Source organism: Mangifera indica, unplaced genomic scaffold, assembly GCF_011075055.1.
Source record: "Mangifera indica cultivar Alphonso unplaced genomic scaffold, CATAS_Mindica_2.1 Un_0014, whole genome shotgun sequence".
NCBI lineage: Eukaryota > Viridiplantae > Streptophyta > Magnoliopsida > Sapindales > Anacardiaceae > Mangifera > Mangifera indica.
In genome coordinates, this window is record NW_025401106.1 from 276859 (window position 1) to 421037 (window position 144179).

Consider the following 144179-nt stretch of genomic DNA (forward strand, 5'->3'; position numbering starts at 1 on the left):
TCAATATGTGTGGATGAAGGAAGCATTGGACAGATTAGTTGAGGAACTAACGTCGCAACGACAACCCTGAACTGGTACATCATTCTTTGTAGCTGATGAAGAAAATCTGACTTGTAAATAGGATGTTGTTGAAGACAGAGCTTGCAGTTAGGGCGGATAAACTTTAGATCGTTCCGAATTGCAGGACAAAGCAGAGATGTTTGCAATTGTTTGTTTCTTGTTTCACTCACCTGGAAGTTTCAACATTTTGTGTTAGTGGGTGAGTCGGAATTGTAATGTCGACAATCTTTGTTAATAAAAAATAAAGTGTAGTTTGATTTGAGAAACTCAGCTCTTATTGGTAGCTTATTTGGTCTTAGAGAAAGTGAATCTTGGTATTATCAAGAAGGAATATCAGAGTGTTGATTCAGAAATTGGGGATTATTGGGTACCCTGAGAAATAAATTCTAATAATATTATATTTACTCTTTTTTTTAAGAATATAATTTAATATTAATTAAAATTATTTAATTTTTTTGATAATATATATTTATTTATATATTCAAAATGAATAAGTTTAGATTATTGATTAATTTTTTATCTTTTCATTTTAGGAGATGATTGATTTGAAAAATATTTTATTATCAAAATTGAAAGATTATTTGATAAGTTTAAATATTATTATTTGATAAAAATTAATAGATATAAATAATTATTGTATTTGATTAAAAGTAATAAAATAATATTAATATTTTATTATATTTAAATTTTTTTAATTTTAATTATTTTAAAATATTTTTTTATATTATTTAATATGTTAATTAAAAATAAAATTATTTTTACTCTAAAATATTAATAAATAAAAATATAATTATAATAAAATTAAAATTATTTTAATAATTTATTAATATCTAAAATAATGATAATAATCAAATTATTTTTATATTATTTATTACATTATTATTATTAATAATAATAATTTAAAATATTTTATTATTTATTAATAAAATAAAATAATATAAATTATATTATCAGAATAACCTATTTGGAAATAATTTTTCCACTCTTGGGACCAAACGCCCACCAAATCTTTTGTCTGTTTCTCATTTCCTTTGTCTATTTCTCCTTTCCATTGTCTATTTCTTCCTCCCCTGTCCCCACATGGCCAAGGATACGATTACTCCCCTGTCCCCACTTAGCCGAGAATATGATTAAGGATATTCTTGATGCTGCATCATTAGCCTTTTATTTTTTTTGGGGAAATTAAAAAATGACCAAGTACGATTAGATGGTTTTATACCATTGGATCATATGATGTACTAAATGGTCCACATTCAGCCACTGTTTAATACAAAATAGGCCCTACATTTACAGAAAGAGATAGATGGCAATGCCAGAGGAACTACTATGATAAGCACAAAAACTGAATTTTCCTCTACTCAATCCATAGATGTTCCTTTTTAGAAAACTAACTGATTGTACTGCAGTTATTCGGTAAATTGGTCTGAATCTTCGTCAGAGGTTACCTCTGACTCTGAGCTTTCCTCTTCATCATCTTCTTCTATCCTGATGCGATCCATTTTAGCAGTCATCTTGGACAGTGCGACAGTCTTGCTTGCCCTCTGTGAGCGGGCGCTTGTAGTTGCGGGAATGTTCGGAACCAGAGATTGAATTGAAGTATGAGAATCTTCTTCATCCGAGGAAGTTTCTTCACGCTTTACGCGTCTTCTTGAACGGGTTGGTCTGGTTGAGCAAGGGGCTGGTGTTTGTGGCACTGCAGCAGGAACACTGGTATCCAGATTGAAGTCTAAGTCTAAACTCCCTACCAATCCAACAGTCACACCCAAGTTACTCTCAAAAGCATTAATTTATGCATGTTATCAGAAACTATGCATATGACTGTACGATACAATCAAGCATACACAATTTCAACTCAACCTCCTCTATCTATTTTTTTCATCATCGTTATACTATTGTAAGTGACGCATGTTCTATTAGACCATTGCGATATGTATCCAATGTCAATTATAGAAATATTGATTCTGAAAGGAAATATATATACCTATAATAGTATTAGCTTCATCTTGTGAAAGTTCCTCATCGGGATGTTTCTCTAGTCCCTTAAGACGTTCAGCCATTGGCTTCAACTCCTTCACAAGATCCTTTTCAGCTGAGACAGATTCAAACACACGACTCAAAAGCTTCCTCATTAACTTTATTGCCCCTTGCTCTGATAACCGGAAATGGAGTAAGACAAGTATTCTACACAGGGCTGAAACATATGACCGCTCAGCAGGTGTCTTTTTCATATGGAAGCTCAGCACCTCAAAATTCATAAGAATAACAATTAGTAAGTTGAAGACCGGTAACATCAGAACATAAGTATATATTAAAGTTCTTAGAATATAAATTGTAATAACTAACGCTATCATGATCAATATATGCTTATCCTATACAAAACATGGGACCTTGGTTCAACAAAGCAGGATATGCCACACTAGTGATCCAAGCTCCTTTCCCTTTGAGAAACTAGGAAAAGATTTTGATAATTTCGGTAAGATTTCTAAGAGATTCTTTACCCTCAATTGAAACTGTACTGAATGAATTGGTATATGTTAATATATACGCATGCACATAGATATCTCATTTGTACATATCAGTATTATTTACGGACAAACATGTATATGACACATGCATGTGTATACATTGCAAGATGTAATAAACAATCAGAGAATGTAATACTTCTTTCTAGCTCAGCTATATGGAAATTAAACAATATTATTCAAATAAGCATTTAACCGGAGAGAAAAAGGTTGCATATCATTGTGAAATCTCAGGTTTCATGGTTTAAGAGATTTTAACAGACTCAACTTTGATATGGACAAAAATTAAGCTATGCTTGTGATAATGCAAATAATTTATCGTGTAAAACCATGCATATGGAGAAGTTAAGGCAAACACGGAAGGTAGGGGGGACTCAGCTTGCTGCTTCTTAACCTATGAGTGAGCTGAAAGAGATTAACTTTCAATTTATTCACCCCGAAAATTAGCACTTCATTACAGAAAGTTTAGCACTTACTCTAAGATCACTTGCAACAGAACAAGAAGTATAAGGATCAATTCCTTATACTGTAAGATCACAGTAACAAACATTAACCAGGATAACAAGCGCTATGGCTTTCTAATCTAAAAAACTGTACAAGAATTTGTCTTGCAATTTGAAAGAACATTTTTGTTCACAAACAGCAAAATATTGGCAACTAAAGTAATCCAGAATTTAGAAGAAACATTTATAGTTGAAGCATGTGATAATGGCATAATCAGGAAAGTCAGAATTGACATATTTTACTTTTCACTATCCTTCATAGTCCAACATAAACCTTATATAAGCTCAGCCTATCAATTAAAAACAATTACCTCAATTGCTATGCGTATTGCAAGCCCCTCCTCCCCATACTGCAGTGAATAGTCCTTGCTATCTAAGGTCTCTGGCAGTTCTCTACTACCATTTCCCCCCTCCACTTCCTTTTCTTTCCCATATAAGGGAGCCTGCATCATCTGCAGCATGAATTTTGATGCTAGGACTGCTCGCTTACGCTTATTCGACACCACCATTGAAGAACCTCCGGCATTTCCATAGATGCCCGGCCACATAGAACGCATGACTGGCACAAAAGCCTTGGACAAACATTTCTGCACTTCCAAATTAAAGAAAATTTATACTGTAAACATACAAAGATATCAGAGCATCTTTGCTCAGCTGAAAAAACAAAAAGGAAAAAGGACAGTTGATTTTCCCTGGGCACATATATCTACTTACCTTGTGATTTGCTGAGAGGGAAGCATAATGCTCGAAGAAAATAGATAGGCACTGTTTCAACCTGGTCAAATTCATAAGAGAATTAAGCTAAAAGATTATTCTTATAAAGATGATGAGAAGGAATGCAAAAAAAAGGCACAGATATCCACCTCTGCAGATCTTTTGATTCATTACTGAAATACAGGTTGATGAGCTTGACTAAGATCAAAGGGTGTAAAGCAGCTGGTATACTTGGATACTTTTCGCTAAGAAGAAGAATTTTTGCAAACCCCTCTCCAAGAACAGCTTGAATTGACTCATTTTCATCACCTTCTAAAGATTTTCCCCAATCACTCGTCTCAAGTCCAGAGTATAAAAGATCAAGTAATCCAATATTCAAATCCTCATCTATTTCTGAAAGGTTTATTGGACTAAAAGTCATCTTATCAGATTGAGGTTGGAAGGAAAGATCCTGCCCCATGGCCTTGTCAACTTCTAGTGGACCATGCCACATCCCAAGATCAATTAATGCCTTACAAGCCATCATGCTAACTGTATGGGGGCCTTTTGTAAAAGAGAGCCTCAACTGCTTTACCAGTTCCTCACTTGGCTTATCCTGTAATAATCCAAAGAGGCCAAGGCATCTGACCACAACCCTCTGCACATCCAAGTGAACATGTTTTGCCTGCATCCACAGTTAATAAATTCATACCTTTGAAGAATTTTTGAACAATAGCATACTCAGCTCAAGCCGTGAGCAAGTACAGATATTTTAGACACAAGGGTATGGGTCGGGGAATATATTTTTTATGCAATCGAAATGTTGCACAAAGGAGGACATGTATTTAATCTACAATATGTTTGATTATTTTCTTTCTCAATTTTACAAGATTACATAAATATTTCAGCTTTAGTATCAGTACACACATTGTTTATTATCTTAATATATTTCTCATATGATTACAATCAAATTATTCAGTTTTATGTAAGTGCCTATGATTCAGAGACAAGTTGGACACCTAAGCCCACAACAAAATTTAAACACTTTATGCCAAAGAACACCTGATATAGCCCTAAACAATTTCAGTGTGAATATTTAGATGAAAACTTGACATAACAGCAACAGATAAAATTTCATACCCCAGGAAGCAATAAAGATTGCAGAAGTTCGGCAAATTCTGTAGCCTTTTCTTGGACCAAATGAAATGATTTTGCCTTTTCCAATAGAAGACCAGTCACAGCAAGACAATGCATCCACTGCATAAAGTCAGCGGTTCTCTCCCTGCAGGGCTGAGCAAGCTTTTTCACAACCTCAAGAATAACTTCTTCAAATTCACCGGCGGCAGCATGGACTTTTGTTGCCAATCTGGATACTGCATCAGCCCAGTCTTTGTCACCACCAAGATTTATGCCATCTCCTATGACAACCTTGTTCCCCTCATCAACCATTTCATATTCCAGTGGCCTGTGCAATAAGTCTTGCACAAATGCACCAGCAACTTTCCTGATTGTAACATCAGAAAAATCAAGCATCTCACCAAGCAACAGTAACTGCCTAGATGCAAAGCGAAAATTTGGTCCTGAAATATCAGGTCTAATTAGAAACATATTGTGATACAGTATGTGCTTTCATCAATCAGAGGAACATAACCCACCAGCATCTATATGAGTTTTAACCAAATTTACATAATCAGAAACTGTTGCAGGAAGAATTCTTTCAAGAAGGTCATGTTTGTCTGAAGCTTCAGCAGCATATACTGCTGCTTCAGTGCCCAATGTAGCAGCAGCATCAGAACCTTTTGCCTGTTGAATCACACTTTTTTCTCATATAAGTATGAATTTTTCAAGCATGACAATCTGATAACAGAGCATAAGCATGAGAAGTCCAACAAACATTTCATATATTTCAAACAAGGCTAGTCTGTTCTATCCTCTCTCACACTATATCTTCCCACTCCCATCTACTAACATTTTGAACAAAATAAGTATAGAAGTGCAGCAAATCCACATAGTCTAGACACAGCATACAGGTTTTCAAATCCTTTGAGGTTTATAATAGAGAAGCAAATGAGATGGTCTCACTAAAAACTGAGCTGAATTCTCTGAAATCAAATAAATTTGCACTTAGCAGACAGCCATTCCAGCAAGACAAGGAGAAAGTAAAATGGAGAAAACATAAACAGACAAAAAGGAAAATAAAATCAAAAATGGAGTTGTTGAGAAAAGTTACCTGTGCTTCCATCTGTAGGTGCCTGCATAGACTCCTCCAATAAAGAGCAACCTCTGGTTCCATTAATTGGATGCTTTGGTTGTCATGTGATGATGAGTTACCTAACATCAGCAAATGAAAACATTTAGCTACCATATAGATTCTTGAATCTGAGCCTCTGACACGGCAACAGCAATTGGCATAAAATTTTTTTTCTTAGTCGACTCATTAACAAAAAATTGCAAATTAAGTATAATAAATCTGGAAACTACAGAAGGAATTAGAGAAGAATAAAACACAATGATAATAGAAAATTAAGAATGCCTGTGATTTATCCAAAAGTTTCACAACCTTCAATTTCATCACCAGCTGATGATATGTACTCCCTGATACTTTCACCATCACTCACTTTCACTAAACCATCTCTTAAAAGAGCCTGCATTACAGACTCCCCCACTGACTCATATGTTTCAACATCAAGATACTTGAGAAGTTCTACAGAGTTTCCATTGCAGAACTTGGCTAGCCAGTGGTCTTTCAATAATTTCAGACACTCCTCTGAAACAGCTTCAGAACGATCAGCAAGTCCTCTCTGAAGAATTATTGTTCTAAGCTTGATGCTACCAGATGAAGAGGAAAAATAAAAAATGTAAACTACATAAAATAACAGTCAAACAACACACAATAATTGTCATTACAAATAAGACTATTTCTTAGTTCGCTTACTACCCTGATATTTGGTTGTGTAATATGTGAGACACTAATCTGTATGAAATGCATGTAAATGAAACTTACCTGAGGCTTTGAAGAGGAAATTTATTAGCCAGTACAAGATATGCAGATTTGCGCACTGACTCACAAACATCTAGGGTGCAATTGACAATTGCTTGTGAAGTTGCATTTGAAGGAGGCAATGATAACACAATTGTCTTTCTCACCTCCTGAAATCACAAGAATTTTAGCTACTGAAGCAATAGGTTCACACAACAATTAACTTTCAAAAGTAAGATTAAATTTATCCATCTCTATGGCACAAAAACTCTTCAGTCTTTTGTGAATAAATATTTAAACCTCCTTGAAATCCATTGGAAAAATGAGAAATTCAGATACATTTAAGAACAAATTGAGCTTATGATCAGAAGTTAGTTGCTCTTTTCTACTTCATGAGATTTTACCTGAAAATAGACATCAAGAATTTAAAAAAAAAAAAAATTATGAAATGGTAACCACTACCACAAAATTGAAATCCTAGTACTCAAGAAATTATTGAATCAGTAATATTATCCTGATTTCTTTAATTCCTCCATTTGAATACTAAATTAATACCTAAAAATCCTAAGAATGAATTTAATGGATCTGAATAAAAATGATTTTAAAAAGGCCTTCACAAAGGTCATCCAAATATTCAATACTCAAAACACCCATCATAAATTTCATTTGAAATAATCATTGTATGATCCCACGACACAAACAATGACTAATTTGTGAAAATAAGAACCCAACATCCATGAACATTTTTAGAATAACAAGCATTTTGCTGACCGTCTAAGTTTTTATGTTGTGAAAAAAGACAAGTTTTGGTATAATTTCCTAAACTGACAAAGTTGCTGGATACGTAATCATGTGCTATACTCAGGTAGGCAAAGGGGTTAGTTGAAACCGGTCAACAAGAGTTACAAGACAAACATCAATACAGTAACATAACTTGCATATAACAGGCACTTGTCTAAATTCTTAGAATCAAAACACTTCCATTCGGGAGCAAGAAATATTTAAAGAGTGTCACTCACCACATTCTGCTCAAGGGGAAGCACCTCAAGGAATAAATAAAGAATGTCACTGTTGTCCGAATCATTTACAAACCGTGAAAGAGACCTGATTGCAAATGTACGAATTACAGGAACCTTGTCCCCTACCCTTACTTTCATGCATTCTATCACCTCCTCCAATATCTCGTCACTGACTTCAATGTCATCAGGCAACCGCATTATGATCTACAATGAGAAATGGAACTGGATTAACTAATAACACGAATAATAGTCTAGTTAATAGATTTATTATTTAAATAAAATGATACCCAAAATAGAATCCAACAGAAAGCCGTTTACCTAAGAATTTTTTCTTCGATAGCTTTACTATTTCAAATACAAATAACAGGCATTATCTTTATTTCTTTCGTTCTTAATAACCCCAAAGTCTAACCCTGCTCAATTCAAATTACAAAACCAACCAACCAACCAGCCCAGTAATTTAATATTGCCCAAAAAGAAAAAAAAAAACAAGTATAATTGAAAATATATACCTCAGAAATTATCTGACAAGCTCGAAATCTAGCGGTTTTGTTGGCAGCTGCAGCACCAATCAAAAGAAACTTAAAAAAGTCCTCCACAAATCCGTCATTATTGTTTACCGCGAAGGCCGAAACAAATTTAACCACGCGCTCAGCGGAGGCGGTGCGCCGCTGGGCGCCGAAAAGAGGAATTAGGATTTTGGAGAAGGCGGAGAAGAACTGGGCCGGAGATTGATATTTTGATTGAACGGCTCGGAGTTGTTTGAGCTTACGGTTGTGTGTGGCATATGATGTTCGAATTTCGTCCAGGATTTTAGCCATTACCGTCATCAATTGCCTCTGTTCTGATTCAGTTTCCGCCATTCTCTCTCTAGAGCTCTCTTTCACTCTCTGTGTTTTTACAGAAAATAGGTCTGATTTGAATTGAGTTGCCTCTTGATTTTTGAAATGGAGCGGGAGATGAAAATTCTCTTTTAGGCTGGGCCGACATGTAAAGCTTCATTCTAGCCCAAACTTGGCCCAGTTGTCAAAGACAGCAACATCACAAAATGGTTTCTAAAACACTGAATGCTTTCACAATTCTAAACCGGTTAACTCAACCGGTTTAGCAATATTTCGGATTGAACTATTTTTTTTCTCCTTAACCAAACCGGTTCAAAAATTAAATAATTTTGAACTAAATCAGAAATACTAATTAATAGATCTGAATTTTTAGTTAATCAACACTGAACCGAATTCAATTCTTTATAAATTTCTTGTTCAATTTTTCAAAAACTAATTTGGTTAACCAATTTTAAAAAATAGGTAAATCAGATGGGAAATCTAGTTTTTCATATTATTAAATTAATTTTTCAAATAATTTATTTTTTCATTTGAAAAACAGTCAATTCAGTTACTGGGAAATCTGAACACCCCTACTATCAATCAAATCAATATAAATTTATTGTTAATATTTTATTTTAGAACTTTTGGCTTGGATTGAAACTGTGAAAGCCACAAGGTTCCCATGACTCAATTAAAGTCTTTGTGATGTTAATTTTTTGAAAATTAGGTAAGATAATTATGAGTATTAATTAATAATAATTAAAGAGTTTTGAACTAGAAAAAATCAAAATCAACAAAAACGTTGGTTGAACCGCAGCCACACAACACATATTAGACATTTGACAAAGAAATATCAACCCTCTAATTGTAACATGCAATGTTGAATGTGCTTAATAAAATACACTTTTACAAAGATTTGCACTTTCCACGAAGTCATCTTAATACCACGTTTTAAAAGTTAGATTAGGCAGATCAATCTAATTAGTTAAACAGATAATTATTAATTAAATCAATTAAATTATATATAAAAATAAGTTTAATTTGGTCAATATAAAAATTTAATTTTTTTTCAAAATTCATTATAAAAACTAGAAATAAAACTTTATTTATCATATTTGAATATATATACTACTAAATTATTCTTATTTTAATATTAAATAAATTAAATTTTATATTTAATTATAAATTATATAAAAAAATTTAATATTATTTTTAAACAATTAATCAGTTTAACCATTAATCAACCGATCTAACTATCAGTTAGACTAAATCACCATTTTCACCAGATCAATATTTAATTTGGTTCTAAAAACATTGTTTAATACGTCAACTTATTTACAAGCAACTTTACCTTTGAGACAATTGTAATGGCATCTTATAATTTGGGGCTTAAATCTTTAGAAATTGATATTGATTTTATATATTTATTTCACATTTTATTTTGATAAATAAGAGTATTTATAATCTGATATGATGCAGTTTAAGAATTTTTGCAAACTAAACTGAAACAATTAGTTTGGAAAATTTTCAAAAACTAAATCAAATCATTTTATGTTTCAAAACAAATCAAACCAAATTGAAAAAATATGATTTGGGTTGATTTGGATTATAGTTTATACTTTTTTCTGGGTGCCCTTTTAATTTGGTTTGGAATTATCTAAATCATATCCTAAATCGTAAACTAAATCTTATTAACTTAGATTGAATCGTTTTATAAACTAGATTAAATCAAACGATAAATTTTTGAATGGTTTAATCAAATTTTGCAATTATAACGAAATAATGTATACCCTATCTATAAATAATAAACTTCCATAACTGTATGGGGATTTCAATGATCTTTTCCGAATGCTGCCATGACGAATTATTGGTTCTTAAAAAAATGTAAATCCCTTCTAGGGAAGGATTAAAGCATCATGATTCCTTTATTCCAAATAAAATAATATCTATAAATATTCAAAAAGTTAAAAATAAATATTACATTTAACTGATTAAATGACCCAACAAAAGAAAGAAGACATGGGCTGGTATGGACAAAGATACCTGAGCTATATTTATATGATCATTATTGTGGCCGCCTAATGACACTTCTTGTAAGCATCAGAGATGCCATGCCATTGCCAATGCCCAAGCCAAAACCCAACTAGGATGCTGCTGCTGATGCACCACTCGCTGTCAATTCTTGCTGTCAAAATTCTCCCTAACAGCAATGCTGTCGCCTTCATTTGTCAGCTTCACCAACGCAAATATGCTTTCTTGTTCACACTAATGTTTCCACTCTCGGAAAAATGGAAATTGGAAATTGTGGTCATTTTGGCTGCTACATTTTTTTTTTATATTTATAATTGAGGTAGACTTCCTATTTATCAAGTCTTCGCTTCTCCTTTCCTTGCCATCGCTTTCTCACCAAATCATTTATTATTTTTTGGAAAGTATCGAAATCATACGTCATCTTATTATTATTATTTATGAATATTATAACACGACTCAAACCAAGGTAACAAGTCGGTCGAGACCAAATATATGTAATTAATGTGCTTTGAACATAATATAGGCAAGATACAGTTTCAGTTATATAAAATTTGACAATATTGGTCAGATACAATGGTAGTCATGTAAAATGCAATGATATCCGTCAGATACAAGTATAGTTTTGATTGCACTAGAGTGTTTCGCAGAGGTACAGGAAAATTGCTCTAATCCCCTATGTTTAATTATTTATAATGGGTGTTTAATTTAATTAATATTTTATTATTAAATATAAAAATTATTATAAATATAAATTATTTTAAAAATTATTAAAATAAATTATTATTATATTTAATAAAAATTAATAAATATAAATAATTATTGTATTTAGTTAGAGATAATAAAAAATACTAAAATATTATTTTTATTTAAATATTTTTAAGTATAATTATTTTAAAATATATTTCATATTACTTGTTATATTAATTTAAAATTGAATCCTACAAAATTAATAAGTAAAGATAAAATTATAACAAAATCAATATTACTTTACTAATTTTTTAATACTAAATTTGGATACATTACATGTCACGTCATTATTAATGATAGAAAATATATTTTATTATTAATAAATCAAGTAAAGTAACATAAATAATAAAAAATAAATTACTAAAATAATATTCCTTTACTATAAATCACACGCTCGTATATTACTTTGTTTGATGGGTAAATAATAAAAGATTCTGATACTCAACATAAATACACATAGACTTATTGGTTATATTTATTTATAAATAATAGTCATTGCAATGGATTTAGTGGATAACAGAGCATGATACATTACACACAAATAAAAACATTAAATGAGACCCCCAAAGAAAGCTTCATCGGTAAAAGAAAAGACTTTATCAAATTTAAGTAAAAAAAAATATAAGCTCAAGTATCCTCTAATTGTATATCCCAAGGCTTTATCTGTCCGATATGAGTAATTCAATCTTAAACAAATAATGATTTTGCTCAAGTGGGCTTCCTCATTATCCAAAAAAAAAAAAAAAATTCAATGTGGATTTACCCATGTTTATAATTAATTAGTTTTTAATTATTTTTTGAGATTGCTATGCCAAGATTAGACATTGCTAATTTGACTTCAAATTAATTTTATTAGAAGAAGTTGAGGTTCTGATATGTTCTGATAATCAAGTTATAATTAATGTACAACCATAGCCATCCATGGCCTTCTACAAGCAAATTAGTCAAGTTTAGAGTTGGCCTTTCAAGATAATGAAATTAAGCACCTTTTGTGGCCTTGGAAAAATTATCACTTGAGAGTAAAGAGAGGCCAAATTTTAATAATTAATTAGATGTTAGAGAATCTCCTAATTTTTGTTTAAGCCTCTAATAATTCAACTAATATAATTCAGTGAATAATGCTAATAGATTTCAAATTTTTTTGTCTCTCACTTATTGTATTTGATAACACAATCCCTAAAAGAGACATACACCTTGCGATATAACAAGAAATCCTTTAGATTTTTACATGTTGAGTTTCTTTTGCATCTTGTCTAAGTATACATTTTTACTTAACATTTAGTAATTAATACAATATACAACAATATATCATATTAGGTAGGTATAATCTGTCTTTTTTAGTTTTTTTAATGAAGAAACACTTAAATAAATAAGTTTTTTATCGTATGAAAGTATAGTGTGTTATTTTTTATGGACAATATCGGAAATACTATCGCACTTCCATTGATTGTTTGTGCACACAAGAGTCATATTTGTTTTGATAAAATCAAAAGCTTATAAGATTTTATCTAAATGAACATTCAAACTTCTCAATGTTTCTTTGAGTTGATAAAGCCCTTGGATGCATTATAATCACATCAATAACGGGACTTTAATCCATAAAGTTGGTCCTTAACAATTAATTGTAAAATTTTGAATATATGGTATGTAGCAAACACAAACATATTTGGTCTCACCTTATCATCAAAGTTAGGTCGTAGGTTTTATCATCATAGATGACCATTATGTTATTATCAAGAGTCATGAGAAGTATAGTCTCTATGCACTCACGACATACCCCACCGTACCTATGTATTTCTTGTGTATTAAGATGGTTAATTTCACTTCATTTATGATCATAGTAACCCTCTGTCGGTGATTAACCATCTAATATCGCACATCCTACGTTTAATATCCATTAAGTCTTGTAATTTGTTGATTATATTTTTTAATCGCCCCACTCCAAATCAATAATACACATGAATCATTTAGTTACAATTTCTATTATATACTTATTACTTATAATTAATTTTAAAATTTTAAGTTTTTTTTTTAAACATTTTTGACAGTTAAAATTTTGAATTGAAGTATTCATGGCTATAAGAAATTCAATAAAATTATGTGCATAAATAATATATATAACTTTATATACAAACAATGATATATCATTATGTGATTGAGTATTATTTTATCGTTAATTTAAAATTATTCAATCACATGATGATATATTATTATTTATATATATAATACTACTCTAAGAAAATTAAAGTGCAAGAATTATAATAAATTTTATAATTTAAATTATTTCCATCACAATTATATTTTTGTTTGCCATAACAGAGTCGTTTAACCATAATTTATTTGTTTTCATTTCCTAAGATAACGGAGCTTTCAAAATTTTTATTTATTTTGCTAGCAAAGTCTATAACGACTCTTTATTGTAAATGAAATTTGAAAAATAATAAAATTAAAGTTACAATACAAGTGTAACGTGGATCCGAATAGACTTAAGAGAAAAAAACGTATTGGATGCCTTACCAAATATATATATATATATATATATATATTGTGTGTGTGATTTCGCTTTAAGTACATGGATAGGTTTTGTCCCCTCCATAAATGTTCGTTTCTCATCTTTTGAGATAAAAATAAGTAAAAATAGATTCTATACAAATTGATTTAAATTGAGTCACCATTTGATTGAATTAGATGATTTGAAATAATATTTTCTCTATCTAGTAATATTATTTATACTTGACCCTAAGAGTTAACAAAATCAATAGAGTATTAAAATTTTTAAAGAGAAAGACTTGAGTTTAAATATTTATAATACTTATAAAATTTTAATTTATTTGATATAATAATTGTAATTTGATCACTATATCTTAGGATTACTTATCTAACTAATACAAAAAGGTCTCTAATTATTAAAAATTAAAAAAAATATTGTTCATACGGTTGCTTGTTCTAGTTTAATGATAAATGAAGAGCCTCTGGTTAGACTCAATCTGCAAAGACCAAGCTAATAAAATAAGTACTCCTTTTGAATGGTGGGTACATAACCAAATCCCCCCATTCATAATCATCAACGAAATCTGCGGGTCAATTCCAATATAACACAAAAACTAATTTTTAATTTCCCAACAAAAAAATTTATAAAATTAAACCCATTAAATATTATATCAGCATGACAAAAGGGGCAAAAACCCACTTGCATAAGATGACGTGAAGAAGCTGGAACAAGTCTGAAAATTGACAATTTCAGATTCAAGAGTGGAATCTGAATACGAGGCTCACATTCGTGTTAGTGGGTGACGAGGAGATAAATTAAAATTTGCGGTATTTAATTTTTGTTTAAAAGTCAAAATTGAATTAAATAAATTAAAGGATTGGTTGAATTTGTGCAGGGTGGATAAAGTAGATAGGGTTGGTGGTATCTTCCATCGCATGTGATCAGCTAAAACTTTCTCCTACTACTGTTACGTTCAATACAAGACAACACTTAGACGTGCAATGCCCGCTACATATTGTTGGAATTCCACATTTTTATTTTGTTTATAATTCTGATATCCTTTTCACATTATGGTACAACAAATAAATAAAACATTGCAAGTCGGTGGTTGATGTGAGACGTGATGTTGTCTGATATGAGTATATTTCACCCTAGTTTTACTCAATTTTAAAAACATATATGTGACTATTTACAAATTTAAATATTTATTTATAAATTAATTTTTATTAAATTTTTTATTTAAAATAAAAGTAAAATTGTCATTTTATTACTAAACTTTAAAATCGTAAAAATCTATATCATTTTTTTCTCTTAGTTTAAAAAATTAATAATTTATTTTTAAAATTAAGTTTTAAAAAGTTATCATTTTCTTCTTAGGGTTTGAAAATTATTTTTGGTCAACTAATTTAGTGAGTAACAAAATCATTATTTTATCACTAAACCTTAAAATCGTAAAAATCTATATCATTTTCTTCTCTTAGTTTGAAAAATTAATAATTTGTTCTTAAGATTAAGTTTTAAAAAGTTATCATTTTCCTCTTAGAGTTTGAAAATTATTTATAGTCAACTAATCCAATGAATAGACGGTGGCCAGATAATGAAAGAACGGTGTCTAGAAGACGAAGGATGGCAATACTTGATGAAGCATTATCGATCTAGATGATTTTTCTCGACAACGAAGCTTCTTCTCCAAATCGATGACACTTTTTCTCCACTTGAGCTGCCAGATCGACGATGCTTCTTCTCTGGATTGATGACGATGAAGCAATGAGAGAAAATGAAGACGAATGGGTGAGAATCAATTCGTCGAATGAGTATGGCTACTCTTTAACCAGAGAAGGAACTTCATTGCCAAAGAAGATGGGTGGAAAGAGAAAGTCGGCCAAAAAGAAACTTTGTCATCGGAGAAAAAAAAAAACCCTAAGGAGGAAATATAGTTTTTTAAAGTTTAATAATGAGAAAAAATTATTAGTTTTCTAAATTTAGAGAGAAAATAATATAAATTTTTTAGATTTTATAGTTTAATGATAAAATAATGATTTTATTCTTACTTATAATAAAATTTGTTAATATAAATTAGCCAATAAATAAATATTTGAGTTTTTAAACTGAGGTGAATATATTTTTAAAATTAAGTTAAAATTTCAATAAAAATAGTCCTTTATATATATATATATATATATATATATATATATATATATATTATAAAGTTCTCATTGGGCAAGCATTTATAAGAGTCATATCTCTCCTATGCTTGAAGATAAAGTTGAATTCAAATTGAATTTATTTGAATTTAAATTTGAGCTTAATTTGAACAAGTTTAAAATAAGATAGCCTTAAACAAGCTTGAGCGAGCTTGAGTTTGAGCAAACATTTTTGAGCTCGAGCTTAAGCTCGCTTGTCAAGCTTATGAATTTAAAATATTGATATAAAATAATATCGTTTTGACTAATATGTATTAAAATGATGTTATTTTAATAATGAGTTAATGAAAAACTTGAGTTTGAAATACATCAAATCGAATTTAAACATAATTTGAGTTTAGCTACAATGAATTTAAACTCAAATTTTATTATATATAAATCAAATTGAATTTAAATTTGATTCAATTTAAATTTAACCCCTCTTGAAGATAGCATACACAAAAAGCAACAACACGGGAAAGCCGAATTTTACTTTGACAATGGTGAAAATTTCATTTCCTCTCAGAATTTATGGGAAGAAAAAGTTATTCTTACCTACCCATGACTGAAACTTTTTTCTAAAGTTTGGGAGGGAGCTTTTGATTTTTATTGGTAGACATAAATCTGCCGTGATTCATGATAGCTTTTGATTTAGAGTAATGAATAAAATTATACTTATAAAAGAAATTATCATTACAAATAAATTATCATAACAGTTTAAAAATTGATAATATGGTTATTTATTTTAAAATTAATTAATTAATTATTATTATTTCAGTTTGTATATATATAATTTATTTATAAATATAATATTATTCTGAATTAATTGAAATCTTGTGAGATCAATTCAATTATTTGTTCTATAAAATCATAAGGAAATATTTTATTAAATTCAATTTATTTTCATATTAATATTTTCTTCTTTTGGCACATTAGCCTTTGTTACTGTAAAACAGTTGACTGTCTATACAGGAATTGAGTGGCTTACCTGGACATACACCAACCTTACTTATGTTAGGTGAGTGATCCAACTCCACATTCATGCCAAGCGCGTGCTATTTAAATTGTAGCACAGTAAGCTTTATGAAAAGAGTAAATATATGTGTATAAATACTGTACATAAATAATGATATATTTATGTGATTAAAAATTAATTTATTTTTTTTATATAAAATTAATTTATTATATGATAATATATTATTATTTATATATAAAATTATATTTATTATTTATATATATAATTTTATTATTATAAAAAATCTTAATGCAAGAGACATTATCCAATACCTCTCTATTATTAGTTGTAGAAGGTACTCCATATGTTCTAAGTTAGTTGATGGATATGATGAAACATTATCTTGTTAGGGTAGGTGTTTTAGAGTCAATCGCATTTGACATTTGTGAATGTAATTTTATATTAATAATTAATTTTAAAAATTATTATTATTCTATTAATATATGTTTAATTATATGATAGTACGAATAATATCTCATCAAAATGGTAAAACTGTAATGAGGGAATTAAACAACTAATCGTGAAAATTTTATGTGTATGTTAATTGGTCATTCTAGAAAAGTTCGTAATCCTGACATTACAATGAATAAGTACATATGTAATGATGATGAGATTATCATAGTATTGAATGATCCTATCAAAAGTGGCGACCGTTTTCACGTGTCAAAACTATTGTAGATTGTTTGGTGCAGCACATAGGTACATGCTATAGACATGTTCATTAGACTGACCCAATCAGAAGATATTCAGATAGATGGCTACTTTAGTGTCTATAGAATAAATCCTCTAAACATCACGGGTGCATGTAATCCTTTGACTTGAGGTTATTAGATTGTCTTGTATAAGAATCAGTATGATTTGACACTATCTAACATGTCATCGTAATTGGGTTATCTATGAAAGTAGTAATTGCCTATATCATGAGATACATAGAGAGTATAATTGATTAACAAATGATTCGTTACTCTTAAGCACAAAAGAATATATCTCACATAATAATACTAAATGATATTCATGACTGTTTGAATTAGTGGCTATAGTGGGATAAAGTTATAGCATAATCTGTGTTGGTCATTGATGTGTATCAGTTCATATCGAGGAACCATTAAGATAAACATGTTAGAGTATGCCTTAAAAACTAATCGCTTTGTCAATTTCAGGGCTATATATTTTGCATATACATTTATTAATAAAGGAAAAGTTTTGTCATACTTTGCATGTTTACTGCGTCACTTTTATGCATATGTTTTAGTTATATATTCAACCATATTAGTTATATACATATGACATGTGAGAGGTCCTGATAAATTTTAATAAACGTCATCAAATTATTCCTAACATAGGTAATCTGTTTGGGCAATAGTATTACATAGCAGACATGTGCTATATCACCATAATATATTGTTGGATGATATTGACATGGTGGATGTACACAAGGGTAAACAATAGAACCATTTGATAGTTGGAGAATTGATCAAAGGTTATTATATTATATTGTTTATCGAATGTGACTACTAAACAATGATCACACGGACATTAATATGCAGTCAATGATACATCATAAATCATACTAGTGTATAGATTCTTTGACTTGAGATATCATGGTTGTACTTTGTTTCGAGATGTGTGGTTCATATGGTGTATACCACGGGGCTAATCATGTCTCGTTCAGAAGTCGATATGAAAAGAGCACATGTGATGATCATACATGGATCATCAAGATTGTCTTTCAAACGTAGTTGGTTAGGTCTATCAAGGTTTAAACATGTACCTTATTTATTGATATTGTCTTGATATGAGTTATGTTGAACACTTAGGGGTTATTACCTCACACATGTGTGACATGCTCTACATGTCAATAGTCATTATTTAAAGTAGGTGTCCTAGAGCCAACCATCTTTATTGTTTGTATCATGTATCATGTATATTCAATCAATAAAATGGCATTGTTTAACGGTTTATCTGTTTGCACATGTCTTTTTATATAAGTTAAGATAAATGTCTTTAAAATAGTTGAACTATGACAAAATGATCAAACGTTCTGAGAACCCTATGAACATATATATCCCTAATGTCGTTATGATTAAGGGTACATATAATATGGTAATACTATCATAGTGTTGAACAAACTTAATAAAAGGTAATAACATATCTCACATCTTAGAGTTGTTTTTGATAGCTTGGTGTGACACATAGGTGCTTGTTGACTAAAGTTCATCCAAAATGAACATTTGTTCCATTGATTGGAACAACTGCCCTTTGGTGTTATTTAAACAAACAAAATTTTCCATAGCCATATGACTTGAGATACACCGTATATTTCAAGATGTGTAAACCTTTTATTTTCAAAATATCCTTTATTCAAGATGCGCTAGTAGATGTTCGAAGTTTCTTCTAGGTTTTCCTCTTCTCAGAAAAATTATTTGTTGCTCTTGTGTGGATGAGTAGGTGTCTAATACCCTTGAATGGACAAACACAAACTCAAGTAAGATTTAGATAAATAAAAAGACCTGCTTATATTGGTTTGTGTTTTCCAAAGGCTTATATTTGTTTTAAATGCGTATTATGTCTTATAATCTAATCTTGGTTATTATTTCAAAATATTATTGTTTTCTGTTGTATTCTTATAATATTTTGATCCCTAAATACCTACATTATCCTTATCATGATATGAGTTAGAAATTGCATGCACTAGGTCAACAACATCTTCACGTGAGTTCATATGTGCACATGGAATGTGAAAACACCTTAATGACTAATATATTCCTAGAGGGGGTGAATATGATTATTTAAGAACTTTAAAACATATTACAAACTTTACACACAAATATGATTAATCAAAATTAAACCACACAACAATAAACTTAAAGTAAAGAGAAAGGAAAAGAAATACTCAATATTTATAGTAATTTGGAGCTCTTTGATTTAAGCCTACTACGTCCACTTCTTCAAATTACCTGCTTGAAGTTTTACTTGTAAAGATTCTTCTCTTTGCAAGAGTTCTCAAGGATTTGACCCAATTATAAAGTGAATACAAAGCATTTAAAATGAAAAAAGGCTTTTACAAAGGCATATACAAATATTAAGATAAGTGCCAATTGGGAAAAGATGGTTGTTGTAGAAATAAGTGTATTATCATGGGAATGTAGAAAAGCTTTTTGGATTACCTTATTTTCAACGTCATATTATTAGTGATAAGATTAGCACTAATGCAAAATACATTAAACTATTATAGAATTTAGTACAATAAGATAAAGTGAGACAAGAAGATAAAAAGATACAAAAAGATAAAGAGACATTGAGATTTTTATATAGTATGGTTGCAAAACCAAGAGCCTACGTCCATGATTTTGATATTATCTATAATGCCTTGGGATTAAAGAAAATAGTATCATAATGCTATAATACTGGTAAAATGTTGAAAATGTCTTTATTTTAGCTTTTCCACTGTCTTGAATTTATAATAGTAGATGTTAAGGTTACATGTGTAATTGTTTAAGCAAAATATGAAATTATATGACTTGATAAGCGTAATTTGTAACACCCCCACTAAAAGTACTCCCATTAGGAGGAAACACTACTATACTTGACTATAAAAAAACATGTTATACTCAAAACTTGATTGACACAAATATTAGAATTATGCAAAATTATAAGTGTACCTTTAAATCACATTCATCAACATTGGAAGTGAACAAAAGATGTCTAATACAAAAATAAACATAACATAGTTTGTTAAAAATTCATTCCATAAAAGAAGTCTATAAATACAACTCATATAGACACCATTCTAAAATTGACCAAATTGACCTCATGCTAACTCCAAAGTAATCGACCTTGCACCATAATTGCCATTCTCACTTGTTACCTGCAAAACATTAAAGAAAAAAAGATGAGTGACAAGTCATTCAATAAGTAGAAGAACTTAGTCTTACACTTTTATAACTTAACCCTTTAATCACTCAAACTTTATTTCACCTTGACTTAGTCATCAAGAGTATACATTTGGATTCCAAACCTTGATGACATAGAACTCTTGTCTTAGCTCAGTCATCTCATGAAAGCCTATGGTTTCATAACTTTGATGACATATTACGATCATCTAGAATACTCTTTTAGATCCTATATTTAGATGACTCTTTATATGCAATGCATGTAAAAATTATTGGTGAAACATTTTTTTTAACATTTTTCTAAAAAAACATTTTCTCTGTGCTAATCGATTTATGTTGAGATAAGGATTTGGTGTTTTAGCCAAGTGAACTACATATGACGCAGTCCTTTTTCTTTACACACAATATTGGATTGTTGTGCCATAACTATTTCATATTGCAGGTGTTTGTAGAAAAAATCTCACAAACACCACATCATAACAACTATCATAAAAATATATCTAAAAATTGTCATGAGAGATCATACTTTCATAGGTGTTATAAAAATTGATATATAAAATTTGTACCACAAAAATCTACAGATATACTAGGTCCTTATGTGTCTTATAAGATCGAGTTTTACATATGTATTACAGATTGCTAGTTATCCATGTGTATTATGAGAACAATTTTAAAACATGGTTACACCTTAAGTTGAGAAAACATGTATAAATTTGTCTCATGTAAAACTATATTATTATAAGTTGTCATAAAAACTATGTGCATGCATTTGAACCATAAACATAACTCAAACTTGTATCACAATTTCACACTTAATTTATTTAACTCTCATGCTTTAATTTGTGTGTATGCTCATCTGACATGTTTTGATACTATTACATACCCTATTTTTTTATATAAATTGTCGAGACGTTATTGCAAATGAATGAACATTTGATATGTCCAACTTTTATTCTGATGCATGATTGTACATCTTAGGTAAACAGGTGTGCATCTTTTTCCCTTCATGCACAACATATGCGTCCTTTATATGGTCATTTATGCCTTTGTCAAACACAACTTAACCTTTCATGATTATCCTTGTCTGTTATATCATGCATGACTGTATATGTCTTTTGTACAATTGTTCATGCTTTTAAAATGAATGACTTCATGTTCATGTTCACATCCATACAATGACCTAAGGGTATACCCTTTTTTTTTTTTTTTACCTATATAAATGACCATATTCTCTTTTGCACGATCTTTCATCGTGACTAAGTATATGTGTCATATACGGTCTTATGTGTCTTATAAATGATCATTCACCAATTCTCGATGTCTTTACCCTAGTTGATGAATGGTCATGCATATTATTTTGCACGGTTGTCCATGACATATAAAAACTAAACATTTGTCAAGGTCATACCTGTCCTTGGGACAATCGTGTATTCGTGTATAGAACACTATTTTTAGGTTGTATTTGTGTAATTCCCATACTAAAACATTACCAATCACAATCTTATTATTTATAATATGTTTCCAATGCTGAATATGTTCAAAATATAATCCACAATCAATAGATTAGACCATTAGTTTACCAATTACCCTTTTAAAACATATTTATGTGTGATAAACAACAAACATGAAGACTAACCTAACTGTCATGAAATCATATTCATTCCTAACATCTCCAATCACATAATGATAATCTTAACTTACAAATCACATGTTCATAGAAACTTTTTTTTTTTTCCCCTTTTATGATTGTGCTTATAGTGAACTTAGTCATGCATTCCATACTTATCTCAACATATTATTTTATGAAATTAGTCAATATCATAATATAACTTTGCATATGGTTATAATCAAATTACATAACTATTCACACATCATATCAAGCCAAAACTTAATGCGGGTACATTTTTCTACTTACTGTGATTCCAAGTAAGAAGATTTGATGCCAAAAATAAATCTTGATGTCGTCAAAAGGCTCTATTATAGGTTGGAATCACACCGGTTCCATTGGATAATGATGAGTATAAAACTAGATAAGAATAATTTGAGAATGTTTTAAGAATAATGGCTATACTATTGTGTATAACATTTCTTAAATAATTTTTTCAAACTACAATAGCATGCATGAGTGTGCACTCAAAACGCATGGTTGTGCATTTCTTCAAAATTTCATATGTTGCACACTATTTACTTATCCTACATGGCATCACATGAACGAGCATGCACATTTTATGCACAATTATTTATTAGCTTAAAATTTTACTTTTAATACTTAGCCACATTTACATTTTACACTTTTCCCATTATATCAAAATAACTCGATCAATAATGAAAATACAAAATTACCCTTAAGACATACATATGACAATTACACTAGTATGATCTCATTCTGATAGTTGAGTGATTGTACTTTTATTACGATTATGGGAGACATGACATAATGACGTTTGTTTTTTTATCAACCAAATGACTAATTCCTACTCAAAGTATAGTGAAAACCCAAAGTGACCCATGCTAACTTTCAAAACCCAAATATCCATCTATCTATTAGTTTTAGCTATTACAATCAAGGGTAAAATCGTTAGTTAAAGATTTTTATTTGAACAAAGAAAAGCTATTTCTTTTTTCCCCCTTAGTTTTAAGAACTAATCATTTCCCCCTAACTCAAACTTTGAAATATTGTATTTACACCTTAAAAATTCATTCCATCTTTCTGATGGTCGTTCTTCTTGACATTTCTCTCTAGTAGCATTTTCCCTCCCTCTATGATGGTTTCTCGGTACTAAAACCACTAAAAATTTGATTGAAATGATTGAACTTTCTTACACATATTTGTACAAAAATAATTTATACAAATAATTTTACAATAAGATGAATCTCGTCTTCATTGTTTGGGAAGATGATTCATCTTCTTATATGACATCACATGACATCGGAGGGGTTAAAGTCTCATTGAGGCAAACTGTCTGAGGAAGAGAAATCGTTGAGAGGGAGAAACGGTCAGTGATGGGGTCAAAAAGAGTAACCAGATATTGAAACTAAACCATAGGGGGAGAAAATGTGATTTTTTCAAACTTGGTTTAGGAGAAAAAAATGTTAGTTTTTTAAATTTAAGGGGGGAATAGATAAAATTTTAGTTTATTTTTAATATTATATATAAAATGATGAATTTTCCTTTAAAATTAATAGACTTAATAGTCTATGAGTAAGTAAATGAGATTTTCAAAGTTAAAGAGTAGAAACTTGGGAATGCTACATACTTTGGGTAAGAATAAGTCCTTTGGGCATCGATAAATATCGTAAATGAAATATATACATAACAAATAAAATTATAAATAAATATATACATAACCAATATACAAAATTGTGCCCACATGTAGAATATGCGATTTACTTGATAGGGAATGCCATTTCACCATTTGCCTTATCCTTTTTCTTTTTTGTACTGGTCTCTGTAAGATAAAATTTGCAATAACATCATTTACATAATAAAAACAAGGGCAATTTTCAAGATAAATGCATTATTCAAAACAAAAAAACCTCAAATTTCAAATCTACACGTCCAAAAACTCTAAAATGAAAAAAAATTGACCTAAAAATAGAAAATATCACTCTATCCCCAATCTTCACCATACAAAATCGTGTGGTGGGAAACTTTTAAAAATGATGGTTTACCAAACCACCACACCACACCCCACCCCCCCCCCCCCCCCCCCCCCCCCCCCCCACACACACACACACACACACACACACACACACACTTTATGAATTTGCATGGTGGGAAAACTTTGAAAATTTTTTAACATGTCCTTGTCTCCACAATGTCACCATGTGAATTGGCAAGGTGAATAGCAATTTCGCATGGTAACGCTTGTCTATTACACAAGATGAGATTTTACCACCTAAACTTTGTTTTTCGAATCCTATTTCATCATAAATTAACTCTACATTTATTCTAACACAAAAACTTTAAGAAAATTGATCAAAAACACCAATGAATCAAGTTGTTTTATCAAATCTTTCAATTTAAAATCCTAACCCAAAAACACTTAAAAATTACACCCAATTGCCTAAATCTTCACACTAAACTGTATAAAACATGATAAAAATTGATTTACTAACCTTTTGAACCATTTTAGTGGCCAGAAAATGAGTGGAATCTACTAGAAATTTTTGCGATTGGGTTTGCGTTACTCTATGTGTGTAACTTTTGTGGGTTGCATTTTCGTGTGGCTAGATTTGTGTGAATTTGGTTAAATTTCCAACTTTTACTTCATTTTTACTAAAGGGGTAGTTTGGCCTTTTCACATTTTGTTTAATGTTGATAAAATTGGGCATTTTTGTTTGCATATTTATATTTTGAGCATTTAATTTAATTTTTTTCAAATATAATTTATTTTATCAGTGGATATTTTTATTTTAAATCGATTTGAATCTGCTTTAATTTGTATTTTGATTTGATGATGCATATGACCACTTAAGTGAAAAATCAAATGAGATTATCATTGATATTTTTTTGGAAAAATGAAATTGCAAACCTTTATAACTATTATAAGTAGTTTTAAATGGTATAATAAGATAAAATGGCTTGCAGTAGAATATATTTATAGTTTAAAAATATTTAAATAATATAAATGAATATATAAATAATATTTTTATGTGATTGGATAATTTAAATTAAATATAAATCAAAACTTAATTATATTATAATATATTATTTATATATCTAATTATATATTAAAAAACTCTTTAAAATATATAGATAAAAATATTTTTAATTTTTTTTGATAAATACTAAAAATATTTATGAAAGCAATTTATATGCAGATTTTATAAATTCCTAACTTATCGAGAAATCTTGATGTCATTTTTTAAGTATTATTCCTCTGTTATACAAAAAAAATTAACTAATATATAATTATATTATTAATTTAAATTTTTTATATCACTAAATCATCAAAGTAATAATTAAAATTTAATATCTTCTCAGCGGGTAAATTAAAAAGAAATATCCTCTCGGCGAGAGAGGCATAAATATATAAGAAAAGCTCGGTGTATGCTGCTGCACGAGCAAAAGTGGCGCGTGACCCTGGTCCTATTATTATTTATTTTTGGAGGTAAGGAAGAAACAAATTAATGGGTTTGATTTAGGAATTAAAAATATAATTTTTAAAGGGTTTTTCTCAGAACACAATGATCTGATTGGTAGTACCAAGGTGAGGGTATATGGGCCACCACAACGGAAGACTCCGATCCGCGGTGATCATGGACTTTTCAATCTCGACAACACCTGGCGGTAATCTCAATGCCCTCACTCACATTACACTGGCCCACGTCTTCACCGTACAACAGTAAGTATGCCGGTTTCTGAAAAGGGTAAAATGGTATTTATATACCTATTTCTTTTTTATTATTCAATTTTAAAAAATATTGACATTATATTGATGTCATTAATTTACTAAATATCTCATGTCATTTATATTAAAATATGAAATATTATTTTAGTATTAATAAAAATTTCAGATTATTATTAATCCAATCACATGAGTTGTCAATTGAAAGGCTTCTTCCATATATAGACAAAAACCTAAACTGGTTAAGCCTAACTAAATTCACAAACTGTCTAAAAAATTTTGTTTTACTATTTAATAATTCATAAATTAAATGACAAAATAAACGACTGGCGAGGCCGGTATCCAGTTAATCCGAAATCATTAATAAAAAAATCTGCAACAATATGGACTATCTGATAAGATTCCAGTATTAATTTCGCCAACAGCCACGAAAAATAAAATAATCCCTAATTATTTATCAGAAATAAAAATAATCAAAATTGTACAAAGTAGACTTCTTTTATACGGTCAACACTGCAGCAATCCGGCACTATAAAGAGGCAGGCAAAATGCTCTTCCTTGCACGTCTCTACAAAGCGAATCATTAATCCAGGGCGAGAGCAAAGGGAGTTTGACTGTATTTTTTTTCGCAGTTTTGATTTTGGTTGTGAAAGATGTCGCTTCTTACAGATCTCATCAACCTTAACCTCTCAGAAACCACGAAGAAGATCATCGCCGAGTACATATGGTTCGTCTCATTAACTCTCCTTGTTACCATTTTTGTCACTCTGTTTTGTGGTGTAATACTGGACATCATACTTTTCTTTGCTGTGATCTGGACTGTGGTGGTGTTAACATCGTTTTTTCGTGTTGGTTTTGTTGTGTCTTAAAGTTTTTAAGAACATTTCATGTTGTTACACGCCAGTGGTTTGAGAAAATAGAAAAATCGGTGTTTTTATATTTTTATGTTTCAAAATATTGATCCAGGGATGAAAGTTGTAAATTGTTTTGCTGTGACTTTTTGTGATCTGTGGTTTTATGAGCTTATTTGTTGATTTATTTTTGTTTTTTTAATTGTTGAATAGGATCGGCGGATCTGGTATGGATTTGAGGAGCAAAGCAAGAGTAATCACTGATCAACCTTCTATTTTTTTCATTAGAAAGAAGAAAGTTTTGTTGTATTTGTCAGTATTGTTTCAGTTTCTAATTCTACTTTTGGTTTTGGTTTTTACAGACTATTGATGGACCTGTTAGTGATCCTTGTAAGCTACCGAAGTGGAACTATGACGGTTCGAGCACTGGTCAAGCTCCTGGTCAAGATAGTGAAGTGATCCTCTAGTAAGTGTTTATTTATTTTTTATATTTTTTATATTTAAGTTCCTAGCTTCTTACCGATGTATTTGGTTATGTAACAGCCCTCAAGCAATTTTCAAGGATCCATTCAGAAGAGGCAACAATATTCTTGTGAGTTTTATTTTGTATTTTATGTTTTGTTTCATTTGTGTTGACTAAATCCTGATGGGTTTGATTTTGTTTTAGGTTATGTGTGATACTTATACTCCTGCTGGAGAGCCAATTCCTACCAACAAGAGACATGCAGCAGCCAAGATCTTCAGTCATCCTGATGTAGTTGCAGAAGAGCCTTGGTATATTATTTAACCTTTTGGTTTTTTTTTCCCACAGGTTTTGCAACTTTTTTTCTTGGACTATGTGATTGACTTTCAATTTCATTAGGTATGGTATTGAACAAGAATACACCCTGCTCCAGAAAGATGTTAAATGGCCCCTTGGCTGGCCTGTCGGTGGTTTCCCTGGACCTCAGGTTTTCTTTCTCTCCCTTATTCCTTGGTTTTGATATTTCTTTGCAAGCATCTGGAATGATAATAACTAGATGTTTTTCCTCAACAACATTATGTAGAGAACATTATTCTTTCCTGCTTCAATTGTTTTGTATATACTGTCTTTTTGTGTTTGCCAGCTCCTAAATCTGAAGACTTCATGATCTAATATAATAACATACCAATATAGCTTTCTTACCTTTTGTTTGATATATTGTGTGTACATTTCCTTTCAGAGTTGTTTGATTAGAAATTGTTCTCATAATAATAGGGACCGTACTACTGCGGTGTTGGTGCCGACAAAGCTTGGGGAAGGCAAATTGTCGATGCCCATTACAAGGCTTGTTTATATGCAGGAATCAACATTAGTGGTATCAATGGAGAAGTCATGCCTGGCCAAGTAAATTATCTAAATTTCATACTAGGGTATTAACAATAGTGATATCACAATTAATCTAAAGTATTCTTCATATATCATATAGTGGGAATTTCAAGTAGGCCCTGCTGTTGGTATCTCTGCTGGTGATCAATTGTGGGTTTCTCGCTATATTTTGGAGGTAATTGATGGTAATCTATTGTGAAGAAGATATTTCTGTGACTAGCACTCTTATCAATTCAAAGTTGGAACCTTAAATTTCCTTGTTTGTGTTTAACAGAGGATTACAGAAATTGCTGGAGTTGTCCTTTCCTTCGATCCCAAGCCAATTGAGGTATATTTTCCTTAATGCTTATAATTTGTTAATCTTGATTAAATTTCACATTTTCATTGTTGAATTGCAAATTTAGTGGTGACAGAGTTATACCATGTTTAATATGTCATTTTGCACACTGACTAAGTCTATCATTTTATTTTTTTCCACAAGGGGGACTGGAATGGTGCTGGGGCCCATACAAATTACAGGTAACTTTATATTTTGTTTGTGCTGCTTGTATCATTCATTTAAATTAACAGAATTGTATATCACATTTTGTTAATGTTTCAGCACCAAGTCGATGAGGAAGGAAGGAGGATACGAGGTTATCAAAAAGGCAATTGAAAAGCTTGGGCATAGGCACAAAGAGCACATTGCTGCATATGGTGAAGGAAATGAGCGCCGACTTACTGGTCGACATGAAACCGCTAACATCAATACATTCAAATGGGTATAATAAAATGACCTTTTAATTATTTTTTGTAAGAGTTTGATAGTCAAGACTTTCTTCTTGGGGCTTGAATTGCATGTTTGAGTCCATCTTTTCTCTGTTTTTCCTGTGGACTGCATCAGTTTGTTTAATTTTCGTTTTATTTTGTTCCTAATCAGGGCGTGGCAGACCGTGGTGCATCCGTTCGTGTTGGGCGAGACACAGAGAAAGAAGGAAAAGGTTACTTTGAGGACAGGAGGCCTGCTTCTAACATGGACCCATATGTGGTCACTTCTATGATTGCTGAAACCACCATTCTGTTGAAGTAAATGATTGCTTAACCAAGGCTGAGATACTGGTTTGCTGTCTGCATTGGGGTTCATGAGTGATGAGTCAAAAGAATTATTGTTTACTAGGATCCATTCTATCTGTTTCATTAGTAGTATAGGTAGTTGTGTTTCAGTGTCTGCCCTTGTATTTGGGTTTGGCAAGGTGGGTTCATTGCTTTCATCTCTCCTTGGTTTCAGAATAATGTAACTTTCATATTTGATAACTATTTGAAAGGGCTGATTTCTATTGTTCTAAAGCTGAACTATGTCTTGCAAGTGATATGCATCGATGGAAGTTTGATTTAGGGTGCTTTCTGTTTGCATTATTTTCTTTCGACAAACAAAGGTTAAAATAGTCTTGTATGATGATCTGGATGTTTGGTTTGATAATGTGAATTTGCAAACTCAGATACTCAGCACTCTAATTCCAGTTTCATACATTGTGCATAAGTTCAGTGGTTCTTGAATTGTGGCCACAATTTGAGATAATGTTATTCTTGATTCAATTGTTGGTATTTGAAAGGTTGATGTGGGGCAGCTTGTCCTCGAGATTCCCATTAACATCTCAATATTTGAGCTTTAACTTATAAACCTCACTTGTTTTTTGTTTCATTTATTGATTTTGTCGTTTTATTTAAGCGTGAAAGGGTCTATACGAGTTTAGAGAACCCATCACGGGTAATGTGATTGTAATCAAACATCTTAAATATTGCCCTATAGAGTGAGAAACCAATTTTCCTTTGTGGATATATGTGTTGTTCATACCTCGTGAGATTGGGTAAGTCTCTGTATTCTTTACTTTAGGTAGGTATAGTTCAGGGCGATCGTGTTTAATCTTCTTAATCATCTCATCTTGATCCTGTAAAATTCACATTTCATTATCTTATAAAAACTTGTCTTGCAGGTAAAATAAACCTATTTACTTACAGTGGTTGACTTGCGAGTGGTTAGTGTTACATGAGGGACTTAACTTACTACACACATTTACTTTCACTTAGACATCGTTTGAATTTTAAAATCATGTTATGATATAACATCCCTATCTAGAGGTCTAACATTTTGAAGAAAGATGCTACTACTATTGAGTATTTATGTATGATTAGAACATAAATATAATACTTAAGTAGAAATAAAAAAACCATTTATATAACCTCATAATAGTAAGAACTCCAAATAATGGAAGTGTACAAAAGATGTCATAAATTAAAAAAAAAAAACTCATTGCATGTAGTACAAAAACATAAAATCGTAAATGTATATAAATAAACATATGGTAAATTAAAACATAATGACATAAACTCATATCATGCCCCCCGCGCCCCCCCCTCATTCTCGCCTTCATCTGACCCACCGTTACAGAACCCACCATCATCACCTGTTTTCTGCAAAAACATAAAATCGTAAATGTATATAAAAGCATAAATTAAAAAAAAACTCATAAATTTAAAAAAAAAACTCATTGCATGTAATACAAAAACATAAAATCGTAAATGCATATAAGTAAACATATCGTAAACTATAACATCATGACATAGACTCATATCATGCGCCCCCTCATGCTCGCCTTCCTTTGACCCACCATTGCATAACCACCATCATCACCTGTGGTTTGCAAAAACATAAAGAGAAATGATTGAGTGATAATCACTCATTATGTAGGAGTCTTTAGGTTCTACACATTACACTTTTTTTGCTCTTAACTCGTTTTCACATCTAATACTTGCATTCTTAAACTTTAAGGTGCATTTATGAACCTAAACTCAAATGACATGAAATGTAATGCATGTAAAATGTCATTCAAAATCTTTTGGTGAAAACATTTCTTTCTTGAAAACATTCTTTTATTAAAATATTACATCATTGTGTCAATTGAACTAGGTTGAAGTAGAGATTTGATTTTTTGACCATATTTATCATGCATTAGTACAAGGTACAATAAATGCTTATATTACAGTGGAATTGGATTTTCCAGAATATGAACCATATATTTTGGATCTTCTTGTAGATACAAGAGTAACTAAATGTATAGCAAGAAAGTTTTGTTTTTCACAAGAAATTTGGAAACAACTTGATAAGCCTATCATGAATATAGTTGCCGATGAAGGACAAAGTATGGTTACAAAATATGTCCAAGATGTAACCATATCGTTAAACAAGAAAAGGTTTACTCTAAGAGAAGTCATGTTATTAGACTATTTAGAGGTTAACTTTATTCTTGGAAACTCATTTTTGCGAGGACAAACATAAATGAGGCTTTTTATCTAATATAATGATTATATTATGCTTGGAGGACACAAAATCCCTATTCTAGCAAAGTTGGAAACTACTGAAGTCAGAAATGACTTTAGGCCAAAGAAAATACAACAAGAAACTAAACACATCATTTTTTCTTTGAAAGCTAAAGAAAAATGGTGGTTAAAAGATTTTGAGCTGGAAGAAAAGGATGAGATGACTTGTTATGTGGTTTTTCAAAAGTTTAGTCCTAGTCATCATGAAACCCGAATTGCATGAGGTAGATCATAAGAGGAGGAACCCTCTAGTGTTTGCTTTGAGAGCACGGATAAGATAACACATAAGGATAAAACTTTATTATATGAGAGTAATGAAAACACTTTAATTATTGAGACGATCAAGAAATTTAAAGTGGAATTTTCTCTATATTTTGATGAATTACCATTGAAATTATGGTAAAGAAACAATATTTTTGTTGAAATAAAAATGAGAAACTTTGATGATAAGATAAAAGTAGATTCTCATAGGTACTCTGCAAACATTTAAGGGAAATTTAAAAAACAAATATCGGAGTTATTATTGAAGAGATTAATACGAAAAAGTAATAGCCTACACTATTCTCTAGCTTTTATGGTTATGAGTAGAGCTGAATAGATGAGAGGAAAAGCTCGGTTAATCATTGACTATAGACAGCTTAGCAGTAAAATTATAGACGATGCCTATAAAATCCCTAACAAGTCTACTTTGTTGAATAAAACCAGATTGGGAAAAATCTTTTCACTCTTTGATCTCAAGTTAGGATTTTGGTAGATCAAAATGGCTGAAGACAGTATACTTTTAACAACATTTACTTGCCCTAAAGGATTATATAAATGGTTGGTATTGTCTTTTAGGCTGAAACAAACACTATCCATATTTCAAAAGAAAATGGACAAGGTTTTCTTTAACTTGTCTGACTTTTGAGTTGTTTATATAGACGATGTACTAGTTTTTAGTAAAATTAGGATAAAACACGAAGATCATCTTAAATAGGTAATCAAAAGATTCCTTAATCACGAATGGTCTTATCTTAAAGAAAAATAGACTGGCTCCAGATTAAAATAAAATTCTTAGGAGTAAAATTTGGAAAAGGTCCAAGACCATATTTTAAAGAAATTATTGGAATTCCCAAATATGCTTGAAACAAAGCATATGTTACAACAATTCCTTGGACTTGCTAACCAAATGAGGGAATATTTTCCTAATTTGACCAAGGTAATTAATGGATTAACAAAGAAAGTTAGTTTGAAAGTTTCATGGGATTGGACTGACGAGGCTACTAATTGTGTTATCCAACCAAAAAACTTGACTAAGAACTTAAAATCTTTATCACTTCTTAAAAATTATAATTCTTTAATTATAGAGAGTGATGCATCTAATCTATATTGGGAAGGAGTTCTTAAAGCCAAGGGAATTGATAGTATTGAACAGATAGTTCGATATGCATTAGGAAAATTCTCTTCATTGGAAACAATATATCCTACTGATGAGAAGGAAGTCTTAGCGGCGAAGGAATATATTGACAAATTTTGATTATTCGTAATTAGTTAGGAATTTTCTTTAAGGATAGATATTAAATATTTAGTATCTTTTATAAAATTGTCTTTAAAGGATGATAAAACTAGATTGATTAGATGACAAATCTGGTTTGCAGAGTATCCCATGAAAATTGAATATATATCTAGAAAATCTAATTTTATCGTTTATGTTTTGTCTAGAAAATATAAGAAGATGGACACGAAGAAAATTAGAAAACATTTCTCATGTTCAAAGTGTAGATCACAAAGACATTTGAGAAAAGATTGCCCTTCCAAGAAAACTGTACAATAGGATTCTTCATATCAAACAAAGAAAATTTCTAAGATAGAAGATATAAATACTGCAATCAAACAGGTAATAACTATATTACAAAATAATACTATTGTAAAATAGGATATTGTTGAAAAATATGATACTACAAAATCTAAGCAGGATTTAACTATGAAAATGTAAGGTTTAATACATTCCAGGTCATAACAATCATTGGATACGAATACTGTTGATAGACAGAATCCAAAATATCAAAAGGCAAGCATAGCTCGCATGATGACACAAAAGCTAGTTTACATTGATAATCAATGGATCAACTCTGATACAGGAAAATCTATTTAGAGGAACTCTGAAGTTGTGAAACCAATAGAAGGAACTCTAAGGAAATTAGAGGAAAATAGGTAGTTACTAGTATAACTGCTAGAAGGCAAGAAACTAAAAAGAAAAAACTATAGGAAATTTCGAATGTTGTAGAAAACTTTAAAATTCCAAGACATTTGAAGCTAACAGAAGCTAGTAAAGCATTACGGGAAGATCTTGATTCTTATTGTCGAATTGCAGTGGTGAATGACAAGGCAAAGTAAAGCTTGATCAATTAATGTAAAAACTTGCATGGCTTGAAGCTAATAGGGTATATTATGAAAAAGAAAAATTTTTTAGACGTTCTATTCTTCAGACTCAAACACTCCAAAAACTAAATTTAATGGATGATTTATCCATGTTTGAGATACAATATCTCAAATTAGTAACTTTGGAGGACTTAATAGCACATTTGGATAAAGAAGATATGAGAGATTTACTCTTAGGGGGCATTTGGTTCAAGTTATCAAAGATTATCTTGGTAATCTATTTTTTATTCTCTTGTTTGATTTGTCAGTAATAAAATATTACAATAATCTTCTATTATCAATGCTGAAGTGGCAGGTAATAGAGGTGGTAATCTGATTACCATATCCACCTTAGGTATTTAAAGATTATCAAGGTAATCTTGATTTTATTATAATTATATTATTATTTATTAATTTTTTGAGATAAAAATAAATTTATTTTTAATTATATGATAAATAATATAAAAAATATTTAAAAATAATTATATTTAAGGGCATTTAAGTAAAATAATTTACTAGTAATCTTTTATTACCTTTAATCAAATACAATAATTATTTATATCTACCAAATTTTATCAAACATAGTAATCATTTATACCGAGTAATCTTTTAAGTAATTCATCTTCAAGGTAATCTTTTTATTTTAGTAATAAAACATTACCCAAATCAAACGCCCTCTTAGGATTATCTGTTTACTCAAATGGAGCTATGGAATTATATGTTCTATGAAAACTCTTAAAAAAAGGATATTGTAAAGATCTTTTATGAAGAGGATGAATCGATGCAATGAAAATTGAAGTACAAAAAGCAATGGTGGACTCGAATATACTAGATGTTGTAAAACAAACATTTTGTGTATTAGATAGATGAATTCATACATTCACTTGCATGATTACTTTCTTATTGCAAGAAATTGACGAAGTTTAACCTGTACAAATATAGGAATTCATTGTAGGAGAACTATGACATAATACAATAGTTCAACATGATGTCTCCATGGGATCATTCAAACTATATGAAATTCGAAAAGACTTGACAAAGAGGAATGGTATTGGACCAAGATGTATATTGTTAAAATAATGCAAGCTTGTGCCAAATTGAATGACCTTCTAAAGAAGAATGTTGCTATCCATATAGACAAGGGAGTTATTGTTGTATTATCAGATAAGTATGCAAATATTTAGGAAACTCTCTTCAAGGAAAATAAGGCTAGATTGCAAAATGTAACAGATGGATTAATCTTGCTAATATCTCAAAATAAGCCTTGATGGAATGAACAAAAGACATTCTTAGAGTTATTCTAACTAATGAAGCAAAAGCCCAAATTGAGGACAAAGAAGCCCAAGAAGAATCTTTTAGAAACTTCATGGACTTGATAAACAAATCCGATTCTGTTTAAGCTTAAGAATGAAGGCGATTTGATCAATCCAAAATGATCAACACGTGAACACAGAGTGTGTATCAAAGATGGGGATGACAAGTGAAGAATCAAGATGTTGTTGACACCTCAGAATCAATGATCGAGATGTTACCAATACTCTTTTTCACTTGGTTAAAATAATTAAATATCTTTTAGACTTTTAAAACAACTGAGAGACAAATAGAACCCAATATAGTTTGTCATTTGCATTGGCTAACAAAAGCCATTTAGATAATTATTTCTTTTCATTGTTGTTTTGTGTTTTGGGGATTCAAAATCATTTGAAATTTGAACCCTTACTTTCTTTTACATAAATGGAGAGGATGTAAAATATTTGAAACAATAGTACAAAACTTAAAGTTTCTTTTACTCACTAGATTTGAAAATAGGTTACTCTTTTGTCAAATCAATAAAGTACTTAAGTCTCTTTCCAGTTATATTATATTTATGTATTTAATAATATAATTTGATAATTTTTCATGATATATATTCGTAATATAAATGAATGAAAAATTGATTAATGTGAGATTTGAGAGACTTCTAGCTCACACTTTGTTAAAAAATATATTATTATTTATGCATAAAATTCTCCACTTCATACTACATTTATCTTTATGCAATAAAGTATCACTTTATAACTAAATAGCCACATTCTCATTCTGAGGACGGAATAGGATAAGAAAATCCGAGGATGATCTCATGTAATGACGGTTTAAGTGGGTAATATAGGCATCGCCAAACAACCCCTTTCTCCAGAGCTAAGCATTTTAAAGGGTTTTACCGTTGAAGGAGAACATTTAAACCTCACAAAACCTTCCTGCTTTGTAGACTGAAGCCCAGACAAACATGTATCTTCGACAAGCCGCTTCTAATTTCGTAAGAAGAATCCCTAAATTACCTTCCCGAATCTTCTGTTCTTCGGGTGACACAACCATAAACGCATCGCCATTGCCGCTTTTCTGTATGAGTTTGTCTCGAACTGCATCTACATCTGTCTGTGTTTGTGTTTTCTAGTGAAATTAAGAGTAGATCATATTTAGTTAAGAACATGTTTTGTTAAATTAATAAATTCTTATTATCGTTTGAGGGTTAGCAGTTTTTGGGCTTCGATTTTTTTTTTTCTGTTTTATTGGGTTAATTTAATTTTTTGTTTTTTAAAGTTTAAGAGTGAAGACTGGCATCTATATATTTAAACTTAATCAAGATTGAGTATGTCATCTTTAATCTTGAAATTGTGTTGTTATTATTTGCTTTAAGTTTTTCTTCTATCTACTTGGTTAATTTCTGTTTTAGAGTAAGAATGGGGTACCATCTTTAATATTGAAACTCTGGAGTTACAATCTTGCTTTATTAGATGCTTTTTTCTGTTCCCGGCCTATATAATATTTTGTTTTCTACATGTTTTCTTGGGCCTATTTTCCTTTTAAAGCCTGAAAATGATTTACACTCATGAGCTGTATGTTCTACCATAAATAAACCAAATTAATCAATATTGAGTATTTTGCTTTTAATCTTGAATTTGTGTTGGTCACTCATGAAATTTATGAAAAAATTGCATTTCTTTGCTAATTTCTACATCAGATTATTTTAAAATGAAATTTGGAGCTATTATATTTGCTAATTTTATAGAAATATCTTCCAAGAAACCAAAATTGATTTTGAAGGCTCGTTAATACTGTTATTGAAGCACTTCAAATCATTGTACACTTTATTGCTGTATATGTGCTATAATATGTTGTTTCCTGTTGGTGATACTTGTTTCAAGCTAATGCATTGGTAGTACTATTTTGATTTGATTAATAAATCACCATTGTCCTGTTGATTATTATTTGTCAATAACTGGTTTGATTTGTTTGAATCACTTATCCTTTCTAATCATCATTTCAGGCAAAATTAAATTCTCCAATCAATATGGCTTTGGAAGTTATATGCGGAGAAAAAATCAAGAAGATTCATTTCTATGGATTCTTTTGTTTGGTCAAGCTGGTATACTTCTTTCTCGGTTCCTTGGGTGACAATTTTGGTAATATTATTATTCTTCTAGTAATTGTTAATTGATATTTTTACAATTTCTTCTGAAGGAGTTAAGTAATAATGTGTATTTAGAACAGGTTTCTTGTGCATAATGTATGAGCAAGACCAAGAAAATAAGCTAAAGAACAAAACACCTAATAATGGTGCGGTATTGTGATTTTCATTTGTAGCTTTGTCATGCTGTTGGTTAGTAGTGTTAGTATACAAAGATTTGGGAAAGGGATAATGTATTGGCATGAGGCTATTGTCAATACAATATATAATGCTTTTCGTATTTTGTGTACATCACTGTGGTATTTTCTTTGACAACTGATTTCTCTGTTTATGAAAAATTCTGGTTTAGTTTTGAGGATTGTTTTGTGACAGAAATAAAATTTCAAATAATTTCTCAGTGCAAATCTGATTTGATTTGCAGCCACATTGTTAGGGATAAATTCCACAATTGTCTTAACAGAAGATGTTTCAATTCAATCAAGCTCTCAAAGTGACCTTGAAGGGTCCAATGCAGTTGGATTAACCAAAATTGAGGATGGTTCTGTGATATCTAATATTCACACCTCAAAATGGCGAGTTTTTACTGATAATGGGAGGGATTTTTTCATGCAGGCAAGCTTATTTCGCCTACATACCATTGCTATGTATATATAAATTGGCTGTGTTATTCAGAATACTATTTTTAATAGGGAAAAATGGAGGAAGCTGAAAAGTTTTTCCTTTCTGCTTTGCAAGAAGCTAAAGAAGGATTTGGAGAGAGGGATCCACATGTTGCTTCTGCATGCAACAATCTGGTTGGTCTGCTATTTAGATGCTTCAAGTATCATATTGTATTTTGTGGCTATTACCCAATTTATCTTGATTTAAAATGTAATTTTGAGAATTGCAGAATATATAAGGAAATGAATTGGAGAAATATAATTTTAAAATGCATTAATAATGTCACATTGCTGTTAAGCTTGAATGTATGTTATCTAGATAATACAAATCATCAAAATGTTAATTTATCAATTACATTTGAACGCAAGAATTCTGGCTTCCTCTGGTAATTGTTGGGATTTTCAGAATGATTACGCTGTTTAAATTTCTGTGTTGTGTTTGATTGCAGTTCATTTTTCTTTTCCACAGCATTGTTTAACACTTGTGAAGGTAGTAACATAGACCCTTTCTCTTTAAAATGTTACAACTTAAACTTCTGAATAGAAGATTAATTAATGCAACCTCTACTCTTGAGATAATGAAATATTGATCGTGCAATGGCTTTTAATAGGCAAGATGCTAGTTCTGATGGCTTTAAACTCAAATTTTTGAACAAGAAGTTGATAACAATCTTGTTGAGAATTTAAATATATATATATATTTTTTGAGAAATTCAAGTTATGAGCAGTTGTCCAATAATTGAAGCTGATGTTATCCATGTGAGATAATAAGACATAGAGATGATACAAAAGGGAAGAGTGACTTTAATTAAGTGGTAGGGTCAAGAAGGAATGTTAGAGAAATATTATTTAGGTAGTAGTAACAAGATCTAGTTTTTAAACAACTGATCTAAATATGGTTGAGAATGCAGAATGCATTGGAAATATTATGTAACCATTCACAAATTATTTGAGATGATTACTCTTAGTCAAGATGAGTTGATTATTGAAGCCAGTATTTTGTATGTACGCTTTGTGGTAACTGATTACAATGCAGTGGAATTGTTAGCAAGTCTTGAGGTGGTGGTAAGATTGGAGGTTTATGATATGATCTGAGATGATAATTATTGTATGTGCTTGAGGTAGCATTGAATTTAGAATCTGTTCTCAAGTTGTGTCCCTCTTTCCGATCCCCCCAAAAAACTTGGCAAAATATGCCAAAAAGAGAGGTATCTATTTGCTCACAGACCAACACATATGCAAGCAATCTCTTTTGAGATGCTATGTTGGTTTCACTTTTTGTTAGGCATGACCAGTAGTCAGTTTGGGCTAAAAGCAGTATATGTTAGGAGAAGCAATTATAGTATCTGCATTGTTTGAAAGTTTCCTTCATGGATTGCCTTTCGCAAGGATAGACATATCACTGTCAAGCCTAGGGTGTATTTTTGAAATTCTGCTTCCTGTAAACAATTATCTAAAAAACAATTGACAGTCACATTGAGCATAGGTGGTGTATTATATGTGTTAGTGTATCTGATGCATTTTTCTGCAACCATTGAAGGTAGTTATAGAAAAGTTTGAAGTTGATAAATTTGTTATTTTTTAACAGAGGTTTTTGTTTCTTATCACTGCACCTTTCTTTATTAAGAAGTCATTGCTCTTTTGGTTATCCTTTTAGGCAGAGCTGTATAGAGTTACGAAGGCATATGATAAAGCTGAACCTTTATATTTGGAGGCCATTAACATACTGGAGTCCTCATTTGGTCCTGAAGATATACGGTATGTCATAAGTATATTTGATAGTTAGAAGGGAAAATTCTACTCATGCATGAATATGCATGTATTTATGGTACCCATTTTTATTAACCTGCTAAATCGGTAAAATATCAATCTACATTTCAAGTGTATAGGTGCCTCTTTGAATTGTGTGTCAACAAGAATTCTTAATTGCAATGCAAATTTACATAGGTTTTCTCAAAGAAAGTTTTGATCATGATTTTTTTCTTCATACGCTACATAAAAAAGTCTCTTTTTAATAAAAGTTGATTATGTAGTGGAAGTATGTTTGTTAGGACTTTTTAGAGTAGATAGAGAATATTAGCTATAATTGCAAAATCTATTAACAAGAAATTCCCTACCTTGACTAATTGTTTCTTAAGCCAACATTAGTGGCACTAGTACGCTATTGACCATGTTACACTTTCATGAAATTCCTGTAACTACATTATATCTTTCTTGATAATCTCCCAATAATTTTGAAAAAAATTGATAGAAAATCCATTCAGCTTAGGCACCTTTTTTGGAGAGCATTGAAAGATGACTTCTCAACCACCTCAAAATTTTTGTCCAACTGGCAAACTTGTTTCTAATGAGACCTATGCTACTACTGGGTCTTCATCCATTGAAATATAATACATGAAGTACCTAAATGAAAACAATTTGTTTAACATGTCACTGCCACCATCCAAGCAATGCTCAATAAGTTAGGATTAAGAATTATACAACATTATATGGTCTTGTGTTATTCAGATAAATTCAATCTAAACTCGAGGAATTAATGTAGTAGAGTATGCCAAGCGCATCAGTGTATGCATGTATTAAATCTCAACTTCAAATTTTCTTAAGATTTTTCAAATATTTGGTGTTGGCTTTTGGCTACGTAATTAGATATCTGTTCAACTAGATAGTACAAGTTTGCATCATTGCTGTTCATCTAAGCACTTTACATATTGTCCTACAGTGTTGGAGTTGCTTACCACAATCTCGGACAATTTTATCTTGTCCAACGAAAACTAGAAGATGCTTGTAGGTGCTATGAGGTAACTTGTATTTGTTGATATTTATTATATAGTGAGTTTTGCCATTATGTTATGGTGTTCCTTAGCTTAGCTTTTTTGGTTTTTGTAACTCACTAATATTTTTGTGCTGAGCTGTTGGAACTAAATGTCTCTTCCATTGTTGGATGTACTTCTTTATGGATTGAGGCAAGAACTTGCAACATATAGTTTTGTTGTTAATTATCAAACACCTAAATAGTTGTTTGTACGAGTCCAAAAGTGGCTTTTCTGGGAGAACCTTTTCTTTCCATTTTTCAATTTGAATGTCATAATCAAACACACTAGAAAATTTATATTACGCTATATCAGAGGTATGTAAGGTGTAGAAACTTAGGTAGCAAGGGGTATGCTATATAATTGAGCTACAATGCAACTTTGGCACTCATTAAGGACAAAATGACACAAAGTTGATGTTGATGCTTTTGTTATCTTAAAAGGCATATGTATTGCTTGATATCCTATATGTTGAAGGCATTATGATGACTCGATTATGAGGAAAATTTGCTTCAAGTGGAATAAGAAGACATGATGTTGATTTTTCGTTTTGTGATTCATGTTCTTATCTATGATTGCAAATATTAATCTACTAATATTAACAGTTTATGCTAATGTTGTTATTTATTTTTTTGCTTTATGTTTGGTGATTTCTTCAACAGCATGCTTTGAAGGTATGAACCAAAATCAATGTTTGTGGTTGTCTTATTAGGCATAATTGTGCAATAATAATCTCAAAGTTACCTTATAATCATCTAGATAAAGGGACGTGTTTTGGGACATGGTAATGTAGACTATGCTGATACAATGTATCACCTTGGGACGGTAATTTATTAATTTTCATTAGTTTTTGCTTGTCTTATTGTTTTATATATATACACACGCAAACACCATTATTTTCTTATTTGATTGATGTGTGAAATGGTTTACAACTTTTATTATAGGTTTTTTATCTCCAAGGAAATGAAAAGGATTGTGAGGCACTCTTTCAGGATTCAATCAGGATATTAGAGGTGCATTAAACCTTTACTTATAATGTGAGAAAGATATATATTGTTTTTTTTTTCTTCTTTGCTAGAATCAATAGTTACATCTCTATTTATCTACAAAAAAGAAAATATTGTATAATGAACAATCAACCTCCTAAGTGGCTTAACACTGTTCACAAATCGAACATTGTTCATGTTGGATACTTTTCACATGCCTTACACATGTAGTCGCCTTACAATTGCCAACATTTATTTTTCACACTACTCTTCAAGTTGTTGAATTGATGTTTTCCATTTTCAGCGTGGATGTAATTGTTTAAAGTGTTGCACCACTAAGTCTTGTGGTAAGTACATCGTCAAGTTGACATCTTGTTGACACATAAAACGTGTAGATCAATCCACTTCTCCTTAATGAAGTGTTTATCCACTTTTATGTGCTTTGTTAAGTTGTGTCGTACTGGATTGTACGCAATACTAATTGTAGATTTGTTGTCATAGTAGAGTCTTATTAGCTTGTCCCATTAATCTTCAAACCTTCTAAGATGATCTGCAATCACAAAAGTTTACAAACTCCTTGAGCCATCATTTGAAACTTTACCTATGCATTGGATCTTGCCATTACATTATGTTTTTACTCTTCTAAGTCACGACTTTTGTTGAGAAATGAGCGATATCTAGAAGTTGACCTCCCGTTAATTTTTGATCTAACATAGTTTGCATCTGTATATACTTCAAGCATTAATCATGCATTTTTTATTCTGAATAAGATTCCTTTCCTTGAAGTTCCTTTAAGGTACTGCAACATCTGATTAATAGCTTACAAATGAACTTTCTTTAGTCTATGCATGAATTGACTAATCACACTAGCAACATAGACTATGTTTTGTCTAGTTTGAGACAGATAAATGAGTCTCTAGACTAGACATTGGTACATCTCTCTATAGATATCAATATCCTTTTCCATCTTATGATTGAGATCTATTCATGTACTTGTTAGTTTACGTGTCAACTTCCCCATTTCTCTAAGAAGCTCCGTAACATACTTCTGATAAGAGTTGAAGATTCCTTTACTGGAGTGTAGAATTTCAATTCCTATAAAGTAGTTAAACTTTCCCAACTCTCTATTGTCAAATTTCTTAACCAAGCACGCTTCTGACACTGTTTTTCCTTTTTATCATTTCCTGTCACAATGATATCATTAACATATGCCAAAAAGACTGTAACTGTTAGGTTTGAGATACTTGTCCTTAATCCATAGGATAACTTTTATTATAAAAATAGCACTTAAGATTCAAATGGGAGGGGAACAAAAAAATATATTGGGGTTTAGGTTTCGAGGGTAGCCACTTTTGGCTGAGTTAGGGAGGTCTCTGATGCCTTGAACGGGCGGAAAATAGAAGGCCTTAAACTACTCGAATTGTTTAGAATGGGAGGTTTCGGACTTCTTGAATTATTCGGTTTATCTTTGCAATCCTCTATTAATGAAATAATTTTCATTTTATTATGCTTTTTGTGTTTTATTTTCTATTTTTGTTGAATAAGGGCTGAGTTCCTAATAAAATGGTATTAAAGTAGTTAGATCTGGGTTTCTGCTACAACTCCAGTGTGAGAAGTGACTGAAGATGGATGGGGAAGTCGAAAGGTCACTGGTTGAAGGTGGATCATTGTTGGAAGTTTTTGCTAGAAAGAGATTGGTTGGAGATGATGATAGTGAAAAACAAATAAGCAAGACAACAACGATTAGAAAACTGAAAAGTCATCGAAAAATGGTCACAGTAGAGGCTTGAATCAGCACTGGAAAAAATGAGTTGACGGGATGCATGTTGGAAAAGCGGTTGGGAAAAAAAAAATGAGAAGAAATTCGAACATCATAACATGGTGGAAACTGGGAGACAAAGATGAGAGATAAAAAAAATCTACAGTATAGATGGAAAATTCCAAAATAAAAAACAAGAGAGAAGATATGTGTGGGACAACTGGAACAAGGGGAAAAAGTTGTGCCAATTGTCCCAGGTGTCAAAAAAGTTTAAAAAATTTGTAGTGGGATAGCTTGACAAAGAGACAGTGGTAGAGGAGAAAGAAAAAAGTTATAAAAGAAAAAGTCAAAAGTGGATAAAGACGTATTCTTTTTCAAGATCTTCACGTAGAAAGACATTTTTTTACGTTAAATTGCTACGAGTCCCAATCATAATTGATTGTAAATGAAAACAAAATTCTAACAATATTTATATTGGAAATCGGGCTGAAGTTCTCTAAGTAATCAACTCTATAGGTTTGTGTCTACTCTTTAGTTACTAATCTTGCCTTGTACCTTTCCATTGATCTATCTACTTTGTATTTCACACTATAGACCTGTTTACATCCCACGGGCTTATTTTGTGTAGGCAAATTTACCTTTTTCCATGTTTTATTCTTTTCTCAGGTCTTCATTTTTGCATTTATAGTTTGTTTCCAATTTTCATTAGATAATGTCTCGGATAGATTAGTAGTGCCAAATACTATTCAAGCTTACGAGGAAACTCTTGTGAGAAGGTGTGAATTTTTAATTTGACACAACGTAAGAAAATGGGTATTATGGTCATTTTGTGCATTCTCTAGTCCCTTTTCTAATGGTAATAAAAATATTAAATTCTGACTCAATTTTGAAGGGGAGTTATTAATTGTTCTTTCATTCTCAAGGCTTGGATTAGATTCTTAGACTTGCATAGTTTTAGGATTTGAAGTTTTCCTCCTTGAATACACTTTATCAACGATCTTGTCTTCATGAGAATTCACGAGCACAAGCTTATTATTTCATGACTTGGGTGACATGGACACGTGACACAAACACAGGACATAATTTGTTTGGATGACATATTGACTTAGGTGACATGGATGCATGTGGCTTAGGCATAGAGGACATTGTTTGTTTGTCTAAAGAAGGAAGATCTGAGACGCAACCTTTAACTTCAATGACTAAACTGTCCCTTTGAAGAGAAAGAATACTGAAGTAAGATTCATTCTAATTGAAGGTGACATCTACTAAGATAAAGAATTTTCTGGATCGAGGATGATAGCACTTATATCCCTTTTGTACTGAGTAATATCCTACAAATACACACTCAATGGCTCTTGGATCGGGTTTTTCGTGGTTGTAATTGTGAACGTGAATAAAGAACACAACCAAATATTCTTGGAGTTAGGTGATTTGTGGTGGAAATGTTAGGATAAAAATCATAAAGTATGTCTATGAGGCTTTTGAGACCTAAGATTCTATATTGTAAACAATCTATGAGAAGTGTGACTGTGAGAACAACTTAACCTAGTAAGATTTAAGCACATTGTTTTGGAATAAAATGACTCAGTTTGCATCAAGTTGGGGGCTATATTCCCTTTTTTTTTTTTTTTTTTTTTTTTAGCGACCTACTTTGTTGTGGGGTGTGAATGCAATATGATTCATGAATCATCCTTTCCTTTTAAAAGTATGATGTAAAGACTTGATTGAAGTAATCCCTAATTATTAGACTTAGACCTTTTGATTTTAACACCAAATTGAATTTGTATCATGAATTTTGGAGGACTGTACTAACATCAAATATCTGTTTGAGTAGAAAATCCAAGTTGTTCTAATGCAATAATCAATAAAAGACACAAACCACTTTGTTCTAGAAATACTAGTAATCTTTTAAGGACCCCTAATATCACTTTGAACTAAATGATGAGGAACATTGCTTCTTTTATTGCTAATTGGAAAAACTACACGTTTGTGTTTTTCCAATCAAACCCATCATGAAGAAAACTTTAAACATCGTGTCCTATAAACAAAAAAGGAAACAAGGTTTTAAGAGTTTGAAATGAAGGATGTCCAAGTCTACGATGATGAAGCCATACCTTTTCTAAGTGGATTGATGATGTTTAGGAAAACAAGACAACTATGATTTGTTTTTGACAATATTCAAGTTGCTAGGTGTCTCAACATAGTACAACCCCGTCTCGTTCCTTAGCACATCCAATTGTCTCCTCAAATCTTAGTCCTGAAATACACAGTTAGTGGGGTAAAAAATCACATTGTAATGAAGGCTGGAAAGATAAAAACAATTACAATGAAGGTTGGAAAGATGCAAACGGTGGCAATTAAGGTCACTACTGCAAAAAAAATTTCCAGTGGCAATGAAGGCTTACTTAAACAAAGAAATTTCTTAAATCTTTGATATCATGTTAGAAAGATATGAATTGCTTATGTTCTTCGTTTCTAGGAAATCAATAGTGACATCTCTATTTATTTTAAAAAAAATCTCCCTGTATAATGAACTGCAAACTGTCTAAGCTACTTGACACTGTTCACACTTTTAGACAGTGTTCACCTTGGACACTATTCACACCTGACACAAGTGGCAGTCCTACAACTGCAAACATTTACTGCTGATCTTGGGCTGTCAGTACTTTAAGAATTGACGGTGTTGGTCTGACTAAATGGTTTAATTATGTAGGATGCTGGTCAAGGCGAGTCAATGACATGCATAAGGAGGTTGCGATATCTTTCTCAGGTTAGATTATTTAGCAACTTCAATTTTTTGATTCTTAAACATAATTGAATTCCCTTTTCTTCCTAAATTTAAAAAGAGACCAAAGAAGGTGGACCTTACTATAAAGAGGGTATCTCATATCATGTGTGGTTCAATATATTTGGGTACAATGTTTATGCTTAGTTACATATTGGGCTCCTCAATTTTTCTCTAAACACCTACTTATCTTCTTTCTTTTCTTTTTAGATATATATGAAAGCCAATCGACTTGAAGAGGCTGAGAATGTACAAAGGAAGATACTACATATTATGGAGTTATCAAAGGTTTGTCTTTTTCTGTTTTGGTATTGGTCTTTGCCATATTATTCTGTTATTTTTGGAGTAAATTTATTTAGACAGCCAAGAGCAATTGCTCCTAGGCAATAAGAGCTAATAAATTCTTATTTTTCCTAGTGAGCTGTGACAACATATATGTTGTTTTAAATCCAAACTAGTAAAAGCCTTTGGAGTTAAAAATTTCTCAAAAGACTCCTTACTGTTAATCTCTTCTCAAATAATTTATCTTTTGACAATTAAAATACTAAATTCGCCTCATTGAAGAATTGAAGCAAGTTTTGAGCCTTCGATTACTTCATGTTATCTTCACTTTCTCGCATTTTCTAAGTTAGCAGAGCACATTCTGTAATAAATTTCAAAGAATATTATTATTACTCTTGCTGGAAGATACATTACTCCATACTGGGACACTAAATGGCCTTATATGTACCCTGGTTCTGGTTGCCAAAATGGGATATATGAACTTACCTTGGACGTAATCCTAGTGTCAACAGTGAGTAGGATGACATTGCTGCCCCTATAAATTTTGGATTACTGAAGAAATTTCTAAATGATTTTTTTTGGTGTATAGTTAATATTTCTTAAATCAAGTAGAAGTACTCCAAACTATAAAGGTAGGATTTATTTTAAGTTTTCTTACCTAAAAGGTGATTGCCGGCAATAAACCCTATGTGTATGGACACTTGGCATGATATTATGGGCATTCTAATTTTACACAAATGTAACAAAAATCTGCTTGATTCATGACTTTAGTGCTAAAGAGCTTAAGTCAACGACAATTCTGGTGTCCTTTCACTGTCAATATCTGACACCATCTACAGGAACATGATTTAGAACACACCATATCATGCTTTTTAACAAACAAACTGAGAGATCAGAATCATCATTTCTACGTTGCAAGAAATTGAAAACTCTTCCAAAACCTTTGGAGAAATGACTAGTGGTGGACATAAAGTATAATTCAGTAAAACTGGCAATCCAGGGTACATGCAAAGAGGAAGGAGAGAGATGATAGCTGATGAGATGTGCAGGCCCAATATTCCTAGAGGACAGGTGCCTAAACCAAGTCATCATGATGAGGAAGGAATGAGAGTCAGTTTGGACCAAAGTTGATAGTCTTGTGACTGATGTACCTTGAGGATTATGTATCTTGGCTACTGATGTCTGTTTCTCTCTTTTTTATATTTAATTTCTTTTTTAAGATTTTAAGTAAATTTAATGGGAAATTTTTTTTACCATTTATGCATAGCATATTGCTTTCTTAGAAAACGTTCATCATGCAGTGCCCGATGAAGGTGCAGTATACCATTGCAGAACACTCTATATGTGGAAGTGTAGAGATGCCTTTCATCATATGTATCAATAATTCTCTATGTATTTTATGTGATAAGCATGGACTTGAGATGGTTGTTACATGGTGATAGTGATGATGAAGAATTTGATCTTTTGTAACTGATTATAGTTTACCTTTTTCTATTAACTAAACAAAAATTGATATTAAATAATTGAAAAGCAAAATGCTACATTTTGACAGAATCAACCACACAATTATCTGGTTCATGAAAATCTTACATTGAAATATGTGTTTGGACAACTCAAGTGGCCATCTTTTTTTCTTCATGAGTTTAAAACTTATTAAAGTCGATCATTATTGGTTATTTGCTTATGAGGGTGTTATTGCATCTTATTTTACTCTAAACATATTTTTTCCGTCATCATTGTTACCTAGTTGCTACCTTTTGCAACAGGGATGGAATTCTATGGAGACAGTAATTTCAGCTGAAAGGCTGGCCCTGACCTTACAATCAACCGGGAGCTTAAGGGAAGCACAAGAACTTTTTGAAAGGTACACCATTAATTTAGTGAACAACAAAAGTGATTATCAATTGGCTAAATAAATAGATTTCTTACATAATTTCCTATAGGTGTCTTGATGCACGGAAAAGTTTACTTTCTCCCAACCATGTTCAGGTATACTGTTTTGACATATATAACTCCTAAATGATCTTATCTCTATTATAAAATGCAAAGTTGATCAAATCAGATAAAGTAGAAACAGAGTGAGAGAGAAATCATTGACTGATACAAGAGTGTATTTGACTTTTATTAGAATGCTTAAAAAGATGGTATACTGTTAAGAGGCAAATGAAATGCAAATGACAACAACTAATTTGGTAGAATGTGAACTTGCTAAATATTATACAAGGTGTACAGATTGCATAATTAGTTCTACATCTGCACTAAACCTCCTAAGACAGAAATTAAAAGGGAGAAAAATCACACAACAAATGAAAGGGAAGAAGAAATAGAAGAAATGGGAGAAATATTGTAGAAATGGAGGAAACAATAAAAGTTAATTTTAATTTAGTTCATCATCCTACCTAAAAACAAATCAACTTAAGAACCTCTATCTATGGAGGTCAAGCCTTAATCCAACTAAATTCTAATTAATTTAAAAAAAGAGTATAAACAACCTTGAAAATCGATCCCTAATATTGATAAAATAGAAGAGTGAAGAATTGTTGCATCCATACCCATGTTCAACATCAATAATTTTCAAAATTCTAAGTAGACTGTGTATTCTTTTTACTTAAAACTTTTTGTCTACGTCAATAGAAATAATAGTTCAGTATTAAGCTAGGCATTCTGTGTGTGGTGGCTGCACTGTTTTATATAGATTGCTTTCTTCTATAGTAGTTAGTTTGCTATTGTTAGATGAACTACTGTGTTTATTTCCAATGTATTGTGAGATTTTGATGCCCACATTTTTGCTTCTCGTTAATAATATAAAAAGATAGAAGTAGCGCAAATATGATAAGACTTGCTGCAGATTAGCGTCAATATGCTTCACATTGCAAGGGTAGCAATGCTAAATTCCAACCAATTAAGGAAGAGGCACGCATCTGAAGCAATTGCTGAGCTTGACCGGGCAAAAGAACTATTAGACAATTCGATAAGGTTTGTTGATTTTACATAATATAAATAACCGATAAAATTTCTAGAAACTTGAAACAGTTAGCAAATTAATAGAATTTATATTTTTACAGTACCTTCTAAACTAGTACCATATATATTCTATAAGTTGACAACACATTCACATTTATTAGCTTGTGACTGTAGTATTTGATTATGACCATTGTTGTTGCAGTATTTTAGACAAGTTCTATTAGTAGTTACCCTATCTTTTAGGATTGAGTTTACATGGTAAATAAAGGTAAATAAATTCAAGTCTCACTTTTAGTTGAAATGTAAGAAAATTAAATGAAGCACAAAAGAGGACCAAATGCAAGTGCAAGCATTTAAGAAAGTTGTCGTCGATGATTTAGTGGGTTCTATCTAATTAGAGAGGTTTTTAATGTTATTATACATTGTTAGAAATCTTGGGCCTTTTAAACTTGGATTGTGGATCAACATTTTTATTAATTATGAGCTTTAACATGTTTGAGTTTTGATACGAACCTTAGGAGAGTTACATTTCAAAAGCTAGCTATTGAGATAAGAGAGCCCAATACCATATAAACTTTACTCTAGTTGCCCATATTTCCAATGTGAGATCTAAGTTTCATACCTTGCACTTGGTATCCTAACATACCACTACGCTCCGCAGCCTTGACGCTTACGCGAGCTGGTTGTACACTAGCTTCTTGCTAGCCTTGGGAGAACACTGCAATGTCGGTGTCACCACTTGCGCTGCACGATTGCAACTGGGAGACAGTGATTACTGTGATACCAAATGATATGAACCTTAGGAGAACCATACCTTAAAAGCTAGCTATTGAGATGAGAGAGCTAAAACCATATAAACCCCACACTAGTTGCCCGTACTTTCCAATATGGGATCCAAGTCCTATACCTTACACTTGAGATCCTAACAGGTTCCAATTGTTAAGAGGACTTAAGCCAATCCATTACATTATATACCATTTTTTAATTTTTTTTTTCCAGTGTGAGACTTGTATATTCCAACATATACATAGCACATTGTTGGAACCAGATTCTTATATATTTAGGGGTCTATTATGTTATCTCTCTATTTGCATTTTAACAAGTTAGAGGCAAAATTTTGTTGGTTGTTAGTGCTAATCATCATTGGAGGTATTTCATACCTAAAACTAATATAGATACAAGAAAAACTTGTCCTTTAAGTGATTGAAATGGAAATTATCTCTTCAATACTGCAGCATGCTCAAAAGAATATTGCTGTAAACCATCTTCTCATACTTCTGCTATTGGAGTTAAGTTGTGCTCAATCCTTCCACCTGCTAGGGATAAAATTTAGAAAAGTAGACCAGTGCCCAGGTTCTTATACCCTGGGCTATCTTATTAGGGTCTTGGTCCATGCAGGATCTCTTGTTATCTCATACAATTTGATTAAAATTGACTTACAACTATGCTAAAACAACATGCTCTAAGTCATATTTTAAATGATTTAACTTTTTTGAATTTGGAACTTGTAAGTGGGACGTGAGAAATTATTTTTGTTGTTGCCTTTAGATTTTTTTGGCTCTGTATTTCTTGTGAGGTTGTAAGGTGACATTGGTGAGGGTAAGGTTTTGTGGTATGCTTTAATTGTGATTTGTGTGAGAAGATGATGGTGAGTTAGAGTCAAAGGGAGGGCAACAGGTGTGTTGCATTTGTGAAATCAGGATTTCATTGTGTTTGTGGATCTTTATTTGGTGTGTATAGGATAGGATGAAGTAAAAAGTTCAAAGTTTGAATTATTTCAACCTTTTGTGTTATATGTTTTATAAATTTTTATTACATGGTAAATTTACAGTATTTGTAATTGTGAAGAATAAACAAATGATCAATTAGAATAAGGAAATGATGAGTTAGGAATAATTCGAATCTGTTGTAATTGTTCAGTGTTTATGATGTTTCTTTCTTTATAGAAAAATGTGTATGTATATAAATAAATTTGATAAAATTTGAATGGTAAATTAATCTTATTATTCTTTAAGAATAATCTTGATTTATATATATTAAACTTTTCCCACATCGGTTATATGTGTACTTTTTCATATACTTTTTCTTTGTATATTGTATAGAGGAGAGGAAAAGCTAATATATCTTCTCCTTTTCTCATTTTCTTTACATGGTATTAGAGTGGGTTTCAACAAAACCCTAGGTCCACCACCTATATAACCCTAGCCGCCTTTCTCTTTTCTCTCTTTTCTCCACCCATACAACCCTAACCGCCCTTCTTTTCTCCATCTATTTTTTTCTAGGGTTTCCCTCTTACTTCTAGCCCCCAAGACCTTGTTCTCTTGCCTTTTGTGGATGGTGAGCACTTAGGGTTTTCTCAAATCACCGCTGCCCTATCTTTGAATACATGGTTTTGTGATTTTATACTGCATATTTTTATATTATTGGCTTGACATGGGTGTGTTGAGCCTTCATTCACATACTCTGCCTCTTCTAGTGTTGTTTTTTCAATGACATCCTCTTCAAATAATAAGGCTCAATTGGGTATCACAATCAAATTTAATGGGTCCAATTACCTAGGGCATTCAAACTATTTGTGGGATTTCATAATAAGTTATCTCACCTCACTGATGCCCTTCCAGATGTCAAGGATGCCACTAGATCTAATTGGCAACAAGATGACTACTCTATCATGACATGGTTACTCAATAGCATGGAGTCCACTATTAGTATTAATGTCATGTTCTTGTCTACGACAAAGGAGATGTGGGATGCACTTAGCGAAATGTACTCCCAGGAAGAATGTCTCTCGTGTCTATGAATTGTGTGAGAAAATGTTCAATTTGTGTCAAGGCGATAGATCGATCAATGAATACTAAATCTCAGGGTGTCATGGATGAGCTTGCTATTTATCATTCGGTGACTGTAGATGCCCAAGTTCATTAGACTCAATGTGATGAGTTTATGGTTGCTAAGTTTCTTTCAGGATTAGTTGAGTCTATACTTTTAGTTTGTGATTAGTTCCTTGGTAGTGAGAGTTTACCATCTCCATTAAGAGCATTGACAGGAGTTCAACATGTGACTTTGGTCTCTAGTTCTACGTTTACTATTGTGGGTGAAACTTTTACCATGACAGCTTGTGACTGTGGCTGTGCTAATTGTCGTTGTTGCGGTCATGGCCAAGCAGATGGATGCGGAGTAATTCCTTAAGCACAATAGTGTGAGCACTGTGGCAAGACCAATCATGTCTCAGAAAAATGTTGGCAAAAGTTTGGGCGTCTAGAATAGACAAATAATGTTATTGATGATATTGAAAGTGTTATTTCTGCTGCTGAAGAGATTGGAACTATATCATAGGAAGAATATGAATGGTTGACTTGTCCTCCGGTGTCTCATTTAGTTATGACAACTTTGGGTGCCTTCGTTGCCGCTTCGGGTCAGTCTTGGTTGTTAGATCTAGGTGCCACTTCTCACATTATTGGTTCTTGGTCTCATTTTTCTTTTCGAGTTTTATCTCAGTCTATACCTTTTGTGAAATTGGCTAATGGTTCATTTTCACCTGTTGTTGGCACTGACTCTATTTTTACTACTTTTCCTCTTGATAATATTTTATTTGCCCTTCATTTACCTTTTTTTTGTTATCTATAAGTCAAATTACAAAAATATTCAGCTAATTTTTATCCTTCTTATTGTGAGTTTTAGGATTTGTTGACAAGGAAAAGGATTGGTGGTGGATATGAGTGTGATAGTCTTTATTTTCTTGCTGACCGACCGTTATCTCATAATATGCAAGCCTATTTTGCATCGATTTCACTTTTTCAATGACATTGTAGATTAGGGCATCATTCGTAAGAAAAATTGAAAATATGTTGCCAATTAAGTCTTCTGTGTCTGTTATTGAGTGTGAAGCTTGTCAAATTGGAAAGTACTATTATGTTACTTTTCTTGCTCGACTTGAAAATCATAGTTTTTTTTCTTTCCAATTAGTACATTTAGATGTCTAAGGGGTGCTAAATCACATATTGGGGCATTTGCTCAATGTCTTATGTCGTTCTCACAAATTGCACCTCGTTGTAATTCTATTGATGGTTCGGGCTTAGACTTGCCAACACAATTAGGAAATGCACCTTTGCCGCTACCTCCACTAGAGTAGCCACTGTAGCTACTTCCTGCTTTTTTATTTTAGTCCCCCAAACTCTGCACTAACGAAACTTGAACAACTATCACCCATAATTCATATTCCCCGCAAATATGACACAACAATAGTTTTACATTGGATCAAGAACTCTGTACCAAGTATCAACTCGAAGTCATCAAATGGCACTGCTAGTAGCTCGCACTACCACTCCTAGTCACCAATTTGTAGCGTCATTGTTGATGTACCTTGGACTGTTTGTGGTCCAAAATGTACAACCTTCACCCTCTTGGAGCTCTTTGGATAATTAACCCAAGCTTCTTGATCACCTTTTGCAACACAAAATTATTGATAGCTCTTGTATCCACTATTGCCCACATTGCCTACCCATTCACTGTCACTCACACATATAACAACCTTTTGTATGAGTAGCTCTTGGTCCTAGTGATTGCATTCGATAATTGGATCGGATTGAGCCTTAGAGTATCATCTTTTGTCTCATCAGATTTGGATTCCTCTAAGACAACAAGAGCAACTAATTTTTCTCTCCTTGGGTAGTTTCACACCCGGTGAGAACCATCACACAAGAAACACTTAGAGAACTTTTGCGGGGACTCCTGTTTGTTTCTGGCCATGCCTTTCTCTTTCCTTGTCATCCCTTTGATTCCACTTGTCTTTGACATTTTTTTAAGTAACATTTGACATAGAAGAAGACCCATATGAATAGTCCACCAAAATATTTGCCACTGCAATTCAGTCTGCGTCCAAGGTTGTAATCCAGAGATGAAATTGAATAGTTGATCCTCTTTCGACATGTTCTTAATATCCAACATTAAAGAACTAAACTTGGTCACATATTCTTACACAAAACCCATTTGAACCAGCTTCTTGAGTTCGTCTCTCACCAACCATGTTGCATTTAACAGGTAGAATTGGTCTTTTAATTCCTTTTTCAGCATACCTCATGTCTGGATACATGGCTTGCTTGCACTCATATCATCCATTGATTGAGTTTGCCACTATAATTTGGCATCACCTACGAGATACATGTTAGACATCATGACCTGCTCTCCTTCTAACACGTGTAGCAACAAAGTATTGCTCCATATCACATATGAAGTTCTCTAATTCCTTAGCATCTCAACGCCCACCAAAAGACTTAGGCTCCGAAATTACTGTTTTAAAGTACCAGCACCGTTGTCACTGCTTGGGCCACCAGTCATGGCCTTTTTCAATAGCCCAACATCATACTCAATAGAGAACACCTATTTCTTCGAACGATTAGCCAATGACATAACTTGATTGAGTACCTTAATACATCGCTCTATCAGGCTATTTTGAATTTCTAAGATTATGCGTTGTAGCTTTGCTATAGCCTTCGCATGAATTGTTGCCTACGTAGATAGTGTTGTCGTCTTTGGGGTTGGCTTTCCCATGAACACCTCCAAAATGCTTACACATTTTGAAAGAGTGGACATCGATGACTCATGCACTGAATTGCGCTCTGATACCATATTGTCATAGAGTCTTTTGTTGACACGAAAATGTACACCTGTGATGGCGCTAAGTTTTGCATAGTCATCTCGTGTACACATTTTAACCTTGTGCAATAAACTTATTAACCTCCCTTGAGTATGAAAACAAGTAAAAACTCAACACAAAAGCTTACAGGAAATAAACCCAACCTTTATTAACTCAAAAATAAATGAAATTTACACGAGTTTGCTACTTAGAGGATTACAAGTTGTGTTTCACTCACACTCATCTTTCTTGTCCCCTCAAGCCTTTCACAACTCTCAATGTTAAACTTTTCTCCTCTATGTACTTTCTCATGTACTTCTCTATATATTGTAGAGAGGAGAGTAAGACTAATATATTTATCTTCTTCTTTTCTCACTTTCTCTTTTTACATGGTATCAGAGCTATATATGGGTCATTTGATCTTAAGAACTATATTATGGCTACAAGATATGGGCCTTTGGCCCATAGAATCTTCTAGATGTATATAGGACGTGTTCCTCTTAGATGTTTAATCGACCATCATCTTAACTGAGTTTGAAGTTATTCTCTTTCTCTCTCTCAGAGAGAATCATATGGCTTCATTGGTTGATCAAGTCCTACCTATGCTTTTTTAGTCCGTTAGTCATTCATTGAAATTATCTTCTTTTCAAACTTTCGACGTCATTTCGATATCAGTCCAGAATGCTCTTTCTTAGTCTCTTTCCTTGTTGTTTCTCTTCTGCCTCCATTTAGTAATTCATCTGATCAAATCGCAAACATGCTCTTTTATCTATAATTACTGTTGGAATAAATTGATTATGAAATATTAACAAATTCATTGTTCTTAATTTGAAATAGTTTATAGCCTTCATCCATGTCCTTTGTCTCTTCTGAGAATAAGGCTTAATTGGATATCATAATCAAACTTAATGGGTCCAATTACGTACTTGGTTTTGGGCATTTACGAAAATGTTGGAGGAGGATTGGTTGCTCATTTTCATCTATGGGTTATAGCTTTGGGTGTAGGCTGAATTAAAACGGTAGAACGTGCGAGATTTGCTAATAGTAATAACACTAGCATATTGTTTGGTGGACTATTTGTACGAGTCTTTTTCTATGTCAAATCCTGCTCAAAAAAGGGTCAATGACGAGTGGAATCAGAGGCATGACAACAAAAAAGAGAGGCATGGCCATAACGAGGAAAGTTTATGTTGAGGAGTGGATGAGAATCCTGACAAAAGTTTTTTAGGTGTTTCTTGTGTGATGGTCCTCACTGGGTGCAAGAGTGTTTGAGGAGAGAAAAATTAGCTGCTTTTATTGTCAAAGAGGATTTCGATACTGATAAGACGAAGGATGATATTTCAAGGCTCAATCTGATCCAATTGCTGAATGCAATCACTGGGACTAAAAGCTGTTCATACAAAGAGTGGTTGTTTGTGCAGGCAACGTTGAATGGGCAAGCATTACGGGCAATGGTAGACACAAAAGCTACCAATAATTTTGTGTTGCAAAAAGTGATCAGGAAGCTTGGGTTAATTGTCTCAAAGAGCTCCAGGAGGGAAGATTCTATATTTTGGCCCACAACCGGTCTAATGTACATCATTAGTGATGTTGCGAGTTGGTGACTGGAAGTGTGGCAATGTGAGCAACTGGCAATAACATTCTAAAGCTGATACTTGGTATAAAGTTCTTGATCTAATCTAAAGCTATTATTGTGCCATATTTATGGGAAAGATGGACTATGGATGGGAGTTGTTTGGGTTTTGTTGGTGTGGAGTTTGGGGGATTGAAATCAAGAAGCGGGGATGTAGCTGTAGTGGCTACGCTAGTAGAGTTAGTGGTAGAAGAGACATGTCCTGATTGTGTTGGCAAGTCTAGACTGAATTATCAATAGAATTGTAGCAAGGCATAAGACATCCATCGGATGCCCCAATGTGTGATTTAGTGCCTACAATTGCTCCATGTAGGTATTTTGATGACATTGAGGGGCGCGTGTTTTGTAGCGGTTCTTAGCTAGAAAACATAGTGCAAGTTCCTTCGGTTAATTGTGATGACACCATGTTAGATTACCAAGAGAAGGATTCATGGGTATGTGAACATTGTAAATTTATTTGACTACTTTACAAGAATAATAACAAATAGGAGAAAAAATTGTATTTCTCAACACTCCTCTCAAGTTGGTTAATGGATAGCTTATATTCCAGTCTTACTCATTAACTTATGATTAACCACATTGGTCAGTCTTTTATAAAATGTCTATCAATTTCAACATGCTTTGTCCAATCATTTTGTACAGGGTTCCTTAGCATTATGCATGAACTAGCTTACAACGCTCATAACATAAGCTATATTTGGTCTAATATGAGATAAATAAATGAGTTTTCCAATAAATCTTTGTTAGGAGTTTTTATTTGCTGCAATATCATTGGAGACATCTTCAAGTTGAAGATTAGGTTTTATGGGTGTATCAACTGCCACACAGCCAAACTTCCCAATTTCAGTTAACAAATTGAAGATATGTTTCTATTGAGATATAAAAATCCCTTGTTGAGAATATGCAATTTCAATCCCCAAAAAATACTTAAATATCCTTAATTCCTTGATTTTGAGGTCTTTCACTAAACACTTTTTCAAGTCTTCTAATCCATTTGCATCATCTCTTATATATATAATATAATCTACAAACATCAATAATGTTGTTATTCCCCTTGAAGCCAAGTGTTTCACAAACAAAATATGATTACACTGACTCTATCTTTATCCTATACCAAACATATGTTAGGAATCCAACCATTATTAAACTAAATATAAGAAAATAAACATTATTTCATTAATCAGAGGGCTACACAGATAAATCGAATAATTCAAGAAGTTCAAGACCTCCTATTTCTTGGATAGTTCGAGAAGTCTAAGATCTCTCATTTTCCATTCGTTTGAGGCACTGGAGACTTTCCTAAATTAGCCAAGGTTGACTGTCCAAATTACAAAACCCTAATATATTTTTTCCTCCTTTTTGAAATCTAAAGACTTTATTTATAATCAAATTGCCTTAAACTATTTTGTGGAGTGAGGACAAGTATCTTAATCCTAACATTTTCCTTCCCTGAAAAACCACCCTATCCTTGAGGGGGTGTGTGTGTATATTTATTTATTTGATTTTTTTTCTGATTTTCATTTTTTATTTATTATTTTTTATACATCTACATCATCCCTTTTTTTCATTACTTTATTTTTTCACACCTGCTACCTATCTTCTTTTCAACCACCCTATTTTTTCCTAAGTGATCCCACACTTTTTTTCGTTTTGTATTTTTTTGATGAGTGTTAACTTTTTCCTATTTTGCTTTATAGCTATCTCACACAATTCTCTCCTTTTTTTTTTCCTTAACTCTTCCTTCATCTTTCTTCTACACTTTTTTATTTTAGCTTCCATTTTTCGTTTTAGTCAGCCTTTTCTATTTTTGGTGTTCTGTTTTTTGTTCTTCTGGCCACTTTTCCGGCATGCATCCGTCAATCTCATTGTTTCTCGATAATAATTCAAGTGTCTATTGTGACCATTTTCCGGTGACTTTTCACTTTTCTGATTGTCGTTGTGCCGATTTGTCTTCTCGTTGCCAATTTGCTTTTCACCATCATCATCTTGAGCCTATCTTGTTCCGACAGTCCCTTCCTACAATGATCTACCTTCAACTAGAGGCTTTTTAACTTCCTCATTCATCTTCGGTCATTTCTTTTGCTGGAATTGCAACAAAAATCTAGATTGAATGGCTCTGATACTATTTTGTTAGGAATCTAGCCATTATTCAACTAAAACAAGAAAATAAAACACAAAAACCATAAGAAAATGAACATTATTTTATTAATTAGAGAGTTACAAAGATATATCAAACAATTAACTCAGTTCAGGGTCTCTTATTTTTCAAACAGTTCGAGGAGTTTGGAACCTCTCTTTTTTTGGCCATTCGAGGCGTTGGAAACCTCCCTGAATCAGCCAAGGTTTTACAAAGTACCTTTATTTATAAAGTAGAAGAAAAAACATACAAACTTCATTCACTTTGTGCTTTGTTTGATTAAATACACAAACACAATATCTAGTGTAAAATTTATTAAGTATACTTTTGAGATATTTTGCAAGATTTAAAATGTAATTGATATATTTGATTAATATAATTATGTGAAAAAATTTGAAAACATATATATGTTTGAAAATTTTGGAAAGTCCAAGAGGGGTCAAGTGACCCCTCACCCTCTGTCCATGTTGTTAGCTTGCTAAACAGATCCATTATGCTGGATATGGTGTCTGTGGAAGAAGAATACTAGCAGATATTTTGCTGGACTAGAACTCCATTATGAACTCAGGATATTGTTTATCTTGCAGCTCTTGGGATGATTGGTTTAATATTTTTCTTTTTCAGCTGTTGTTTTTTTTTTTTTTTTTTGTGTCTTTTGAATTTATTTTGGATGCTAGATTTTATCTTTAAGGGATGATTTTTAGTGTCATTTCATTATGAATATCACCCAGCAGGAAAGGCTAAATATCAATATCCTATTGTCTCCTTCACTATCCATGTGGAATGATCCATCATTCTTTTAACCTCAGACCTCCCTTAAATATTTAATGCTGGATTCGCAGGAGAGGAGACTACATTATGTATGTCTTAATCGCAGTCACATTTTAGAGTACTCTAACGTGTTTTCACTTATCCTTTAAATATAAATAGACACGTTTACAAAACTAATGCTCCATCATGTTTCATTTGTTTAGATAAAGTTTAATAATGATGTGTAATAATTGATTTTTCTTTTCTGTTAAATTGAAGTTTCCTCTGGCATATCCAACATATTAGTGAATTTGGTTCAGAGTTGCCTGTTCCTTCTTTATTTTTAGAATTTGTCTTGATACTGTGTATTTTCTTACAGAATATGTTGTTCTTTCTCCATGATAGGATAGCACGCCATGTTTTGAGTAGATCTATGAAGCATAAAGGTGAAAAGGACAATTATGGAGCATCTGGAGAAACTAGAAGAGATAGGCATGCTGCATTGGTGATACTGGTTAGCTCTCTTGCAAAAATTCTGTATTTCTTGATTGGTAGTCAAATCAACTTGTTGTAGAGGTTCTGGTAATTTGTTTTATTTTTTTAATCTTATATGGTCAGACTAATCTAGTACTGATTTCGGTCTCTGCATTTATACACTATGGTTTTACATCTATCAGAGTGTGCAAAAAGTGTATGAAGAACTCATGAATTCATGTATTTGTTCTCTCTTTCTTTTTTGGCTAATGAAAATTTATCATTTTGAGAAAGAAATATGCCTCTTAAATTCTGTCTCTGTTGAAAACTTCAACCAATTATGAGTATCTTGAGAGTCCCATAATAGCTACTGTAGTGGCCGCTCTAGTTCTTTCCTAATTTCTGCTCTGAAGTTTGGCTTGATTTCTTGTGTTGTTATGATGGAACAATTACTGACAGTGAAAAATGTAATAAATAAATAGAAGTAACTTGACGGTATATACTTTAGATCCAAAGAATATGTAAATTTAAATTTATGACATTATCAAATGTGTATTCCGGATAGTAGCAACTGGCAAACAATTTTCTGAAAGAGTGCTGATGGACCATGATTGTGTTTGCAGTTACAATCACTTCAAGCTCTTGGGCTTCTAGAGATCACAAAGCAAGAGATGCTGGAGACACAGGTTAGTGTGCAAGTTTTATGATATTTTAACTGCTGGCCAATAGAGTTGTCAAGACTGCAATGTGATAGTAAAGGCAATTTGTTTATATTATATCTAAGTACTAATGCATCATATCTGCTGAGGATGTGCACATGTAAAAGTTATTTGATGAAGTTTTTACTACATCAGGGATGTGTTGATACTTAGTGTTCTTTAAGTCTTGGATAAGGATAACAATCTTTACATGAAGATAATGTAATCCGTATCCAGTGGCCTTATAATCTTCATTTATGGATGCCTTTCTGTGTTGTAAAATATCCTTGTATTTTTATAGAAATTCCAGATATGCATTTCTTTGTAGGAGAGACAAGACATTTGAAAGCTACCATTTATAGTGGTATTGCTACTGGTGTTCCTCAACTTTTATCATTTAGGAACTTAACATCAACGAACCATTGTTTGGGGTTTAGTGATTAGCAAGCATATGTTAAGCGTATAAGCATATGAGGAGCAGAATTTGAATGATAAATAATACCAACAACTAATTGTATTCATGTTGGAACCAGGTTAGAGTCACTTATCTAGATTTAAATAATTTTTAAAAGCCTGAAAAAAGATAAGTCCGGAGCTGGTTGTTTGGAAGGAGTGCATTTAGATCTTGTGCTTGTTGACTGTGTCTATCATTAAATTGGAAAAAAAATTTGGCACTCTCATCATATATTTGGCCATATGATAATGCCAGTGATTTCCTATTTTTCAAATGAAATCCAATGAGGAGTTTGCTTGGTTTTTGGGGCTTAAAATTTTTGTATCTGGAGGGGTTTTTAGAGTCCTATCTTCTAAAAGTCTTTTCGAACATGACTTTTGCTTGGGGGGATATCTCATAGTAAACCTTATCTATATAATGTATTCTCACCAGATGGCTCTTGATTTTCAAATAGAAGTTATCCCCCCTAAAAATCCAAACTCTTTTTTTCCTGTTATTTGCCATCATTTTCTTATAGTAAACAAACTGAAAATAAATCCACATCTCCAAGAGTTGTACCACTTTGCATTCAAGAACTTTGGAGCTTTACCCCTACGAACCACATGGTCTCCCAACATCCATTGCCTTCATTGAGAAGTGTTTTTTCCTTTTCTGGTAATACCTGGTTTGAATTCCGTTTGACATGTTTACTGATGCAGCCTACTGAGATGCGTAATCATCTGAGTTTTACCTAAGAAGTTGAAATTGTGTACTTTCTTTGTCATTAGGATTTGGAAGAAATGACCATCTATTTGACCAAGCTTATAATTGGACTTGGTTATCATTTAATTTATCTTATTCATTTTGTGATGGTTGCAAAATAGTGATTATGCTTGCTCTGTGACAGCTGGAGAAAAATTTGCCTGTTCATAAGGCTGAAAGTGCACTTTTTGAATGCATTGCCACTTACAAAGAGGTTAGTGTTTAAAGACCTCTCAAAATGTGTGTATTTTCTTGACAAGTCACTTCCATCTAGATCTCTTTTATATTTATCATATAATCTGAATGAGTTTTTACATTTCAGTGTGTTTGGTGCATATTAATGGTGTTATTGTGAACCTGTTTGCAAAAGATATTTACTGATTTAAGAATAGAGAAATCCAACAGGGTAGTTAAATTTTTGTTAGAGTATAGATACTATTGTTGAACCTCTTTAAATAAATGATAATAAGTTTTGTGTGTGACTCTGATTATATTTGTTGTCGATATGTTGTGTCCTCATGTGAACATACTGGAATTTAACCTATAAAAATAAGCTTATAGGTTACTTAGTAACTTAATGACAACTTTAGGAGAGAATTTTTTTATGATATCATTCATTGAAAAAAAAATGACGAGATACAACATATATATACATAGCTGATTACAAACTAGGGAAGTAAAAAACTAGTCCACTACTCTAATATAGGAACAAGCAGATCTCTATAAATCAGGAATATATAAGCAACCAAATCTCCTATAAATCAGGAATATACAAACTACCAAATCTTCTAAAGATACTCTAATCACACAGCTATGCACAGTTCAACACTCCTCAAGCTGGTAAATAGATGTTTTCCATTCTAGCTTGCTAGCTATCATTAGAAATGTTGCAGTAGATAGTCCCTTTATTAGCACATTAGCTAATTGTCCTCCAGCAAACACAAACCAAGTGCAAATTAATCCATTATCTAACTTTTCTTTTATGAAGTGTCTATCAACCTCAACATGGTTGGTGCAATCATGTTGTATAGGATTATGTGCTATATTGGAAGCAAACTTGTTATCGCACAGTCTCATAGGTGTTTCCCACTTGATTCTCAAATCTTCGAAGATTATTTTCAGCTACAATAATTTAGAAATTCCAAGCACCATAGATCTAAACTCAGCTTCCGCACTTAATCTAACCACAACGTTTTGTTTTTTACTTCTCTAAGTTACCATATTCCCACCCAAGTATGTGCAATAAGTTGATGTGGATCTCCTATCTACCACAGGTCTAGCTAATTTGCATCCATATAAGCTTCAAGGGTTAACTTTTCTTCTTTTTTAAACAAAATACCCTTTCTTGAAGTTATCTTCAAATACTGTAGGATCCGATATACAACCTAGAGATGAATTTCCCTAGGATTATGCATAAATTGACTCACCACTCCAATGGCATCAACTATGTTAGGTCTAGGGTGGGAAAAGTAAATCAGCTTTTCGACAAGCCTTTAATAAGCACCCCTGTCTATTGTCGTACCTTCTAATGCTTTTCCAAGTCTATGATTTTGATTGGCTTGCACCCCAGTTTGCATGTCTCCCTTAACAAGTCCAACACATTCGAGAATGAGCAACTTCAATACCGAGAAAATACTTCAATCTTCCAAAATCTTTAATTTCAAATTCTTTCTCAAGACACTTTTTCAAGATCTATTTTTCTTTTAAATCATTTCTAGTCGCAATCATGTTGTCCATATACACAAACAATATTGTCATTTCCTTGAACTACCTTATTTAATAAATGAGGTATGATCACTTTGGCTTTGTTTATGTACCATAGCAAGCAAAACTTTGGTAAACCTTCCAAACCAGGCCCTGTGGTGATGTTTCAAATCATATAGTGCTTTCTTCAATTTACATACTGTCTTATTTCCCAACTGTAAGCCAAAACTAGGAGGAATCCTCATATGGATCTCTTCTTCAAGATCACCATATAAGAAGACATTTTTAACATCAAATTGTTGTAGACTCCAATCAAGATTGGCTACCAATGACAACAATACTTGAATTGTATTCATTTTTGCAATCGAAGCAAATGTCTCAAGGTAGTCAATCCTATTGGTCTATGTATAACCCTTTACCACTAATCTCACCTTGTACCTTTCAAGTAACCCATCAACCCTATATTTGACCATGAAGACCCATCTACAACCTATTAGAGTCTTCCCTTTCGACAATTCTACCAAATCCCATGTTGCATTCTTCTCAAGGGCATCCATTTCAACTCTCATAGCTTCCTTCCATTTCTCATGATCAAGTGTCTTAGATAATGATTTGGGTATAGACACGCCATTTAGATGTGTGAGCAAGGCTTATAGGAATAGACAATTTATTGTGGGACATGAATTGGTATAAGGAGTGTTTGGTGGTACATGTCCTAGTTCCTTTTTGAAGAGCTATAGGTATATCAAGGTCATTTTCATGGGATATGATAGTTTGTGGTGATTTAGGTTTACAAGTTGCAAGAGGAGAAGTGGGAGGGGTAATTGCCTCATTATCTGAACCTGGTTCAAATTCTTGAATGTGAATAGATTGAATGATAAGAGCTTTCTTCCTTGAGTAAACCTATAGTGGATGAGTAGAACTTTGAGCCTGTGTGCTTTTTTTTGTCATTACTCTTACATTAGAAGGTGTATGCGGTTTAGACTTATCATAAGGTGTTTGACAATGCATGTCCTAGTTCCTTTTTGAGGAGCTATAGGTATATCAAGGTCATTTTCATGGGGTGTGAGTTTGTGGTGATTTAGGTATAAAAGTTGCAAGAGGAAAGTGGGAAGAGTAATTACCTCATTACTTGAACTTGGTTCAGATTCTTGAATGTGAATAGATTGAATGATGGGAGCTTTCTTCCTTGGGTAAACCTGTAGTGGATGAGTAGAACTTTGAGCCTCTGTGTGTGTGTTTTTTTTTTTGTCATTACTTTTATATCAGAAGGTGTATGTGGTTCAAACTCATTTGGAATAGGAGTAGAAGATATTGGAGTAGATAATTTAGACTCATTTACAAGTTCAAAAGTAAGAGGAACAAATATAGACTCAAACGACGTGGAAAGATCAGGTAAAAAGAAATCCTTATCCTTATCTTTCACAAGTAATTTCTCCCCTTGAAGATAAGGATCATTGAAATAGTTTTCTTTCTCAAAAAATGTGACATCTGTAGAAATATAAAATTTTCTAGTGAGAGGATCATAACATTGTATCCTTTTTGGGTAGAAGATTACCCCATAAAAACACATTGAAGGGCTCTTGGATCTAATTTACTCCTATTTTGACAATTGATGTGGACAAAGGCAACACAACCAAAAGTTTTGGGAGCAAGATTATTTGAAGTGTTGAAATTTGGAAAAAATGTAGACAAGACACCTATGGGACTTTTAAAGGCAAGCACACATGATGGCAACTTTTTATTATGTGTAGCAGTTAAAACAACCTCTCTCTAATAACTTTTAGGAACATTTTTTTTTGTTTAAAGAAAGACTCTTGTGACTACTAACAAATGACCATTTTTCCTTTCTGTAATCCCATTTTGTTGGGGGTGTTAACACAAGATGATTAATAGATTATGCCCTTAGTTTAAAAAAAAGAGCTCAAAAATTGATTAAAGTAATTTCTTGCATTATTTGATCAAAACCTTTTTATTCTAATTCCAAATTGATTTTTGACCATGTAAAAGGATAAGAAAATTGAACTCAAATCTGATTTACCTTTGAGGAGATAAATCCATTTTACAAGAGTATAGTCATCAATAAAGGAAATAAACCAACAATTCCATAAATATTTGAAACAATTGAAGGAACCCATATGTCACGATGAATTAAAGAAAAAAGATTTTGTGTCTTGTATTGCTTATTTAAAAAGAAATATGTCTGTGTTTTGCTAATTCACAAATAGTATAATGAAAACAGTCAACACTTGTTTCTTTGAACAATAAAGGGAACATGATCTCAAGAACACTAAACAAAGGATGACCAAGATAGTAATGATAAAGCCGAATCTTGTCTTTATTTGACAAGGAAGACTTAGAAAATAATGATAAAGATAAACCTTTCTTGTTTTGCCCATTCGATTCCTCGAGATAATAAAGTCCATCTTTCTCCCTAGCATGTCCAATCCTTTTCCGCATGTATAGGTCATGAAATAAACAATGTGAGGGATAAAATACCACAGAGCAATTGAAATCTTTTGTAGCTCATTTATTGAGACAAGGTTTGTGAACAACTTAGGCACATTTAAAATACATTTTAGGGTGAAATACTTATTAACATGAACATCACCTTGACCAACTATAGTTGTGGAAGTTTCATTGGCAATAATGGTTTTTCGATTATTAGGACTTTGGAGTGCAGGAAATAAATTTCTTAGTGTTATAAGTCGTGTGGTCAGTAGCCTCTGAATCAATGATTCAAGAACAAGGTTAGATTTTATCTAAAACATTTATTGCATAAGATTGAGTCTTACCTAAGAATGCCAAAAAACAAGTTACTTGTAGTTCTGGATTTCTCCAATGTTCCCAAGAAGTTTCTCAACTTCCCTACTTCCTCCTTGTTCAATTCAACTTTGTTCTTGATAATTGTCTTCACCATCAGATTGTGTTTGAGACACATGAGCCTGTCCCTTTGATGTTCCACCCTCATGGACCAATTTCTATTCTTTTGTTGTTGTTGTGGCCTTCCATGAAGCTTTCAACACTTTTCTTTGGTATGCCGAGGCTTTTTGCAGTGTGTTCACCATAAAGAGTCCTTATTAGTGGCTTTGAATAGGTCTAATTAACTATTTTCTCCTCTAAGTTGTTAATCAAATGTCATCATCTTCAAGTTTGTGTTTTTTGTTACTAAAGCCGAGCTCTTAGTTTTTGGAGTTTCAATCATTACTCCATGCCGACCTTCTTCTGCCTTTATTAGAGCAATCGTCTCATTTAATGAAGGAAGTTCTCCTTTTTCCAATATTTGCACTCGAACAAGATCAAGTTTCATATTCAGCCCAACCAGAAAGTCGTAGATTCTATCATTCTCAACAAATCTTTTCAGGACAGATGCATCATCATTGCACTTAATTTGTATATTTTGATAGAAATCTATCTCCTGCCACAACCACTTCAAATAATTTGCATACTCCATGATAGTACAAGTACCTTGTTTTGCTCCTAACATCTTTGTTTTGATCTTATAAAATTTTGTGGCATCATTTGCCTTTAAATAAGTCTCACGAATGTAATCTCAGACTTCCTTGGCTATGTCAAGGAACATATAGGTGTCGCTAATCTCTAGAGCCATGTCGTTTCACAACTAGGACATCACCATTGAATCCTCTTTATCGTGTGCCTTGAATTTAGGGTCCTTTGGATCTGGTCTAGTCCCATTCAAATGACTCAATCCTTTCCTTTCACTAGTTAGACCATTTCAGATATTTCTTACCATTCAAGCAATGGATATTTGGCAAATCACCTGTAGAGTGATTGGGTATCTGTTATGTTGTATTTATTTCAGAGACACTCATGACTTTAGTAGTTTTCGACATATCCTCTACGAAGAGAATATAATATAAGGAATAAAAAAAAATTAATCGATTTCTATGACAATATAGGGCCAGCTTTAGGCTTTGATACCATGACAACTTTAGGAGAAAATTTTTTTATTATACTATTCCTTTAAAAAAATGACAAAAGTATACAACATATATGTATACAACTGATTACAAATTAGGAAGAGACTAGTCAACTACTCTAATATGTGAATAAGCAAATTCCTATAAATCAGGAATATATAGGCTACCAAATCTCCTATAAATCAGGAATTTAGAGGCTAAAAATCTCTTAAATATACTCTAATTATGTACACAGTTCAACAGTATTAACTGATTTAAGAAAAGAGAAATCCAAAAAGATACGTAAAATTTTGTGAAGAGTTTAGATATTATTGTTTAATCCTTACCTATTATAAACAACGTGGTATCAAAATTAAGAGGACCAAGTGTGTTGTAAAAATCCCCTTGGTCAACAAGATTTAAATAAATTATAATAAGTTTTGTGTGTGACTATGATTATATTTCTGGTTGTCGTAATGTTTTGTCCGCATGCGAGCATGTTGGAATTTTACCTATCAGAATAAGCTTTTAGGTTACATAGTAAGTTAACTAATATCAATTAGAATAGAGCTACACTGTGGTTGCTAATGTAAAAGAGACCTGTAACTTTTCCATAGTAATCTCAAAATTTGTTTGTTTGTATCTTCTGATTGCTGGCAAACTAGGTCAATTGTGAATGGTTTTTATTTTTATCAAATTGAGCGATCTTTCTTGTTTTGGTTTAGAGGTGTTTCCCAGATTTACAGGTTATTTTAAGCAGAAATCTAGAAAATGAATATTAACCTAGATTTGTGGTATTTACAGTTTGCAACAGAGAAGTCAATTAGTGCTTCTCCAGAAGTGAAGGCAGAGTATCTTTCATGTCTGAAACATCTTTCAAGTTTAATAGGCGATGCCAATACTGGGGGAAGACACAAATTAAGGGAACCTACTTTGCAAGAACTGAAAGATGAAATCAAGCGTTTAGAAGTTGAAGTATCTTCCAAGAGAAGATAAAAATGATAAACCTGTGGCCAACTCAGTAGCACCAGAAGTAACAGCCAGAAAAATGAACCAGTTCAGTTCCTCAGATATGTGCATGCAGAAAATATGAACGATCAGGTTCAGTTCGTTCTGTGACCTGTATCATACTTGAATAAGAGTGATAAATTGTCTTGGTAGCCTTGTCTTCTTTGCCGGACCTCTCTCCGGAATTTTCTTGGTAAGTTATGACACCACACGATGCCAGCTTTTGGTTATGTGGCCTTGAATGAATTCAGTTTTATGAGTATCCAGTGATTGAAGGAAAAGAAAAGAGAACGATAAGAATGAATTCAAGTTTACACATGATCAGCAATAAAATATCATATTACTATTTAACCCAACAAAGAGAAGAATGATAAAAACTGAAAGAATGATACTATACATACCTATTTTAGATATATAAATGAATACATATTTATATATGTCATCAAATGGTTGGGTATTTTATCTTTAATTTAAAATTAGTAATCACGTGATGACATATATAAATATGTATTAATGTATATCTAAAATGGGTATACATTGTTTTATTGAAACTAAAAAGACAGTTCGAATTTTCTACTTGGTAAAATAATATTTCTTAATTATCATTTTAAATGTTGTCATATATGGCTGGGAAATCTCATCCTCCCTCGTTTTTGTCTACCAACATTAACATTAGTGCGGGTAAATCAGACCTTTTAGTTGCCACTCTCTAATTTAAAAGCAAAATATTTATGAAGATAACATAAAATAAATCAAAATCTTAGAATTTCCAGCAAGAATTGCAACAAATTATAGTTATTAGTATTTTACGATGTATGATGTGTATTATATAATATTATATGATATAGATAAAAAATTTCATGTATCTTAAGAAGTATCAAATTAGTAAGACATAGTAAACGTATTTGAAATTTTCTAAATTTTTAAAAAGTGTTTATAATATTTTTTAAAATAATATGTTATGATACAATATATAATATAAAAAATTAGATTTTTTTTATATATGATATGTGATTCGATTATCTTGTGACAAATGTTTACCACTTAACTGCAAGATTTGTTAACATAAATAAATAAATATAAAGAAGCCTCATTGTTTATTAATTTTCGATGTTAATGCTATACCTTGCGTAGTTGGATGATTAACGGACAACCGCCCTCTTTAAAAACAAATGCGCCGTTTAATTTCTCCGTTATGTTTCCCTTCAAGCGTCATAACTGTTATATGTTTGTATAATATTTCTTCTTCACAAAACAAAGTCAAACATTCAGCAATAAACAATTTTAAGGTTTCTGTCCTCTTTCTCTCTGAATTTGCATGCTTCTGTTTTTTTTTCTCTGCTCATATTCAAAGTTCCTGTAATCGTTCATTGTTAATGGTGATATATATAAATATGTGATATTTGTAATGACATAAACAGAAATATACAGAGCTCTGAAATTTTGTGCCTCTAATTCATCAAAAACTAGTAACCAAGAAAATCACTTTTGACCACGCCTGTACTTTATTCTTCATCTTCTGCATGTCGCCTTTATGTATATATTTTATCATGCTCTGCGCAGAAAACAGAGCATACAAGAGAAATATCAGAGTTGAGATTTTTTTTTTTTGAGTCATTGAAAACAAATAAATTAACTAAAAATTAATGTTCCAATCTGTTCTTTTTTGGGTTTAATTATATATGTCACGATCCATTATACATTTTTCTGTTTTCCTTCTCCTTTTCCCTTGTCCTTATTCAGATTATTAGACTGCTTTACTTGCACTTCAAGTTTCACCATTGCCTTTTCATATAAAATGTCTTGTTGTTTGCCCTGTTCCCCTATCCCTGTAGAAGTAGAAGCCTGCAAGTATACAACTGATACAAAGAACAGAGGAAGATTTTTTTTTTTGGCATGTATTAATTACTGGAAACATAAGTTTACTGAATTTTATCACCGATTTACAGGTTTCATAATATTGGAATAATTAAAGAGAAATTCAGATGGGTTGTCCTCCTTATCTTCTGTTTCTGTTAATTTTATCATTTATTTCACCAAAAAGCCATTCATGGGGTTTGTTTTCTTCTAGCACTTCTGCAGAGAAAACTCAAGCCAATGATTTCCCTTCACAGGCAAAAGATAATTCCAATGGTTTTGTTGCTGAATTCTCTATAAAGGGTGTTGATAATGTGAAGGGAAAGCAGCTTGTTGAAGAAGCGAAAGGCAAATTAGTTGGCTCGAACACTTGTTGGAGAAATGCTTATAGACATATCTTCGCCGGCTGCTCGGAGATTATTGCCATTGAAAAGAAAAGGTCTAGATTTTCTTGGCATCTCAGTGATTGCTTTCAAAAGGACTCCGGGAGACCTCCATTTCCATATTGTGATCCAAATTCTGCCATGGTTAATTGCCTGAAGAAATTAGATGATGAGGAGCACAAGACTTATCTTGCATTCTTATTGGAAACTAATTCCATTTGCTACCAGTTACAGTTGAGTGCAATTCTTTTACTTGATTGAATTTAGAATTTTTTACTGCTTAGAAACAAAGATTGACAAGTTTTGTTCCTGTTTTTTGCCAGGGCTCATGCATTTCAGCATGAAACTGAGAGATTGGTGAATGACCTTAAACGTTCTGCAGAATATACAGAAAACAAGCTGGAAATCATAGAAGAGAAATCTGATACACTGTTGCAGAGTTCCGACAAGATATATGAGTCGTTGGATTCCATTGATAACCGAGTTCAAAGCGTAGCTCAAACGACAAAAGGTGTACAAGATTGTGTTGATGTTTTGTCAAGGCATTCGGAAGCTGTTTATCAGCAATCTACGAAAATTGCATCTTCTCAAGCGGAGCTACAAGAAGGACAAGTCAGAATGAAGGAAAAGTTTCATGAAGGGATGGCATTGCTTCATGATGCTTACAAAGTTTTGGGTGAAGAATTTGGAACCTTAAGAGACGAGGCTATTGGAATCGAGCAAGAGATCAGCAAAGTTGGAGATGCAATATTTTCCAGGATGGAAAATCTACAGAACAAAGCTGATGATATTGGGAGCATGGCGGGAGTTTGTTTAGATAAGCAACAACTACTTCTTCAGGGTCAATCCACAGAACTTGATGGCCTTCAATTTCTTACCAAATTTCAATCTGAAGCACTTGAAGAAAGCAGGTAAACTGGGGGGAAAAACACCTGATTTAGTATATAATCAACAAAGCAAATATCTTTAACTAAACATTTCTTGGTTGATGATTACAGGAAGAAACTGCAAGAATTAGCTGATTATGGGCATAAACAACAGGAAAAGCTTTTAAAAAGACAAGCACAGCTTCAGGAAGTTCATGATCACCTGGTTGAGAACTCAGAATCGCTATTGGCAGCTCAGGTTTGTGTTTCCTATAAGCCTTATGACTCTTAATCGGAGTTTCGGATTAGTATTGAAACTCCATTACCCTTTTGCAGGAATCTTTTGAATCAAAGCAAGCTAGCATGTTCATTGCTCTAGATAGGCTATCTGCTTTGCAGAAAACCATGTTGTTGGAGTCTCGAATAATCAAGTCTCTCTTCATCTACTCTATGACTATTTTTATCATCTACATGTTCACCAGTGCAAAGCAAACCTACACCATCAGGCACAGGTTATACATGGGTATGCACATTATTATCTGTTTTTTATTATTGTGTATCTGTTTAAGTTTTCAGTTGTAGAATTCATATTTGTTTTCAACAGGGCTGTGCGTTACATTCTTGATTGAAGTGGCAATAGTTCGATTCACAACAAATGAAATTGAGCAACAAACATGGATGATAAATTTAGTTAGATCGCTTTTTCTGATTCTGTCAGCATTGCAGCTTCTACATGCCATTTTTACCTACATGTATGAGCAATGAAGAATTCAGAAGGGTTTTGTATTAATAAATTTATTTGTTAATAGATTCTAGAACTGATAAAAGAATGGTTCGTTTGTTGCGCAGAGACTATGAATACTTGAATCATCAGATGCTACAAACCTTGCTTGAGAAAGTTAATGGCTTGCAAAGAAACAAAGAGCTGGCATGGGAGTCTGAGTCGGAGAGTGATGTAGATTGGCCTTCATGGATGCATAGAGAATTGCAAGAGGAAATAGATGATTTTGAAGATCCCAACCATTTGATTTCGGATGGAAAACAGTGATTAATCTTCTGTAGAAATGAGATTAGCTATTGTATTTAGACTTTTGTTTATCTCATTCATGTACTAGATCAATTTACTTGAAATGCAGAAGCAGTTCAATACTAATTCATAGAGTTTCTTACATATATATAAACTCATTTTGTCTGTAGAATACAAGATCAGGATTTGCAGGTGTTTTCAGGAAATGGACTTGTGTGGCTCATAAAACCTACAAGCTGCAATTAGGAGCTAGTTATTTTGGCTCATTAGTCTTTGAACATGAAGCAATCCCTGCTTGATTATATGAACTCTCCCAATTCTTTCCATCATAAACCTTAATCTCAACATGGGACAGGGTTCCTGGGTCTATGCACCTGTATGTAACTGCAATTCCATCTGGATTTGATCGTGGAATATAGAATGAAGTGATGCCACAGACCTTACAGAATATGTGCTTTGCTGTATGAGTGCCAAAAGTGTATGTCGTAAGAAACTCTTTGGAATCTCCCAAAAGCTCAAATCTTTGAGAAGGAACGATGAAGTGAACATTGGCTCTCATTGAGCAGTCAGAACAGTTGCACTTCCACGCTATAACACTACTTGGTGCTTGGACTCGCCATCTTACTCTTCCACAGTGGCATCCGCCATTATGCACAATTAAGTCTTCATCCATTCCAGTACAAATATTCAGCAGTGCAAGCTAACTGCAATAAGTTATATAACAAATGTTATTTCCATATGCATACGTTGCAGTCGCCAAATAAATGAAAAACACCATTTTGACATGCCAAGTAGCTAGGAGAACTCTTCAAGTCTCTGCCAGAGCCAAAACACGAAACTTTTGTTTGCAAATGCATAACCACAATTCTGTGTCAATTGCCTTACATAGACTATGGTGCTAAATGTAGAGAATCTTGGTATCATATTGATTTGCTGGGCTGTCAACTAAACTGTGGTGCTTGGACAGAAAATTTTCTTTTTAAACTCCCTAAATAACTTAAAACAAAATAAATAAATAAATTGATTTCTAAAAGACGTAGTAGCTCACTTTTAAAAAATGTGAGTGGAAAAAAATGGTAAAATATAGAGAGAAAAGAAGAGAAATTGGCAATCTAAAAACTGTATAGAGTACAGTGGCTTATATAATGTTTAGCAAATATAATGTTGGGCAGGTTTTAAAACATTTTTATTTAAAATTCAAACAAAAAAAATTAAGAAATTGTGCAAAAGAAAACATCCATTTATAGAGGGTTAAAGGAGTTAAAAACGAAGGAGACAGGGATATAAATATATTCTTTTGTTATTTTTGAAGCCAATATAGAACCTAATCACCATTGTTAATGCATCAACTTGCTTTCCCAACAAACATAAGTTCATATTTAGTCAGGATTTTGAAACCAATGATCCCCAAATATTTGCCCTGTTATTATAAGCTCAGGAAGTGTTTCTACTAGTAAGGGGTTTTAACTCAAAAACCTATCTAATGCCCTTTGACCCTTTATGTAAGCAATTTATTAATGTAAAATTGGCAAAACAACATAAAGTCCTCAGGCAAGATCACGCATACAAATTGAAATAATCTGTGTATCTCTGAAAAGACCTTTGTCTTCTTTTTCAGAGTTACTTCTAATACTTTGACTACCTGGGACCGAGTCAAGGCCCATCTCCAAATTGCACTAAATCCTCTCCACAAGTAATGGCTAAACTTAAACCTAACTGATATACTTTTCAGAAATAGAAGCTTACGCTCAGGGTTCGAAAGAGAAGCAGAAATCAAGCTACATCTATTCAGCCCCATCACAACTACATTCATAAGTGATGAGATAAGGTGCGCTTCACAATCTAAAAAAGAATTGAAACCCAGATCTTGGATTGAAAAGACAAGTTGAATAGATACCGCAGAGGAAGAAATTAGTAATAAAGATTAGAGTTTTACCTCAGAACTAAGCAAATTGAGGCCCCGAACGAAATAGCAGAAGAGCCGGCTTTCCTTTCAATTTTTCGAGTCTCCACTAGAGTCCAAACATGAAACACTTGTCAGTAAATGCATATCTGCAATGCTATTTGTCAAGTACCCTACATTTACATAGACTATGATGCTGAATGTTGTATATTCTTTGCCGGTCATTGATTATACACAGGATAGTGGATATTTTTTATCCTAATTTAGGTTCGGTTATATATTTATATTATATTTCTTATATTTTAAATATTTTTATTATTTTATATGTTAAAATACTTAAATCAGCCTTATTTTCAATTTTAAAAAATTAGATAACACAATATTATTCTCTTTATATATTATAGAGAGAAAACATGCGTAAATATATGATATCAATATTTGAATTAAGGGTTATATATATAGTAGATAAAATCAAGTAAATTTAAAATTTTTTAAATTAAATTACATTTGAATTTAAACTTTTAAAGTTTAAATTCAATTAAAAAAAATTTAAACTCACTTAATTTTATCTCCCTAAATTTTGGTTGACATTAATCTAATATTGAAGTAGAACATGTAAAAAATAATCTGATAATTGAAGCCTCTCTCATCCTTGAAGAGCATGTAGCATGAGGCCTTAGCGTGAAGAATCTTGGCGATATATATAATACATATAAAATATATATGAACATTGCAAAGAACATATTCTTATTTTTCTACAAAACACAGAAGAAGGAATATACGAATATTTGCTTGCTTTCACGTTTTCATTCACGTGAATGTATGTAGAATACATACATATTCTACATGTTTTTGCAAATATATTCTGCAAAAATATATTTGTTTGCTTTTCTGTGAAGAGGTCCCCATATACTATAGTATAAGAGTATTATATATATAGCATAAGAGATCATCATCAACTTGCTTTCTTGTGAATGAACAAGAAGAATCCAATAGATTTTACGACATTAGAGTAAAAAAATTCAGAGGTCATTAGAGCAATACCTTAAGTGATGACCAATAGACAACTTCATTGATCATCAATTAATAATGAAACTTCTTAGATTGACAACAGTGACGCAATGATAGGACGACAAATAAGGTATTCTATTGTTTTTTAAGAAATGAAAGTGTGAGATTTGATTAACGTTGTGGGAAGGGTGGGAAGAACAGGTCAACATTGACCCTAACCCTTAGCTTCTGAAAACTACTTTGGGTTGGCATCAACCCTTGCCTTTTGCATTTCACTTGTTAACCCTCTTGTATAATTATTAAAGTTTATTCTACAATGTTAATGATACCTAAGGCTGAAATTGAAAATATGACAATTCACACTTTTTTGGCTTTAGTTATAAAACTTGGGTTATAATTAATTGACATTTACATAGGTTAATTCCATCCATCCTTGAGAGATTGAAATTATCAAGCAATATGGTGATTATTTAAAAAAAATTAGAAACACCCATATGTCATTAGGAAGATAAATGAAGTAAAAAAAGGAAAAAAAAAAAATCTAACATCAAATTTAATATTTTTCACGTACAGTTTATAACAATAAAAAATTTATTTTAAAATATAACTTTAAGACCGTTATTAATTTTGAAAAATAAAAAAGTCCATTGAATTGACAACTACAGGTTTGGAAAAAATGAACTATAATCTGACTTAATTTTTTAGGTAAGAAAACTTAGTCAGATATTATTGATGAATAAAATAATAATTAATAATATTATACTATGCATGCATATGCACAAGAAGCACGATATATAGGGCATGCTTACCATAAACAAAGGAAATAAGTAATTATGGTAAAAAAAATTACTAGACCTAATTAGAAATGTATACATTATAATATTACTCTTAATTACCTTCAATAATTGAAATTATGATGGGCTTTCCTTCTGGATTATGACCAAGGAATTTTCATATGTTGTTTAAAAAAGAATAATATTATGTGCATATATTTTTAGTATATAATTTAGTTATATAGATAATGTGTCATCATGTGATTTAGTATTATTTTATATTTAATTTAAAATTATCAAATTATATAATGATACATCATTTATGTATCTAAATTATATTTTAAAAGTGTGTTCATATAATTTTATTGATTTAAAAAAAATTTCAATCCTTTCATTTTCTTGAATCAATTGCTTACAATGACAAGCACACACAATGAGAAAATTATAGAGTTGTATGGCGAAAATTCTCTTGAATTTTCTAAAAGATTTTCTTTTCTAAATAAGTCCAAATGAATTTGAACTCTAGCATCAATGACCAATAGATCCAAGCTTAAATAAATAATTTCTTTATTATATTTGGTAGTAGTTGCAAAAATGTATGAAAATTAAACAGGTATCGTTTAAAAAATAAATGAAAAAAGGGATTTCATTGATAATTTTTGGCAAAAAATTAAAAAAATGCAAATTGATAAATAAGAAAGGAAAGGATAAAATTAGTGTCATAGTCGATGTCAATCAGATTAATGATAATCCAGTTTATTTGATTAATCTTTTATTAATATAATAAATAAATTAATATATTTTTTAGGTATTTGTAATCAACTACTAGAAAGAGGCATACAAATTCCATAAGGTATATGGATACCAAGTGCACATGTCGTTTTGAAAAAAGATGGACACTGTGACTATAATTATGAATAAAATAATACTTACTTAAAGAGTTATATTTCGAACAACTTGTTTTGGGTGTTTATTGGATTTGGTGAAGCCAAGGTTTAGTGTCATTTTGATACATGCGATGTTACTTCGTATGATTAACCGCAGGGATCCAATGAGAGAAATGTGGTTTAGATTAAACAGTTTTGAGTTTCGATTCAACCCTGTTGAATTTGCGCTAATTACTAGTTTGATATTTCGGGAGGACACAGAGGTGTCTAACTACGTTGATTGTACGAAGACACCTCAATTGAGGGAGGAATACTTCTTGGGTATTAATAGGTTGTTATCCCATGAGGAGATTGAGTAAGCAGTTGGCGATCAAATTTGGGGAGACAATGACGAGGACGTTGTGAAGTTTGCAGTATTGTTTTTAGCATTTACAAGACTATTAAGGGTATACAATAGAACAAAAATACCTTATTGTTTTTTTACATTTAGCTGATAATCTAGATATATTTAGTTAGTAGCTATAATATTTTGGGATACCTAATTGCTTTCTAGATAAGTATCTCATAATCCATAAAGTTAACATTCATACTGACGATTATAAATACTAATAATAAATGTTGTACATTGTGTAATATTAGATTTACAAGACAATTCAAAATTCATTATTTTATGTCTGTCTAGAAGTAGATGATCAGGTCCCCAGTATGTTGCTCATTGATAGATTTATTTTTTATCGTTTCATCTTTCATTTTATTAATTCATATAAAATTATTTAATGTTTCAGAAGGAGATTACAATTGTATTGCCTCTGACTAAGATTGAGCACAACTTTGAGTGGTACATACGGGTTCTAGAGTTTATGGGAGAACAAACACTATACGCATTATTAAATGAGGAGTCTACATATTTGAATGATGATGATGATACCCTATTGATCTAATTCGTTCTACATCTCCCACAATCTTACAATGAGTTCAAACGTTTGGGTACAAATATGGAGTGGCCCTTCATTTTTCCTAAATCAAATTAATGGTGTCTTATGTGTACAACCCGATGAATGCTTTCGGCCATAGAACAGTGTCAATAAGGTGATTTACAAACGTAAGTTGTTTAGGGTTTACGGTTATCGATAACTATACTTATTTCTTTTCATTGGTTGGCAAGTACTCATTCTTATCAACTTCGACAACCAATACTAAGTGTGCGGCGTATTGGATATTAATGACTGGAAGTTGTATATATAGGACTTCACCCAAAATACCATTAGCTTTGAGAGAATAAAGAAGTTGATGACGTTGTATAGGACATTGATACATCTAAAGAAGGCAAGCAATTTGTATACAATAATGGGAATCCAACCACTAGAGACTCTACCAATGCTACAATATAAGTTTGTTCATAACATGCCAAAACAAGATGTAGCAAGAAGAGACTGACATTTTTATGTTTATGTTTATAGAATACCCTACCCGAGATTGTCTATTTAACTTAAAATCCAAACATTCTAGGAAGATAAGAAGGCTCATGACCACGACCAAATTCCAAATGAGGGCCCTTAGTAAGTATTTAGGGTTTGTTTTTTTTCTCGAGCTTTACTTAAATGACCATATTTATTAAATTCAATTGGGATTATTAAAATGCAGGTTTTGAGAATTTCACTTAAGGTGTGGGTGGGCATGCAAATAGATTGGATTTCATTTGATTATTGTTTTGGTGATGTATTTGCATTTTCTATCATAACTTCTTTTTACAGATGATAATGCAGTTCTATTCATTCCTTAATGCTTATCATGAAATGAAATGAATTAAGAAAATATGTTAATACAAAATACATGGTGTGTGATACAGTGAAATCCAATATATATATAAAACGAACGATAATAAATAAATGTCACGTTAATTCTTTTCTGCCATTTTAAGCCATTGTCATCATGTACATGTAAGAGCCTGAAAAATAATCCATCACCAAATTAATATATTAAAATTTGGACGAAACCCAAAAGATAAATTAAACGTGCAATATATACACATTTAAAATTATAGTATCAATCAACAAAGAAAATTAACCATAATAATATATTCGACTAGATGGGTTACAGTGTGGTTATGAAGACCTCATCCTTGTCGCTACATGATTCGTTGGACAAGCCAACCATTGGCACTAGAGTTAGACTTAGACAATTCAAGTGATTATAACTAGGTTGATGACATTGGCTACAAGTTTGTGGTTGGACTTCCCCTCTTTGTGAAGGTCTTCTTGTATGGCTAAAAGGATGACCGAACCATTGTTGTTCCTTTACTAGAGGATAAATCATAGGCATATTTGATGGTGCCCAAATTGATTGATCCCTCAATGAATTATCATCTTCTCTATACAACCCTCATAAAAATTTCATTGAGTAATATGTACTAACCTATCCTACACAATCTGAGAGGTTATTGTAAAAGTGGATTCTTATTGAGTCAAACACGAATATCCCTTGACATGAGTTCAGCTCGAATAGAAAATGGTTTGGCTCGAGTTCGTCAAGCCAAAATTAAGTTTAGCTTGAGTTTAATTCAGATGAAAAATGGTTTAGTTTGGCTTGATTTTGTAATTCAAATCAATAGTTCAAATTTGTAGCCTGGTTTGACTCAAATTATTGGTTTGAATTGATGGTTCGAGTTCTTGGCTTGGATTTGTGACTTAAGTTCATGGTTCATTGACAAAACGGCTTCGTTTCACCCAAATAATATTCAAAATTTTTTATTCAAATTGAACCAAGTCAGGAATTTGAACTATTGAATTCGAGCGGATTCGAGCCTTGAATTTGAGCTAAACTTCAAATTAAAAAATGAGCTAAATCTTTTGACTCAAGTTCGATTTGAATTTAAATCAAACGAATTTAAGTCAAACTAAATCTAGTCAAGTTAACTTTCGAGACTGAGTAGGCTCAGATCATATGTAGGCCTACATTCTTTGGTGGTTCCTAAGTTGATTGATCTCTTAGTAGATTAACATCTTCTCTTTATACCCCTCGTAAAAATTTCGGTGAGTAATATGCACTAACCTATCCTACACAGTCTGAGAGATATTGTACCTTGTAACGGTCGTGGCGTGTGCACATGGAATCTGGGAAAGTTAAAATTTCTCACAATCACATGTTCGATAGAGAATATTCACGATGATCACCTACTGCCATAAATCATGGACTTTGTACTGTTACGTGTTAATTGGTTTAACCACCATATTGGTATATTTGAGCATATGTCCAACAAGCTTGACCTCAGTGCATGGTGTTAATAGGTGAGATATCTGACTCGTTAAAACAACTAATAAAACCCAGTGGAAAAAAAACCATCAAACTAATTTTAGTCATACATACCCATGTTTGGTTTGTTTGAACTATGTATACATGTTACCTTTATATGATAATTACAAAACTCATAATAGGTATGAGGCAATATATTAGCCATCGACGTAATTATTGAATGATGACAATTAGAAATAATAGCTAAATCTAGCAAATCACCAATGCACACATATAGATATGTTAAAAAATGGGTCTATGTATCGATTCCCTCTTTGTGCCCAATATGGAAGACGAGTGGATAAATTTAATTACTGGTGTCCTTCATAACAACAATGAAAAAAGGCCCAAGATACTCTTCCTTTAAACATGAAGCATCACTGTATATCACCAGGTAATATAATTGTTAGAACCCTTTTGTTGAATAACCCATATATATGAAGAAAAAGTTGAACTTATTTTCTGCGTTGATATTAATACATGTCACAGTTCTTGGATTCTTGAGCTCTAAATTATGACAATACTCTCGTAAAAGCATGAAAGACACTTCGGGAGATCCTTATAATGCATTTAGTGCACATATTTTGGCACACCACCCTTGCACATAGGAAACGTCTATTCTGTACTTGTCTGTCATGTTTGACATAATTTTCTTCAGTTAATAAAAACTATCAACCATAAACATTGATTTAAGAATGTTCCCCAATGACTTGACACCAGCTTGTCTATGTTGTGACAAATTTTGATCCTGTGGACAAGCATGTGTCTCATCCATATGTTATAACACCTAATAGTCACCATCTTCCTCTCTTATTGCTTATACCTACCTTTTACATTGTGGATATATGCACTTAATCTCATATAGTATACTAGCAGAGTGATTGACTTTCCATTGAATTCTTGTCTCTAATGCATATGTTTGAAATAATGCTTTCAATTCTGCTTTCGAATTATAAAAACCTATCACTTGCAAATGTTTGTCTCTTTGTATCGTCCGATTACTAATACCTGCATTCTCAACATCAACGGCAGACTCAGAAACCTATTGAAATGGATTTGTATTATAAATGTAACTTAGAAATGCTTCAATATTTATAAAGTTATGACGCTTCGTGCTACATTCGCCCTCTTATTACAATTATTACTTTGATTTCGACTAACGTATTGGCTCGAAACACCGTACATATTCTCATCAAACCCTGAAAATTCATCATCATAGTCATCATCCTTATTACTCTCAACTTCATAATCCTTATCTACGTTCTTGTTATTATCATCATCACCATAATTCCCACCAAACTCTTAGAAATTTTGTGGTTGTGCTCATTCATCTATCGGATGATCCTCCATTTCTTTCTCATTAATATCTTTGGCTTGTTGATTGTCTTTTCCTTTAATTGGATTGTCGATAAAATAGGGTTTGGTTGATCCTCGTAAACTTCTTGCTTCAACCATTACATACTCTAGATCATCATCGTTTACGATCTCCATTAGATCCATATCACCTAGATAAATACATGCATATTTGACTGAGTTTGATCGAGTCTTAAACAATAGCTTATTCTCGCTATGAATCCTTCAAAATCAATACTTGTGTCAATACACATCCTCTCTCATTCCCACCAACCTATCTCATCACATTATCATTATATAAAATCCACTGTCTTCCATAGCGAATTTTAAATGTAACTTTTTTCATTTTGGCTTAAAATAAACCTAAAACTTAAAAACCTAGTGTTGAAACATGAAACCCTAGGCTTTAAAGCCAAGATGTAGCTTTTTTGTGAGACCAGAGGGGTTGGCGTCTTCCTCTGTTTTTATCCAAACTTGGATCTTCGTCAACTCATTCCCACTTTTACTCCAAGTACATTATTATAACAACATTAAACAATACAACAATATGAAATCATAATATTAAACAATATAAACAGTATGAAATCACAACAAAATTATATTTCATGTAAAGTCATAAATATGAATCTACCTTATATTATTTGATTTTCAATTGTTAAAAAAGAAAACATAAAACATAAGGGTTTGAATCAAGATTGACCTGAATTTGGATGATTTTGCTGTAAAATCTTTGCAAGAAATGTGAATTCTCTAAAGAAATTGAGCAAATTTTGTCCCTTCCTCTTTTGTGTTTATATGAATCATTTATAATGCGTAACGATTTCTTTCTCTGAATTTCATTCATAAGTTTTATTGTTCAATCACAGATGTTTGCTTCAATTGTTTTTCAGAGTTAAAGAATCATCTTGTTTCAAATTTTTTTTTCATGTTGCAAAGATTAGACCTGGCCACGGGCCGGTTTGGCCCATGAACCAGATTGAAACCGACTCGGATAAAATCAAAACCGGATTGAACTAGAATCGAAACCGGATTTTAGCGATTCGATTTCAGTTTACCTAATTTTAAACGATAAAATCGTTGGTTCACATTCGGTTTATAAACCGACATATAAATTGACGGTTTACTATTTTGAACCAAAAATTTTAATTTTTTTTTTAATTTAAAAAGGGAACCGCTGGTTCACTGCAAATATGCAAGGGACAACGGTCCCCTGCATATTTCAAAATTTATGCAGGGGACCGTTGGTCCCCTGCAAAAGTTCTTAATTTCCTTTCCACCCTTTATTTTTAAAATTTTTTTTTTCTATATATATATCTATTCAAATTTCAATCTCTCAACTCTTTCACTCAATCCTTCAAACTCTAATTCTTATTCTTTCAATTCTTAATACTCTCTTAATCTTTCAATCAAATTCTCTCAAATTTAATTAAATTTTTTCTTTATTTTTTATTAATTCCAATTTCTATTTCTATTAGACAATTCATAATTAATTATAGAATTTATTTCTATAATTAATTTTATTTATTATTTATTTATTATCTTTCATAATCAATCATATAATTTATTTATATAATTAATTTTATTTATTATCAAAAAATAACAAGTAGTGAAAATTTTTCTGGTAATAGAAGATTTGATCAATATTCACATATATCAAATGTGAATTAAAATCAATTTATAGATTATTTTTTAACACAAAAAAGTGAAAGCCAATATGTAGAGATGAAGCAACAACAACAACATCAACAACAGATGGAGATGGAACAACACTCCCAAAAAATTCTTACATCCGATATTTTCAAGATTCATTTCAAGAAAATACAAAAGAAAGATAGTAATTTCGAAGTTGTTTGCAATTATTGTAGGTAAATTTATAAATTCAAATAAGGAGGTCGATACGAGACGTTCAAAAGGCACTTGGAGTCAAAACATCCAAAAAAAATGGGGCAAAGTAGAGGCCAAATACAAATAACCGAGTATGGTTCTATACGTAAATCTTTATTTATGTATAGTGATAATAAAAGTAAAGAAAAATTTACAAAAATGGTAGCAATAGATCATTTAGCATTTAGTTTTGGTGAAAATTTAGGTTTTAATAATTATTGTAAAACTGCATTAAATCTTGCACATAAAACTATTCCAAGAAACACATTAAAAAGAATATTATTTAGTTTTTATAAAACAAAAAGAGAATTAATTCAATTTTTTTCAAATTTTGATGGACGTGTATTTATATGTAATGATATTTAGAGCGACTATTAACAAGTTCACTCTTATATAGGTATAACTTGTCATTGGATAGATGTCAATTTTCAATTACAACAAAAAATTTTATCCTTTAGGGTGTTTGATGACTGACATATGACCGATAATATTTATAGAATAATTAAATAAATATTAGAAGAATATAAATTAGTTTATAAAATTTTTTCAATTTCATTTGATAATGCACGTTCAAATACTATCTCAATAACTGATTTAATTAAAATTTGCAAACCTAATTTAGGTGGTAGATTTTTTCATATTAGATGTGCATGTCATGCATTAAATTTATGTGTACATGATGGTTTACATTGTTTTAATAATTATATTAGTCCAATAAAAACAATAATTTCATTTTTATGGACACATTCCCAGACTATAAAAGAATAGAGTAAATTTTGTAGACAACATAATAAAAAACCAAAAAGATTTCCTAAAGATGTGCCAACTCGTTAGAATTCAACATAAAAATTACTCAACAAGTCTTTTGATTATAGAGATTTATTATGCTCATTTATTTCACAAAATGTGTCATAAGTTACATTATATCCCCAACATTGAGATATTTGTAAAATAATTTTAAATGTATTAAGAAATTTTAATAATACAACTTATATTTTAAGTGGGGTTTATTATCCCACTTCTCATTTGTTTTTAAATGAAGCTGTTAATATTATTGGAGCTTTATAAGAAGCCGAAAAAGATATTATTTTACAAGAAGCTATTTTTTTAATGAAAACAAAATGGTTAACTTACTATAAAACAATTCCAGAAATTTTTTCTTGTTGCTTGTTTTTTTTTATCCTAGATTTAAATTAGATGGTGTTACAAATTATTTAACATTATATTATGAATGTTTACAATTAGATTGTGATGATGAAATTAATATTTCATTAACTATAACTAACATTATGAATTTAATTAAAGAAATTTATGCTGAATATTCATTAATTTATGGGAACCAAGGTGGTTCTTCTTCCTTTCTACCACCTATTGCCCCATCATCAACCCAAAATATGAGTTATGGTGATTGTATTATGATGCAAAGGGGCAAAAGACCAAGAGGAACATTAGGCTCCACCTCGGAGTTTGATATTTATTTAACTACTATTTTTGAGTTTGGTGACAACAATATAGGTAAAGACTTTCCAGTTCTAGAATGGTGGAGTCGACATGTATCAACCTTTCCAACATTAGTAACTATTGCTAAACAAGTCCTGACAGCATTAGTATCAACTATTGCAGTAGAACAAACTTTTAGTCAAAAAAGTAATATATTGGATGAAAGACGATCAAGTTTGGCTCCCGAATTTGTTGAAGCCCAAGTATGCATAGACAATTGGACAAAAGCCGAATTACACCAACAAGATATAAAAGTGGACTTAAACGAAGAATCGCTTGATTTAACTACAGATAGTTCGATGACGGGAAATAATAGTCAAGATAGCAGAGGTGAATGATAAGGTAAGGGGGTGCTGCTAGCTATTAGATATGCAAAGATAAGAGAACTATATAGGCTTTGATTCTTCTAAACCCTAAGAAGATACATAGGAAGTTTAATTGAAAAATTAAGTCCAAACCTCTCTTTTAATTTTCAATTATTGTAATTAATAATTTAAATAATAAATCAAGGTCGTGTATTAAAATTGACGATTCAATATCAGTTTTGAACTGGGGTCATGAACCGAAACAATTGGTTTCGAACCGTCCTATTATGGTTTCAGTTCAAGGTTCTTATTTTTTTGAACCGTGAACCGATGATTTCGAACTAAAACCGTCGGTTCATGAACCGTGGCCAGGACTAGCAGAGATTCCTTCCCTTGCTGGAAGGCTGATGAAAAAGAGAAAAAATCTCTCTGAATGGGTCACGTCAATGGGGTATCTTAGGAAAAGAGTTTACAATTGTAGTATTTTTGTTAAGTCAATGAGTTGTGTGGTATATATGTATATACTATTTAAAAAACATGGCTAAAATATTCAATATCCCTTAAGTTTATGTGTTTGTTTGGAAGTATTAAGTAGACATGGCATAAGGACTGGTCCAGCTTGAAACTTTTTTTCAAAAATAAAACAATGTATATTTATTTTAAATACATAAATGAGTATTTATTTAATGTGTATCATTAAATGATCAAGTAATTTCGAATTAAATATAAAGTAATACTAAATCACATGATAACACACATAAATATATGTTTATTTGTGTATTCAAAATTGATACGTATAATATTATTTTTTTTAGCTTGACAAAGGGGTAAAGTCCATAAATTACAACTTCTGTTAGCACACGAGCTATACAGGCCATGCCACAAGCCCTCAAGGTTGGCTTGTGGGTTCACTCAACACATTACATAAATAATAAAATGAATAACACAATTTTTAATATATAAATAAAAGATTCTAATAATTTTTTTTATTTAATGAATATGATTGAGACATTGTGATTATATTGTTGTTACCATTATTCTATTTTAATTTAATTAAAATATTAATAAATCTTAAAATCATATTTGAATTAGATATCAGAATATCATGCGTGGTAACATTGATTGATAACACACTTAGGACAAACACTATGACAATCAAGATAATTTTGTAGAGGCAGAGCCTCATTGTTTTACCTCTAAGACTCTTGTTCAATGCCACACATGACAGGCTACTTAAAGCCAGCAGATTTTGTCAGCTTTGGATTTGGTTAGTCTCATAGTTTTTATTTTTAAAAAACGTCTCAGGAGGAGTATGAGACCATGCAATCATATAGACCCGAGGTTCTCATCTCTCATTCGATGCGGGAATTTTGGCATTCACATAGACATATATTAACTAGAGTTGTGTTAAAGTGACTTATGTTCAGTGCTATGTTAAGCAATCATTGATCTTGGGGAGAACTATCAAAACTGTCTTTTGCGTTATAGTTGTAGTGACCAAGTAAAAGTTCTGCTCTGATCTATTTTATACCCATTTTTCTTCCTCTGTTTCACCAGAAAATCCCCAATTTTTTCTTTTTAAATATCAATGGTCTCACTCCAATTTCCTAGTGTATTTTATATCCAAAATGTAAATGAATACAAGAGGGAAGGATTTTTTCGTTTATGATTGGTTGTTCACTTCCTAGCTCTTGCTTCATGCTAAAATGAAGACCCAGAATGACAATCAAACAGTGATAACTTCTGTAGAAAAGAGAATAGCTATTGTATTTTTAGAATTTTGTTTATCCCATTCATGTACTGGATCAATTTACTTGAAATGCAGAAGCAATTCAAAACTAATTCATAGAGTTTTACAAATATAAATTCATTTTGTCTGTAGAATACAAGACCAAGATTTGTAGGTGTTTTCAGGAAATGGACTTGTGTGACTCTTAAAAACTGCAAGCTGCAATTGGGAGCTTGTTATTTTGGCTCATTAGTCTTTGAACATGAAGCAATCCCTGTTTGATTATATGAACTCTCCCAATTCTTTCCATCATAAAGCTTAATCTCAACATGGGACAGGGTTCCTGGGTCGACGCACCTGAACGTAACTGCAATTCCATCTGGATTTGATCGTGGAATATAGAATGAGGTGATGCCACAAACCTTACAGAATAAGTGCTTTGCTGTATGAGTGCCAAATGTGTATGTCGCAAGAAACTCTTTGGAATCTCCCAAAAGCTCAAATCTTTGAGAAGGAACAATGAAGCTCTGACTGGCTCTCATTGAGCAGTCAGAACAGTTGCCCTTCCAAGCTATAGCACTACTCGGTGCTTGGACTCGCCATCTTACTCTTCCACAGTGGCATCCGCCATTATGCACAATTAAATCTTCATCCATTCCAGTACAAATATTCAGCAGTGTAAGCTAACTGCAATAAGTTCTATAACACATCATTTCCATATGCATATATTGCAGTCGCCAAATAATTGAAATACATCATTATGACATGCCGAGTAGCTAGGAGATGTTTATATGCAACTGCAGGACATGTGACAAACCTTGTCATACTGTGATCTGACCGTGCCAAGTGGAAGAGTCCCCCCTCAACATATAAAAGTTGACTCTCCAAATTGCACCAAATGTTATTCACAAAATTGATAGCCAAACTCAAACATAACTCATGCTATTTGGATTTCAGAAATAGAAGCTTATGGCCAGCGTTTCATAAAGAAGCACAAATTAAGCTACACCTTTTCAGCCCTGTCAGAACTACATCCATAAGTGATTAGACCGAAATTGGTTTCATTATGTAACAAAAAGATTTCAAACCCCGATGCTGGATTGCAAAGAGAATTCATATACATAGTCTAGACGAGGATGTAAGATTTATTATGTACGAACAAATATAAAATCATGCAATAATAATTCAGAGGATCAATGTATAGATTATAAAATACTGAATTAAACTTTAGGATTTTAGAAATATCTAAATCGCTATGCAAATTGAATTCAACAACTACTTAAATTACTTGTCAAGATCATCTCTCGATGTGATTTGGTCTTCTACTACAGAAACCTCTCTGAATGACAACTTTATATGGATAAACTATACTATAGCCATACTGCATTAGGTTTTAAGACAGAGACCTAACCAATATATAGTAGGTTAATTGACCCCCTATCAAGGGTCAATAAACCTCAAGATCTACACTCATGCTTTTCATTTAGATCATAACTTTTAAGTGTATTGGACTCATCTTTATTGATCACTTAAGCTTATCTGTAAACTAACATTGAACTATTCAATTATCCGATTTTATTCAATCAAAATCATAATTAATGTTAGTTTACGTCAGAAAATTTCTAACATTCTCTTACTTGGATAACATTAATTAATTTTATTTTATTTTAAGAACAGAAAACAATTTTTGACTCTTAGGTAATTAATATTTTTAGCTTTAAGTAACTACTATTTTAGAAAACAAAATAGTCTAAAGATAAATTACACTTTAATAAACAATCCAGGAAATATAACTATTAATAATGAACTAAGACATGACTTATTTCCTCAATCAACATAAAATTATCATTGATCGCGATTACTAATAATCAAATTAACACAGATTAAATCTAGAAGTGTGACAATAATAGCATCCAACAAAGTGATCACAAACATGTGTTATGTCTTTGTCAATCCATTTTATGATTTATCTTTAACCTTATGTTTCAAAAAAAATAAGAGAAATCTCTTTACTTCCAACGAAGCTTGTATGTTTCAACCTTGCTTAAGACTTATGAAACACACACATACAACTGTCATACTCAAAAGAAACCTTATCTTGAGACACATGTTGTACCTTAACTATGTATATACGCATACATCCATAGACAAGTAAATATGTTAATATTCTTATAATCAATAAATAAATGATAAGTAACAAAACATAACAATAAAAACAATGATAAAAAAAACTCCCACTAACCATAGATATTAAAGGACCTTAAACACCTTTATATTTTCAACATGAATTTATGGGTTACAAGTCTTATTTCTTTAACTAGGGGCTTAACCTTTATTAACTTTGTATTTTATACTTTAGCCTAATGTCTCAATTCTTTATGAAGTTTCTGATTATAATATATTTTATTTTGTATATCTCAACCTACTAGTGTTTTTACCTAATTGCACTACTATCATGGTAGATAAAATTTACCCCAATAGTTTAACCAAGTAGTTCATCAACCACATGCTCGAGAAGCTACCCCATGGTAAACTACAAATTGAATGTTTATGGTTGATGTTACGACAAACAATTATTTAGTACTTGTCCAAATATGGCCTATTCAATAAGTATAATACTATATCTAAAAATAAACTTTAACTTATCTTTACAACCACCAAAATCTTGATCTTTTGTAAATATCTCATTACCTCTTATACCACAACCCAATAACCAAAACTTGGATTTGAGAGGTATAAATTAATAACCTTAAATACAAAAGTTATTTGTGCATTCATCAAGTTTTAAATAGCACCATCATAAGGGACATTGCACATGGATTCCCTTTTATCCTCATTCTTTACTCTATGTTGATAGCGAGCTTATCTCATTTCACAACAGGAACATTGTTTGCCCTACAATTCTTCATATTGAGCCTTTTAAACACATGTTTCAAGTATGCGTTTGAGATAAATCACTAAGTCCATGAGTCTTTTCACAATGGATCTCAATACCAAGAATAAATTATGTATCTTCAAGATCCTTCACATTATAATCTTGGATAAAATTGGCTTAATCTTATAGAACAAATTCATATTGTCACTATTAAATATTAAACCATTCCATAAAGACAAATTTGCTCCTATCGATCTTTATATTCCTATATTGGTCTAATTTATTCTTTGTGAGGCCATGAGAAATGCATTTTATTAAAACATCATTGTCAAGAAGTCTATTTCAACTATAGATAGACTCCTTAAGATCACAAACTAAAAGTTTCATCCCTTGTGTTTTTTATAAACCTAGTTGCACCATATAAACTTCTTTACTAAGGCTTTCATTCAGAAAGACAACTTTGACATTCACTTTCTTATAACTTTAATCCAAATGAGTTTCCAATGTTATAGGGTCTCATACTTTATTATCAATCATAGACTTTATCTTTTCTCATGACTTGAAAACTACCTTTTAAATTGGTAATTCAAAAAGGTGTTCAATAACATAATCCCCGTTGCTGAGATACACATAATAATTCTTGATGATAACAAATCATTCTTTTATAATAGACAATCTCATCAAAATTTTCACATCTTTGTCAATTGTATTTAACTTATCAATTATAAGATTAGCTATCAATTCTTCAGGGAACGTCCTTTAAAGTGATCTCAAATTTCATTAGACTTGGTAAACTTTATTGATTCCCATTATTGATTTAGTCGTGACATTATCCAATCTTATGGACATTTCAAGAATTGGATGTCAATCACTTTAGTACCTTAATTGGGGTAATAACTTAGGCATAAATATATAAAGAATTCTGATAAGAAAATACTAAGTTATTTTGATTCCTTTATCTCGTAGATACTCAATCAAGATTACTTCTTATTATAACTTTTAAGCCTATGATTGAGTTTTATAACCAACATCATTTTGGAGTCCTAAGATCTTGAAAATTTTGACAAAATATCCATTATGCCCATATTTTTATCTTTAATGTCCACATAATTTTCAAATCTAAATATAGGCTCCCATTCACTTAGTCTTCATTTATTAACCAATTTCACATCCAAAACTTTTAACCTTATTTGGACAACAAGACTATTACTTCTTATTGTTGTTTTGCATTTATAATTGGGTCTTAATTGAACAACCAAACCTACTATTAACAACTTCTCACTTTATGTGTTCCTTATTCAAAAGCATTTAGAAATCAGATTAATAATATGCCTCAAATATGATTCTAAAGCATATATTAGTCTTAACTTGATTGAAGTCAAACGAGTCTTATGGTGCCTTTTAAAACACAACATATACTCATCAATATTTGACTCCTTCATGACTGTCATACCTTATCCAAGTCGTATTATTCACTAAACTAGTAATTCTAATATTTTCAAATATTGAGTTAATTTTAGTAAAAACTCTTTTAACACTATCAGTTTATGGTAAACCTTCAATGAGGTAATTGTTAATGGACTCATTATGACAAGTAAATTTAAACTAATGGATTTCTTTTACTCAACATAGAAATCCTTTTATTCAATTAAGCTTTCATTTTAGGCTTGGGTGGCTTAACAACTCGCTGGGCCAAAGCTATATTCTTAATCAACAGTGTAAATTCAAATCTTATCTCTAACTCTTTAAAGTTAGAGTTAGTCAGAACCTCTATTATGACATTATTATTATTGTTCACAATAATGGATGTTATTAAAGATGATATGTAATAAACAATATTATTAGCAATAAATAACTTTAAAACCTTATAAGCTATTATCCATGAAGATTTTAGGCGCATTATTATATAATCACCTTTGGGCAAAGAATATAAGATGCAATTAAGACCCTCGAGCATAAGGTTACAAATAAGAAGAACAAATAACTTTGGAAAAATTTATCATCTGTGGGTAGATAAACCCCTTAGGTTACTGTTTTCTTTCACACCAGAAGAAAAACATATATCAATTGAAAAATTACAACCACCTTTGGGTGAATTGAGATTTTCACGACCAATGTAATTCCACAATCACCTTATACAACTATCAATTTTAACACACAATAATCACCCTTAGGCAGGAAATTGTATGTGTCAAATTGAAGAATGTCTCTTTCACTGAATATAAAAATTTTCACAAGTTTCAATGAATGCATCGTTTTGACAATTAAACTGATAACTTATAATAACTTATACTAAGACTAAATAATATTGCCAAAATTAAAATTTCATGAGACACCACTTTAAATTATCTCTAACAATCTTAATTAAATATTGCAATAAATTTGTATTAGACAATATTCAAGATAACTTTAAAATAGTATAAGCCACACCTTATAAGAATTCTTGGTGCATCATCATTAAATCACCTTTGGACATAAAAATGACATGTTATTAGAATCCCAAACACAAGGTCACGTACCCATATAAGGACTTTCAGAACAAATGATTTTGAAAGAAATATTACCTTTGAGTAGATAAAACTTTCTAAACCATTGGTCATTCTTTATTTAAAAGAATTACACATGTCAATTGAATAAGCCAACCACCTTTGAGTGTATTGAGTTCTTCATACTAATGTATTTCTAAAATTAACCTTATGTTTTAAAAACTAAAAAATGTATTATTACCGAAGGGAAAATTTTGCAATCCTCAACAATATACCACTTTGGTGATTACCATCATAAAAACTTACAAAATATTCCAATGATACAAAATATTATTGTCTATAATAAGATTTCATGAAACACGATACCTTATTGCCTCAGACAATCTTCTTTAAAATTGTTGCATTTAACCTAGTGAACAATAATCTTCACTATGAGAAGTACTTTATGCCACAATTTTTAATTTGAAATACAATTCACTTTCAAATGGAGACCTATAAATCTCTATATGTCCTTATATGTCATTACTAGCCATTCACGTGATACCATAAGTTCTTAATACAGGTCATAGGTTGTTGTTTGCCTTTCACAAGTTCTAACATGCATCCTTAAACTTTAATATGCACTTACGTACCCTAGGGTAACTTTAAAACCATATTACAGCTCTCATAAGTTATTAACATACACTAATATGTCCAAATGAACCTTTATGCAAACACACACACCCCTATTAGGAACTGATGACACACTATTATAAGCAATCACTTGATATAATTCACTATTTGCATGCATTGACATGTTTTCAGAAGACTTTACAGGTTACCTTCACCCACCATGAGCCTATATTTGCCTCTAGGGATTGTAAAATACTAAATAAATAATCTCATGCATTTAATGTGCCTCTAGAGCACATTTGCGTGCCTCATGCCCGTATGGAAGTTCTCCATGTGCTAACACACACCTCCAAAACCACTTCACACGCTGTCACGCACCCCTTAACATGCCCACACGTCTTCTATTAGTTTCACGCGCTTGATTTGAGCTTGCACGTGCTAGCACCATATATCCATCAATTTTTAGTGCATGTAATCCACGCACAATCTTTAGATGGGTTGAGTTTGAACCTGATTGGGTCAAGTCTCGATTGGGTTATTGAGTCGGTTTGCCCATGCTTTAACTAGGTTGACCTCTTTTTTTAAACTTTCGGATCAATTGACCCATTTGGCTTTAGGATTGGGTATCTGAGTTTTCCCAACCCAGTTTAAACCTACAAACTCAAAAACCCTAGAAACGATTTTGCTTTGATACCGCATGTAAGATTTATTATGCATGAACAAATATAAAATCATGCATTTATAATTCACAAGATTAACACACAAATAATAAAACATTGAATTAAACTTTAAAGTTTTAGGAATACCTGGATCGTCATGCAAATTGAATTCATACAGCTGCTTAAATTACCTGCTAAAATCACTTCCCGACATGACTTGGTCTTCTACTTTAGAAACTTTTCTAAATGATAACTTTGTATGGGAAAACTATACTACAACCATCTACATTAGGTTTTGGAGTTGGGATCTAGCTAATATATAGTAGGTTAATTGACCCCCCATCAAGGTTCAATAAACCTCAAGACCCACACTTATATTGTCCATCTAGATCATAACTATTAAGTGTATTGGACTCATCTTTATTGATCACTTAAGTTTATCTATAAACTAATATTTGACTATTCAATTACCTAGTTTTATTAAACCAAAATCATAATTAATGTTAACGCACATCAAGAAATTTCTAACAGACAATAGTAGTAATAAAGACTAGAGTTTAGTATTGAAGAAGTGAGAATTAAGGAAATGGATGCAATAAAGAAAAAATACAAGAGTTAGCTTTCATTTCAACTTTTCAAGTCTCCACCAGAGCCAAAACATGAAACATTTGTTTGCAGGTGCTAAATGTAGAGAATCTTAGTATCATATTGATTTGCTAAGCTGTCCAATAAACTGTGGTGCTTGGATTGAAAATTTTCATTGTAAACTCCCTAGATAATCTAAAAATAAATAAATAAATTCATTTTCTAAAAAATGTTGTAGCTCACTTTTTAAAAAATGAGTGGAAAAAAGGGCAAAATATAGAGAGAATGGCTTCTCTGGCTCAGGATGTATGTTATTGGTAGTAACTAGGCTTCACATCTAATGATTTGGAATTTAAAGTTGGATACGAACCAAACCAAGCCTAAACACTTTCTAGTTCAAGTTCGGCACAATTAAAAAATGTTAAGGTTAGAATTTTGCTTAAGTTCGTCTAGCTAAAATTAAGGATAACTTGAGTTCAGTCGAACAAAAATGGTTTGTCTTAGTTCAACTCAAGTTTCACTCGAGTTTATTGCTAGAATTTGTAGCTCAGATTTTTGGCTCGAATTAATGGCTCGAGTTCACGATTCATTGACAAAACAACATCGTTAAATTTAATAATAGCCAAAATAACATCATTTTGCCTATTGCTTGACAAAACTCGAATCAAGCCGCAAACTAAGTTCAACGTTTTGCCCATTGCTTGACATAACCCAAATTGAGCCATGAACCAAATTGAACCATCTCTTGGCTTGTAAGTCAAATCATGTTAAACCCCTTCTAGCTCAAGTTCAGTTCTGTTTAAAAAGCGAGTCAATCCTTATGGCTCCAACTTGGCGATTAGTTAAAACAAAACAGAGCATTCACGGTAAAAATTACTAAATTTTATGGTTTAGTTAAGCTTAAGAAGTTTTCCAATTTGATTATTTGAAAACTCTATAAAGTACAGTGGTTTATATCATGTTTATCAAATATAGTGATGGACAAGTTTTACAAAATTTTTATTTTAAAAGAAACTAAGAAATTGTGCAATAAAACATCCATTTATAGAAGGTTGTCATTTATCTCTTCACACATTAAAAATAGAGTTATGCAAAGCATAAATCATGTAAAAGGTGTAAGAAACATCTCTCAACAGACAAGAAAATGAGTTAAAAAAAAAGAAGATAAAGATACAAATATATTCTTTTTGTTATACATGGTGGATTTTTCCACCACATGAATTTGACTTTGGCCAAAAGATAATGGGAAGACATTAAATGGCTTGGAAAATTGCCATTTTTGTTGATTGGAGCGGCGGCAAAATTTCCTATAAATACCCCCCCTCATATCTTCATGTAATATACATTTTTTCTTCAATCTAAAGCTTCCTTGCTTCTTGTTTTCTTCCTTCTTGTTTTCCATATACTGGGATTGATTAACTGAGATTATATTTTTAATTTGCAATTCATTCCATTCTATTTATAACACGTTATCAGCACAATCAGCTCAGGTATATTATAATCTTTCCGTTATGTCATTATACTGTTTATATATTATAAATACGAATATCTCAGTTGTGATATCCTAGTTATCTTTTAATTTCTATTATGCTTCTATTTAATTTTTCATTATAATTGTATCCTATTTGCAACCCGAAGTTTGTAAAATTGTAAATCTGGACCTGAAGTCCTGAAACCTTTGAATCTAGACCTGAAATCTAGAATATCATAAATCTGGACCCAAAGTTCTGAATATTATTTGCAATTTAAAGTTTACAAAATTATGAATCTGGAACTACAATCTTGAATATCATGAATCTGGATTTGAAATCCTGAATATCATTCGTAACCTGAAGTTTACAAAATCATAAATTTAGACCTGAAGTCATAAATATCATTTGTATCCTAAAGTTTACCAAAACCATGAATTTAGACTAGAAGTCCTGATATTATTTGAATATTCATTTTTATTCTAGTAATTGTATTCAATTTATTTGAATATTTATTTTTATTTATATCCGATTTACAACCTGAAGTTTGTAAAATCGTGAGAATATATATATATATATGGGCCTGAAGTCTCAAGTTTTACGATTTGCAACTTGAAGTTTGTAAAATCATGAGAATACATATATATGGGTCGGAAGTCCCAAGTTTCATCAAAGTCTTTACTTTAGAATAATGATATCACCTTTGCAACCTGAAGTTTGCATAAAGTGTGAAAAATATGGACTTGAAGTCCAAAATATAATCAGAATACATATTATAATATTTTGAATACTAATTACAAAACCAAAAGTTTTGTAGATATAGGATAATATATGGACCTGAAGCTTCCAAAATTAATCCCAATATTTCTCATACAAAATAAGCTATTTTGTAAATATGAGATAATAATTGAACCTGAAGTTTTAAAGATTAACTCATATATATCATCTACAAAACTAGAAGTTTTGTGAAGAATATGGCTTTTTGCATGAGTCTCCACCTAGAATTTATGAGCCTTGAAAAACTAATTAAATAAAATGTCCCAGAAGGACAAATAAAAGCTATTATTTTTCGGCGTCATATCCCTGAAGGATTGCAAGCCGAAATATGGATATAATGATAAATCCATTAAATTTGTGGAGAAATTTGAAAGATATAATAATACTCCCAATGGCTCTATAATTTAGTATAACTTTGCAATATTCAGAATCTTTTCCTGAATGTGGAAAATAAAATATTCCCCACATTTTATTTTATGCTCCTATAGTAGCAATATCAAAAAAAGAAATTCTGAATTAATATTTTCTCGTTATACATTGTTCCTTGAAGTGAACGCAACTACTAGAAGTAGTTATCGGGCGAGTTACTGATACTCATGATAACTACTAGAAGTAGTTATCATGAGTATCAGTAACTCGCCCCGTAAGTATTACATCGTTCCCTGAAGTGAATGCAACTACCAGAAGTAGCTATCATGGATGTGAGAAATAATAGAAAATCTCAGTCACACCACCAGAAGTGGACTAAGATTGAGACGAAGTAAATTATAATGCGGAGTAAACCACAAAACAATAAATATGGTTATAAATGTCGTTGGTGGTGTACCTGTAGTACACACAAACATTTGGTGGATCTATATTAAGCACCCATAAGAATTAAATTTTTGATAAGTTAGATCTTGTCGATCTAATGAATCCTGATGTTTCAAATCCTTTTCAAAGAATAACAATATGGGTCATTTGAATAGTGACCTATATTGCCCAAGATTTTATAAGTCCATCATATATATTTATTTTGGAGTCATAAATATTATTTTATCTTTTAGTATCATGTTCTCTTCTTTTCAATATTTTGTGTACGTTATAACAAACGCAATTTTTAAATGAAAAGAAATGAACTCCAAAATTGAAGCGTTGACTTCAAAAGCTGACGAGAGAGACATGTGTGGTTATAAATATGGACTAAGACTGAGACAAAGTAAATTATAATGCAGAGTAAACCACAAAACAATAAGTGTAGTTATAAATGTCATTGGTGGTGTACCTATAGTACACACAAACATTTGGTGGATATATATTAAGCACCCATAAGAATTAAATTTTCGATAAGTTAGATCCTATCGATCTAATGAATCTTAATGTTTCAAATCCTCTTTCAAAGAAAAACAATATGGGCAACTTGAATAGTGACAAGGATGCCCAAGATTTTTATAAGTCCATCATATATATTTATTTTGGAGTCATAAATATTATTTTGTCTTTTAGTATCATGTTCTCTTCCTTTTAATATTTTGTGTACGTTATAACTAACGTAATTTTTAAATGAAAGGAAATGAACTCTAAAATTGAAGCATTGACTTCAAAAACTGATGAGGGAGACATGTGTGGTTATAAATGTGGACTAAGAGTGAGACGAAGTAAATTATAATGTAGAGTAAACCACAAAACAATAAGTGTGGTTATAAATGTCATTGGTGGTATACCTGTAGTACACACAAACATTTGGTGGATCTATATTAAGCACCCATAAGAATTAAATTTTTGATAAATTAGATCCTGTCGATCTAATGAATCCTAATGTTTCAAATCCTCTTTCAAAGAATAACAATATGGGTCACTTGAATAGTGACAAAGATGCCCAAGATTTTTATAAATCCATCATATATATTTATTTTGGAGTCCTAAATATTATTTTGTCTTTTAGTATCATGTTCTCTTCCTTTCAATATTTTGTGTACGTTATAACTAACGTAATTTTTAAATGAAAGGAAATGAACTCCAAAATTGAAGCATTGACTTCAAAAACTGATGAGGGAGACATGTGTTTGGTGGATAGTGCAACAACGCACACAATTCTTAAGGAAAAGAATTTTTTCTTAACTTTAGCATTAATTGAAGCTAAAGTAAATACCATATCAAGATCAATTAATCTGATAAAAGGCTCCAAAAGAGCCACAATTATGTTAAACAATAAGACCAAATTAGGCATCAATAATGCATTATATTCAAGTAGATCAAGAAGAAATCTACTAAGTTTTAAAGATATAAGAAAAAATAGTTATCATCTTGAACCCATGAGTGAAAATGGTGCAGAATTCATCTATATAACTAGTAATGCCTCCAGAAGAAGGCTTATACTAGAAAAATTGTCTACTTTATCATCTGGATTATATAATACAATCATAAAGGTAATTGAAACCTACGCAGTATCGAACCAAAAGTTCATTGATCCAAAAACATTTATGCTTTGACATGACCGTTTAGGCCACCTAGGATCTATAATGATGCATAGGATTATTGAAAATTCACATGGACATACATTACAGAATCATAAAATTTTATTGTCCAGTGAACAATTCTGCACCTCCTGTTCTTAAGGCAAATTAGTAATAAGACCATCCCCTTCCAAAATTAGAGATGAATCCTCATCATTCCTGCAAAGGATTCAAAGGGATATATATGGACCCATTCATCTGCCAAGTGAGTCATTTCGTTATTTTATGATCTTAATTTATGCATCTGTATGATGGTCTTATGTTTGTTTATTATCTACTCGAAATGTTGCATTTGCTAAACTGTTAGCATAAATTATCAAATTAAAGACACATTTTACAGATTATTCGATCAAGTCAATATGGCTAGATAATGCTGGTGATTTACATCTAAAACATTTGATGATTACTGCATGTCTACGGGGATTGAGGTTGAACATCCAATCCCGCATGTCCACACGCAGAATGGATTAACTGAGTCTCTTATCACACGACTCTAGATAATCGCACGCACTTTATTACTAAAAAGTCAATTACCTACTTCTATATGGGGACATGTTATATTACATGCTGCAACATTAATTCGCTTGCAACCTTGTTCTTATCATCAATATTCTCCCCTATAATTGGTTTTTGGTCATCAACCTAATATATTCCATTTGAGAATATTTAGTTGTACTGTATATGTCCTTACTATGTCTCCTCAACGCACAAAAATGGGACCCTAACATTGTTTGAGAATATATGTTGGATATAATTCACCATCTATGATCAAGTATCTGGAACCATTAACAAGTGATTTTTTTACTACACAATTTGTAGATTATCACTTTGATGAGACAATTTTCCTAACTTTAGGGGAAAAGAAAATGGAACCTGAAGTTAGGCATGAATTTACTTGGTATGTACCTACCATGTCTTATTTAGATCCTCGCACATCCTAAAGTGAAACTGAAGTATAAAGAATAGTGCGTTTACAAATTATTGCCAAACAAATGCCTGATGCATTTGTAGATATGACAAAAGTGACAAGATCACATGTTCCAGTTGCTAATGCACCAGCAAGAATCAATGTGACTGTTGAACAGTCCATTCGTTCCGTAACTAATCAATCTACTACATGTTAAAAGCGTGATAGACCTGTTGGATCGAAAGACACGATTCCTAGAAAAAGAAAGGCAATTAATCAAACAAATATCAATCATGATGATCCTAAGATAAATAAAAAATCTATACTCTCTAATACTCCTCCAGAAGAAGTTATGGTTCCTAAAGAGACTTAAGCCCTTGAAGTGACACAAACCCCTGAAGTGGTACAAAATCCTGAAGAATAGAAAAATGAGAATATTGAAAATCTTTAAACTATGCTCATACATGAGACATGTGGAATCATGAAACAATTATAATTGGTGATATATTCTCATTTGCAATAGCTATTGAAATTTTGAATGATGATGATTTTGAACCACGTACTGTGGCTGAATACAAACAAAGACATGATTGGCCTAAATGGGAAGAAACAATTCAAACAGAATTAGCTTTTCTAGCAAAACGTCAAGTGTTGAAGCCTGTAGTTTTAATACCTCAAGACGTACAATGCGTTTGATATAAATGGGTATTTGTGAGAAAAAGAAATGAGAAAAATGAAATTGCTAGATATAAAGTCAAGTTTGTAGCCCAAGGCTTTTCCCAAAGGCCCGGTATAGACTTCGATGAAACAGATACACCTGTGATGGATATAATCACATTCAGATATTTAATCAGTTTAACAATCTTTGAAGGACTAGATATGCGTCTAATGGACGTAGTTACTGCTTATTTGTATGAAAATTTGGAGGATACAAATTGTCTAAAGCAAAAAGGGTCAATTCAAGAGGCATGTACTTAATTAAATTACAACAATCATTGTACGATTAAAACAATCCTGACGTATGTGATACAATCACCTCGGTGAATATTTGAAAAAAGAGGGCTATATGAATGACCCTATATGCCCATATGTCTTTATCAAAAGGTCAGAATTGGGATTTGCTATTGTAACAGTTTATGGTGATGATATGAATTTAATTGAAACTCTTGAAGAGCTCTCAAAAACTGCTGAATATCTTAAAAAGAATTTGAAATGAAGGATTTGGGAAAAATAAAATATTGTCTCGGCCTGCAGATCGAGCACAATTCAAATGGAATACTTATCCATCAATCAGTGTATATTAAAAAATTATTAAAATGCTTTAATATGGATAAGGCCTATCCTTTGAGTACCCCAATGGTTGTTTGGTCTCTTGATCCAAAAAAGAAGCCATTTCGTCCTAAAGAAGAAGATGAAAAGATACTTGGTCCTGAAGTACCATATCTTAATGCCATTAGAGCCTTATTATATTTGGCCCAATGTCCGAGATCGGATATATCCTTCGCAGTTAATTTATTGGCCCGATTTAGCTCCGTACCAACCCGTCACCATTGGAATAGAATTAAACATATACTCCATTACCTATGTGGAACTAGAGATTTGTGATTATTCTATTCTGTTAAATCCCCTAAGAATCCTAGTTTGGTTGGATATGCAAAGGTTGGTTATCTTTCTGACCCCCATAAGGCCCGTTCACAGACGAGATATGTTTTCATTTATAATAACACAGCTATATCACGGTACTCCACCAAACAGACCTTGGTTGTAACTTCTTCAAATCATTCAGAAATTTTAGCTCTCTATAAAGCCAGCCGAGAATGTATATGGTTACGGTCTGTTATCCATCATATTTGGAATGCATATAGTTTTCCTTTTACAATAGACACTCATTTCATATTATATGGTTACACTCTTTGCATATCCTAGTTTGGTTGGATATGCAAAGGCTGGTTATCTTTCTGACCCGCATAAGGCTCGTTCATAAACGAGATATGTTTTTACTTATAATAACACAGCTATATCGTGGCGCTCCACCAAACAGACCTTGGTTGCAACTTCTTCAAATCATTCAGAAATTTTAGCTCTTTATAAAGCCAGTAGAGAATGTATATGGTTACGGCTTGTTATCCATCATATTCGGAATGCATGCAGTTTTCCTTTTACAATAGACACTCTTTTCATATTATATGAAGACAATACAACATGTATTACCCAAATTAGAGGTGGATACATCAAAGGAGACAGAACCAAACATATCTCAACTAAATTCTTTTACACTCATAAGCTCTAGCAGAGTAAAAAGATTGATGTCAAGCAAATAAGATCCAGTAAGAATCTTGCAGATTTGTTCACTAAGACACTACCGACATCAACATTTGATAAGTTAGTGTATAACATCGGTATGCGACAGCTCAACAAGCAACCAAATTAATCCTACTACAAAGTGGGGGAGCATTCATCAGGGGAGCATTCATCAGAGGGAGCATTTGTCAGGCAAATATTTAAAGTTTATCACATACTGGACAAAAGGTGCACTGTATTCTTTTTTCCTTCACTAGGTTTTGTCCCACTGAGTTTTCCTAGTAAGGTTTTTAATGAGACAATTTAAGTACGTCTAACGCCAATTTACAAGACATTTAATAATTATGTTCCTTTACTTTGATTTTTATCCCACTGGGTTTTTCCTTAACAAGGTTAATATAATTATCTATAAGTGGTAGAAATCCAAGGGGGAATGTTATACATGGTGGATTTTTCCACCACATGAATTTGACTTTGGCCAAAAGATAATGGGAAGGCATTAAATGGCTTGGAAAATTGTCATTTTTGTTGATTGGAGAGGCGGCAAAATTTCCTATAAATACCCTCCCCCCTCCTCTCTTCATGTAATATACATTTTTTCTTCAATCTAAAGCTTCCTTGCTTCTTCTTTCTTGCCTCTTGTTTTCTTCCTTCTTATTTTCCATAAACTGGGATTGATTAACTAAGATTATATTTTTAATTTGCAATTTATTCCATTCTATTCATAACACTTTTGTTATTTTTCAAGCCAACAAAGAATCTACTTACCATTGTTAATGCATCACCTTGCTTTCCTAACAAACAGAAGTTCATATTTAATTAGATTTTGAAACCACGGATCTCCAAATATTTGCCCTGTTATAAGCTCAGGAAGTGTTTCTACTAGTAAGGGGTTTTATCCCCTAGGTAACCTCTAGTAATATATATTTTATTATTAAGATTATTTTGTTTAGTTTATTAATAATAAAATATTTTGATGATTAATTTTTTATTATTAATGATGATGTGATAGATACTATAAAAAATAATTTTGTTACAACTTTTATTTTAAGCATTTAAAGATTACTAAGATAATCTTTATTTTGTTACTAGGGAGTGTTTAAGACTTGTTCTTTTGTCTTGACTCTTGATGTGTCTTTGTCCGTTTTTCACAGCAACTAATCTTTCACTCTATCTAACCCGGCCCAAACTTCAAGTTGAATAATTTTGTTGCATGGTAAATTTCTAAGCATTGAATAATTGTTCGAGAAATTTCTTTTTAGTAGAATCAGCCCAAATAATTATGATTACTCAATTATTTCAAATATACGTATAGACTTTTTAAAAGAAGAAAAACTTTACACGTGAGATTAGTTAATTCTCGCCATAAATGCATTTAATTAGAAAAAAAAGGTGTAAATTCTAATAATTATTAAAAATAAATAACATTTTATCCATTCAATTTTATTAAATATATTTTCGCCCTTTGGCTCGTTCATTATTATATGGAAAATCAAATACCTAAAATAAATTATTTTCTGTTGTATATCTGGTGAATTTTTCACCATATGTAATAAATTTTGACAAATAAAATGGAAATGCATTTAATAGAAGAAGAAAAAGCTCAACAGTTAATTTAGAAAATTTTGGTGGGAATGCAATAAATGAAGAATGGAAGCTAGCAGGAGATTGGCTATATAAAGGATCTTTCCCTTCTTCATTCGGCCGTAACACTTTCAAAATCTTCTTGCTTCTTGCCTTCTGTTTCTTCACTCTTACTTCCTTCTTCTTCTTTTGCAGCCTTAGTTTAATGAAATTATCCTTCCATTTTTCAATTAACTCATCTTATAATTTATTTATCTTATATTTATAACATTTTCAATGTAATTTTATCGCTAAAAAGGAGACGTTCTTGCATTATCAACTATTGAGTACTGTACAGTTGTCAAACTGTAAGCCTATATGGTCAAGTCTTTAACCCAACTTTTTCTAACCCCCCCTCAATTGCAGGTTCCAAAATTCCGTGAAGAAAGACTTCTGTCTTTAAGCTTTTTCAGACGCCATGATTTTGCATATACTTCTCATAACTGTCTTCTGGGTTGTTGCAAATCACTTCCTTAACAAGATCAAGAACCTCCCTCCAACTCCTTTCCCAACTTTACCCATTATAGGTCACCTTCACCTCCTTAAGAAACCTCTACATCAATCTCTCTCCAAAATCTCAGCCCGTCACGGCCCCGTACTTCTCCTGAAATTCGGCTCTCGCCGTGTCTTCCTTGTGTCCTCCCCGTCCGCTGCCGAAGAATGTTTTACCAAAAATGATATCGCTTTCGCCAACCGACCGGATCTACTCGCAGGAAAACACTTGGGCTACAATTACACCAGCCTCACATGGGCTCCGTATGGGGACCACTGGCGGAACCTCAGGAAGATCGCTTCCCTGGAGATCTTATCCACTAATCGTCTGCAACAACTCTCTTTTGTTCGCATAGATGAAATCAGATCATTAATTCGTAGGCTTTATAGAAATCAAAATCAGATAGTGGATATGAAAACTGCCTTCTTTGAGCTGACTCTGAATGTAATAATGAGGATGGTAGGCGGGAAGAGTTACTACGGTGAAAAAGTGATGGGGGCCGAGTCAGAGGAGTTTCGAGAGATTGTGGCTGAAACTTTTCAATTGGGTGGTGCTTCAAATTTAGTGGACTCTTTGCCAGTTTTAAGGTGGACTGGATACGGGGGAACGAAGAAGAGATTGCTAACTTTGCAGGAGAAGCGAGAGAAGTTTATGCAAAGTTTAATAGAAGAGCATAAAACAAAAATGGGTAGTGATGAGTATAAAAATAAAAATTTGGATGGACACAGAAGGAAGTCGATGATAGAAGTGCTGCTGTGTTTGCAAGAATCTGATCCTGAGTACTATACTGATGAGATGATCAGAAGCCTTATGCTGGTAAGATCTTTACCCTTCATAAAAAAATAAATCAAGCAAATTGAAATTTTCACCATAATTTGTTTCCCCGTATACAAATATGCTCAATTTTTTTTCATACGCATACACCATAAAGTGAGTTATAATATCAATTCTAAGTTATGAAAGTGTTAATCCAATTCTCTAATTTTATTTATATTATATTACATAATTAAAAAATTTAGAATTTAATTGTGTAACAAAATATAGATAATATTAGAGATTTGAATTAACACTTGTATGAATTAGAATGAGTTTTAGATAAAATTTTGGTAAAACAACTGTTATTTTTTAGTTGTGAAGCTGACTCAAGCTTATGTTTTAAAGGTTGCAAATGAGGCTAAACTTTGTATTATAGTTTATTTTGTGGTATATATGTATAATGAGAAAATATGTGAGTATACTTATTTAAGCAGAAACAAATTACAAGAAATTTTGACACCAAAGGTTAACAAAATTGGTGGAATATTAAAATTTTTAAGATAAAAACCTAAATTCGAGTTTTTGTCATGTTTGTGAAACTTTAATTTTCCTAATGTAATGGTTGTGAGTTTAATTATTGTGTTTCAAATTTATCTATCCAATAAATATAGGTAAAATCTTCTCTTATTAAAAAAAATTACTGTAAATATTTCAACGTCCCGATAAATTGTGGATAATTTACTAGATTCAAGCACACAAGTCTTTGTTACAATTTTTTTTTTTACAAGTATCCATACTTCATATTCTTACTTTGCCGATGAGTTCTTTTTTTTTTTTTAATTATAATATATATTAATCTTAAAATTGAAGTCAGAATCTTTGTCCTATTGATACTTTTGAGATAGGATTTCCTATAGTGTATCAATAGAGACTGTCTCTTTATACCAATTTGGCCAATGATTTCAGCCAAAATCAACAAGAAAAACTCTCTTTCAAGACGGAAAATGAATGGTTCTTATTTCTTTCAATTTACTTTTTCTTACCCTATTACAGGTGATATTAATAGCAGGGTCGGATACGTCAGCTGGAACAATGGAGTGGGCAATGTCTCTCCTTCTAAACAACCCAGATGTTTTGAGAAAGGCACAAGCAGAAATAGACAATCAAATTGGCTCTAATCACTTTGTCGACGAATCTGATTTGGTTAAACTTCCCTATCTTCGTTGTATCATAAATGAGACTGTACGGTTGTGCCCAGCAGGGCCATTACTGGTACCACATCAATCATCAGAAGAATGCAAGGTTGGAGGTTATCGCATACCACGTGGCACAATGCTATTGGTAAATTTATGGGCCATTCAACGTGACCCAACAATTTGGGAGGATCCTACCAAGTTTAGGCCTGAGAGGTTTGAAGGCTTTGAGGGAGTGCGGGATGGTTTCAAGTTGATGCCTTTTGGGGTGGGAAGGAGAAGCTGCCGCGGCGAGGGATTGGCGTTGCGCATGGTTGGGTTGGCTTTGGGCTCACTTATTCAATGCTTTGATTGGGAGAGACCCAATAAGGATATGGTGGACATGACCGAAGGAAGTGCTCTCACTTTACCCAAGGCCCACCCTTTACAGGCTAAATGTAGCCCTCGTCTTAGCATGCTCAACCTTCTTTCACACCTAACTAATTTAACTTAAGAAGACAGATGATAATAGCCGAGGTAATTACTATAACAGGGAAGAGATGTTGCTATACATCAATGTTAATAGTTCTCCCATTCAGCTTCATATTTAAGAGATGAAACTATGTTAAATTTTACTAAGAATGAAACTTGCAACAATTATGTTGTGATATTTAATGATATCAAACCTTAGTTATTAAAAGAAGGCATATGATTATAAAAATGTCTCTTGGTCATCTATTTTATTTTTCTTCTCATCTGTAATAACAAGAAGTGTTGTAAAAATAATATGGATTGTATTGATGAAAAATTTTGTAGGCCAACAATATGGACATATGGTTAGGTCAAGTGAGAGAAATTAATAATGATAGGATAATTTTATATAAATTATATAAGAAGATTAGCATGAGTAATAATAATGAGTGTATGATTCTGTGTAAAAGAATTAAACACAATGAAATTTTTAACATGTATAACATGTTGATATATTTGGGAAGAATTCCAACAAGATGTTGATAATTATTACAAGCTAATAAAAATAAATGACTCCTATTATGAAATAATTTCCTCATCCTTGCATAATTGTTATTTCTTATATAACTATAATTCTATTATAATATGCTTTGCTAAAGAAATACAAACTTAAACTTCACAAGAAAACTGAAAAAAGGAATGATTCACAATCCTCAACAAATATTGTTGTGAATTTGGGAAGCATAAATTTTTTTTTCAGTATTAACAATATGTGAAATAAATCACTAATCATGCAAAAGACTTGATATTTAATATGGTTTGACATAAATCTATATGAGTGAAAAATATATTGTCATAAAAAAAATATTAGAGTGTAACACACTATATGATATCCCAAACTCGAACCCTACCAAAACTCCAAGCTCATGATTTTCCAATAAGTTCTTCCGAAGACTCCTCCACATGTGAACAAACATTGTGACATTTTTACGTATCCTCTCTTCTACGAATTACTTGATTCTCAAGATCCTAATTCTATATTTATAAGCTAATAAAAGATAAACAATTACTACTACAAAATACTTTCCAAATCCTTGTAGAATTTCATTACATATTTTAATTTATAATATAACAAGTTTTATTTAAGAAATAAAAATCAAACTTCACAAGGAAACCAAAAGGGAAAATTAGTCACAATCCTCAACAAATCTCCACCATGGCAAGTTTTCCACATGAGTGATAAACATGATGAAAATAGCTCTCCTTCATCAATTCATACATAATTATGCCCAAACTTCCCCCAACACCAAATAGCATTGCCAAACCAAGATCATCGAATGAAAATCTCTCCACCTACAACATAAAACTTTGTTGTAAGCAAATTCTTTTGTGTACTTGATACCTTAATATAATCCACATTTCGGACTATCACTTGAAACTTTGATACCACTTTTAAGAATTTACAAAAGCATAACCAATTTCAAGATTAACAATCTATGAAATAAATCAACAATCACATAAAATACGCAATATATATGGTTTGGCATAACCCATCAACATTCACATATGTGACTGATATATATTATTATCATAAAGATACCAAAGTACAATATGTTATATGATTTCTCAAATGAGTAACTTACCAAAACTCCAAACTAATAATATCCCAAAAATTGTTTCTCAAGACTTTTCTACATGTTGACAAATTTTGTGACATCCTTACATATTTCTTTGCTAACAAATTTTGTTATACCCTTACATATTTTTTTTTCTCTCATTAACTACTCGATATTCAAACTCAAAATACTTTCCTAACACTTAGGGGTGAGCAAAAGAATTGTAGAATTGAAACCACAATGTGCTCGGCATTGTGATTTCGATTCTTACCTAGAATTGACGTTCCCAAGGTAGGCTTTGGTTTCACCACTTTAAAGAATTGAAACCAACTTGAGAATTGGAATTAAGAAGGAATTTAGGTACTCAAACAAGTACCCAATCAAGTAACTTAGTTGTAAAATAATATCATTTTTTTAAATAATAAAACAACTTTGTTTTGTTATAAAAGTTAATAAACCTAAAAAATCCTTCACCACCACCACCATTCTCTTATGACACCCCTTCTTTTGCATTGTAATTATTATTATCATCACCTCCAACAACAATGAGATAACATTAAACACACTTTTTGTGTTTAGACTCCCAAATGACGTTAAAGTATGTGAGATTTACATCTCTTTCATTGAAAACCTAGTTTTGACTTTTGTTTGCTCAAGTATACGGGTTTGGGCAACGGAGTATCTCCATTCCTCTTTTCTACATCATTTTCCTTTAGAAAAAAAAAATCAATTTTTCCACTTGTTTAGCGAGAAAAAGTACTAAGAAGTCTATAATTTCATTAAAAACTAGGTTGTGCCATTCTTCTTTCATTTTTTAAGCACTTTTTTCCCAAGAAATTCAACATTTGTTTGATTCATGGGGAAAATGAACTTCTCAATAAAAAGCAGAGAGCTTCATTTTTCTTTAGTCTTTTTAATTGTGAATTTTGATGAATGGTATTGAACAATCGAGAATCAAAGCCTACCTGATCAGCTAAAAACTTGTCCTCACAAATTTTTAGAAGGCCAAAGGACTTATTCTCACACAACGTATGCTGCATCCTTAAATTTTTATCCCTTAACTTTGAAAATCTCATTTATTTGTCTATAAATGGTTAAAAATAATGAAATTCTAACCCTTTAAAATTTTATCTTATTTTTCCCTCTAAATTTTAAAATTTAACAATTTTCTTCTTTAAGTCAAATCTTAAAAAATCACATTCCCCTCAAGGTTTAGTTTCAATATCCGATCACTCTCTTCGGTGTCATCACTGGCCATTTTTTTCTCCAAACGCCTTTTCTTCCTCCGACAGTTTACCTTAACGAGACTTTAACCCTTTTAATATCGTGTGATGTTATCTAGGAATAAGTCTTTTGACTTTTTTAGAATAATATACTGAAACTTGTTCACCCCTGTTTTATGGTAAATTCTCTTAAATAAATACCATCTCAAACTCATAAGAAAATCAAAAGGAAAAACTAGCCAATATCCTCAAGAGATGGTTCTTCTAGGAAGATGCCTCCTACATATATAAATGCATATATTTGTTGTATCTTTTCGACGCTTCATCTTAGGTAGTGCGGTCAACTCTTGCTAACTTGTTGACTGGGGAGAGAGCCATAGTATCAGTCTCCCACCATCACATCAGACAAGGACTTTGAGCCTATCATTCAATTAAATAATTAGCTATATCTAACCAACTTACGTCAACAGAATCAATAGTTGCTATGTTATTGGAAGCAGCTAGCCTTCACTGGAACAGCTACTGACATGAACGTCCATTATGCTCATCCGTATCCATTACTTGATAAACAAACTACTAACATCTTCAAGCTTTTGTTAAAGTCTTGGGGATAAGAGAAATTGCCCATGCTTCACGGACCACCGTACTCCATTATTATTACCTAACGCCTCCTGTTCATCATGCTGGAGCTTATCCATTACCAATTTAAATGTTTCGTATGGATGATGACTCGTGTAGCAACCTTTGTCAGCTACAGTTTCAAACAAATATAAGCAATATGTATATGTATATCTGACTTAAAAGTTTAAGCTTAGTGATTTGGGTAATTTCATTTATGGCTTCTAGATATGGAAACTGATATAAGGGGTTGAGAAAGTGGTCCTCAAACCTAAACTCACACCGATGATGGATTATTGTGGCCCTGAAAATAAAAGCATCTAGCTGAGTGTAGGTTAGGCTTAAATTGGAACGGGCATCTGAAAATTCAAACCAAATTGACCGTTAGGGACTCGATGCCATGTTTTTGCTCATCATGTCCTTGCACGCCCACTCTTAATTGAGGCTGTCACCAATTAATTATAAACCTATTTACTTAACTGGGTCCAGGTAAAATTGTCCTATTTACATAAAAAGATTTTAATTTTCCAGGTTCTGTTAATTTGCAGGGCTTGGAGATGGAAGAATAAATACAGCTGTGTGGTCCTTAATTTGACACCTACAATATCAACTTAATTTGTGAAAATTTTATTAATTAAAAGATACGGCCATTCTGCATAGCTAGATGATTGCAATTCCAACTGAAATGATTAAAAAAAAAAAAAAAATGAGGGCGATGAACAACCTATCATAAATAAAACATCTTTCCCTCTCGTATTCCTTTATATTTCAGATAAAATATACTGGGAAATTGGGGTGTGATAGGTTCCTGAGGATAAACTAGACTTGTATTGTTGAACACTTAGAAATGCTTTGTACTCAACCCTTCTATTGTCGCTAAAGAAGTTTGTTCGATGTGAAATTTGTTGAAAAATTATATTGTATTTGGAAACGTAAATATGCACTATAAAATGAAGTTTTTAATTACTCAACAAATTCATTATTTATATAAAGATATTGTATTGATTATAACTCAAAATATCAATAAGAGAGTTTTTACAATAAACTCTCTATTCCATCACACTTCTAGTATATGAAAGCCAAGAAAATAACATAAAAAAAACTCATAAAATATTCAATAAAACTCTGAAAATACTATAGTAATAGAAGCTAGAAATCTGAAATCTCTCTCAAATGACCTAGCTTTTGAGAGGCAAGGTGCTCTCCTTCTCAACCGAAGTTGCCTACTCTTTCCCTGAAAAATGTCTCTCCCCTCTCACCTTCTTTTCTTATATTTTTATACCCCTTTCTTCTCTAACTACCCTTGATTTTATTTGTCACGTGTTTGCATTTTCACAGTGGTCCAGCTGCTACCTTGCTTTTGTGTCTTCCTCTCTGTCTTGCTTTTGTGGTGTGCCTTGCTTTTATGCCCTACCATTATATGAAGTCCTAACAATACCCTGCCCAACGAGAATCACCTTGTCCTTAAGGTGAAAGCTACGATACTTCACTTTCATTGCTACAAAACTCTCTTGAGCGATTTCAAAGGGAAGTAGGTTCTGCCTTTTGATAAAAAACTTCTCACAATTAGTAAGCACAATAGGTACTTCTACAGGAGATATATGATTAATGGTTATATTGTCACCAAAGTTGAGTAAACAGTAAGCATCTTTGACTTCATAAGGTCTTAGTGGATCAGTAGTCATGTTCTTGAAATATGAGGACTCGTGAATGTGGGTCAAGTTTGGATCCCAAGATTAAAAAGCTGAAATGGGAATAGAAAGCTCATTCCACATAGGGTTCCCTTTTCTAGTTGCCTCGAAAGTACTCTTGAACATATCAAACGACACATTAGATTGAACAACCTTAGCAATTTGTTCATTAGTAGGCCATATATCCTTGAAGTACACATTCCTTCCATCCTTCCCAACTCTAGTTGGCTCGTTCTCGAAGTAGATGTCGATTGTGCTAGCAAGAGCATAAGCAACAACAGAAAGCATAATTGCCATACCAATGTCATTTTTTGAAATTGCAACACCAACTAATTCATCAAGTTCCACAAAATTTTCAATACATGTGCAACCATAACCAGTCTGGAGCAAATAATTTTTGACAACACTAGAGCCCGACGCAAGACTTGTTTTGATGCAACACTTGACCTCCAGACCTAGTTTAAGAGGTCTTTTTAGCAACAAGACCAACCGTAGGCATGACATTAGGGTTTGATGCATTGACATAGTTGGTCATGGCTGCGATAACAACACTGTCATGCTTAAGTTCAATAGGTTGTTGCTTAGGTATGTTAAAACTCTTGGTAGACCAGTCTCTAGAGCTTTCGCCTCTATACTTGGCTCCAACAAGGATAGTCGTATCTTGCCCAATGGACTTGTACCTCATTGCCACATCAAAAACATGAAGTTTCTCTCTTATGGAAATATGAATTGTTTTTGGACCGACTTCTCCATTTAAGAGCTTGTTAACAAGATAAATATTGGCAAAGGTTCCTTTGGCCATCACTTCATCATTGCCTTGACAACTACCATAAGAATTGAAGTCCTTACGATCTACCCCACGCTCAAACAGATACTTTGCAGTGGGATTGTCATTGTAGATACTTTCAAAAGGAGATAAAAATGGCACAATTCTCTAACCTTCACTAATTTCACTAGAGTCACAAATGATTTCACATGAGATGATCATATCAAACTCTATAATTTCCTTTATGCTTTGCTTAAATCCAAAACACTTGGATTTTCCTTCTCCTAACTTCACAATGACACTAGCAATTATGTCATGCTCACCAAAAACTTTCTTAACCTGTTCACATTCAGAGTACAGATGGGATTGGTTTTTGTGTGTTTGCTCGTCACACTGGGAACGGAGACCTCATGTAATTTTAGACAGAATTTCTGAAAGAGAAAGGTGTTTAGGACTACTAGGCTGAGAAGATGGTCAATTTTTGGAGCTGTGATGGTTACTATTTGGAGGTCCAGCTTACAAGTTACTATGTAATGGTCATTGTTGTTGGGGGAAGGAATTGCTAGTGCTCAAATGTAACTGCTGGATTGGTGAAAAAAAGGAAATCCACAAGTTATGTGAAGGGAGGTTATGGTTTTGGGGTGGTTGGATATTGGTAGATAAGTTAATGGGTTTAAGATCATGTGTGAGAGGTCGTGGGCTATAGTTGTGATTATAAGTGGGATGGGTTCCAACTATGGGCTTGATTAGTGGGTTGTAAGTAGGCTGGATTTGGGTTGTGGCGGTTTGAGTTGGGTTATGTAAATTTGGTTGTTGTTGGGGTGAAAAGAAAGTGCGGTTAGGGAAAATTTTATGGCTTGGGCAACAATTTTCTAAGCTTATCTCAGTTGGATTTTGAGCTTTTAAATTTGAGATTTTGTGGAGTAAGATTTTGGGCTGAGATGTGGTTTTTTTAAAATATAAAATATGTGTTAGGCTTGTGGAAAAGCAATCGGAAATAGGGTAGGTGAATGTACAACAAACACTTGGGCCTGGGTCATATATTTTGGTTTGGTTAATAGGGTGATTAATAAAAAATGAAAGTTAGGTTGGGTTTGATTTGTGGAAAGTAAAGTTTGGTTTATATTGAAATTGGTTTGGATTTGAATTATGTGATAGGACTTTTGGGTTGGGTTTCTAGATTAGGTGGAATTCGGGTAGGGTTTTTAATTCCCACTTTTTCTTCTTCCTTTCCACCTACCGCCTCCTCTTCCTTTCTTTTCTTCACGCTTCCAACACTGGTTTTCATCTCTTTTGACCAGAAAGTATGAAGGTTGAGCAGGGGAGTTGATTCAAGTGGTCGAACTTTGTCAGAACTAGCACAACCCCATTGGAACGTACTGTTTCCACAAGATCTACCTTGATTTTGCCAAAGATTACTTCATCATCCTTGGATATTGATGCCCCTCTGTCAAAATCTCCCATTTCAATTGACCTATCTTTCTTGCTCTTTGTTTCCCAACTAGTTTCCTCTTTTTGGACTGTTGTTGGCGGCCTAAGCTCTCTCAAATGCTCTTGTAGTTTGTTTGCAGAAGAGAGACCCAACTTTTGGGCAATCCACAATGCGTCTTCAAAAATCTCTCTCCAGTTTTTGTTCATGTCCCTACTTTTTATTTGCCATGTTTCTGTTTTCCGACTCTATTTTTCCCAATTCCAAATCTATCTAGGAAGGTACTCTAGTACCATTTGATAAGTTCTTGAGGATAAGCTAGACTTGTACTACTGAACACCTAGAAATGCTCTGCAATTAACCTTCCTATTGCCGCTAAAGAAGTTTGCTCGCTGTGGAACTTGTTGGAAAATTATATTGTATTTGGAAATGTAAATATGCACTATAAAATGAAGTTTTTAATTACTTAACAAATCCATTGTTTATATAAAGATATTGTATTGATTATAACTCAAAAATCAATAAAAGAGTTTTTACAGTAAACTCTCTATTCCATCACACTTCTAGTATATGAAACTCAAGAAAATAACATAAAAAAAAACCCATAAAATGTCCAATGAAACTCAAAAAATACTGCAGTAATAAAAGCTAGAAATCTGAAATCTCTCCCATATGACCTAGCTTTTGAGAGGCTAGGTGCTCTCTTTCTCAGCTGAAGCTACCTACTCTTTCCTTGAAAAATGTATCTCCCCTCTCACCTTCTTTTCTTCTATTTTTATACCTCTTTCTCCTCTAACTACCTTTGATTTTATTCGACACGTGTTTGCATCTTCACAGTGGTCCAACCACTACCTTGCCTTTGTGTCTTCCTCTTTGTCTTGCTTTTGTGCCTTGCCATTATATGAAGTCCTAATGGGGTGAGACCAGTGATATTAAAAAATAAAAAATTGGGAATTTTCTAGTGAAACAGGGGAAGAAAAAATGGGTTTAAAACAGATCACAGGAGAACTTTCACTTGGTCACTTCTTTTATAATACAAGAGAAAGTTTTCATAGTTCTCCTTAAAATCAATGATGGCTTAGCAAACAATACTGAACATATGATAATTTAACACAAATCAAGTTAATATATGTATATGTTGATGTCAAAATCCCCACGTCAAATAAGAGACAAGAGTCTTGCGTCAATATAAAGTAAGAATTTGTGAAATAAATAAAAACCAATGAAACTGATGGCCAGACAATTCACACCACCAATAATTGATCCATTCTCTCACATTATTAATAACAATTTTCAATTTCCTATAATTAACTTGATTATACTTTAAAGGCCAAAGAGCTATTTTCCATTCAAGTTTTAGTCTAATCTCAAAAACATACTTACAATAGTTAAAAAATTTAAACACTTATCTATAAACTAATTTTTATTAGAATTTTCTGTTAGAAATAAGCTCTAAAACTTTAAAAATTTATATCATTCCCCTCTTTTAGTTTATAAAACTAATAATTTTTCTTATGTTTAAACTTTGAAAAGTTGTATTTCCTTCCCAAGAGTTTTAATTTTCTAGGCAACCTCTTTCACTCCGACAATCGATTATCTTTGATTGTCTTACTCCCTTCTTCTGGTCTCATCATCATTGAGGAAAATGAAACATTATCTGGACAAAGATAAATCATCTTATTAATAACAATTCTCTCACATTATTAATGACCATTTTCAATTTCTTATAATTAACATGATGATACTTTAAATGGGTTTAAATTTTGAAGCAGCCAAGTAGGGTCGGCCAGAAAATCATGAAAATCACAACCCAATGTTGAGAAAAGGGAAAAAAAATTATAGTACATGAATTTATTCTTTGGTTGAGTTGAATTACAACAAGAGCAATGCTAAGTGTATATATTTTTTATACATAATTTAGATATATAAATAATATGTTATCATATAATTAAATATTATTTTATTTTTAATTTAAAATTATTAATTTATATAATAATATATTATCTCTATATATATATATATATATATATATATATATATACACACACTCTTATGGCATGTGTAGTGTGCGGGGAGAGAGTGAATGCATGCATTTAATATAAATTTATAAATATAGTTCAGGGTCTTTTCATAATATGAATACCTACTCTTTACTTTTTTATTTTCTTTCTCATTAATTTATTTGTTTTCTTTTTATTTATAAAAGAAGTAAATATAACTCTTAATTTTTAATCGTTTCTCTCTTTTTAATTTGTTGGTAAAATAAGTGAGGTACTACGGAGATGTAAAGATAAGGCCGTTTGGTCCCGGTCAAAAAGTATTTTCTTGATAATATATTTTTTATTGTTTATATTATTTTATTTAATTTATTAATAATAAAAAAATAATTTTTTAATGTGATAAATATTTTGATTAATATTTTCATTTTAAATATTAAAATAATTTTAATTTTATTTATTAATTTTTTAAAATAAAAATAATCTCATTTTTATTAATATAATAAATAATATAAAAAATATTTTGAAATAATTATACCTAAGGATATTTAAATAAAATAATTTATTAATATTTTTTTTATTTTTTACTAAATATAATAATTATTTATATTTGTCAAATTTTATCAAATATAATAATTATTTATATTTAATAAATAATATATTTTTAAAATAATTTTTTAATTTTCATAATAAAAAATTACACATACCAAGCACCCTAAATGGGAAGTTGGTGAGCAGCCTTCTCTAGTCAAAACACAATACTCAAAACCAGCTGGATTACATACATTACCAACCCACATCAAGTTTAAATTCTTCTAATTGTTTCTTATAATAAATATTTTTTATATTTATAAATTATATAAACAAATTTGTTTTCACGTTAAATTTCAGTTTCTCTGAATTCAGTTGCATTGTGTTCAAATTAAGATAAATAGGAGTAAATGACTAAGGATTAACAAAATTGGTTAAACATTACAATTTCTAAAAGGTCAAAGGACTATTTCCCACCCAAAGTATGTTGATTTTCCAAATTTCTCCCTATTAACTTTAAAAATCTTATTTACCTATCCATGGACAGTTAAAATTAACGAAACTCTAACCCCTAAAAAAATTATCTCATTTTCCCCTCTAAAAGTTTAAAAACTAATATTTTCTCCCCAAAACCAAGTTTTAAAAAATCATATTTCCCTCTAGGGTTTAGTTTCAATATCCCGTCACTCTCTCTAGGGTCATCGCCAATTGTCTCTCCCTCTCGACAATGTCTCTCAGGCGATTCCTCTTCTCAAACGACGTCTTTCAGGTGTCGAAAGGGTTGGGGTGGAGTTGATGCAGGTTGTCAAAGGGGGGGAAATTGTCAAGAGGGAGAGACGACCAACGATGGCATTGGAAAGAGTGATCGGATATTAAAACTAAACCCTATGGGGAAATGTGATTTTTTCAAACTTGGTTTAGGGGAGAAAAGTTAGTTTTTTAAATTTAGAGGGGAAAATGAAATCATATTTATAATCATTGTATCAAATAAATTAAAATTTTGTAAACGTGACAAAAACTCGAATCTACATTTTCATTTTGAAAGTTTTAATACTCCATCACTTTTATTAACATTAGGGTTAACTTTATTTGATATATAAATAAACAGTTAATGTGGGTTTGGATCACTTTTCTCTGAAGCAATATAATAATTGTACAAGTTTGTTAGGAGATTAATTGTTTCATCTTCATAAAGCCAAGTGCATTTTCAATTATTTATGTATTCTACTTTGATAATTATATAAAATATTAATCAAATAATTAATCTTAACATTTCGGGATTAGAATGGTTGATATATATTTTATCATACTAAATATATTTTATATGTCCTTTGCCTACAAATTAAAAATCTTACCCTATAAGCTAAAACAATATTTGAAATAGGCCTACCACACACAAATTAAAACAATACATTATATAAACAGATGGAAGTTATTATCATAAATCATATTGCAGTCAAAATAGGCCTACCAAACGCACCAATAATTAAATCTGCATGTACATGTACCAGCCTATATTAAAAAAGAAAGCCAATAGACTTGTTCCATCCAAGGTACACTAAAATCCTCAAATCTCATCTTTAAACTTTAAAAAATTTAAACACTCACCCACCAATCAATTTCTATTAAAATTTTCAGTTAGAATTAGAGTTAAAATAGTTATTTTAATAATAATATTAAAAAAATATATAATTCATTTATTTTCCTCATAAATTCTAAAAATTAACAAATTCATTCATACCAGGGATGGATGAACTATTAGAATGATATAAATTTTTAAGGTTTTAGAGTTTATTGGTAAAATTATATTTTTAGTTTTATCTCTAATAGAAAATTCTAATAAAAGTTAGTTTATAGGTAGGTGTTTGAATTTTTTTAACTATTATAAGTTTGTTTTTGAGATTAAACTAAAATTTGGAAGGGAAATAGCTCTTTGGCCATTAAAGTATAATCAAGTTAATTATAGGAAATTGAAAATTGTTATTAATAATGTGAGAGAATGGATCAATTATTGGTGGTGTGAATTGTCTGGCAATCAGTTTCATTGGTTTTTTATTTATTTCACAAATTCTTACTTTATATTGACCTAAGACTCTTGTCCCTTATTTGACGTGGGAATTTCGACATCAACATATACATATATTAACTTGATTTGTGTTAAATTATCATATGTTCAGTATTGTTTGTTAAGCCATCATTGATCTTGAGGAGAACTATGAAAACTTTCTCTTGTATTATGAAAGTAGTGACCAAGTAAAAGTTCTTCTGTGATCTGTTTTAAACCCATTTTTTCTTCCTCTGTTTCACCAGAAAATTCCCAATTTTTTATTTTTTAATATCACTGGTCTCACCTCAATTTCCCAGTATATTTTATCTGAAATATAAAGGAATACGAGAGGGAAAGATGTTTTATTTATGATAGGTTGTTCATCGCCTCGTTTTTTTTTTTTTTTTGGATATTAAGGACCACACAGCTGTATTTATGATAGGTTGTTCATCTCCAAGCCCTGCAAATTAAGAGAACCTGGAAAATTAAAATCTTTTTATGTAAATAGGACAATTTTACCTGGACCCAGTTAAGTAAATAGGTTTATAATTAATTGGTGACAGCCTCAATTAAGACTGGGCCTGCAAAGACATGGCATAGAGTCTCAAACGGTCAATTTGGTTTGAATTTTCAGATGCCCAGTTCCAATTTAAGCCTAACCTACACTCAGCTAGATGCTTTTATTTTCAGGGCCACAATAATCCATCATCGGTATGAGTTTAGGTTTGAGGACCACTTTCTCAACCCCTTATATCAGTTTCCATATCTAGAAGCCATAAATGAAATTACCCAAATCACTAAGCTTAAACTTTCAAGTCAGATATACATATACATATTGCTTATATTTGTTTGAAACTGTAGCTGACAAAGGTTGCTACACGAGTCATCATCCATATGAAACATTTAAATTGGTAATGGATAAGCTCTAGCATGATGAACAGGAGGCGTTAGGTAATAATAATGGAGTACGGTGGTCCGTGAAGCATGGGCAATTTCTCTTATCCCCAAGACTTCAACAGAAGCTTGAAGATGTTAGTAGTTTATTTATCAAGTAATGGATACGGATGAGCACAATGGACGTTCATGTCAGTAGCTGTTCCAGTGAAGGCTAGCTCCTTCCAATAACATGGCAACTATTGATTCTGTTGACGTAAGTTGGTTAGATATAGCTAATTATTTAATTGAATAATAGGCTCAAAGTCCTTGTCTGATGTGATGGTGGGAGACCGATTATTATGGGTCTCTCCCCAGCCAACAAGTCAGCAAGTGTTGACCGCACTACCTAAGATAAGCATCGAAAAGATACGACAAATATATACATTTATATTTTATTATTTTTTATGTAGGAGGCATCTTCCTAGAAGAACCATCCCTCGAAGATATTGGCTAGTTTTTCTTTTTGATTTTCTTATGAGTTTCAGATCGTATTTATTTAAGAAAATTTACCATAAAACAAGGGCGAGTAGGTTTCGGTACATTAATTTAAAAAAGTCAAAAGATTTATTTTTAGATAATGTCACATGATATAAAAGGGGTTAAAGTCTCATTGAGATAAATTATCAGAGAAAAGAGAATCGTTAAAAGGGAAAAATGGCTCATAATGACACTGAAGAGAGTGATTGGATATTGAAACTAAACCTTGGGGGGAATGTGATTTTTTAAGACTTGATTTAAAAAAGAAAATTGTTAATTTTTAAAATTTAGAAGGAAAAATAAAATAAAATTTTAATGAGTTAAGATTTCATTATCTTTAACTGTTTATGGATAGATAAACGAGATTTTCAAAATTAAGAGATAAAAATTTAAGGATGCAGCATACTTTATGTGAGAATAAGTCCTTTGGCCTTCTAAAAATTTGTGAGGACAAGTTTTTACCTGATCAGGTAGGCTTTGATTCTCCAATGTTCAATACTGTTCATCAAAATTAACAATTCAAAAGACTAAAGAAAAATGAAGCTCTCTGCTTTTTATTGAAAAGTTCAGTCTCCCCATGAATCAAACAAATGTTGAATTTCTTGGGAAAAAAGTGCTAAAAAAAATTAAAGAAGAATGGCACTACCAAGTTTTTAATGAAATTATAGACTTCTTAGTACTTTTTCTCGCTAAACAAGTGGAAAATTGATTTTTTTTTTCTAAAGGAAAATGAAGTAGAAAAAAGGAAGGGAAATACTCAGTCGCCCCGATCCGTATACTTGAGCAAACAAAAGTCAAAACTAGGTTTTCAATAAAAGAGATGTAAATCTCACATATTTTAACGTTATTTAGGAGTCTAAACACAAAGAATGTGTTTAATATTATCTCATTGTCGTCGGAGGTGATGATAATAATGATTACAATGCAAAAGAGGGGGTGTCATAAGAGAATGATGGTGGTGGTGAAGGATTTTTTATGTTTATTAACTTCTATAACAAAACAAAGTTATTTTATTATTCAAAAAAATGATATCATTTTATAACTAAGTTACTTGATTGGGTATTCGTTTGAGTACTCTAAATTCCTTTTTAATTCCAATTCTTTAAAGTGGTGAAACCAAAGCCTACCTTGGGAATGTCAATTCTAAGTAAGAATCGAAATCACAATGCCAGGTATATTGTGGTTTCAATTCTATAATTCTTTTGCTCACCCCTAAGTGTTAGGAAAGTATTTTGAGTTTGAATATCGAGTAGTTAATGAGAGAGAAAAAATATGTAAGGGTATAACAAAATTTGTTAGCAAAGAAATACGTAAGGATGTCACAAAATTTGTTATGCTTTTGTAAATTCTTAAAAAGTGGTATCAAAGTTTCAAGTGATGGTCCAAAAGGTGGATTATATTAAGATATCAAGTACGCAAAAGAATTTGCTTACAACAAAGTTTTATGTTGTAGGTGGAGAAATTTTCATTCGATGATCTTGGTTTGACAATACTATTTGGTGTTGGGGGAAGTTTGGGCATAATTATTTATGAATTGATGAAGGAGAGCTATTTTCATCATGTTTATCACTCATGTGGAAAACTTGCCATGGTGGAGATTTGTTGAGGATTGTGACTAATTTTCCCTTTTGGTTTCCTTGTGAAGTTTGATTTTTATTTCTTAAATAAAACTTGTTATATTATAAATTAAAATATGTAACGAAATTCTACAAGGATTTGGAAAGCATTTTCTAGTAGGAATTGTTTATCTTTATTAGCTTATAAATATAAAATTAAAAACTTGAGAATCAAGTAGTTCATAGAAGAGAGGATACGTAAAAATGTCACAATATTTGTCGACATGTGGAGTCTATCCAATAACTCTATCCAAAAGTTCATAAAAGATATACTAGTTTATGAAGAGTGCAATCAATAGCTCGATTTGTGAAGCGGGAAGACATTCCAACTGATGGTTTTGATATTTGAGAGGGAGATTGTTGTTGGTGATGATCCAACAACAAATTAATCTTTTAAAATATTATATAGTGTTGTACTTTCATATTTTTGTTATCATAATATATAGATTTTTCTTTAATTTGGGGGATGAAGTAGGATTATATCAAACCACATTATATATTATTTCTTTTGTGTGATTGATTATTTATTTCACGTGTGATATTTGTGTTACTTACTCCCGTGAAATCCTAGCACCATCGATGACGGCAAATTATTTGGCAGCAATTAATACAGTAGAAATCTATCTTTTAACCTGTTAATCAATAATTGAATTTGAAATGGATGAAATAAATATTATAGAATTGTAGCAAAACAACTCCATGGCAAAGATATGCGGTTGATGGGCTATATATATAAAATAAAATAAAATAACAATATATTATATAATGATATATATAAATAGGATGACTGATAAGTGAAAAGGTAGTCACCGAGAGAAAGAGATCCGACTACCAAAGACGATGAATGATGGCCAGAGAGAAAGAGAGAAGAAGCTAGGTGCAACTGGAATTTTTAAAAAGTTGGGGGGGCAGCTGATATGGGAAAAAGTTTGCAACCCTAGAAAGAGAAAGGAAACTTGGTGGGGGAAAAGTGAGTTTTTAAACTTGGAAAATATGAATTTAGGGCTAAAAATAAAAATTTTAAAAATTAAGGGTAATCTAAAACATGAGTTTAAATAGCATTGTTAAATGGTAACTTTACCCTTGATAGTAATAGTTAAATTTAACAAACGGATAGATATTTAGATTTTCAAAAATTAACGAGTATGAGTTTAGATTTGCATCAAACCTTAGGTGGGAATAGGGCTGGATTCGAACTGAGCCAGCTCGAGCTCGGTTAGGTCGAACCCGAAACGAGACGGCCTTAGCCGAGCTCAAGCTCGAGCTACTAGTCAGATTTTCAAATTAAAATTTTTGATACAAAACGACGTCGTTTTGATCAATATATATTAAAACGATATCGTTTTGATAACAAAAAACGAGCCGAATCGAGCCGAATTCGAGCCCGAAACGAGCCGGCCTCAGTCGAGCTTGAGCCCGAACTCGAGCCAGCTATATATGAACCGAACCGAGCTCGAACTCGGCTCGGCTCGAATCCAGCCCTAGGTGGGAATAAGTCTTTTGGCCTTTATATAATATAGGACCATTTTACAAGGACCCAATTAAGCAAATAGGCTTATAATTAATTGGTAACAGCCTCAATTAAGAGTGACCGTGCAAAGACATGATCAGCAAAAACATGGCAAAACAATCAATTTGGTTTGAATTTTCAGATGCCCAATTCCGATAGAAGCCTTACCTACACTCAGCTGGAAGCTTTTATTGTCAGGGCCACACTAATCCATCATCAGTATGACTGTAGGTTTGAGGACCGCTTTCTCAACCCCTTATATCAATTTCCATATCTAGAAGCCATAAACGAAATTACCCAAATCACCAAGCTTAAACTTTTAAGTCAGATACATATTGCTTATATTTGTTTGAAACTGTAGCTGACAAAGGTTGCCATACGAGTCATCATCTATATGAACTATTTAAAATGGTAATGGATAAGCTCTAGCATGATGATCAGGAGGCATTAGGTAACAATAATGGAGTTCTGTGGTCCATCAAGCATGGGCAATTTCTCTTATCCCCAAAAAAGCTTTTAAAAAAGCTTCAAGATGTCGAGTCATAACCAGATTATTTATCAAGTAATGGATATGGATGAACATGATCAATGATTTTCTTATAAAAAAATTTTATTTGATCTTAACTTTATTTTTATATTCAATCGATCATATCAAATAAGTAAAATTATATATTTAATTATTAATTCTATAATTACTATATTATATAAATTAAAGATTTAATCTTGAAGATTAAAATAGGAAAAATTTTAAACTTCTATTTTCATAGTTAAAATCTTATTTATTATTATTATTTATTCTTTTTATAATTTAAAGTACCTCATAGAGAGAATATAACCCATGTTCATATCACTGGTTGATCCAGTGAAGGCTGGGACTCGGCCGATACGCATATAATTAAGCTAGCTGCTTCAAAAATTATGAATACTGATTTTGTTGATGCAAGTTGGTTGCATAAAGCTAATTATTTAATTAAATAATAGAGTCAAGAGTCTTTGCGTGATGAGATATTGAGAGACTGATTATCATGGCTTTCACCCCCAGTCAACAAGTTACCAAGAGTCGATCGCACTGCATAAGGTAACCCTCGATAAGGCCAAAGAACTATGTCCCACCCCAGGTTTGGTGAAAAGAGGGCACCTCGTAAAAGTTTTAAATTTTAAATATTTATCTAAAATTAGTCTATTTATTAATAATACCAAATTAAATAAAATTATATTTCATTTTTTTCTTTAATTTAAAAAATAAATAATTTTTCTAATGATTAAGTTTTGAAAAAATTACTTTTTCTTCTAAGGTATTGATTTTCTAGCAAAAATGCTCCCTCTCCAACAACCGATATCATCCGATTATCTCTTTCCCTTCTTTCGAACTCGTTTTTGTTAGAGAAGACAAGTCTTCATCTGAACAAAGACAAATCATCTTCATTCAGATGAATGGACGAGACCATCAATTCAATTTTATAGATTGAAATCGATGCTACGTCTAGAACCATGGACAAGTCGACTACATAAGGCAACAAAAATGAGGCAAATTGCAACTGATTCAATAGGAACTTGATGGATCTATCATCGAAGCCCATTATTTGTCTTCGATTCGTTGTCAATCAGAGCTTCTTTGCCTATCATTGAAGTCATCAATGGTGGTAAAAGGAGAAGGGAGGAAAAAGATGGTGGTTGTAGTTGTTGTCGTCGCTGGAGAGAAGAAAACCTAAGGATTTGAGGGGGGGAAATTATTTTTCAAAACTGAGGCCTGAGGTGAAATGTCAATTTTCAAAATCTAAGAAAAAATAAGATAAAATCATATATTTTTAATATTATTATTAAAATGACTATTGTAATCTTAATTCTAACTGAAAATTTTAATAAAAATTGATTGATGAATAGGTATTTAAATTTTTAAAAGTTAAAAAATGAGATTCGAAGATTTCACTCTACCTTGGATGGAACAAGTCTATTGGCTTTCTTTTTTAATATAAGCTGGTACATGTACATGCAGATTTAATTATTGATGCGTTTGGTAGGCCCTATTTTGACTGCAATATGATTTATGATAATAACTCCCATCTGTTTATATAATATATTGTTTTAATTTGCGTTTGGTAGGCCTATTTCAAATATTGTTTTAGCTTATAGGGTAAGATAGGATTTTTAATTTGTAGGCAGAGGACATATATAATAGATTTAGTATGATAAAATATATATCAACCATTCTAATCCCGAAATGTTAAGATTAATTATTTGATTAGTATTTTATATAATTATCAAAGTAGAATACATAAATAATCGAAAATGCACTTGGCCTTATGAAGATGAAACAATTAATCTCGTAACAAACTTGTATAATTATTATATTGCTTTAGAGAAAAGTGATCCAAACCCACATTAACTGTTTATTTATATATCAAATAAAATTAACCCTAATGTTAATAAAAGTGACGGAGTATTAAAACTTTCAAAATGAAGGTTTAGATTCGAGTTTTCATCACGTTTATAAAATTTTGACTTATCTGATATAATGATTATGAATTTGATCACTATACCTTAAGTTTATCTATCTAACAAATACAAGTGATATTCGACAAGATTTCTGATTATAAAATAAAATAAAGTTAACCGTAAACAATCCCATCATGCAACATGTGTATCTCACATGAGAAGCCTCAATCCATCATAAAAGGTTGTAAGAACAGTAATCATGTAATTGTAATAGTTAGTAATAATCATTTATATAACCACAAAGGGAAATGATAAGCATTTAAGAAAGGAACAACTCAATAAAATAATTACTTATCCAAGTTTTCATGCATGAATCTTGTTGAAGAGGATAGAGACTGTTCCATATGTCTAAACACGATGGCCGTTCATAATATTTTTTACCAACCTCAACTATATATTTAACATGTTCAATTAATTTATCACATATCACATATCACATAAAATGAGTGAATCGTTGATGTGTCCTCATTAATTAAAGTGAATTTGTACTACAAGTCTCGTGATCCATTTTTTTGACGTCACAACTATTTAATCCTATGTATATTTTTTTAATTGAAAAATTTTGTTCAAACTAATTAAATAGATAAATTTTGAAATATATTAGTTAAATAAATTAAATAAATAAAGATATTATAAATATAATAAAACTCAAACCCACATCGTTGTTTTTAGAATGGCCAAAACACTTATTCTCCCTCAAAGTATATTGATTTTTCAAAGTTTTTCCAGTTAATTTTAAAAATCTCATTCATTCATCTATGACCGTTTAATTCTATTAATTTTAAAGACAAAATCGTTATTTTATATTTAATATTAAAAATAAACTTAAATATGATTTCATTTTCCCCTCTAAATTTAAAAAACTAACTTTTCTCCCTTAAACTAAATTTGAAAAAATCACATTTCACCTTAGGGTTTAGTTTCAATATCCGATCACTCTGTCCAACACCATCACTGGTCATCTCTCCCTCTTGACGGTTCCCCTTCCTGTAATAGCCTACGTCAACTCCACCCTAACCCTTTCGGCACATGAGAGACGTCGTTTGAGAAGAGGAATTGCCTGAGAGACATTGTCGAGAGGGAGGCACAATCGGCGATGGCCCCAGAGAGAGTGACGGATATTGAAATTAAACCCTAGGGGGAAATATGATTTTTTTAAAAACTTAGTTTGGGGGAGAAAATATTAGTTTTTAAACTTTTAGGGGGAAAAATGAGATACATTTTTTAGAGGTTAGAGTTCCGTTAACTTTGATTGTTCATGGGTAGGTAAATGAGATTTTTAAAGTTAATAGGAAGAACTTTGGGAAATCAATGTACTTTGGGTGGGAAATAGTCCTTTGGCCTTCTAAAAATTGTAATATTTAACCAATTTTGTTAATCTTTAGTGATTTAATCCTATTTATCTTAATTTGAACACATTGCAACTGAATTCAGAGAAACTGAAATTTAACGTGAAAACAAATTTGTTTATATAATCTATAAATATAAAAAAAATTTATTATAAGAAACAATTAGAAGGATTTAAACAATTATTCTTTCATTGTTTTATGGGTGACCCTACTTGGCTGCTTCAAAATTTAAACCCATTTAAAGTATCATCATGTTAATTATAGAAAATTGAAAATGGTCATTAATAATGTGAGAGAATGGTTATTAATAACACGATTTTTCTTTACTCAAATAATATTTTATTTTCTTTGATGATGATGAGACCAAAAGAAAGGAGTGAGACAATCAAAGATAATCAATTGTCGGAGTGAAAAATGTTGCCTAAAAAATTAAAACCTTAGAGAAGAAAATATAATTTTTTAAAATTTAATCATAAAAAAAGTTGTTAGTTTTATAAATTAAAAGAGAGAAATGATATAAATTTTTAAAATTTTAGAGTTTATTGATAAAATTATGTTTTTAGTTTTATTTCTAACAAAAAATTTTAATAAAAGTTAGTTTATAGGTAAATGTTTGAATTTTTTAAGGGAAATTAAAATGAATGCCCTTTTTAGTGGGGTAATAAAAAATTTACCATAAATTTTGAGGTTAAAGCATAAATACCTTTAAATTAAAGTATTTAAACGAAAATGTCCCAAATATCCCCTTAAATACCAAAACTACCCTTCTAATTTAAATTACTATTTTATTTAAGGGTAATAAAAAATTTACCATAAATTTTGGGGTTAAAGCATAAATACCCTTAAATTAAAGTATTTAAACAAAAATGCCCCAAAATAATACCAAAACTACCCTTCCTCTATTTCTATATAAACCACATATCTTCCTTCATTTTTAACATATCTGAGAGAGATTTCTGAAGAGAGAAAATAAGTTCGTGTTCAAGATTTCGGGCGTGAAGAGAAAAGTTCGTCATTACGAGGTATTTATCCCTGTCATTACTTTAATCGTTATTATTTTATTAATAATGTAATTATATGTGATATTTTATATAATAAATTATAGTTGTGTGTAATAAGTAAAATAATAAAAATTAGTAGGCTATGTTTAATAATATTATTTTGTCAAATTGAAGTATGAAATAGGTAGAATTGTGTAATAGACATCTGTAAATACTATTTTCAGTCGTATTATTTATGTTGATTATATATTTGATTTGGGCAATATACAATTTACCCCCAAATTTTAGGAGTTAAGCAAAAATACCTTTATATTAAAGTATTTAAACAAAAATACCCCAAATATCCTCTTAAATATCAAAACTACCCTTTTAAATTAAATTATTATTTTTTAAAGGGTAATACCAAAACATGATATATTTAAGTAGTCACAATATATAATTGAATTATGTAATAGGTATAATTATGTAATAGACATCTGTAAATATTATTTTCAGTCGTATTATTTATGTTGATTATATATTTTATTGTAGGATTAATCTAAATGGCTGGATATGCTTCAATTAGATATGGGGGAAAGTGGATAGAAAAGGGTGATAATGTTATAAAATATGTTGGAGGTAATAGGAAATTGATTAAAATTCCAGAACACACATCATTCGAAGAATTAATCGAAATAGTGAGCGACAAGTGTAATATAGATCGATGAATATTTAACATTCAGTTAAGCATGAAACCAAGGCATCTCGACGATGGTGTTCCGATAGAAATTTCGAATGATGAAGATGTTGAGGTTCTTAACGGTCTATCTAACCTCTTCAAAGAATGTGTTCCAGTATTTGTTATAACTACAGTTACTGATGATAGTTATGAGACTCAACAAGCAAATGAAGATTTTCAAGGTGGTGAGTCGAGCAGTTATCCAGAAAATCAAACTATTGGTGTAGAAGAGATTCAAAATATCGAGATCAATCCAAAACAAGAATTCTTAGAGGAAGATTTTGCACTTATAAATGAAGTTAACGTTGATGCATTGTATCGCGCAGAAGAATTCCTTAATAGGGACGAAGCAACTTTTCCAGACTGGAGTGAATTTAATGGAAAGGTTGAACATGATATTCCAATCGAAGAACCAGAGATTGAAGAGAAGACCTATGGTAATAACGATATTGGAGGTACGAGTTATTTTCCAAAAATAAATCCTGCTGGTGGGAATGTTCTTACTGATGCATTTCATTGGTTACCACATTTTCCTGATCAACCATCTACATCTAGAAACTCTAAAGCATCGACCGATACTGATTCTCTAAAAGTTGGTACATTATTTCCTAGTAAACAACATGTCATTGATGCGATAACTCAAGACGCGCTTCGTAGGGGATATCAATTTTTTATGGATAAATCAGACACGCTTAGATGGGTTCTTAAATGTCGTAACAAAGAATGTAAATGGTGTGCACGGGCAGCTAGGGTGGGAGAAACTAATAGCTTTGAATTACGTCATATGGATAGCTGTCACACATGTTGTAGAAATCAGATATTACCTCATCATAAATAAGCAGGTGCTCGAGCTTTGGGGCAGATTTTGAGGACCAAATTCATTTTAGTTGATTGTGTTTATCGACCGAAGGAGATCATTGCTGATATCGCTAACCGATATAAAATTGATGTATCATACGCACAAGCATGGCGGGCGAGAAATTGGGCGCTTCAATCATTGAAGGGGACACCAGAAGAGTCGTTTATGTTACTGCCAGAGTATTGCCTCAATTTAGAGCGTTGTAATCCGGGGACGGTGACACATATACTAACGGATGAGGAGGATCGATTTAAATACTTTTACATGGCATTCGGTTGTAGTATCTGTGCATTTCAGCAACATATTCGACCGGTTATTTGTATTGATGCTGCTTTCTTAAAGGGTCGATATTTGGGTTAACTATTTATTGCTGTCGCATTAGATGAGAATAATCAAATATATCCACTTGCTTTTGGGATTGGTCCCAGGGAAGATCATGACACATGGTGCTGGTTTTTAACAAAGCTGAGGGATTGTATTGGTGAGGTACCTCATTTGGCCATCATTTCAGATCAACATGTTAGCATATTTTCTACATTGGCTGAAGTTTTCCTTGGTGTGCATCACAGTTATTGTTGTCACCATCTCCATTGTAACGTACGGTCCAAGTACAAAAAGAATGCTAAAGTCGCATGGATGTACTGGAAAGCAGCCAAGGCGTACACTAAATTTGAATTCCAACAAGTCATGAAGTCACTGTCCCGTTTGCACCCTGAGGCAACTGCATACCTGTGTGAAGTGGGTTTTGATCGATGGGCACGAGCATATTTTCCAGGCCATAGGTACAATGTAATGACTACCAATATTGCTGAGTCATTTAATGTCTTGGTCAGACACGCTCAAGGTTTACCTATTACTATGTTGATCGAGTTCATTAGAGGTACATTGCAGCGATGGTTTTATGAAAGAAGAAATCATGCCAGTAAGTTCATATTCACTGTTATACTATGTTATAAATGTGTGTTACTAAACTTATACTTGGTTACTAACCAGATGAATTTATATTTATATGATTTACAGATGCTTGTACCAGTCCAGTCACACCTTGGGTTGAAGATAAGATCGCAAAACGTGTACGAAAGTCTTCGAACTTAGAAGTGCGACCTATAACAATTGAGCGATACCAGGTTCTTGGTAGTGGCCAATATGATGCCCTGGTAGACCTGACGGAGCATACATGTACTTGTAGAAAATTTCAATTATCAAATATTCCCTACATGCACGTTATTGTTGTAGCCAGATATATGAAGCTTACAACCTGCCTTCAATGGGTGCATTCATACTACAGCACAGCTTTTTATCGAACAGTTTATGCAGACGCAGTCAATCCATTGGGAGATCAGTCAGAGTGGCTTCATCCGGAGGAGGCAACTGTTATCCACCCACCATATATGCATTGTCGTCGTGCAGGGCGTCCAGCAAATAAAAACAGACGTCCTTCTCAAGGAGAGGTTGTTGAACAACTTATCTGTAGCCGATGTCATCAACCTAGACATACAAGACAGAACTGCAGAAGCCTTATTCCAGTACCTAGTTCTATACCATCAAGTTCAGGAAGAAAGAAGAAAGAAGAAAGATGGGAAATAAATGCACTTGTTATTTGTACTTGTTAATTTTAATATAAATGTTGTTTTTGTAACTCTAATGTTCGTGGATGTTAATTTTAATATAAATGTTGTACTTGTACTTGTTTCTGTAAACCTAATGTTTGTGATTGTTACTACGAATATTATCTTTTTATATTGGTTTTTTTCTATTATATTTGTCGCTTACGGTAACTATATAAAATGTAAATACATATAAATGAATCAATATATGGATAAATATATATACAAATGAATAAATAAACATATATACAAATACAAATAACATATACAATAACTGTCAATCAATATCCTGAAAATATAGCTGCGTACCTAAACGAGTGCGCAGGCGTAACGAGTCCTCCCCCTCAAAGCATAACGAGCGCTGAAGTGCTAAACACTCGATGTATCGTAACATGAACACCCCACAGTCACCTGATAGAGGCGCTTGCTGCGGTATATCCACCACCCTATGCAATGCAAATAGATCGTCCCATGGACTCTGACACGAAACGGCCCAAAATGATGTCGCAACTAGCAAATGTGGTATCATCGACGTATATCCCAACATCTTTCGCCTAAATAGCTCCAGGTTAGCTATGAAACTCTGTAAGGAGTCGTAAACCGTAATCTTCCACTTCTTCAAATCCAACACCCCTGCTACCCAATGAGCATTTTCAAAGTTTATTGGGATAAAAACCTGCACACGTTGATATAATTGTAATTAGATTTTAATCGATTATTCTTCAAAATGTACTTGAGATTTGATTACTAACCTCATCGATCATACCCCAAGGTTGCAAATGCAACTCAGGTGGGTAATCTGCATCCACCATACGTGTAAAGAGTGGAGGGAACTGGTAGCTATCCGGATCTCTCGTCCAGACCGCATACTCATGAGGGATATATCCAACAAAACAACTCAAAATCGTTGTCCAATTCTGTCGAACATTCATAGTATTATCATGCTAGCGTTGACGTAATAACCCTAAAAACGAATCAACATGCTGAAAAAACAGAAGATATAACGTCATCAGGCCATAAAAGGATTATCTAACCAAAATATGAAATTCATTTGTTAAAGTGAACTCACCTCGTCAGACAACCATCTGGAGGTGTTCATGAGTGTACCCCAAAATGCAATTTCGGTCCTCTCACCTATGTCATACACATGACATTTCTCGAACAAGTTCGGCTTTGCATACCACTTCTTGAATACCTCCTCACGTTCGATTTTTGATAACTACACATACGGTCTTGTTCGTTGGCCACGTGGTTTCAGAGGATTCGTGTATGGACTACGAATCAGGGGTCCCTTCTTGACAATCCTACCACAAACTGTGCGAAAATACTACACCAAAACAAATGAAACATTAGGTAAAATGAATAATAAATTTTTCCAAGCGAACTTAATAAATTTATTAAAAATCTAAACTTTTTAATACCTTCTGCATCGCTGGAGTCATAGCTGGAGAATCCGCAAGTGAAGCTATATCAAATATATTTTCTTTCGAGACCGACTGTATTCAAATACATGAATTGACTAAATGAGATGATAAATTATTTCATTGAAAATAAGTTATTAAATTTCTTGAAAATTCAATTACCTGCTCCTGGTCCTCGTGTGCAGTGATCTTAACAACATCATCAGTGACCTCATCATCTTGGGAAACAATATCAATCACCTGTTTTCCTTTGCTTGGAGTGTTGAGATAGACTAAACGAAGATCCTATTGTAACATGATAGAAAGGTTAAACAACTGTTGAAATTAACAAATGTAACATTTGATAGAAGAAATTTCAGGCACTTCACCTCAACCTCCTCCCAAAGCGATACTGGAGCATCCACATGTGGTGATCAATCAACATCGGTAATATCCTATGACAATATTAACATTTAATATTAGTAAATCAAACTATTGAACAAAAAAATAACAAAGTATTCATTATACAATGTACGTACCTCTAATGTCGAAACAGACGTCACAATGGGATCCGTAATCGGTGCAGCCACAGAAACATCAGGCCGCTGTCACAAAGGACGATATTAACAAGTTTAGAAAAAATCAAACTACAGATGTGTAAATGAGATATAATATTGTATATCTATGTTAGACTAATCGGAATAATCACAGAAGGTGTCGACGGAGAAGACCGCATGTGAAGTGATCCATCGTCGCCGACATCCTGTATCAGTATTAGCAATTAATATTAATTAATCGAAGAGTTATATTTAACGGGATTAATAGATGTACAATCAAATAATTCAGATATAACATTTATTTCAAAATGACATTCTAATTACCTGAACCATCGTATGAGGTGCCATCGAGAAGACCTCATGCGATGATATATAATCGCTAATATCAACAGTCAATATCATATCTTCTCGGGATGGTCTCTCATCAAATAACCGACGCTGTAATTATTTTAACATATTAAAATTTATTTCAAAAGTAACATTCTTAAAATACTAGAAGCAGTTAACACTCACATCGACAACAGGTGGAGACGGGAATGTGAAAGCCCCTATCGATAGTCTGTCACCATCGTCCCGAGAAGGCTGTAATATAATTTACAATTATTATAAGGTTACAGATGATTGCGTATATAAATAGATGAAATATCTTGTAAAATATTAACTTTTTTACCTGTCCGACAGTATCTGTGTGGTGATAAGAGTGTCCGACCTCCGTACGAGTTGTCGTATCCACTATACGACTCAATCTATCCTCCATAAGAGTCATCCTACCCTCGATGCGACTAAACTTATCCTCCATCCTAGCCTCTAATCTAGTAAGTCGAGTTAAGATAAGATTTCCCCATCGAACCAATGCAGCATCAAAGTGATGAATGGAGAAATCTGATCCAGTGGTAGGGGGCATAGGCATGGGATCTGGTGATATGTGCTCGGTGGTAGGGGGCCTAGGCACGGGATCCGATGATATGTGCTCCTCGGTAGAGTCACTAATTGGGCACGTGGGAGGAGGCTGAACACAAGCATCAACAGGAGGAGGGGCAACGATCAAAAAACTAACGTCACAAGGACTCGATGGTGCATCTCCTGACGCCGAAGAAGATCAACTATCCGACACCCCTGTATATCGGACAATATCCTTATACCACTCCGTATCTCTCTCAATCGGAGATAAATCTAATGAAAAATTAACATCATCCTACAAAATATTTATTTTCAGTATTCATTATTGTTATATCTAGGGTATATGTTAATACTTAATAAATTAGTACTTACTGAATCTCCAGTGAAGATAGCTGAGATAGAATCCTATCCCGGAATGTCCTTCGTGTGCCATCTCAACATCTGGGTGGCTCCCACATATGACGACATATCTACCCATCGAAATAAAGAGTCCAGCGTCTCGTAAATCCAAAACTGCAATATCAATATAAATCGATTATTGTATATATTTACAATCATATTAAACTAATTTTATTTTAAACATTCATTTTTTGTTTGAATTAATAAATATCATAATTACCTGAAACGCTAATGGAAATCCCATGATGCCATACTGCTTAAGCTGATTTTCCTTTTTCTTTTTCAGATCGAAATCCATAGAAATTTGGGAGATGTTATCGCATATAGAGCGATATGTCATCTGCCACACTCGTACTCCCCACGGGTATGCATTAAACCCATCCAGATGATCAATTAATTGTAATATCTTCTAGGGAATTGTTTTCCTCAAGTCACTCCCTAACAACCTCATGTGAAGATAAAACAACAGTGCTAACTTAACTGCATCAGTGTCATTCTCCCCCCACGGTCTCTGCTGGAAAACACGACTCAGATCAGCATATGTAACTGATTTACACCCGTGAAAATATGTCTGGAGGATCCGATCTGTGGCCTTCGATGGAATGTAGAGGTCGATATCTACCAAATGACTGAATCGAAGGCCTGTCATAATAGCAAACTCATATGCACTGAATCTGACATCCATGTCATTAACCCGAGACCATAACTCCTCTCCCGAAGTCACCTTATTTACCGCTCGAAGGATGAAAGAATGTATTAGGACCCCACTAAATCGACTATCCTTCAACTCTAGGAAGTGTCCGAAACATGTACGTCGAAACATTTGTAATTGTCTCTCTGTTAATAATTTTTTGATCATGGCTCCAACATCTCTATATCCACGTGTAGTAACTTGAGCCTTGAAGTGTTTTTCGAGAGGAAATCGCAATTCATCTCTGCTTTTGTCTCTTTGTCTCTTTTTCTCTTTTGTAGAGCTCCCTGTATGAAAATTAAATTACAATTATATTAAATTTATATAAATTTTAGGGAATAAATTATTCAATTCTATACATAGAGGCCTTATTCGAAAAAACAGATATCAAATTCGAATTCTACACGTCAAAAAACCTTAAGATGGTTAAATTTCAATTTGATCCCATATGGAAAAGATCAAAAAAGCCCTAAAATTTAATAGAATTGCATTCTGCCCCCCTAATTCCAACCAGAGGAAATGCATGTTGGATAACTCTGGAAAACCGTAATTTGCCCCACCACGCGAATTCGCGTGTCAACCGCGCGAATTCGTGTTTGACCGTGACTTTGCCAGCCCACAAAGTTTTCCAATTTCTACTATGCCCCACCACACGATGAAAACGCGCATTTTCACCCCCAACCACACGATTCCGTGTAGTCCACGAAGTTTGAAAAGTTCAAAACACCTCCCTGTCTACACGAATTCTGACCACACGAATTCGTGTGGTGACTGTCGAATTCGTGTGGCCACATTTCACCTTCCAAACTTCGTTTTTCAAACTCCATTTCAACAACAATCAACTTTACACCTAATCTAACATAAAAGCCCTAACATAATTCATCAAAATCAGCAAACAATCAAGCATTTTCTTCGAAAATTTCAAATCCGAACCCTAACACAAAACACCCAAATTTCACACCAAATCGCTCAAATCGTGAAATGAAATGCATAAAGAGATGACAAGGGTTGTTTTACTAACCTTTTTGTCCATCGTCGTTGCCGAAAACGTCAAAAAAATCGTCGGATGAAATCGGAGTTACCGAGTGCGCGAAACGTGTGTTCAAAATTTTATGTTTTCATGTGTTTGGCTGTTGTGCGCGTGGTTATGGACGATTTTGAGTAGAGGGGCATTTTCGTCTCTTCGCAATTTTGGGGCATTTTTGTTTAATGTTAAGATTTAGGGGTAATTTTGTTTTGCCCCTTAATCTTTGGGGCAATTATTTTAATTTCCCATTTTTTAATTATTGTAAGTATATTTTTGAGATTAGACTAAAACTTGGATGGAAAATAGATCTTGGCCTTTAAAGTATAATCAAGTTAATTATAGGAAATTGAAAATTGTTATTAATAATGTGAGAGAATGGATCAATTATTGGTGGTGTGAATTGCCTGGCAATCCTTATAAGGTTTAGACATTTAAATTTAAAAATTGTTTGGCAATCAGTTTCATTGGTTTTTATTTATTTCACAAATTTTTACTTTATATTGACCCAAGACTCTTGTCTCTTATTTGACGTGGGGATTTTGACATCAACATATACATATACATATATTAACTTGATTTTTGTTAAATTATCATATGTTCAGTATTGTTTGTTAAGCCATCATTGATTTTGAGGAGAACTATGAAAACTTTCTCTTGTATTATAAAAGAAGTGACCAAGTAAAAGTGCTCCTGTGATATATTTTAAACCCATTTTTTCTTCCTCTGTTTCATTAGAAAATTCCCAATTTTTTATTTTTTAATATCACTGGTCTCATCCCGTTAGGACTTCATATAATGGCAAGGCACAAAAGTAAGGCACACCACAAAAGCAAGACAGAGAGGAAGACACAAAAGCAAGGCAGTGGCTGGACCATTGTGAAAATGCAAACACATGGCAAATAAAATCAAGGGTAGTTAGAGGAGAAAGGGGTATAAAAACAGAAGAAAAGAAGGTGAGAGGGGAGAGACATTTTTCAAGGAAAGAGTAGACAACTTCGGCTGAGAAGAAGAGCAACTAGCCTCTCAAAAGCTAGGTCATTTGGGAGAGATTTCAAATTTCTAGCTTCTATTACTGCAATATTTTCTGAGTTTCATTGGACATTTTATGGGTTTTTTTTTATGTTATTTTCTTGAGTTTCATATACTAGAAGTGTGATGGAATATAAAGTTTACTGTAAAAACTCTTTTATTGATCTTTTGAGTTATAATCAATACAATATCTTTATATAAACAATGGATTTGTTGAGTAATTAAAAACTTCATTTTATAGTGCATATTTACATTTCCAAATACAATATAATTTTCCAGCAAGTTCCACAACGAGCAAACTTCTCTGGTGGCAATATGAAGGTTGATTGCAGAGCATTTCTAGGTGTTCAATAGTATAAGTCTAGCTTATCCTCAAGAACTTATCAATGGTATCAGAGCACCTTCCTGGATAGATTTGGAATTGGGAAAAATGGAGTCGAAAAACAGAAACATGGCAAATAAAAAGTAGAGACATGAACAAAAACTGGAGAGAGATTTTTGAAGACGCTTTGTGGATTGCCCAAAAGTTGGGTCTCTCTTCTGCAAATAAACTGCAGGAGCATTTGAGAGAGATTGGGCCGCCAACAACAGTCCAAAAAGAGGAAACTAATAAGGAAATAGAGAGCAAGAAAGATAGGTACATTGAAATGGGAGATTTTGACAGAAGGGCATGAATATCCAAGGATGATGAAGCAATCTTTGGCAAAATCAAGGTAGATCTTGTGGAAACAGTACATTCCGATGGGGTTTTGCTAGTTTTGACAAAGTCCGGCCACTTGAATCAACTCCCCTGCTCAATCTTCATGCTTTCCGATCAAAAGAGATGAAAACCAGTGTTGGAAGCGTGAAGAAAAGAAAGGAAGATGAGGCTGTAGGTGGAAAGGAAGAAGAAAAAGTGGGAATTAAAAATCCTACCCGAATTCCACTTAATCTAGAAACCTAACCCAACCAAAAGTCCTATCACATAATTCAAACCCAAACCTATTTCAATATAAACCCAACTTTACTTTCCACAAATCAGACCCAACCCAACTTTCATTTTTTATTAATCACCCCATTAACCAAACCAAAATATATGACCCAGGCCCAAACGTTTGTTGTACATTCACCTACCTTATTTCCGGTTGCTTTTTCCACAAGCTTAACACATATTTTATATTTTAAAAAAATCGCATCTCAGCCCAAAATCTTACTCCACAAAGTCTCAAATTTAAAAACCCAAAATCCAATTGAAATAAGCTTAGAAAATTGTTGCCCAAGCCACAAAATTTTCCCTAACCGCACTTTCTTTTCACCCTAACAACAACCAAATTTACATATCCTAACTCAAACCGCCACAACCCAAATCTAGCCTACTTACAACCCACTAATCAAGCCCATAGTTGGAACCCATCCTACTTATAATCACAACTACAACCCACAACCTCTCACACATGATCTCAAACCCATTAACTTATCTACCAATATCCAACCACCCCAAAACCATAATCTCCCTTCACATAACTTGTGGATTTCCTTTTTTTCACCAATCCAACAGTTACATTTGAGCATTAGCAATTCCTTCGCCCAACAACGATGACCACAACATAGTAACTTGTCAGCTGGACCTCCAAACAGTAACCATTGCAGCTCTAAAAATCAACCATCTTCTCAGCCTAGTAGTCCTAAACACCTTTCTCTTTTAGAAATTCTATCTAAAATTGCACGAGGTCTCCATTCCCAGTGTGACGAGCAAACACACAAAAACCAATCCCGTATGTACTCTGAATGTGAACAAGTTAAGAACGTATTTGGTGAGCATGACACAATTGCTAATGTCGTTGTGAAGTAGGGAGAAGGAAAATCCAAGTGTTTTAGATTTAAGCAAAGCATAGAGGAAATTATAGAGTTTGATATGATCATCTCATGTGAAATCATTTGTGACTCCAGTGAAATTAGTGAAGCTTAGAGAATTGTGTCATTTTTATCTCCTTTTCAAAGTATTTACAATGACAGCCCCACTGCAAAGTATCTGCTTGAGCATGGGGTAGATCGCAAGGACTTCAATTCTTATAGTAGTTGTCAAGGCAATGATGAAGTGATGGCCAAAGGAACCTTTGCCAATATTTGTCTTATTAACAAGCTCTTAAATAGAGAAGTCGGTCCAAAAACAATTCATATTTCCATAAGAGAGAAGCTTCATGTTTTTGATGTGGCAATAAGGTACAAGTCCATTGGGCAAGATACGACTATCCTTGTTGAAGCCAAGTATGGAAGCGAAGGCTCTAGAGACTGGTCTGCCAAGAGTTTTAACATACCCAAGCAATAACCTATTGACCTTAAGCATGGCAATGTTGTTATCGCAGCCATGACTAACTGTGTCAATGCATCAAACCTTGGTGTCATGCCTACAGTTGGTCTTATTGCTAAAAAGACCTGTTGAACTAAGTCTGGAGGTCAAATGTTGCGTCAAAACAAGTCTTGCGTCGAGCTCTAGTGTTGTTAAAAATTATTTGCTCTAGACTAGTTATGGTTGCACAACATGTATTGAAGATTTTGTGGAACTTGATGAATCGGTTGGTGTTGCAATTTCAAAAAAGGACATTAGTGTGGTAGTTGTGCTTTCTGTTGTTGCTTATGCTCTTGCTAGCATAATCGACATCGACTTCGAGAACAAGCCAATTGGAGTTGGGAAGGATGGAAGGAATATGTACTTCAAGGATATATAACCTACTAATGAACAAATTGCTAAGGTTGTTCAATCTAATGTGTCGTCTGATATGTTCAAGAGTACTTTTGAGGCAACTAGAAAGGGGAACCCTATGTGGAATGAGCTTTCTATTCCCACTTCAGCTTTTTACTCCTAAGATCCAAACTTGACCCACATTCACGAGTCCCCATATTTCAAGAACATGTTATTGATCCACTAGGACCTTATGGAGTCAAAGATGCTTACTGTTTACTCAAACTTTGGTGACAACATAACCATTAATCATATATCTCCTGTAAAAATACCTATTGTGCTTACTAATTGTGAGAAGTTTTTTATCAAAAGGCAGAACCTACTTCCTTTTGAAATCGCTCAAGAGAGTTTTGTAGCAATGAAAGTGAAGTATCGTAGCTTTCACCTTCAGGACAAGGTGATTCTCATTGGGCAGGGTATTGTTAGGACTTCATATAATGGCAGGGTATAAAAGCAAGGCACACCACAAAAGCAAGACACAAAGGAAGACACAAAAGCAAGGTAGGGCCTGAACTACTGTGAAAATGCAAACACGTGGCAAATACAATTAAGGGTAGTTAGAGGAGAAAGAGGTATAAAAATAGAAGAAAAGAAGGTGAAAGAGGAGATACATTTTTCAGGGAAAGAGTAGGCAACTTCGGCTGAGAAGGAGAGCACCTTGCCTCTCAAAAGCTAGGCCATTTAGGAGAGATTTCAGATTTCTAGCTTCTATTATTACAGTATTTTCTGAGTTACATTGAACATTTTATGAGTTTTTTTTATGTTATTTTCTTAAGTTTCATATACTAAAAGTGTGATGGAATAGAAAGTTTACTGTAAAAACTCTTTTATTGATATTTTGAGTTATAATTAATAGAATATCTTTATATAAATAATGGATTTGTTGAGTAATTAAAAACTTCATTCTATAGTGTACATTTACGTTTCCAAATACAATATAATTTTCCAGCAAGTTTCACAGCAAACAAACTTCTTTAGTGGCGGTAGAAGGGTTGATTACAAAGCATTTCTAAGTGTTCAACAATACAAGTCTAGTTTATCCTCAGGAACCTATCACACCCCAATTTCCCAGTATATTTTATCTGAAATATAAAGGAATACGAGAGGGAAAGATGTTTTATTTATGATAGGTTGTTCATCGCCCTCATTTTTTTTTTTTTTTGATCATTTCAGTTGGAATTGCAATCATCTAGCTATGCAGAATGGCCGTATCTTTTAATTAATAAAATTTTCACAAATTAAGTTGATGTTGTAGGTGTCAAATTAAGGACCACACGGCTGTATTTATTCTTCCATCTCCAAGCCCTGCAAATTAACAGAACCTGGAAAATTAAAATCTTTTTATGTAAACCTGGACCCAGTTAAGTAAATAGGTTTATAATTAATTGGTGACAGCCTCAATTAAGACTGGGCGTGCAAAGACATGATGAGCAAAAACATGGCATAGAGTCTCTAACGGTCAATTTGGTTTGAATTTTCAGATGCCCAGTTCCAATTTAAGCCTAACCTACACTCAGCTAGATGCTTTTATTTTCAGGGCCACAATAATCCATCATCGGTATGAGTTTAGGTTTGAGGACCACTTTCTCAACCCCTTATATCAGTTTCCATATCTAGAAGCCATAAATGAAATTACCCAAATCACCAAGCTTAAACTTTTAAGTCAGATATACATATACATATTGCTTATTTTTGTTTGAAACTGTAGCTGACAAAGGTTGCTACACGAGTCATCATCCATATGAAACATTTAAATTGGTAATGGATAAGCTCTGGCATGATGAACAGGAGGCGTTAGGAAAAAATAAGGGAAATTAAAATTTTTACCACTATTTTATTTCGTGTATACAAAAATGTCACATATCCTAAAGCTTAAACAAATATACCACAACAGTAATCAACTTTTCCAAAATATCCCTCTTTGATGTTTCATGCAGATATTCTCTCTCTTCTTTTCTGCAACTTTTTTTTCTCTTCTTCTTCTTCTTTCAAAGTGATAAAGGAATCACTCTTCCAAAAATAAATTATTAATGGAAGAAGACACATGATTGAACAATAAAACCTGTGAGAAAACCATTATAAAAGATTCAACTTAGACACAAGGGAGGGAGAGACGAAAATTTAATTTTATTATAATTTTATGTTGTTAGATTGTTTAATGTTATTATTTTATGTTGTTTCTATTGTTTAAAATTGTTATAATATTGTTTAATGTTATAATGATAGTTATAAAATACCAAAATGTAAGTTAGAAAAAATTCCAGATGAAGAACAGGTTGACGTTAACGCTAAGGGTTGGCGTTAACAATGCTATTATTTTATGTTGTTTTTATTGTTTAAAATTGTTATAATATTGTTATGTTATAATGATGGTTATAAAATACCAAAATATAAGTTAGAAAAAATTCTAGATGAAGAACAGGTTGGCGTTAACGTTGCCAACCCCCGGGCCTAGTGAATTTATTTATTTTTTTCTGTTTTCCTTTATTACACTCAATTCTTTTATTTTTTATGTTTCCGTATTCTAATCCGATGCTCGTATTTGTATTGTTTTCTTTGTCATGGTAGAGAGTTACATAAAAAATTATCACTATCATTTTCTTCTATTTTTTATTACATTAATTTAAATTTAGATCAAATTTCAAATTAATTCAATCAAATTCAATTAATTTAAAATCAAATTAATTTAAATTTGGATTAAATTAAAATTTAATTTAAAAAATTTAAAAAGAGTGGGCGTTCTTATTTTTTAAACAAAAAAAAATTAATTAAAAAAAATTACGCCAACCCTTATTGTAGGCTTACAATAAGGGTTGGCGTGCCAACCCTTGGCGCCAAAAGGGTTGGCGTCTCAACGCCAACCCTTTATAATTTTTTTTAATTAAATTTTTTTGTTTAAAAAATATGAACGCCCATCCTTTTTAATTTTTTTAAAATTAAATTTTAATTTAATCCAAATTTAAATTAATTCGAAATTTGATCCAAATTTAAATTAATATAATAAAAAACAAAAGAAAATGATAGTGATAATTTTATAATTTTTTATGTAACTCTTTACCATGACAAGAAAAACAATGCACATACGAGCACCGGATTGAAATACAGAAGCATAAAAAATAAAAGAATTGAATGCAATAAAAAAAAATAAATAAATTTACTGGACCCGGGGGGTTGGCGTTAACGCCAACCGTTGGCGGAAACACCAATGATTGGCGTTAACGCTAAGGGTTGGCGTTGGCGTTAACGCCAACCTATTCTTCATCTGAAATTTTTTCTAACTTGCATTTTAGTATTTTATAACCATCATTATAACATTAAACAATATTATAATAATTTTAAACAATAGAAACAACATAAAATAATAGCATTAAACAATCTAACAATATGAAATCACAATAAAAT

The 144179-nt window shown here is 32.1% G+C and overlaps 9 protein-coding genes across 13 annotated transcripts in view; 6 read left to right on the forward strand and 3 right to left on the reverse strand.

Moving 5' to 3' along the window:
* Positions 1-326, forward strand: part of LOC123205741 (nudix hydrolase 4-like) — a 1634-nt gene extending 1308 nt beyond the window's left edge. Inside the window, exon 5 of the mRNA XM_044622766.1 lies at positions 1-326. This exon is cut by the window's left edge and continues 29 nt beyond it. Coding sequence (XP_044478701.1) covers positions 1-70 — 70 coding nt within the window. The 3' untranslated portion in view covers positions 71-326.
* Positions 327-1250: 924 nt separating this feature from the next.
* Positions 1251-8693, reverse strand: LOC123205738 (condensin complex subunit 3-like). Its single transcript, XM_044622763.1, has 12 exons — positions 8290-8693; positions 7778-7981; positions 6783-6928; positions 6339-6607; positions 6009-6109; positions 5434-5581; positions 4919-5358; positions 3949-4463; positions 3800-3860; positions 3397-3672; positions 2042-2303; positions 1251-1801 (listed from the first exon to the last, which is right to left on the reverse strand). Exons 1-12 carry the CDS (start codon positions 8638-8640, stop codon positions 1467-1469), a joined length of 3108 nt encoding a protein of 1035 aa, XP_044478698.1. The 5' UTR covers positions 8641-8693; the 3' UTR covers positions 1251-1466.
* An 18130-nt stretch (positions 8694-26823) lies between these two features.
* On the forward strand, positions 26824-29885 carry LOC123205754 (glutamine synthetase nodule isozyme). The gene is made up of 12 exons (XM_044622782.1): positions 26824-27039; positions 27377-27416; positions 27526-27629; positions 27707-27755; positions 27831-27937; positions 28026-28113; positions 28401-28529; positions 28612-28686; positions 28786-28839; positions 28993-29030; positions 29113-29272; positions 29431-29885. Exons 1-12 carry the CDS (start codon positions 26966-26968, stop codon positions 29578-29580), a joined length of 1068 nt encoding a protein of 355 aa, XP_044478717.1. The 5' UTR covers positions 26824-26965; the 3' UTR covers positions 29581-29885.
* A 6474-nt stretch (positions 29886-36359) lies between these two features.
* Positions 36360-69377, forward strand: LOC123205750 (nephrocystin-3-like). 5 transcript variants are annotated; one of them, XM_044622773.1, is made up of 18 exons: positions 36363-36649; positions 37576-37674; positions 38138-38328; positions 38406-38510; positions 40033-40133; positions 41095-41173; positions 41848-41859; positions 41945-42010; positions 42130-42198; positions 46644-46700; positions 46926-47003; positions 48764-48861; positions 48941-48986; positions 49846-49973; positions 60522-60630; positions 61214-61276; positions 62629-62697; positions 68912-69377. In XM_044622773.1, the coding sequence occupies exons 1-18, from the start codon at positions 36535-36537 to the stop codon at positions 69101-69103; spliced, it is 1677 nt and encodes a 558-aa protein (XP_044478708.1). In that variant the 5' UTR covers positions 36363-36534; the 3' UTR covers positions 69104-69377. The 5 variants fall into 5 exon arrangements, with proteins under 5 accessions (XP_044478712.1, XP_044478710.1, XP_044478708.1 ...); XM_044622776.1 differs by having other exon boundaries at positions 36512-36649; positions 37576-37711; XM_044622777.1 differs by lacking the exon at positions 49846-49973 and having other exon boundaries at positions 36360-36649; positions 60496-60630.
* A 1723-nt stretch (positions 69378-71100) lies between these two features.
* Positions 71101-73269, forward strand: LOC123205746 (protein GAMETE EXPRESSED 1-like). Its single transcript, XM_044622770.1, has 6 exons — positions 71101-71588; positions 71679-72266; positions 72354-72480; positions 72558-72744; positions 72826-72973; positions 73071-73269. Exons 1-6 carry the CDS (start codon positions 71101-71103, stop codon positions 73267-73269), a joined length of 1737 nt encoding a protein of 578 aa, XP_044478705.1.
* Positions 73270-73341: 72 nt separating this feature from the next.
* Positions 73342-73952, reverse strand: LOC123205751 (centromere protein V-like). Its single transcript, XM_044622779.1, has one exon. It carries the CDS (start codon positions 73919-73921, stop codon positions 73502-73504), a length of 420 nt encoding a protein of 139 aa, XP_044478714.1. The 5' UTR covers positions 73922-73952; the 3' UTR covers positions 73342-73501.
* A 14157-nt stretch (positions 73953-88109) lies between these two features.
* Positions 88110-88567, reverse strand: LOC123205732 (centromere protein V-like). Its single transcript, XM_044622759.1, has one exon. It carries the CDS (start codon positions 88538-88540, stop codon positions 88121-88123), a length of 420 nt encoding a protein of 139 aa, XP_044478694.1. The 5' UTR covers positions 88541-88567; the 3' UTR covers positions 88110-88120.
* A 16397-nt stretch (positions 88568-104964) lies between these two features.
* LOC123205742 (cytochrome P450 81Q32-like) lies at positions 104965-107797 on the forward strand. The gene is made up of 2 exons (XM_044622767.1): positions 104965-105982; positions 106976-107797. Exons 1-2 carry the CDS (start codon positions 105092-105094, stop codon positions 107606-107608), a joined length of 1524 nt encoding a protein of 507 aa, XP_044478702.1. The 5' UTR covers positions 104965-105091; the 3' UTR covers positions 107609-107797.
* Positions 107798-130552: 22755 nt separating this feature from the next.
* On the forward strand, positions 130553-132058 carry LOC123205748. Its single transcript, XM_044622771.1, has 3 exons — positions 130553-130647; positions 131015-131325; positions 131466-132058. The coding sequence occupies exons 1-3, from the start codon at positions 130553-130555 to the stop codon at positions 132056-132058; spliced, it is 999 nt and encodes a 332-aa protein (XP_044478706.1).
* Positions 132059-144179: the final 12121 nt, after the last annotated feature.

Bases quoted from the DNA above. Each gene is read 5' to 3' on its own strand.
- LOC123205738 (XM_044622763.1), bottom strand. From the start codon at position 8,640: ATGGCGGAAACTGAATCAGAACAGAGGCAATTGATGACGGTAATGGCT. The intron at 3,861-3,948 runs GTGGATATCTGT...GAATTTGACCAG, and splicing joins GAATCAAAAGATCTGCAGAG to GTTGAAACAGTGCCTATCTA. The intron at 1,802-2,041 runs GTATATATATTT...TTGGATTGGTAG, and splicing joins TGAAGCTAATACTATTATAG to GGAGTTTAGACTTAGACTTC.
- LOC123205754 (XM_044622782.1), top strand. From the start codon at position 26,966: ATGTCGCTTCTTACAGATCTCATCAACCTTAACCTCTCAGAAACCACG. The intron at 27,040-27,376 runs GTTCGTCTCATT...ATTGTTGAATAG, and splicing joins ATCATCGCCGAGTACATATG to GATCGGCGGATCTGGTATGG. The intron at 27,630-27,706 runs GTAAGTGTTTAT...GTTATGTAACAG, and splicing joins GATAGTGAAGTGATCCTCTA to CCCTCAAGCAATTTTCAAGG.
- LOC123205750 (XM_044622773.1), top strand. From the start codon at position 36,535: ATGTATCTTCGACAAGCCGCTTCTAATTTCGTAAGAAGAATCCCTAAA. The intron at 47,004-48,763 runs GTTTGTCTTTTT...CTTTTGCAACAG, and splicing joins ATATTATGGAGTTATCAAAG to GGATGGAATTCTATGGAGAC. The intron at 48,987-49,845 runs GTATACTGTTTT...GACTTGCTGCAG, and splicing joins TTTCTCCCAACCATGTTCAG to ATTAGCGTCAATATGCTTCA.
- LOC123205746 (XM_044622770.1), top strand. From the start codon at position 71,101: ATGGGTTGTCCTCCTTATCTTCTGTTTCTGTTAATTTTATCATTTATT. The intron at 72,745-72,825 runs GTATGCACATTA...TGTTTTCAACAG, and splicing joins CAGGCACAGGTTATACATGG to GGCTGTGCGTTACATTCTTG. The intron at 72,974-73,070 runs GTATGAGCAATG...TTTGTTGCGCAG, and splicing joins CATGCCATTTTTACCTACAT to AGACTATGAATACTTGAATC.
- LOC123205751 (XM_044622779.1), bottom strand. From the start codon at position 73,921: ATGGATGAAGACTTAATTGTGCATAATGGCGGATGCCACTGTGGAAGA.
- LOC123205732 (XM_044622759.1), bottom strand. From the start codon at position 88,540: ATGGATGAAGATTTAATTGTGCATAATGGCGGATGCCACTGTGGAAGA.
- LOC123205742 (XM_044622767.1), top strand. From the start codon at position 105,092: ATGATTTTGCATATACTTCTCATAACTGTCTTCTGGGTTGTTGCAAAT. The intron at 105,983-106,975 runs GTAAGATCTTTA...ACCCTATTACAG, and splicing joins TGATCAGAAGCCTTATGCTG to GTGATATTAATAGCAGGGTC.
- LOC123205748 (XM_044622771.1), top strand. From the start codon at position 130,553: ATGGCGGGCGAGAAATTGGGCGCTTCAATCATTGAAGGGGACACCAGA. The intron at 130,648-131,014 runs GTAATCCGGGGA...TGTGCATCACAG, and splicing joins TTGCCTCAATTTAGAGCGTT to TTATTGTTGTCACCATCTCC. The intron at 131,326-131,465 runs GTACATTGCAGC...TATGATTTACAG, and splicing joins GTTGATCGAGTTCATTAGAG to ATGCTTGTACCAGTCCAGTC.